Source organism: Triturus cristatus, chromosome 7 (assembly GCF_964204655.1).
Source record: "Triturus cristatus chromosome 7, aTriCri1.1, whole genome shotgun sequence".
NCBI classification, from domain to species: domain Eukaryota; kingdom Metazoa; phylum Chordata; class Amphibia; order Caudata; family Salamandridae; genus Triturus; species Triturus cristatus.
The window spans coordinates 499186991-499331169 of NC_140590.1; positions in this window are offsets into that span (position 1 = coordinate 499186991).

Sequence of the window (144179 nt, forward strand, 5' to 3'; positions counted from 1 at the left end):
TTTTTTGTAAATAGAAGGATTGGGTAAGTTACTGTACTAATGAGGCCTTTTGTGTTTGAGCTTGTTGTACCCCCACAAGAACCTCTAAGACTGTGACTGCTCACTAGTACTGAGAGTCAAGTGCTGAAAGGGTTATACTTTGCCCAGTTTATGGAACCATAGTAGGATGGACTCCAGGACATAAGAAACAAACTGCACAAGCAACCATAGCTGTGACCCAGTAGTGAATGCTTCCCCTTGGCCCCTCTAAATGGTGGCAAAGTCTGAGTCTAAGGGACATTTTCATACATTTACATAAATATAAAACTGCTATGCAAGAGTATATAAATTATTTCAGTTCCAATATGCACATACATTGCTAAGTTCATGGGATCATAGGAATTAATGATGTTCCAAGTTTCTATCTTAACATAGTCAAGAAGAATCTATATTTAACTTCCACAACAGAGAGCAGAATAACACAGCTTGAGCTAGTCATTCTGTTCAACATGCACTGATAATTACACGCCCATATGACATCATTCATGACATGTTCCATTACATAATTGATAAATGCAAAAAGAACTATTGATGGATGGAATGCTGAACCATGTCAAACATTCACCCCAGTGCAGAGATCTGGGCCTAAATCCAACGTTTTTTGCTCACCATGTCATCTCAGTTTGAATCCAGCTATAGGCAAATCATTCTTGACCATACTTCCCATGGGAACAGGCCAGCCCGAGGCCCAAATCTCTGTACTGGGAGTGAATGTTTGACATTGATCAGCATTCTGTCCTCCAATTGTACTTTTTGCACACACTTTGACATAATTGATAACATCACTGCAACATTTGAAATGGCACCAATCATGACAAAGCTGTGCATGCTGGTGCAGCGAATTATGGTTATATGTTTGAACTGACCTTTTCAAATAACTATAACACTCATTTAACCTTTGTTTTTCCAGTGAATACACACACACACACACTCCCACTTGTACACATCCACAGCTTAGTCAATTATGTTGGGGGCGGATGAGTTTGGAATTACCCAAAAAGCAATGTGGAGTACCCCACTGGAATAGGTCGGCCTGGTTAATAGACAGGGTCAGGAACATTAGTTTTGAGTTGTTTAGGAAAGTAGGGTTAGTCAGCATAGGGCCACAGTGAGATAATCTGGACTTCTTAGTCTGCTCTAGTCCAGTTCCTCTGCACATCAGTATTAAGGAGGGAGGCCAAGGAGAGCAGACCTATCCCTAGCATAGGCCTAAAATTAGCAGGATAGGCCCGGGGAGGGCAGTGAGAGCTGGCCTTGAGGTAGCCCATGAGTACAGTTCTGCTGATCTTCAAAGACGATGGGGACATGCACTGGATGCTCACAGTAAAGGTCACATGCTTTGAACGCATACCCAGATGCATACCTTGAGCACTAACAGGCGGGTACACCATCACGTGTGTCTAATGATTTTGAGACAATCAAAGGGCAGCTACCTCAGATAATAAGCATAGCCAGGGTCGTATTGGCCTACTGGGCAATCAGGCATTGACTGTTTATTGACTTAGTTGTGGGTCTGCTTTATGAACTGCAGGGCTGATTTTTGTTGATTTCTCTGTTATTACAATAAACAATACCTGCAGCAAGCTCCAATTCATGAAGACTTTCATACCTTGCAAGACACATGCAGCATGTCTTTTCAAACTGCTCCAATTTGCAAACATGATTCACTTTTTTAGCTTTTCTAATTCACCAATGGTGGCTACTTTTCTTTTGGTTCCTGGGCCTATTTTCTTTCCCAGTCCAGCTCTGGGTACAGCAGTGTAAATTTCACTCATATAGCAGGTACAGTTGGGAATCAACAGTGCAACTTTTCCTCCTTCACAGAACAAGTACTCTACAGCAGCTTGAGTGCAATCTTCAGTCTTTCACAGAAATGGTACACTATATGCATTTGTAGCGCATAAACCTCACAAAATAGGTATAGTACAGCAGCAGAAACCAAGCCTCCCCCACATAGAACAGTAACTCCACCACCATTAGTGCAGTCATCCATCACAGAACAGGTATAACTGGGCATCAGCATTGCAAGCTTCTCTCTGTCATGAACGGGTACAGCATTATGCACAGCAGTACAAGCTTTTCTCCCTGACAGAAAAGCTCTAGCACTACATCAGCAAAACAAGCTTCCTAAATGTAATAGGTACATCTCAGTGTGCCTCAACAGTGCAAACACACTTGCCTACTGGATATGTATGCTTCATTATGGTTGTGTGGATTGGTAAGTGTATGGATGGCTGAGTGGGTAACCGGTTACATGTGGATGGGTAAGTGTGTATTTGAATGGCTGTATCACTATGTGAGTGAATGGAGGAGTGGGTGGCAGGATGTTGGAGTGAGCTGGTGGGCAGCTGGGAGAGCCAGAGGCATGACGGCTCATTAACTTATTTTTGGATGAATGTTGAGTTTCTGCGTATGGATAGATAAATGAGTAAATATCTGTGGATGGAGAAAATATATCAAAAGGTAATGTTGGTGGAATGATGGGGATTTGTGCAAAGGTCAACTATGGTCAGTTTTTGTGTTTATGGGTGGATTAACAGTCACTTTGTGTATAAGGTACATGTCTACGTCTACGGTGTGTGGATGGATGTATCTGTGGACAGATCATGTGTGTTTTCGTGAAGATGGATGCATGTACCTAGATGCTGCTGAGATTGGGCTGCTGTCCTTGGCAAATGGAGAGCAGTACAAAAGTGCTTGTGAGTTGTGACCTTGTAGGGCACTTAGATCTGTTTGCTGGGCAACAAAGTACTGTGAATCACTGTATTGGGACAGCATCTACATCTAATGCAATTGGGAATCCTGATACCACAAAATGACAGTGATGCTGGCATTTGTCCACGTATGTGTCATACTCCAGTGTATACTCGGAATGCAACAAACATGATGTCATTCATATGAAGCTGTGTTTCTGACACTGCTGGCTGTCACATAGAGACATTACAGAAATGTCATGTATCAAATAAAGAATTAAACCCTCTCAGAATGAGGTTTAACATGTGGTAGCACTAACAATAAAGGGATGACATGCACATTCAAAGACGTTAGCCATCATAGAATGAGGTATAACATGCGGTAGCACTGTCAACAAAGGGGGTGAAATGCACATTGCAAGAAGTGAGCCATCTCAGAATGAGGTATCACATACAGTAGCACTGAAAAAAGGTGTGAAAGAAACATTCCAAGAAGTGAGCCATATCATAATGAGGTATAAAATACAGTAGCACTGAAATAAAGGGGTGACATGCAGATTACAAGAAGTGAACCATTTCAGAATGAGGTATTGCAAGCAGTAGTCCTAGCAACAAAGGAAGTGACATACTCTTTGTTAGACATAAGCCATTTCAGAGTGAGGAATAGCATGCGGTAGCCCTGAAATAAAGAATTAACATGCACATTCCAAGACATACTCCATCTCGAAATGAGGTATAACATGCAGTAGCACTGAAATATGGAGGTGGCATCCACATTCCAAAACAAGACCCATCGTAGAATGAGTTATAACATGCAGTGCGCATGGAAATAAAGAAGTGACATGCACATTCCTAGATGTGAGCCATCTCATAATGAGATATAGCATGTGGTGGTGCTGAAAGTAAAGGGACTGACATACACACTCCAAGGAGAAAAGTATCTCAGAAAGAAGTATAACATGGGCCAGAAGTGAAATAATTGCTTGTACATTCCAAGAAAGGAGATATCTCAGAATGCAGTATAATACATGCTGTGTAATTGAAATAAAGGCATGACATGCACATTTCAAGTAGTGAGCAATTTCAGAATGATATATACCATTTGGTATCACTGAAATAACGAGTTGACATGCATGTTCCAAGAAGTGAGGTGTGCCAAATTGGGTTGTTGGTAGAGGGGGGTGTGAGTCCTTCTCAAGCAACAGCCACTATCCATGTCAGGGAAAAACACAGAAATGAACTAAATTAACCTATGCTTAACCCTCTGGTAGCATTGCACAAAGGCAGTCAGGCTTAACTTAGAGGCAATGTCTAAAGTATTTATGCAACACTTACACAGCAATAAAGTGTAAACACAACACAAGAAAAATAATACACCAATCTAGAATAATAATGTAAAGTTTAATAAATTATTTGACATCAAAACGGCAAATATCCAATCATTATAACTGGAGTAATGAATTTTTAAAGTTTAAAGTGTGAAATAGCACCTAAAAGATCAGCGAGGCAACCATGGACATCTAGTCATGTTAGGCCAGAGCAAAGTTGAAAGTTATGGCAGACTGAGATGGAGCAAAGTGGATTAGTTCAGTTCTCTACTTACTTTCTGACTTAGAAAACTTTAAGAAGAAAATTGTCTGAGAAGGTAATGTTTAGCAGGGCAAGCCAGTCTGCTTTGTACAAGGAGGAGGAATTGTCAGGGAGGTGCTTGACGAAGTCTCAATGAATATTTCTACTTTCTGACTTAGCATGGTTCATGGCACATTGTTCCACCAGGAAAATCTCCAGCGGGACGAAGTTGCAGGCTGTAGCCGACAAGGGCTCCACAAGGATGGATACCTCTTCTGCCACTGAACAGGATTTGCTGATGCATAGAAAAATGTAGTAGGAGCTGCCACAAAGTCAGGCCGACTGACAATGCACCTTGGGCAGATCAGAGAGCAGGTAGGTCTCATCTCCTCTAAGTTCTAGAAAACATTTTGGATATGGGCTATCTGGACATCTTTAGCACCAATTCGAAGGGTCCAGGACTGGAGGGTCACAATATGGAGGGTCAGTGCTCACGCCGGCTTGTTACGGGTGTGGGTTGAAGATTGTTGGAGTCTTTTCTGTCCCTTAGACCCTTATCAGGGGGGCAGCCAGCTAGCCCTTGAAGTCACACTGGAAGTCGTCGGTTCAAACAGAAGTGCAGGTCTCAAGCAGCAGTTCTTCTGAAGTACACAGCAGGCCACAGGCAGCAGGGTAGTACTCTCTGAGCACTTCTGCAGGTACAGTGAGGAACTGTAGAGTGGTTCTGAGAGACCTATTTTTATACATAGTGTCCACCTTAACCCATTCGCTGCCAGGCCTTTTCCCCTCCTGTGCCACGCCCTTTTTTGGCTATTTGGGGTAGTGCGCGCTGAGGCCCCTGTACCTTTTGGACCACATAAGGTATCCACACCAAATTTGCGTCCTTTTCTTCCAACATCATGGGGATTCTGAAGGTACTCAGGGTTTGTGGATTCCCCTGGAGGGGTCACAGAAATGAGCCAAAATACAGCAAAATTTAGTTTTTTGGGGGGAAAATGGGAAAAACGGGCTGCAAATAAAAGCTTCTGAGTTTTTCCCTGCAAGTGTTATCAAAAAAGTGTTTGTGGGGCTGAAATCACCAATTTCACAGCTTTTAGGGGATACCAGACTTTTGTCAGAAACCCAAAATGTTTTACACAGTTTTGGCCTTTTTCTGGGACATAGCCTATTTTTGCTATTTTTTGTGCTTTCGACCTCCTTCCAGTTAATGGTAGAAATGGGTACACAAGCAATAATGGATCCTGGAAAGCTATACATTTTAGAGAAGTAGACAAAATTCTGAATTCAGCAAGGGGTCATTTGTGTAGATCCATCAAGGTTTTTTTATAGAAACTAACAGTTAAATATAGGATAAATTGAACATTTGTTGAATTAAAAAGACTTTTGTGTCAACGTTTTCACCTGTAACTTCTTCTAATTATGACAGCTCTTTGAAAGCAATATACCGTTACATCCGCTGGACATTACTGGTTGTGGGGATATATAGGACTTGTAGGTTCACCAAGAACCCGACAAACCCAGATCCCAAAACTGAGCAGCAACTTGCAATGGTTTTTTATTATGTACCGGGTATATAGTAATTATTCTGTAAAAATGTGTACATGGAAAAATCGGTATGAAAGACACCTATGTATTTCTGAAATGGGAACAAAATATAGAGTTTAGAAACAGTAGATATTTGCACATTTCCGAAATTGGGAATACTCATACTAGCATGGGAATTATGAGTCATTTTTTAGAATGACTTTTTTACACAATGTTTTTCATTTGGAAGGCAGAAATGCATCGAAAGTCAATAGGTAATAACAGTTCCTTTACAAATCTGAATTACCCTAAGTCTCCCGATAAAAATGGTACCTCACTTATAGGGGCAGGCATAGTGCCCACGACAGGAAATGGTTTAAAACCCAACGTGAACACACCACATTTTCACAATGCAAAATTACCCTTTTTTAGCAAAGTGCTTAGCTGTAGTTTTTTAACCCTAGCTCTGCCGGCACCTAGGGAAACCTAGCAAACCTATACATTTTTGAAAACTAGACACCCAGGGGAATCTAAGATGGGGTGACTTGACTGCCTCTCACCAGGTTCTGTTACCCAGAATCCCTTGCAAACCTAAACAATTGCCAAAAAAACACTTTTTCCCCACATTTATCTGGTGGAAAATTCTGGAATCTGCGTGGATCGACAAATTTCCACCCACCCAGCGTTCCCCAAAGTCTTCCGAGAAAAATGGTACCTCACTTGTGTGGGTCAGCCTAGTGCCGGCGACAGGAAACGGCGCAAAACGTAACATGGACACACCTCAATTTCGTAGCGAAAAATGACCCTTTTTTGGCAAAGTGCCTAGCTGTAGTTTTGAACCATAGCTCTGCCGGCACCTAGGGAAACCTAGCAAATCTATACATTTTTAAAAACTAGACACCCAAGGGAATCCAGGATGGGGTGACTTGACTGCCTCCCACCAGGTTCTGTTACCCAGAATCCCTTGCAAACCTCAAAAATTGCCAAAAAAACACATTTTTCCCATATTTCTGTGGTGGAAAGTTCTGGAATCTACTTGGATCCCCAAATTTCCACCCACCCAGTGTTCCCCAAAGTCTTCCGAGAAAAATGGTACCTCACTTGTGTGGGTCGGCCTAGTGCCCGTGACAGGAAACGGCGCAAAACACAACGTGGACACACCTCAATTTCGCTGTGAAAAATGACCCTTTTTTGGCAAAGTGCCTAGCTGTAGTTTTTGAACCATAGCTTTGCCGGCACCTAGGGACACCTAGCAAACCTATACATTTTTGAAAACTAGACACCCAGGGGAATCCAGGAGGGGGTGACTTTACTACCTCCCACCAGGTTCTGTTACCCAGAATCCCTTGCAAACCTAAAAAATTGCCAAAAAAACACATTCTCCCCACATTACTCTGGTGGAAAGTTCTGGAATCGGCGTGGATCCACAAATTTCCACCCACCCCGCATCCCCCAAAGTCTTCCGAGAAAAATGGTGCCTCACTTGTGTGGGTCGCCTAGTGCCTGCGACAGGAAACAGCGCAAAACGCAACGTGGACACACCTCATTTTCGCTGAGGAAAAAATAACCCTTTTTTGGCAAAGTGCCTAACTGTAGTTTTTGAACCATAGCTCTGCTGGCACCTAGGGAAACCTAGAAAACCTATACATTTTTGAGAACTAGACACCCAGGGGAATCCAGGATGGGGTGACTTGACTGCCCCCCACCAGGTTCTGTTACCCAGAATCCCTTGCAAACCTAAAAAATTGCCTAAAAAACGCATTTTCCCTACATTTCTCTGGTGGAAGGTTCTGAAATCTGCGTGGATCCACAAATTTCCACCCACCCCGCGTTCCCCAAAGTCTTCCGAGAAAAATGGTACCTCACTTGTGTGAATCAGCCTAGTGCCCACGACAGGAAACGGCGCAAAACGTAACGTGGACACACCTCAATTTCGTAACGAAAAATGACCCTTTTTTGGCAAAGTGCCTAGCTGTAGTTTTTTAACCATAGCTCTGCCGGCAGCTAGGGAAACCTAGCAAACCTATACATTTTTGAAAACTAGACACCCAGGGCAATCCAGGGAGGTATGGCTTGTGTGGATCCCACAACGTTTCCATTCCCAGAATGCCCTGCAAACCTCAAATTTAGCTGAAAAAAATCACTTTTTTCACACATTTTTGTGTGGGAAAGTTGTGGCATCACCGGGCTGACACAAATTTTACCACCCAGCGTTCCCCCGGGTCTCCCGATAAAAACGGTGCCTCACTTGTGTTGGAGGCCCAAGTACCCGCGACAGGCAAGGGCCCACAACGTAGTGAGGTGACATGAAAATTGCCTATCTCAAAACGACCTGGTTTTGCAAGGGGGGGTCACTTGGGTTTTTGGCACGGTGCTCGGCGGCCACCTAGGGAAACCTACTAAACCCACACATTTCTGAAAACTAGACACCACGTTTTGGACCCTTGCCAGTGGCGGGTCCTTAGGCCTCCCACACGAGTGAGGCACCGTTTTTATCGGGAGACCCGGGGGAACGCTGGGTGGTAGGAAATTTGTGTCAGCCCGGTGATGCCACAACTTTCCCACACAAAAATGTGTGAAAAAGGTGATTTTTTCAGCTAAACATTAGGTTTGCAGGGCATTCTGGCTAAGGAAACGTTGGGGGATCCACGCAAGCCATATCTCCCTGGAATCCCCCAGGTGTCTAGTTTTCAGAAATGTGTGGGTTTGGTAGGTTTCCCTAGGTGGCTGCCGACCACCAGGCCAAAAACCCAAGTGACCGCCCCTTCCAAAACCAGGTCGTTTTGAGATTGGCAATATTCATGTCGCCTCACTACGTTGTGGGCCCTTGCCTGTCGCGGGTACTTGGGCCTCCCACACAAGTGAGGCACCGTTTTTATTGGGAGACCCGGGGGAACGCTGGGTGGTAGGAAATTTGTGTCAGCCCGGTGATGCCACAACTTTCCCACACAAAAATGTGTGAAAAAGGTGATTTTTTCAGCTAGATTTGAGGTTTGCAGGGCATTTTGGGTAAGGAAACGTTGGGGGATCCACGCAAGCCATACCTCCCTGGAATCCCCCGTGTGTCTAGTTTTCAGAAATGTGTGGGTTTGGTAGGTTTCCCTAGGTGGCCGCCGAGCACCGGGCCAAAAACCCAAGTGACCCCCCTTGCAAAACCAGATCGTTTTGAGATAGGCAATTTTCATGTCGCCTCACTACGTTGTGGGCCCTTGCCTGTCGCGGGTACTTGGGCCTCCAACACGAGTGACGCACCGTTTTTATCGGGAGATTTGGGGGAATGCTGGGTGGTAGGAAATTTGTGTCAGCCCGGTGATGCCACAACTTTCCCACACAAAAATATGTGAAAAAGGTGATTTTTTCAGCTAAATTTGAGGTTTGCAGGGCATTCTGGGTAAGGAAACGTTGGGGGATCCACGCAAGCCATACCTCCCTGGAATCCCCCGGGTATCTAGTTTTCAGAAATGTGTGGTTTTGGTAGGTTTCCCTAGGTGGCCTCCGAGCACCGGGCCAAAAACCCAAGTGACCCCCCTTGCAAAACCAGGTCGTTTTGAGATAGGCAATTTTCATTTCGCCTCACTACGTTGTGGGCCCTTGCCTGTCGTGGGTACTTGGGCCTCCCACACAAGTGAGGCACCGTTTTTTTCGGGAGAACCGGAGGAATGCTGGGTGGTAGGAAATTTGTGTCAGCTCGGTGATGCCACAACTTTCCCACATAAAAATGTGTGAAAAAAGTGATTTTTTCAGCTAAATTTGAGGTTTGTAGGGCATTCTGGGTAAGGAAACGTTGGAGGATCCACGGAAGCCATACCTCCCTGGAATCCCCCGGGTGTCTAGTTTTCAGAAATGTGTGGGTTTGGTAGGTTTTTGTAGATAGCCGCCAAGCCCGGTGCCAAAAACTCATGGGACCCCCTTTGCAAAACCAGGTTGTTTTGTGATAGGTAATTTTGATGTCTCCTCAATTGGTTTTGGGCCCTTGCCTGACGCGGGCACTAGGCCTACCCATGCAAGTGAGTTACCATTTTTCTCGGAAGACTTTGTGGAACGCGGGGTGGGTGGAATTTTGTGGACCCACGCAGATTCCAGAACTTTCCACCACAGAAATGTGAGGAACATTTGTTATTTGGACACATTTTTAGGTTTGCAATGGATTCTGGGTAACAGAACCTGGTGAGAGCCAGTCAAGTCACCCCATCCTGGATTCCCCTCGGGGTCTAGGTTTAGAAAATGTACAGGTTTGCTAGGTTTGTCTACGTGCCAACTGCGCTAGGGCCCAAAATCCACAGGTATGCACATTGCTAAAAAAAAGCAGGAGCCCAGTGGGCTTTCTACTGCCCTGGGGGGTAATCGGGGAAGGGGGTTTCATCCCGATATGCCCCTAAAGGGGCAGAAAGACTGTGGCTATGTTTTGTGGGGGTGGGGGCATTGGTATGACCATTTTGGGAACCCCCCCACGCATAAAAAAGCCTGCGTACTCGCTGGCGCCTAGTGGGCATTCTGCCCTCCCAGGGGGCAGATCAGGGGCCGCTGCCACCAACTACCCTCCCAGGGGTGCGGAAAGACTGGAGTTTCTCTGGGGGTGGGGGTATTGTCATGCCCATTTTGGGGAGCCCCTACCCCTACACTAATAAACCAAAAAAATCCATGGTTTCTAGTGGGCTTTCTGCGCCCCCCAGGGGGGGGCCAGATTGGGGGCTACAGCTCCCATCTGCCTCCTGGGGGGCAGAAAGACTGTTATTTTGGGGGGGGTGGAGTGGGGGCATTGGCGTGCCCGTTTCGGGCAGCCCACACCCTAAAAACAATTGCGCAAAAAAAATACCTGGTGGATAGTGGGCTTTCTGCCCCTCTGGGGGAGGCAGATTGGGGGCTACTGCCCAATCTGCCCCCCGGGGGGGCAGAAAGGCTGTAATGGTGGCGGGGGGTGGGGGCATTGGCATGCCCATTTCGGGCAGCCTCCACCCTAAATACAATCCATCACCCTAAAGAAAATTGCGCTAAAAAATCCCTGGCGTCAAGTGGGCTTTCCGCCCCCCCGAAGGGGTAGATAAGGGACCAATGCCTTATATGCCCCCCAGGGGGGGTAGAAAGGCTATAATGATGGCGGGTGGTTGGGGGCATTGACATGCCCGTTGCGGGCAGCCCCCACCCTAAAAAAAAACCTAAAAACTAATCCCTGGTATTTAGTGGGCTTTCTGCCCCCCCCCCAAAGGGGCAGATTAGGGGCCAATGCCCCATCTGCCCCCTGGGGGGGTAGAAAGGCTGCAGTAATTGGGGGGTGGGGGCATGGGCCTGCCTGTTTTGGGCAGCCCCCACCTCTATTTATTTTAATTTTTTGTATTCCCTGGTGTCTAGTGGGCTTTTTGCCACCCCGGGGGGGCGGCAGATTGGGGGCCGATGCCCCATATGCCCTCCAGGGGGGGCAGAAAGGCTGTAATGGTGGCGGGTGGATTGGGGCGTTGGCGTGCCTGTTGCGGGCAGCCCCCACCCTAAAAAAAACCTAAAATCTAGTCCCTGGTATTTAGTGGGCTTTCTGCCCCCCCCAAAGGGGAAGATTAGGGGCCAATGTCCCATCTGCCCCCTGGGAGGCAGAAAGGCTGTGGTATTTGGGGGGTGGGGTGGGGGCATGGGCCTGCCCGTTTTGGGCAGCCCCCACCTCTATTTATTTTTATTTTTTTTATTCCCTGGTGTCTAGTGGGCTTTTAGCCCCCCGGGGTGGCAGATTGGGGGCTAATGCCCCCATATGCCCCCCAGGGGGGCAAAAAGACTAAATGGTGCCAACGTCAGTTGGGGGGAGCAAAGGCCCTTGCCCAAGGGGCCGCTCCCCCCTCCCTGGTGTCTAGTGGGTTGATCCCTGCTTGGGGATCACCCTCCTGTGGCGATCCCCAAGCAGGGATCGACTGTGGATGGGTACCATTGGAAAGGGGAGATTCTCCCCTTTCCAACGATACCTCTCCCGTCTTTCTACGTGCTCAGGGGGCTGAGATAGCCCCCTGAGCACGTAGAAAGTGAAACTGAAATGAGCCTCTTGGCTCATTTCAGTTTCACTTTCACTGTAATGACGTCGGCGCGACGTGCACGCCGATCGTCATTACAGGGAAAGGGGGGGGGGGCCTCGGGAGCTGGGGAAGCTCTCCCCCAGCTCCCAAGGCTTTTTTCACTAAAAGGGAATCCCTCTGGTGCCCGCACCAGAGGGATTCCCCAGGGAATGCCTCATGACGAGCTGGACTCGTCATGGGCACAGCGCGACTGTGCTCCATGACGAGTCCAGCTTGTCATGGGCACACAAAGGGTTAAAGTGGACGAAACTTCTGGATTTTTACCCCACAGAATTTTCTGGAATTTCCTGACTCACTGCCCTGGTCCCAGCCTGTCTGCAGTCACAATAGGCTTGTGTTAAATTCTTTGTGTGTGAGCAGAGGCATTGTGTTTGAAGTGCAAGAATGGTCGTACAGAGCATCGACCCCCAGACCCTGCATTGGATGGCCCATCCTGCCAACATCCTTGGTCCCTCCATTGTGCGGCTGTCTGAGAGGAATACCAAATGGCTAACAAGCAACTGCACCTAATCATGTGACCCAGGAAACAGACTGCAAGAACCAAATAGCTAGGACAAGAATGTATCCACAAAACCTGTGAGTGGAGCAGAATTCACTGCCCAGGCTTAATTTCTACATGTTCCCAAACAAATATTATCACATATTAAATATAATATAGTAGCCCAGCCAGGGCAGTCTTCTCCGTTTGAATGGAGGAGCGTCATCCCACAAAGAAAAGGTCCAGGCCACAGCTGAATAATAAAATTGTAATAAAATTGATTTATTACCAACTTACTTTTCAGCACCTGACCCATCCCAAACTGAAGGACGAGCCAGGGTGGGCCAGTGTTGCTGAGTGGCAGCAGGGAACTATGCACTTTAAAATGTGTATGTCTCTTTGGCCGGCCATCTTGCAATGGCTAGCCAGACAAGCACATTTCAAAATAAATCTTAGAAAGCTGGTTTAGAGAAACAGCAGGCCGCCAGTGCTCTTGAGAGCTCTGAGTGAGGCCGCTCCCTCCAATCCTGGTGCTGCTTTCACGCTGGTGTGAGCAGTTCCAGGATTGGTTAGGGGAGTTGGCTGGTCTTGCGTTGGAGACTGTCTTCAGAGATGACCAAAGGAGGAGGATGTAGCGCAGGATAGTAAGTGCATTTTATTTCGTTTTTTTTTGTGTCACTCACCCCACTTCCCTCGGCACATGTCAGGCATCACTGAACCCATTGTTATAGTATTGAAGATGTAGGTCTTACAGTAGTAAAAAACTAATTTGTGACAAGTAAAACGTAATGTCAAACAAGTCCAACTTTTTAATTACAATGCACCTCACTTGCCACACTGCATTACCTATCACTTGCCCCTTCTCCATGCACTACCTTTACCCTTGAATATTACCTAAGTTATTGCGAGGGAAATTATTGCAATAAATAAAACTGAATTTATATTAGGCAGAATACAGTGCATGCTACAGTGGTGAGTTATAGTTACTGTAGTGTGGTAGATGAGGTGACAATACTGTGTATGGATGAGCGTGAGTGATTTTAATTGAAAGGTGATGTGCAAGTATATATGTGAGTTATATAAGTATGACTTATGGTAATACGAAAGTAATGTATAAATGATCATTTCAAAAGATAACTATAAGTGATGAATTTGTTTTGCATGTGTAGTTTAAGGTGTGTTTGGCGCAAATAAGATAGAATAAGTGTGTAAATGGTGCATAAATGGTAAAAAATAAGATAACTATAACTGTAGAATTTCCAATGTTTGTGGAGTGAAATTTGAGTTTGTATACCAAATCAAAATAAAGGTTTCCTAACTATAACTGATGTGTAACTTTTAGTTTCCTTTGTGAATATATATAGATATACTATATATATAGATATACTATATATATACATACATGTATACAGCACGCGGTGCCCATGGACACAGTAAAAGAGCCCAGGGCAGCGCTCAGGAATTACATAAGAGAGGACACACCACAAAAGTTGGGCACCATTTAAAGTGAGAGGGGCACAGTAGATTGTTTGATCACGATACTATTTGAAACAACACAAGATGGAAGCAAGAGCGGCTAAAAGATCTCTCAAGGCAGAAACTCTTTTTAAAAAAGGAACACAGACCCCAGCCCATAGAGATGTGAACAGAGGAGGTGGAATTACTCAAAAAACACTACTAAAGAACTATTTTTTCAGTTAGAAAAACATCTGAAAAAAGAGATTTCAAAAAGCTGGGAAGTCATCACGCTGGAAAAATATATTGAGCATGATCGTATCCCCAGGGGGCTGCGAATTTTCACATAACCTAATCACCTGGACACTAGACCTGAAATGCTCGAGGAATGGGCAAAGAACAGCATGCAGTGCTCAAAAAACATGCTTCTCATAATAATTAAATATGCTAAAAGAGACATTGAGGAATTGCATAAAGAGATAAGAGCTTTGGAAACGCAAATCTGTGCTCTAAATCAAAAGGAAGAATGCAATGCACTGAGAAAAGAAATGGAAAAAAGCCTTGACAAATAAGAAGAAGAGGTAGAATTACGAAAACAATGCAAATTCAAATGGGACGAATATGAAATTGAGTCAGGGGTAACTTAACCTTCGCAAATAGATTTGATGTGCTTAAAAAAAAAATACAACCTGGTTAACTATCATTGGCAGAGTCAGCGAAAATAACAGCCAGCGAATCAGAGTCAGATCTCAGCGAGGAAGAACGAACAACCCGAGTTGGTGGAGGCATGACTTTTTTAGATGAGATGAAACTGATCTACATAGATCAGAGAAAGATGATGAGGCCGGGGAAGATGAAGAAGGAAAAACCAGATGACCAGCCCAAGCGAAGGAGAAAGACACGAAGGGTAACCGGAAAAAACAAGGAGCTACCCTCTCCGCAACAGAATAAAGAATTAAGCAAACTTGGAACAACAAAACAATCAGACAATCTGAATATAAATCTATCAGATAACACTTTAGATATACATGAAAAGAATGTCCTTAACAAGGGCCTCACTTTCTGCCCCGAACAGCACTACGATCATGTGGAGACCAGAATTGATCTCTACAGATATATCAGAAAATTGAAGCTAGCACAATTCTTTACAAAAGCAGGAATTACTGTACGACCGAGTGCAAACAACCAACAAGAAAGTACCAATTTAAATATCAATGTTGGAACCAACTTGAAAATATCACATGATCTAATGCTGAATCTGACAGTGAAATGAGCGAGACTCAAATCTTGGAAGATCTGAACATTGTCATGGATAAACATATAAGCTCTGGATTTAAACCTGAATCAAAATTCTGTCCCTCACTAAGTCTTGGCAATAAAATTGATCTATTCCATGATCCAGTAAATTGCAGACCTCGAATGCATGGACAATGCAACATCTGGAAAACAAGAAAATTTGATGAAAAATGAGCGAACTGCACTAGAAAGACTTATGAAAAATGACAAAATAACAATTAAACCGGCCGACAAGGGCAGAAATGTAGTAATACTGAACACGGAGGACTATATGACAGAAGCTATGAAACAACTTAGCGACAAGAAGAACGATATGAAATTGTCACAGAATCAACTAATTAACTTTGGATTTGGAAATTAAAATCAGAACATGGAAAGATGAAGGACTCCTTAATGATGAGGAAGGCTGTTTTTTATTCAATGACAGCCAGGTGATGCCGACCATATACTTTCTGCCGAAAGTTCATAAGACTTTAATTAATCCACCAGGAAGACCAATTGTTTCAAGCTGTAACTCTCTATATGAGAACATTTCAACGTATGTAGATCACTTCCTTGCACCTATGGTAATGGACTTGAGTTCCTACATCAAGGATACTGGGGATTTTTTGAGAACATTAACAAATATGGGATGGCAAAAAGACTTCCTCATGATAACCATTGACGTTGTGTCATTATATACTTCTATTGATCATGAAGTTGGGCTAAAAGCTGTTGGATATTTCTTACGCCAAAGGAACATTCAGGAACTAAAACATACCGAAATGTTAATGGAGATGGGTGAGCTTTATTTCTTTAACCACCAAGTGTTTGCCCAAAAGTGCGGAACTGCCATGGGGGTTTCCTTCTCACCCAGCTATGCCAACTTTACGATGGGTTGGTGGGAGAAGTTTGTAGCATGGAGTGAGGAAAATGAGAGACCCACAGCTAAGATTGAATCAAAATATGGTTAAGGTACATAGACGTTTTTTTCCTCATCTGGAATGCAAGTATGGAGGAGTTCAAAAATAATTTTGAAATCCTAAACAATAACAACATGGGACTGAAATTCACATATAGCATGAGTGAGAAACAAGTCCAATTTCTAGATGTATCAGTATCTATAAACAGAAATCAAATTCCCACCAAAGTATATCAGAAGCCAACAGCCACAAACAGCATACTCCACGGTGCAAGCTTTCACCCTGCACAATTGAAGAAAAGCATCCCATTTGAGGAATTTATCAGGATGAAATGTAACTGCTCGGATAATGAATTAACAGAGAATAACTTCAAAGAAACCGAACAGATATTCATGATGAGAGGTTACAAGTACAGGGATGTGAACGAAGGCTTGGAAGGGCAAAGAAAATATCTAGAGCAAAGACGCTTGTGAACAGAGACAGAGGAATGGCAACCAATGAATCAGAAGATGTAACAAGACTGATTCTAACATATAACAAAGAAAGCTATAACATTTTAAACATTCTCAGGAACTATTGGAATGTCCTGGTGGAAGACCCTGATATTGGAAATAAGATTGGGATAAGACCAATGGTAACATACCGCAAAGTGCTATCTTTAAGGGACAAACTTGTAAGAAGCCATTTCTCCATTAAAAAAAAAACAACATGCCTAATGGAAAAACAGAAAGGCTTCACTCATTGAAACAAATGTAAAGCATGCAAGATAGGCAAGAATATGAAAATGATCAAAGACTTCAGAGGAAGAACATTCCTAATCAATGAGAAAATAAACTGTGAGACAACATACGTTGTTTTCATGATTGAATGTACATGCGGCCTACATGACATAGGCAGCACAATCTGTCCTCTACGGAAACTCATCCTAGAACATAAGGAGCGATCCAAAATGTGGACATGAATTATGCAATATCAAAACATCTCCATACCCAACATTAAACTAACTGGCAAGATATAAGGTATTTTGGAATTGCAACTGTTCCTTTAAATAAAAGAGGAGGAAATCGAACGCTGAAGTTGAGGAGATTAGAGTTGTGTCTAATCATCAGATTCAAGACCAAGACTCTGTATGCTTGAACGGACACGATGAGCTACACATTCATCTATAACAGAAATATTAGTATCCATTTGTTCTGCAGAAATAAGAAACTGTATCATGGGAAAGGAGTGGAAAAGACATTAAGAATAGGGTACTAACCCAAATTGAACCACTGAAGAATCAATAATAGAAACTCCATAGGGTACCAACCCAAACTGAACCACTGACGAATTAAAAATAGGAAACACAGGAGGTGAATGTACCTTCAGGCCAGAGACCAGAAATTCTACTAAGAAAATGAAATTGAGCCCTTAGGGACATTCCGTAAAACATGGAGCAATCTGCCGCATATGAGACAAACTCATGAAGAAGTTCAAAATATAACCATTATATTGATGCACCCCCACTCATGGAATGGAAGCCATTATCTAACCATAATATCAACAAACCATGTTTGCAATGATGGGAAAGATAAAAGAAGGAAATAAACAGATGATCATTAACCTGAAAGACATTTGAGATCAGAAGAAAATACAAGTCCCATAATGCCTCATAATGGGCTAATATGGCTAAACTATAAATAGGTGAAAGTGAGGATGGACTCATGAAACTGTGAACAAGACCATTTTTTTGGTCGAAACGTCGGTGGTGGTGATAATTGTGCTTTAATAAAGGGCAACAAAGTTACAAGTGATTCCTGGAGTGCGGTGCATTTGTTTTATTGGAGAAAATATATGTGTGTGTATATATATATATATATATATATATATATCAAACAACCAAAGTTTGCCTACTGAGGAGTGAGCCCACAACAGGCGAGTCCTTTGCCCAAACTTCTTTACTGCAATATACAACGAGGAGACTGCCCAGCATCACAAGGAATAGTCCAGTTTTGCCTGACGCGTTTCGTGTCTTTCACACTTCATCAAAGGCACCGGATGCACATACACAGGCTAGAGCTCTGAACAAATATACGTTATGAGGCGGAACCGATCACGGTAATATTTTAGCAGGACTACAAGTCCCAACAAGCCTAAGACTATTCACGCCCACCAGAGGGCGATATAAGGGCCATTAGAGACTTGTTGTGTTCCTGCTTCCGCCCATTTCATGCCCGTGATCAAGGGGAAGGAATCTCCGAAACGCGTAGGGCTGGTGAAAATTACCCTGCTGCTGATGCCGGTTTGCCGAATAAACAACCTACACTGAGTGCGTCTTCATCTGTGGGCAACCTTGTTTTGAAAATATTCCGGCCAGTCCAGGTCGGGAAGATGCACCGCTGCATGATGACAAGCGGACTGCTGACATGGATACACTGTGTCATCAAGCAGATTGGAGGTTGGCTGAAATTAGACTTGCACTGCAACTGGGGGGCTCATTCTAGAGCTCTGAACAAATATACGTTATGAGGCGGAACCGATCACGGTAATATTTTAGCAGGACTCCAAGTCCCAACAAGCCTAAGACTATTCACGCCCACCAGAGGGCGATATAAGGGCCATTAGAGACTTGTTGTGTTCCTGCTTCCGCCCATTTCATGCCCGTGATCAAGGGGAAGGAATCTCCGAAACGAGTAGGGCTGGTGAACATTACCCTGCTGCTGATGCCGGTTTGCCGAATAAACAACCTACACTGAGTGCGTCTTCATCTGTGCGCAACCTTGTTTTGAAAATATTCCGGCCAGTCCAGGTCGGGAAGATGCACCGCTGCATGATGACAAGCGGACTGCTGACATGGATACACTGTGTCATCAAGCAGATTGGAGGTTGGCTGAAATTAGACTTGCACTGCAACTGGGGGGCTCATTCTAGAGCTCTGAACAAATATACGTTATGAGGCGGAACCGATCACGGTAATATTTTAGCAGGACTCCAAGTCCCAACAAGCCTAAGACTATTCACGCCCACCAGAGGGCGATATAAGGGCCATTAGAGACTTGTTGTGTTCCTGCTTCCGCCCATTTCATGCCCGTGATCAAGGGGAAGGAATCTCCGAAACGAGTAGGGCTGGTGAACATTACCCTGCTGCTGATGCCGGTTTGCCGAATAAACAACCTACACTGAGTGCGTCTTCATTTGTGGGCAACCTTGTTTTGAAAATATTCCGGCCAGTCCAGGTCGGGAAGATGCACCGCCGCATGATGACAAGCGGACTGCTGACATGAATACACTGTGTCATCAAGCAGATTGGAGGTTGGCTGAAATTAGACTTGCACTGCAACTGGGGGGCTCATTCTAGAGCTCTGAACAAATATATGTTATGAGGCGGAACCGATCACGGTAATATTTTAGCAGGACTACAAGTCCCAACAAGCCTAAGACTATTCACGCCCACCAGAGGGCGATATAAGGGCCATTAGAGACTTGTTGTGTTCCTGCTTCCGCCCATTTCATGCCCGTGATCAAGGGGAAGGAATCTCCGAAACGCGTAGGGCTGGTGAAAATTACCCTGCTGCTGATGCCGGTTTGCCGAATAAACAACCTACACTGAGTGCGTCTTCATCTGTGGGCAACCTTGTTTTGAAAATATTCCGGCCAGTCCAGGTCGGGAAGATGCACCGCCGCATGATGACAAGCGGACTGCTGACATGGATACACTGTGTCATCAAGCAGATTGGAGGTTGGCTGAAATTAGACTTGCACTGCAACTGGGGGGCTCATTCTAGAGCTCTGAACAAATATACGTTATGAGGCGGAACCGATCACGGTAATATTTTAGCAGGACTACAAGTCCCAACAAGCCTAAGACTATTCACGCCCACCAGAGGGCGATATAAGGGCCATTAGAGACTTGTTGTGTTCCTGCTTCCGCCCATTTCATGCCCGTGATCAAGGGGAAGGAATCTCCGAAACGCGTAGGGCTGGTGAAAATTACCCTGCTGCTGATGGCGGTTTGCCGAATAAACAACCTACACTGAGTGCGTCTTCATCTGTGGGCAACCTTGTTTTGAATATATATATATATATATATATATATATATTACCTACTGGCGGTCGCCAGTAGGTAGTTATAGTTAGGACCACGTTTCCATAGGAAAACCTCAACATTCTATTTTGAATAACTTTGGCGCCGGTCGACGAATCCTCGCGAATTTCTCAAAATAGGTGGGGCGCTACGCTCCGCTCCTACCCTGAAAGTCTCGGGGGGATCCGTCAAGCGGGGGCTGAGATAAAAGGGGGGTCCCAAAACGCGTTTTTCCCATGCATTTTTCCATAGGACCTTTAGAACGAGCTACAGCCCGAACGGCTGAACAGAATTACTCAAAATTTGGCAGAGAGGTAGTCCCTAGGTCAAGGAAGTGCCTTTTGTAGGTTTGGTGTAAATCTGTTCAGTAGATTCTGAGAAAATAGCGTTTAAATCAATATATATATGTGAGCCCGCTTACGGTACGCTTACCGTACGCTTACCGTAAGCGTACGGTGGCGTGCACGAGCGCGATTCTGATTGGCTCTTAGATCTTAGTAAACATTCGAATCGGCCGAAACCAGGAAGCGGCGGCCGCCATTTTCTGTGTTTCACTCTGAAAAAAAAAGAGTGAAAACAAGAAAAGGGGGCAAGGAGGAGAGTTACAGACCCCCTAACATTTGTAAGGGGGTCAAAGAAGGACAGAAAAGTACAAAAAAAACATTTATTGATTTTTTGAAAAATCACGGGGTACGCGTACGGTAAGCTTACGGTAAGCGTACGGTTAAAAAAAATAAAAATGAATAAATGAAATGACGAATTAAGAGTTTAGAAATTAGGGAGCTCTAAAAAGAGCTGTTGTGTTTATGAAGTCATTTTTTTAGTGGTACCTACAAGTAAGTACCGATGCAGAGTCTAAGGTTCAAGAGGAAGACTCTGTTCCCTTCATCATTGAAGTGCACACCATCTCCTCTATAAATGTCTTGCATGTCATAACGCAAATTGTTGTGGTAAATGGCACCCATACCATAGTCACGGAGGAAAGCAGAAACAGATTTGTTGACGTGCTTTCTTGCTTTGTCAATCTGCGGACAGAAATGATTGGACCAGTTCCATTTTTGCCTTTGGCATATGTTGGAAAACACAAAGGCAGTTTTAGGGAAAAGTGTAAACAGTTGTGCAAAGGTGTCCTTCATAAGCATTTCCAGACCTACCCCAGTCAAAGTGCCTAGGTCATTGCCACCACAGTGCACTATTATGAGGTCAGGGTGTTGGATTTGAATGAAGGATTTCACCAATGGCATCAATTGGTGCCACTTTAACCCTCTCTGACCAATCCATTTAATGTCTACATTTGGCAAAGCAAGGTCTCTCACCATACCTGTTTTCTCTGCAAACTTTTCACTCCAGAAGACATAGCTGTGCCCTACAATCCACACTGTGAACATCTTCAAAGGAGAACTGGATGCACTCAGGAGGTGTCTTTCAGTAGAATGGCAATATGAAAAGAAAGACAGTTTGGAAATGGAGGCATACATATTTTTTTTAAAACAAAAAGAACTGATTGGCTGTTTCATACCATTCTAGAATAAAAACTAGGCTGTATGTGAAAATTAATAGAAGCATGTTTTGTATTGGTACAAAAAAATGTGTAACCAAAGAACAGTACTATGGATTTGCTGTTAGGTTTGAAAAGTCAAGCACTCTTGCTCTGTGGAATTGAAACATTGTGTGTCGAACTTCTGACCTAACTGCACACAGCAGTGTTCCATGAGCTGTTGCTATGGTAGCAGGCAGAAGTCAAGTTGGGGGAAGGGTACTAGGCAGAAGTCAAGTTGGGGGCAGGGTACTTTTGGAAAAGGGTTCGTTTTCAACCAATAGAAATGTGTGATTACATGTGAAAAAAAGGGGGAAGCACTGAGATTTGAAACTTACATGTATATGTGTGGAAAAATAGAGGGAAAGTTTGCCATTATCTGGTTCTGCTGAGAGGAGAGAGGTGAACACAACAGAGATCCTGGCTCTGATAATCTGCTGTTTGAGTGTCACATTTCTTTCACAACTAACTAATTTTAAAGGTGAGTTTACAGTTTGAGAGGGTATGTATGTGGTAACTTAAGAAATGAATAATAGAAATGGGAATTGTTTTTGTTGTAGTTACACATGGTGGTTTCATAATGTGTCAGTGTGTAAAAGTGATTTACACTTGCCCCGAAAAAAAAAAGAGCAGTAAGTGTGCTTTCAAATTGGCAAAGAAATTTCGTTTTGGGACTAATGTGAAAACATGACTCTGTGTGCATAGAAGAATTATAGGCAGAGATTTATTGCGTCTTGCTCTGGTGATTTCACAGTTGCATTAGATGGAAAGGGGGAGCGAATTTTTTGGGGAAGAAGCAGAGGCTTAGCACACACCCATGTGCTTGCCGTGTATAGTCATGCACAGTATTAAGAAGCCAGTGGGGTTTTCAGGTTTAAGTCTGTAATGCAAATACATTCAGCATCACTAAGGCTGGTTGCCCTTGCTGGAGTGTAGGCAGACACAGAGAATACACATGGTGGTGGTCTGAAAAAAAAACAGCTTGGACACGTGCAATTAAATAAATCAAAAATAGTGGTTTCATAATGTGTCAGTCTGTAAAAGTGATTTCAAATTGTAAAAAGAGATTTTCATTTGGCACGAAAAAAAAAGAGCAGTAAGTGTGCTTTCAAATTGGCAAAGAAATTTCGTTTTGGGACTAATGTGAAAACATGACTCTGTGTGCATAGAAGAATTATAGGCAGAGATTTATTGTGTCTTGCTCTGGTGATTTCACAGTTGCATTAGATGGAAAGGGGGAGCGAATTTTTGGGGGAAGAAGCAGAGGCTTAGCACACACCCATGTGCTTGCCATGTATAGTCATGCACAGTATTTAGAAGCCAGTGGGGTTTTCAGGTTTAAGTCTGTAATGCAAATACATTCAGCATCACTAAGGCTGGTTGCCCTTGGTGGAGTGTAGGCAGTCACAGAGAATGCACATGGTGGTGGTCTGAAAAAAAAACAGCTTGGACACGTGCAATTAAATAAATCAAAAATAGTGGTTTCATAATGTGTCAGTCTGTAAAAGTGATTTCAAATTGTAAAAAGAGATTTTCACTTGGCCCGAAAAAAAAAGAGCAGTAAGTGTGCTTTCAAATTGGCAAAGAAATTTCGTTTTAGGACTAATGTGAAAACATGACTCTGTGTGCATAGAGGAATTATAGGCAGAGATTTATTGCGTCTTGCTCTGGTGATTTCACAGTTGCATTAGATGGAAAGGGGGAGCGAATTTTTTGGGGAAGAAGCAGAGGCTTAGCACACACCCATGTGCTTGCCATGTATAGTCATGCACAGTATTTAGAAGCCAGTGGGGTTTTCAGGTTTAAGTCTGTAATGCAAATACATTCAGCATCACTAAGGCTGGTTGCCCTTGGTGGAGTGTAGGCAGTCACAGAGAATGCACATGGTGGTGGTCTGAAAAAAAACCAGTTTGTACATGTGCAATTAAATAAATCAAAAATAGTGGTTTCATAATGTGTCAGTCTGTAAAAGTGATTTCAAATTGTAAAAAGAGATTTTCACTTGGCCCTAAAAAAAAAGAGCAGTAAGTGTGCTTTCAAATTGGCAAAGAAATTTCGTTTTAGGACTAATGTGAAAACATGACTCTGTGTGCATAGAGGAATTATAGGCAGAGATTTATTGCGTCTTGCTCTGGTGATTTCACAGTTGCATTAGATGGAAAGGGGGAGCGAATTTTTGGGGGAAGAAGCAGAGGCTTAGCACACACCCATGTGCTTGCCATGTATAGTCATGCACAGTATTTGGAAGCCAGTGGGGTTTTCAGGTTTAAGTCTGTAATGCAAATACATTCAGCATCACTAAGGCTGGTTGCCCTTGGTGGAGTGTAGGCAGTCACAGAGAATGCACATGGTGGTGGTCTGAAAAAAAAACAGTTTGTACATGTGCAATTAAATAAATCAAAAATAGTGGTTTCATAATGTGTCAGTCTGTAAAAGTGATTTCAAATTGTAAAAAGAGATTTTCACTTGGCCCTAAAAAAAAAGAGCAGTAAGTGTGCTTTCAAATTGGCAAAGAAATTTCGTTTTGGGACTAATGTGAAAACATGACTCTGTGTGCATAGAGGAATTATAGGCAGAGATTTATTGCGTCTTGCTCTGGTGATTTCACAGTTGCATTAGATGGAAAGGGGGAGCGAATTTTTGGGGGAAGAAGCAGAGGCTTAGCACACACCCATGTGCTTGCCATGTATAGTCATGCACAGTATTTAGAAGCCAGTGGGGTTTTCAGGTTTAAGTCTGTAATGCAAATACATTCAGCATCACTAAGGCTGGTTGCCCTTGGTGGAGTGTAGGCAGTCACAGAGAATGCACATGGTGGTGGTCTGAAAAAACAGCTTGGACATGTGCATTTAAATAAAAGAAAAAAAAGTGGTTTCATAATGTGTCAGTCTGTAAAAGTGATTTCAAATTGTAAAAAGAGATTTTCACTTGGCCCGAAAAAAAAAGAGCAGTAAGTGTGCTTTCAAATTGGCAAAGAAATTTCGTTTTGGGACTAATGTGAAAACATGACTCTGTGTGCATAGAGGAATTATAGGCAGAGATTTATTGCGTCTTGCTCTGGTGATTTCACAGTTGCATTAGATGGAAAGGGGGAGCGAATTTTTGGGGGAAGAAGCAGAGGCTTAGCACACACCCATGTGCTTGCCATGTATAGTCATGCACAGTATTTAGAAGCCAGTGGGGTTTTCAGGTTTAAGTCTGTAATGCAAATACATTCAGCATCACTAAGGCTGGTTGCCCTTGGTGGAGTGTAGGCAGTCACAGAGAATGCACATGGTGGTGGTCTGAAAAAAAAACAGTTTGTACATGTGCAATTAAATAAATCAAAAATAGTGGTTTCATAATGTGTCAGTCTGTAAAAGTGATTTCAAATTGTAAAAAGAGATTTTCACTTGGCCCTAAAAAAAAAGAGCAGTAAGTGTGCTTTCAAATTGGCAAAGAAATTTCGTTTTAGGACTAATGTGAAAACATGACTCTGTGTGCATAGAGGAATTATAGGCAGAGATTTATTGCGTCTTGCTCTGGTGATTTCACAGTTGCATTAGATGGAAAGGGGGAGCGAATTTTTGGGGGAAGAAGCAGAGGCTTAGCACACACCCATGTGCTTGCCATGTATAGTCATGCACAGTATTTAGAAGCCAGTGGGGTTTTCAGGTTTAAGTCTGTAATGCAAATACATTCAGCATCACTAAGGCTGGTTGCCCTTGGTGGAGTGTAGGCAGTCACAGAGAATGCACATGGTGGTGGTCTGAAAAAACAGCTTGGACATGTGCATTTAAATAAAAGAAAAAAAAGTGGTTTCATAATGTGTCAGTCTGTAAAAGTGATTTCAAATTGTAAAAAGAGATTTTCACTTGGCCCGAAAAAAAAAGAGCAGTAAGTGTGCTTTCAAATTGGCAAAGAAATTTCGTTTTGGGACTAATGTGAAAACATGACTCTGTGTGCATAGAGGAATTATAGGCAGAGATTTATTGCGTCTTGCTCTGGTGATTTCACAGTTGCATTAGATGGAAAGGGGGAGCGAACTTTTGGGGGAAGAAGCAGAGGCTTAGCACACACCCATGTGCTTGCCGTGTATAGTCATGCACAGTATTTAGAAGCCAGTGGGGTTTTCAGGTTTAAGTCTGTAATGCAAATACATTCAGCATCACTAAGGCTGGTTGCCCTTGCTGGAGTGTAGGCAGACACAGAGAATACACATGGTGGTGGTCTGAAAAAAAAACAGCTTGGACATGTGCAATTAAATAAATTTTTAAAAAAGGTTTCATAATGTGTCAGTCTGTAAAAGTGATTTTCACTCGGCCCGAAAAAAAAAGAGCAGTAAGTGTGCTTTCAAAATGGCAAAGAAATTTCGTTTTGGGACTAATGTGAAAACATGACTCTGTGTGCATAGAGGAATTATAGGCAGAGATTTATTGCATCTTGCTCTGGTGATTTCACAGTTGCATTAGATGGAAAGGGGGAGCGAATTTTTTGGGGAAGAAGCAGAGGCTTAGCACACACCCATGTGCTTGCCATGTATAGTCATGCACAGTATTTAGAAGCCAGTGAGGTTTTCAGGTTTAAGTCTGTAATGCAAATACATTCAGCATCACTAAGGCTGGTTGCCCTTGCAGGAGTGTAGGCAGACACAGAGAATACACATGGTGGTGGTCTGAAAAAAAAACAGCTTGGACATGTGCAATTAAATAAATTTTTAAAAAAGGTTTCATAATGTGTCAGTCTGTAAAAGTGATTTTCACTCGGCCCAAAAAAAAAAGAGCAGTAAGTGTGCTTTCAAAATGGCAAAGAAATTTCGTTTTGGGACTAATGTGAAAACATGACTCTGTGTGCATAGAGGAATTATAGGCAGAGATTTATTGCGTCTTGCTCTGGTGATTTCACAGTTGCATTAGATGGAAAGGGGGAGCGAATTTTTGGGGGAAGAAGCAAAGTCTTAGCACACACCCATGTGCTTGCCGTGTATAGTCATGCAAAGTATTTACAAGCGAGTGGGGTTTTCAGGTTTCAGTCTGTAATGCAAATACATTGAGCTTCACTAAGGCTGGTTGCCCTTGCTGGAGTGTAGCACTGTGGACATGAGCTTTTTAAAAAATCTGAAAAGTGGTTTCATAATGTGACAGTTTGTAAAAGAGATTTTCACTTGCCCAAAAAAAAGAGCAGTTTGTGTGCATTCAAATTGGCAAAGAAATTTTGTTTTGTGACTATTGTGAAAACAAATGTAGTAATATATTTAAATACAATAAAGGATTTTTTTTTTAGTTTTTTTCAGGTATTGCTGAAGAACAGTGAACAAAATTTAAGATGCCTACAAAATCTCGAGTTCAAAAAACGCTAAAAAAAAAACTATATTTGAAGACAACTGGAGGACCAAAGTTAGTAGAAGATGCTCATGTTGGGAAAAAGAAAAAATCTTCTGGTAAGCAGAAAAAACAATTTCTTAACAAAATATTCAAAACAAAGAAAAATGTACAAAATGTCTGTCCTCGGAAAAATGTAACAAAACATAGAGAACAGCAAAAAATTGAGAATTTAGTTAATGCAAATATACCTTCTGCAATTGAAAAGTTTAACATAAACAGAAAAACAGCGTTTAAAGAGATACGTAGAAAAATGTTTCAGAGAAGAGTTATGTCCAATTTGATAAAGGATGTAAAGAAATATAAGCAAAAGGCAAAATATTACAAGAGAAAAAAAGAAATTGAAGCCATTGCAGCAAAAGCATTAAAATTAAAAAGGAAACTATTCATATTAATTTTGAATAGGATGCGTACATTAGATAAAATGGTTAATGTACTGAAATCACAAAGCAAAAGCAAAAGAGTAGTGAACAGAACAAACTTTTGTAAAGTGTTTTTAGGAAAGTGGATGCATAGTTCAAGTAGTGAACCTTTTTTTAATGAAGAGAGCTATTTTCAAAGTAATAGTTTGCTGCATGCAGTTGACACCAGAGGTCGTTCATACGAAGTAAAAAATGGTTGCATAATGGAGAAGGAGATAATGGTTCCAAGAGATGAGGTACAAGTGATGGCAGATGAGGCAATGGGGAGACGTCCTAAAGCCCCAGTGTACACTTGGAATTGTAGTAGTATTTGCACTGTGCGTCAGGAATCTATTGACAGATTTCGAGAGTTTCTAAGAGAATATAGTAAAAAAAGTGTAAAACAAAAGATTAAGGTGCTTCAAAGTCTGGATCCATGCAGAGTGAGAGAGAATACTGGTTTGCAGGGTCATTCTCTTGCTTGTCTATCTAGAAAAGTGTGCAATAGTGTTTTCCATCATTTTAGGATGCTGGCTGTTCATCATACTGAAATGAGAAAGTTTGTGAGACGGTTGTATTTTGCCAAAAGTCCAGCAATAAAGTTAAATGAATTGAATAGGGCTCTGTTCCGAGGAACGGTATCAGATGTAGAGAAGGTTGTTGATGAAATTCAGTTTTGTTACTTTGGTCCTGAACAAAACAGTGCAGAGAAGGACACAGTAAATGAGGCAGAAGTGGAAGAGAATGTAGAACCCTCTGTAAGTAACACATTTAATGATCACATAACAAAATTTGCAATAGTCTCTAATGAAAGACCAAATGTTACTTGTATTTGTTGCCGCAGAACTCATTATAGAAAACAAACTAGGAATGTTGATCTCTACAGAAAGAGTGAAAATGAAGATAATTATAAGTGGATGGATTTTGCCACATATATATTTCTTGAAAATTGTTTTGAATTGGGTGAAGATCAGCGTATTTGTAAATACTGTTACAACAAGTTAGAGGAAAATAGAATGCCGACCAGAGCTGTACATAATAATTTAGAATTGGATGCTATTCCTGCTGAACTTTCTGAATTAAATACATATGAGTCTATACTCATTCAATGTGTTCATCCGTTCCAGACCATAGTACGTATGGAGCCCAAAACTGGTAAATTACCTCCTTCAGATTTACTGAGAGGTTTAAAAGGTAGAGTGGTGTATTTGCCCTTGGATTTGAAAAAAAATATGGAAACTATTGATGCGGATACTTTGGAAACTGAACCATTAATTATTCTGGTTAATGGTGTACCTACAAAGAATAAGAAGATTTGGCAGGAGCTGGTAGATGTGCGGAAAGTACAAAGAGCAAATTTGTATTAGAAAAAAAATAACAAATGGTATGAATCAATTTATATAGAAGAAGAAGAAGAAGAAGAAGAATTTCAAGAACACACAGAAACACCAACTGGACAAATTGAAAAAGTGGACAAGTCAAAGGAAGAAGAAATTTATGAACATTTTAGCATACATCCTCTCCATTCGAAAGAAGTTATGGGAGACAATATTGATCTCTTTCAGATGAAGAAAGCAAAAGGAAATCCCGTGAGTGTATGGGAGGAGAGCTTGGAAGCTCGATGTTTTCCCCAGCTGTTTCCTAAAGGAAAAGGAGGACGATACGATGAACGTCCAGAACAGATTCCAGCTTCAGAGTATCGGACTACAAGACTATATGCTGAAGATCCCAGATTTCGACAAAGTATTCCTTATTTGTTCCATCTTTTATTTGAAAGCGACTTGTCTGCACTGTCTTATGCAGTAAATCACATTTTAAAAAGTGGAGTACATTTACAAAATGTGTCTGCTAAGGATTTTATGGAGAAAGTGCAGCACCGAGATGATCATTTGGAAACACAACTGATCAATCTGATGGCTTGTCAGCGTGGGACAAATGAATATTGGTACCGACGCCATGGTGAACTAAAATGCATGTTACGCAATTTAGGAACACCAACATGGTTCCTTACCCTAAGCTGTGCCGAGTACGCTTGGGATGATTTACTGGATTTTCTACGAGAGGCCAATTCAAACATTAAAAACATCGAATACAAGACAGCAGGAGAACTGTGCTCATTGGATCCGGTTAATGTTTGCAGATATTTCAATCATAGATTTGAGGCTATGATGTCCTTCATCTGCAATAAAAAAAATCCACCCCTTGGAGAAGTAGTGGATTTCTTTTGGAGAAAAGAGTACCAGGCAAGAGGTGCTCCTCATATTCATATGCTGCTGTGGATCAAGGATGCCCCAAAGTTTGGAACAGATACTGATGAAGCAGTGTTATCTTACATTGAAGAATATGCAACATGTGGTATACCAAAAAGCACAGAAGAGAACAAGTTAAAGGAGCAAGTTCTACGTTTCCAAAGTCATCGGTGTGGAAAATACTGTCGACGGAAATACAAGAGCAAAGAAAAATACTACACTAAATGTCGATTTGGATTTCCTAGACCTGTTCTTTCAAATGGAAGAGTCAACAGTTTTATGTTAGCTGTGAGACATACTATCACAAGAAAATCACCTAAGAATACCTACAACCTTAAAAGAAAAGAAGAATCAAAAAATATAAATGACTACAACCCAGTCATTTTATCCATGTGGAACGCTAACATGGATATACAGTATGTAGCTGACAATTCCATTGCTGTTGCACGATATGTAACGTCTTACATTACGAAATCAGAAAAAACAGAATTGAAGGAAATGTGGGAAGAGATTTCTCACGAGAAGACTGTCAGTAAGAAGCTGTACAGTTTCAGTTTGAAGATGTTATCGCATCGAGAAATTGGATCCTACGAATGTTCAGATAGGTTATCTTCTGCAAGTCTCTACTCGAAGTCAAGAAGAATAATTTGGGCAAGTTTAGGCCTTGCAGCAATGAGAAATCGGGTACTGAAATCTGTTGGAGAAATTGAATATTTGGCTGAGAATGACCCAGAAAGTACAGATATATTGAAAACAAACATGTTGGACACATATTATCCCAAGAGAAGTCATCATCTGGAGAACATGTGTCTCTATGAAGTGTTGCAGAACTACATTTATTCACGGAAAGCTGCAGAAGACATCAACAGTGGAAAATATAAAGTTGTTGGTGAAGAAGGATGTTTGGTGAAGCAAACCAAAGGAAGTTTGATAAATCACCGGAAGCTGAGTTGCGACACTACCGACAAGAAAGAATTTTACTACTTGGCTCTTTTACAGTTGTTTAAACCATGGCGTACAGAGGATGAACTACTGGGAGAATTCCAGAGCTATGAAGATTCTTTTAATGCTTGCAAAGACAGCATACAATGCAGTACATTCTCAACTTATCTGCAAATGTTAAATGAAGAAATTGAACAGGAAACTACAATTGCAGCAGAAATAGCTAGAGACAGTTCTCAGGACAGCCAAAGTTCTGGAACACTCAGTCAAGATCCCCTAGGACAACCAATCGTTGAAAATGAAGCATCAATAGCCATGAATGAAGTGGAAACGGCTATGAATCAAGCTCAAGAAGAATTTATAGACTTACAAAATTTGGAAAGACAACTGAATCAAGAGCAGCAACACATTTATGAAGAGATCAAAAACAAAATTGATCACGGATTTCTACATGAAAAAAAAGAGTGCTCATGCACATCATTTCATCCAATCAGGATGTATGTAAGCGGACAAGCTGGCACTGGAAAAAGTTTCCTAATTAAAGTCATCAGAAGCTACCTAAAGCAAAAAACGGATTCTACTTTGTCTTGTGTGGTTACTGCTCCAACTGGGTTAGCAGCATATAACATAAAAGGAATCACCTTACATCGTTTGCTAATAATACCAGTGGAGCATGAGAACAAAATACAATTCAACAAGCTAACTGGAGAAGCATCCTTGGAAGTTTCAAGAGTATTGAAGAAGATGCAAGTTCTCATTATTGATGAGGTGAGCATGGTATCAAACTTAATGCTTGCCTTTGTGCATTTAAGAATGCAGCAAATTTTGAAGACAGACTATGACGTGTTATTTGGTGGAAAACACGTCATAGTTTTTGGGGATCTTTTGCAACTTACTCCAGTTAAAGGACAACCAGTGTTTAATACTGTGACACATGAAGACACGAAGAAGTCATTGGGAAGCATTGGAAATACAAATATTTGGTCCTTCTTTGAGTACAAGGAACTTACAACTAATATGAGGCAAGCAAACGATGAAGAATATGGAAGTATTCTGAAAGATATCAGAATTGGACTACTCACAGAAGTTGGGAAAAAAGCATTACAGAGTCGGCTGCTACATAATTTATTTCCAAAGGAAGAAATAGTTGCAGAGAAAATATACAAGAATATTGCAGAAAACAAAACTGTCATCTGCTTAATGCCAACTCTACGTGAATGCTCAATATTTAATGAGGAGCTTTTGAAATTGGAAAAGGAAGAGATCAGGAAATTGGAAGCAGTGGACAAAATTGAGGATGGAAGAATTACTGTCACAGTAACAGGCAAACTGAAAAATAAATTGGACTCACTAGAGAAGAACATCTCCAAAACAGCAGGATTAGAAAAAAATCTATATGTTTGCATGAACTGTAGAGTATTTTTAAGGAGAAATTTGGATGTTGAGAAAGGCTTAGTGAATGGAGCGATGGGAAGAGTTGTGGGTTTTATTAATTATCAAAAAAAAGAAGGAATTGAATGTTTACAGATAAAATTTGATCAGATAGATGAAGTTAAAGATATTTGTCGTTGTACAGTTCGTTTTATGCTTGTGAAAGACTTATATGTACGTAGGAAGCAGTTTCCGTTTTCTCTAGCATATGCTGTAACTATCCACAAGTCTCAAGGATTGACTGTAGATTGTGCATTTGTGAACATTGGTTCAACTGTGTTCAAAGAAGGTATGGCATATGTAGCTTTGTCACGAGTCAAAACATTATCAGGTTTATTCATGATAGACTTTGATGACTCAAAAGTTAGTGCTGATACAAACTGTGTAAAGGAGTATAATAGATTAAGAAGAAGCTATGCTCCTCATTTAGGTCAGTATCCTGTGTTGGAGAAACGTGTAGTTTCTCGTAAAAGGAGAAATGAGAATATCTGTAATGAAGATATAGAGAAGAGGAAAAAAAAGAGGAGTGATGTAATTGCAAGCAAAAAGAAAAAGGACAATGAAGAACAGGTTGTAGGATGTCATTTTGAAAATAGCTCTGGTGTCAACTGCTACGCTAATGTAGTGCTGAATGTTGCATTTTATCTGGAAAGTTTGCAAGAGCAGATAATAGTAAATCAGGGAAAAAGATTCTGTTCAGAGCTGAGTCTCCTTTTTCAAAAGCTGAGTAAAGATAAAACTCAAATAGAAAGTGCTACTGATATTAGAAAACTTTTAGATGTATGTTCAGGACGAACACAGTTTTCTCAAAATGAACAGCAAGATGCACACGAATTTTTGATGTATTTTCTTCAGGTAGTGGAAGAAGAAGGAGTTCCCATTGACATTTTTTTTGGTCTCTCTTATAAATGGGAACATAGTTGTGATAATTGTTATAATATATGTGGCTCTATTGTTGATAATGAAAGGTTTATTTATTTGACATTGCCAGAGAGTAAAACAGTCACTTTTGCAAAATTAGTTAAAGATGCTAATCATAGCATGAAATGTGGTGAGTGTAATTCTGACATGTTTTCAACATTAATTTTAAGGGAATACGGACAGTATGTAATTTTAATGATGCAACGATGTAGAGCTGATGGTTCAAAATTGGATACTTTAATAAAGAAGTTTACAGGACAGCAATTATCAATTTCAGGAAAAACTTTTGTAACTGTTGCAATAATTTTCCATGATGGACCTACTGTTACTTCTGGACATTACACAGTTTATCTAAAATGTGAAAAAGGCTGGACACTGTGTAATGATTCCCAATTGATTTTCAAACAACGTTTGCCTTTTGATTTAGCAAATTCCTATCTAATCTTCCTGAAACCTAAATTTTAGAGAGACTTGGCAAGATCTGGACAAAATAATTTTACCATTTTACTGGATTACCATTGCAATTTTGTAGAAAAAATATTTTTAAAATTATCATTTGGCCTAAAGGAAAGATAACCAATTGTAATGTGGACTTTTTTAATTTTTAATGCAATTTTGAAAAACCAATAATTTAGAGATAATCGGTAACTTCTGCACATTTTAAATTTTGGAATGCTATTGGACTGCCATTGGAAATTTTTTCAAAAATGATTTAAAAAATTACTATTTGGCCATGTGGAAAAGTAAGCAATTCTATTGTGGACTAAATAAATTATTCAAAAAATTTTCGTGAACCAAATTGTTACAGAGAATCGGTGAGATCTGGACAGATTAAACTTTAGAATTTTAATGGATTTCCCTTGGAAATTTATTCCAAAAAAAAAAAAAAAAATACTATTTGGCCTAAAGGAAATGAAATCAGATGTATTTTGGAGTTATTTGAGATATAATATTGTGATTATACTTCTGAAACAAACATATCAGACGGTATTTTAAAGAAATAAGTATTGTTTTTAGATGATATTTTTTTAGAATAATATGCATTTCTGTAATGATAAGTTTAAGTGAGAAGAGATTCTGGGCTTTTTTAATACAATCTTTGAGATTGTTATTTTTTTTTGCCCGCTGTAAAATGATGAATGCAATTGCTTTCACAATTTATAGTGAAATGCAATATATTCTGAAAACAGCAAAAATAAGGCAAAAATATTTTTTGGAAAAAAATGTAAATATGTATACTGTATTATAAATTGTTAAAAAAATATTAATACTTTTTTCATTTTTTTCAGATCGATATAGAAAATTTTCGAAAACTACAACCATTTTTAAAACTATTTTTTAAAAAAACAAATGAATAAATATTTTTTTGAGTGAGTATGGTAAGTCAATAATAATAATTGTAGTCTCTCAAGGACCTTGTAATGTGATAATTGATTTTTAGTGTTTTTTTTAAAAAATAAAAAAAAGGTACGCGCACCGTACGCGTACGGTAAAAAAATAAAAAAAAAAAAGGTTTTAAAAAACATATGTAAAAAATAGATGAAAGGTAAGGTTGGCTCTTAAAAGAGCCGTTGTGTTCATGCAGGGACAGAGGAAAGAAAGATTGGGAATATTAGACGGTACGACAAGTGTGCTGATCTATTTTACTGTTCACTAGGGAAACACTGGTCTCCCTATAAGTAATTAGATCGTGACAAGTGGCGCACCGTACTTCAACCCTCGCAAACCGAGGGTTAATTTCCAGAGGGCCAGCAGAAGGAGATGCTCCCCCCACAGATGAAGGGCTCACCTGACCTGCAGAGGAAGGAGTCAGCCCTGCAGATGATGGTCCAGGCTGAGCTGCTGTGGATGTACTGGCTCGTCTTTCTGAAGAGTTACCTCCAAAAAGATGACCATGTGTCCTTCCGTGTACATCCTGGAGGTGCCTCTTCATGGTGTGATTCCCAAAGGAATACTTCCTGTCAGGATTACCTCTAGAAAGTACACGCTTACACAGACAGCAAGTAACTAAGGGTGCATTCACCTTTTGCTGGCCTTCTGGAAAAGTAAAATAATCCCAAACATAAGAAGGCTTTTGTTTCCTCGATCTCTGCCTCAAGACAGTGCTGCTGGTGCTAGCCTCACTCTCAGAAGAGCTCTGCTGTTCTGCCATCGTATCCCAAAGACAAACCAGCTCCTTCTCCCAAGGGATCACAAGCAGAAATGAGGGGAATGGGTGTGGTGTAGGAGAGTTCTAGAACTGAAAGTAGTTTCAACCAATCAAAAGTTGTGTTTCAAGATCACATGACCTACCGTACGCTTACGGTACGCTTACGGTACGCTTACGGCAAAAAGTACGCGTGCGCGTGAAAAAGACACGCGCTTGCGCGCATGCGCATAACAGTCACTCCCCGGCACTTCCGCGTAACGTGCGCGTGTGGCGTAAGCGCGCACGCGTCCCACGCGCAGTACGCGCGGCTACGCAAAGTGCGTAACTATACGCAAGCAGCGTAGATAGATTACGGACGTTGCGTAAACCGTACGCTTACCGTGAGCTTACGGTACGCGTACTAAAAAAAAAAAAAAAATCTGGAAATAAATTTTACATGTTTATTTTAAAAAATATATTAAAAAAAAATATTTAAGGATTTTAAAAATTTAAGCATAGTCTTTATAAAAGGAAAGAAAATTAAATTAAAAATATGTTTGAAAAAAATGAAAAAAAAAAAAAAAAATTAGCATTTAAAAAACCTTGCAAATTCACTGAAAAAACCATGGGTTTCACACACGTTATAGTTAGGAATTAGCATTTAAAAAACCTTGCAAATTCACTGAAAAAACCATGGGTTTCACACACGTTATAGTTAGGAATTAGCATTTAAAAAACCTTAGAAATTCACTGAAAAAACCATAGGTTTCACACACGTTATAGTTAGGAATTAGCATTTAAAAAACCATAGAAATTCAGTGAAAAAACCATAGGTTTCACACATGTTATAGTTAGCTGGACATTTTACTCGTAAAAAACCAATGAAATTGCCCCGTTATAGTTAGTTCAGCTAACTATAACTCGCGCGCCCGCAATGCACTGCTGATGACGTCACATATTACATCACTCATGACATGGTCAGTGACATCACTCATGACATCACTGATGACATCTCAAATGACATCACTGATGACATCACTGATGACATCATCCTTGTGATAGAGTGGCAGACCTCCTCTCACCTTAATATAAGCTTTGATACACACATTCAAAAATAGAGACTAAAATTTTCAAAACAATGGACATACCAATACCAGTTACAACAACCTCTTCAGTAATTCTAAGATCCACATACACATCCACTCATTCACCAACAGTCCTATACAGTCACTCATACATGTACTCACTCATCATATGTACTCATACACCTATACATCCTGTTACATAATGCCACTCATCCATAGAGTTACTCACACACATAGTCACTCATGCTAATAAAGAATCAAACATACATTCACCTGCATATACAGTTATACACACACCACCACACTTACTTCTACGGAAACTTACACATACTTAGTCTTTTAAACAATCACTTATAGAAACACATACTTATTCATACAGGAACTCTTTCAAGCTCTCACATATACTCACATATATACACCAATAGTCACATATACTAGTTTTAAACATATGTAGTTACTCATAAAGACACTATTGAGACAGTCATTCACTCACTAACACACCCATACACACACTCATCCACCCATACAGTCCTGCACACATGCTGTGTTCAACACACACAAAGAGTGAATTATTCATTCATGCACCTATGCACTACATAATACCCCCCACCGAACCATACAGACACTCAGACTGATACTCAAAAAAACAACTAATAACCTATATAGACACCCATGTAGCTACTAACCAACCCATGCAACCACTTATACACAAAGTGAGAGACTGATACAGATATTTTCATATTTAAACATTACACACTAAGCCATGTATTCACTATGATACACTTAATCAGTCAATTACACAATAAATTTTTCAAAAACAAAGCATCCATTTAGACACTTATATACCCATTTATTCTTCCATTGACCTTGAGAAATACATATATAAAGCATATTTAATTTTCAGAAAAACACACATTCACTGGATGATGTCATCAGTGATGTCATTTGAGATGTCATCAGTGATGTCATGAGTGATGTCACTGACCATGTCATGAGTGATGTAATATGTGACGTCATCAGCAGTGCATTGCGGGCGCGCGAGTTATAGTTAGCTGAACTAACTATAACGGGGCAATTTCATTGGTTTTTTACGAGTAAAATGTCCAGCTAACTATAACATGTGTGAAACCTATGGTTTTTTCACTGAATATATATATATATATATATATATATATATATATATATATATATATATATATATATCAAAGCTACCAAGTACCCAAACGCACAAGGAGCACTCGGGCCTCAGCTGCACACAAGGAGCCATGATAGGTAAGCACGCCTCCAACACAACAATTCCTTTCACTGTTCAAACAGCCCTGGATGCCTGACGCGTTTCGAAGTGTCCCCACTTCTCTTCAGAGGCTTTGGCAGTTTGGAAAAAGCGCTTTAAGGCACCACCCCTTTAATTGCATAGATGCACGCCCTGGATGGGCTTGTGGGACTTGTAGTGCCTCATGTTGCGCAAATGGTCAGCTGGCAACCTTTCAAGCCCACAGATGGGCCTCGCTGTGCGTGATTCGTGCAAAATCCATACGCTGCTGCCCCACGATATTGGCCCATAATTAAAGACCGCATGGCCCCCGGTTCTCTCAGGGTGGTGCTCCTCCCGCGGCAGGGTCATCGTGTGAAATATCAAAGCTACCAAGTACCCAAACGTACAAGGAGCACTCGGGCCTCAGCTGCACACAAGGAGCCTTGATAGGTAAGCACGCCTCCAACACAACAATTCCTTTCATTGTTCAAACTGCCCTGGATGCCTGACGCGTTTCGAAGTGTCCCCACTTCTCTTCAGAGGCTTTGGCAGTTTGGAAAAAGCGCTTTAAGGCACCACCCCCTTAATTGCATAGATGCACGCCCTGGATGTGCTTGTGGGACTTGTAGTGCCTCATGTTGCGCAAATGGTCAGCTGGCAACCTTTCAAGCCCACAGATGGGCCTCGCTGTGCGTGATTCATGCAAAATCCATATATATATATATATATATATATAAATATATATATATATTATCTACTGGCGGTCGCCAGTAGATAGTTATAGTTAGGATCGTGTTTCCATAGGAAATCCGCAACATTCTATTTGGAATAACTTTGGCGCCGATTGACGAATCGAATCCTCGCGAAATTTTCAAAATAGGTGGGGCGCTCCGCTCCGCTCCTTCCCTGAAAGTCTCGGGGGGATTCGTCAAGCGGGGGCTGAGAAAAAGGGGGGGTCCCAAAACGCGTTTTCCCCATGCATTTTTCCATAGGAAATTTAGTCCAAGCTACAGCCCGAACGGCTGAACAGAATTACTTGAAATTTGGCAGAGAGGTAGTCCTCTGGTCAGGGATGTGCCTTTTGCAGGTCTGTTGTAAATCTGTTCAGTATTTCCTGAGAAAATAGCATTTAAAAGCATATATATATCTATAAGCGCGCACCGTGCGCGTACGGTAAAACTTACCGTACGCGCTCGCTGCCGTGCGCGAGCGCGATTCTGATTGGTTGTTAGATCTTAGTAAACATTCGAATCGGTCGAAACCAGGAAGTGTCGGCTGCCATTTTGTCTCTCGCAGTCTGAGGGGGTGAAAAACAAAAGTGTAGAACGTGAAAAGAGGGCAGGGTGGACAGTTCCTGACCCCCTAGCCTTAGTCAAGGGGTCCCAGAAGGACCCCCAAGGGCCAAAATTTCCTTTTTTTGCGAAAAATCGCGGAGTACGCGTAGCGTGCGCGTACGGTAGAAACGGAGAAATTCTGCGAACTAAGTAACGTGGGCGCACGGTGCGTGAAGCGCACCGTGCGTGTACGGTACACGCACGGTGAAACACCTTAAAAAAAATAAATAAATAAATACATAACTTAGCATTTAAAAAAACGTACAAATTCACTGAAAAAACCATAGGTTTCACACATGTTAGAGTTAGGAATTAGCATTTAAAAAACCTTGCAAATTCACTTAAAACACCATAGGTTTCACACATGTTATAGTTAGCTGGACATTTCACTCGTAAAAAACCATTGAAATTCCCCCGTTATAGTTAGTGCGGGCAACTATAACTCACGCGACCGCAATCCTCTGCTGATGACGTCAGATATTACATCACTGATGACATATGTATCTTTCTGAAAAAAAATATTTGTAATATATGTATAGCTAAAAATTAATGGAAGAAGACATGGGTAAATAAGTGTCTAAATACAGTGATGTAATATTTGACGTCATCAGCAGCGGATTGCGGTCGCGTTAGTTATAGTTGCCTGCACTAACTATACCGGGGGAATTTCAATGGTTTTTCACGAGTGAAATGTCCAGATAACTATAACATGTGTGAAACCTATGGCTTTTTAAGTGAATTTGCAAGGTTTTTTAAATGCTAATTCCTAACTATAACGTGTGTGAAACCTATGGTTTTTTCAGTGAATATATATATATATGTATAATATATATATATATATATATATATATATATATATATATATATATATATATATATATATATATATATACAGCCAATACTCCCTCTCACTAAGAAAGAGTGCGGGACAGCTCCGGAGTGCAGAAAAAGTGGCTTTATTTGTTAAAAAGCGCTGGCATTGCGAGTCCATGAAACGCTGGCAGACGCGTTTCAGCCTTCAATAGCTTTCCTCAGTGCCCGTTTCCATGTTCTCCTTCCATCTCTGGGGGTCAGCTACTACGATCTTTAAATGGCGACCACATCCAGTCAGCTGATCACTTGCCCCTCCTTCCGCCTCTATGACACGGCGGCACCACGCGCAGCTCTTCCCAGTCTACTGCATGCTGGTAGGTGGAGTCCTCAGAGCAATCCCATACAGTGATGGGGTATTGCACAACACCATGTGATGTCCCACTGTGTGGCTGCTGACCCTCACTCCACCGCAGTTGTCCGGAAAGCTCAAGCCATTCTTGGCACCCCTTATCAGGCGGATCAATCTCGCCTCCTCTCTCCCCAGGTAACGATAACGTCCAATTGGAAATCCACCATACCAGGGGGGGTGGCGCGTTGCAGTTTCATGCGACAACCCAAGTTGCAGGCACTACGCGTCACTCCTGACCGAGAGGGCGTCCCGCTACACCAGCAACCTGCACGCTGGTACAACATCAAGCCAATACTCCCTCTCACTAAGAAAGAGTGCGGGACAGCTCCGGAGTGCAGAAAAAGTGGCTTTATTTGTTAAAAAGCGCTGGCATTGCGAGTCCATGAAACGCTGGCAGACGCGTTTCAGCCTTCAATAGCTTTCCTCAGTGCCCGTTTCCATGTTCTCCTTCCATCTCTGGGGGTCAGCTACTACGATCTTTAAATGGCGACCACATCCAGTCAGCTGATCACTTGCCCCTCCTTCCGCCTCTATGACACGGCGGCACCACGCGCAGCTCTTCCCAGTCTACTGCATGCTGGTAGGTCGAGTCTATATATATATATATATATACAGACTGATAAAGGCTTCTGCCGAAACATGTCTCTCTAGCCATGGGGTTGTGTGAGACCTGAATTAATAAAGAAAGCCACACCTGACATCTTCGAGTATGTGCCTTCTTCTTTGTTGAAGTGGGATGGAACATTCATATATATATATATATATATATATATATATATATATATATATATATATATATATATGGGAAGAGAAGGTATTGAAGACAAACATTTTGATTGATTGGGCTAATAATGTGGTAAAGTGGGTCCGATTTCTAGATGACCTGTTTATAATTTGGCGTGGCAATAGAACAAGTGCAGAACAGTTTATCATGGAATTGAATATCAATTATATGAATTTACAATTTACATCTGAGATAAGTACAAGCAGTATATATTTTCTGGATGTGGAGGTATATATACAAAACAACAGTATACAAACACAATTACATCGCAAACCCACATCAGGGAACACTATCCTGCATAGTAGCAGCTTTCACCCAAAACATTCAATTGAAAGTATTCCATACGGTGAAATGTTGTGTATACGCAGGATATGCAGCAATGATGATGACCTAAACATAGCACAGCAAGAATGTAAATCTAGATTTTTAGCAAGAGGCTATGGTCAAAAGGTGATAGATCATGCAATTGCCCGTATGAAAACAGTGACTAGAAGTGACCTACTGTTCAAACCCTCACGCAACAAGATCAGACAAGCAAACACAAGTGAAAATACAGTCAATAATCCCAGGTTAATTCTAACATACAATAATCAAAAGTAATTGTATTAGGAATATAATCAAAAGTAATTGGCACCTTAGTTTAAGTGATCCAGTTATTGGTGACAAAATGCCAGCTTCCCCCACCATCACCTTCAGAAAAGCATGCAGTACAAGTGATCACCTAGTCAGCAGCAGCCCTGAAGTTCCCACTAACACCAACTGGCTGACCAAACGCAAAGGTTTTGTGAGGTGTGTAACATGCAAATATGGGGAAAGTAAACCCATGTACGTACCAATCATCTTTCAATAACAAACCCATTCTCATCAGTAAGTGTTTAACATGCAAATCTGAGTTTGCTGTTTACATATTAGAATGCTCTTTTGGATTGATATATATTGGCAGCACACGTCTCCAGGTCCACAAGAGGATATTACTAAGGGTGGGCGTAGTGGGCGTAGTGGGGCTACGTGAAGCAGCGCGTTAGTGTGCCCAAATCTACGCACACTCGCGCGCTTCGTGTATCCCCACTACGCGCCGCCCGCCTCCCGCCGACCCTCCTTTTAAATAATACCCTGCTTGTTAAATAATTAAAAGTAAAGAGACTTACCTGAAGCGCGGCGTCTCCGGGGCTCCCTCTTCATCGTTTCCAACTTCATGTGACAAATGCGCATGCGCATATCTCGCAAGAAATGCGCGGGCGTCCGCGCATGCGTATTTGTCACAAGAAGTTGAAAAACGAGGAAGAGGGAGCCCCGGAGACGCCGCGCTTCAGGTAAGTCTCTTTACTTTTAATTATTTAACATTTAAGATATGATTTAAAAGGAGGGCGGGCGGGTGGCGGGCGGCAGGCAGCTACGCTTCGCCATGGCGTGTGCGTACCGCTTGCCTGCTTTGCCTACTTCGAAAACTGCAAAGCAGGCAGTGCTACGTACACTACGTGGGCGAAGCGTAGTGTAACGCCCAGGGTTAGATATTACAACATCTACATGCAATTACCAATGATAGTTCCTATCCGGTAGCCCGTCACTTCAACGAAACACACAATAAAGACTTGAATCAGTTGAAGTACTATATAATAGATAATGTCCCCCCATTATGACAGGGAGGCAATAGGGAGGCAATACTCAGGTGACTGGAAACAAAATACATTCTAGAACTAGACAGTAAGAGTCCGCACGGTTTGAACACTACTGAAGATTTGTACACCTGGCTCTAATATGAATACTCTGAATGTTGAATATAACTTTGTAAATACATTATGATATTTTAATAAGCCCCTCCTCCTTGACACAATACCTGGTGTTTTTACTAGAAGTACCATGGGTTCATGGTACACTGTAAAAACAATTTTTGCACTAAAGCACAGTGTCACTTTATTATTGAACAAAGAGGAAAAAGGTTTGTTAAAACCAGCACATTAGCACTTTTATAACACACTTTGCACATATCATGTACTGTACTATGAAGTGAATACCAGCAGCAGACTTCCCTGGTGAGCAGTAGCTTTACTACAGTGATCTAATGAAGAACTAGAGTGCTACCATTCAGAATGTATGGCAAATGTGTCACATTTGAATGCCTTCTTGATGGAACCAAAGTAAACGAGCATTGAAAATGCAATAGGTCTCGCCCTCATTTAAGTTAAAGCAATTCTGTTTGTAATTAGGTGGCTTTTTAGCTTTGCTTTTATTAGTGTTTTTCAAAATTTCATGTACATAACATGCATATATGTATATGTATGAATGCATTTATATTTGTATTTATATAGATATGCAGATTATATATATGTTTATATATGTTCACTCCTCTTCCCCTCGGTACAGCCGCCGCTCTCCAAACCAACGGGTGCGTCGTCACCAAGGGACCACCCAGGAATGGTCCGTAATATTGTGCTTTCTTTTTCCCACAGGCAAAGATTGACGACGCTATGTTCTGGCCAAATAATTTATTGGGACAGCTTGAAAAGACGCGTTTTGCCTGCCCAGCAGGCTTGTTCACCAATAGTTTAACTATTTTCAAATCGGCCATTTTAACCACAGTGTGTGAGAACCTTCTCATGTGATACGACTACAACATCAGTGTGTTAGACGAAAGACTAGTAGTTCTTTCACAACGAACTTTGCCATTTTCCTGCAACATAGCGTCGTCAATCATTGCCTGTGGGAGACAGAAAGCGCAATGTTTATATATGTATGTATATATATATTCACTGAAAAAAACATAGGTTTCAGGGGTGTTATAGTTAGCTGGACATTTCCCTCGTACAAAACCCTAGAAATTCCCCTGTTATAGTTAGTTCAGCTAACTATAACTCGCGCCCCCGTAATGCACTGCTGATGACGTCACATATTACATCACTCATGACATGGTCAGTGACATCACTGATGACATCACTGATGACATCTCAAATGACATCATTGATGAACGATAATATGCAATAAATGGACATATAGGCCATCAATTAACAAAACTAAACATAGTTGTGAAACACTACACTCTATTATTTACAAGGGATTGGCCAAAAGCGGGAAGGTCTACGCGTTTCGAATCCCTTTGTATGTAGGGATTCTCATCAGGACCAACACTTGCTCAATCTAAGTGTTAAAAAGTGTTAAAAAGACAGGACTGCAAAGTTGTTTAAACGTGAGTCCGTCACTTGTAAAGCTGAGGTGTAAGCATAAACGTGCAGGGTCTAAGGCTTCCCTTGCTCGCTGCACTTATATGGCTTGTACGCTGATTACGTATTCAGTGGAATCTCTTTAAATGGTGCCGGCTCAGTGAAACCTGAATAGAGTGACAATCTTGGCGAAAGCTCGATACAAATCTTTTGAGAGCGTGAATGTTCAAGTCTCTTCACTCTGGCGTTCAAACTCCATATTAGTTGGAGGTGGTGCATGCCACTTTACAACATCGACTGCTGCGGCTCTTGAAACAGGCCACACCAGAACACAGAGACACACTAACTGCACTTCCTGTACACGGACATGTCCGAGACACCCCGTTCCCCTTGCCGGATAGGCACACCCCTCCACTGACCTGTGAACCCCAGACCAGCACACACCAGTTGTGCATGCAGGAGGATGCGTGCGTAGCTACACATCCAGGCTCACTGCCAACGCTGAGGTGACAGCACACTGTGATGTTGCAGGGCTCGTGCCTATCATGCTAAGACAATGACCACAGGGACACACTTACTAAGATGTGGGTTTGGGCGGTCCTGGAGTTGTTGAGATAAATCTTCTGGCCCTCATGGGTATCCCTGTATCATGCTCATTGACTTTATGGCACCTGTGGGTGTTCTGGTGTGGCTCTTGGCTGTGTTCCCTTTCATTGTGCAGGTAGTTGTCCTGCTTAACACCAGCAGAAAGCAGGTGTAAAATCCCTGGAGGTAACGTGTCTTATCGCCGGAATTTGTTTCGCATTGCAATTGGTGTGAAAGTTGTGATGTGATTTTGTTTGTGTGCAGAACAATATACGAACTGAGCAATGTATCTTGTCAAGATCCAGCACCTGACGCACTATTCCCAATCAATATAAATACAATGAGATTTCTTAATAGATTTTGTGTGTACACTGTAAGTGAAGCCAATACCTCAGTGCAATACAATACAGGATTTTAGTATTTAGAATAAATCGGAAAGGTGCACCTCGTGTCTTTTTGCACGGGAACGGCTACTCTCCATTTAATTATCAGCACTTTAACGGAAGTAAAGTTGAGATAAATCTAACACACTATTCAGAAGTTGGTGCAAACTGCAGATATCACCAGTATTCCAGTGATAAGTGCCCCAAAATTTAACACCATGGTGGACTCCATCAAATAACAGTAATAAGAACAAGAAAGAGTCACACAGCAGTTAAGAGAACAACCAAAAACATTATTAATTTTTTTCAAACTTTATTTTTTATAATAATAAATATATAAACGATAAAATATTTTCAAACTTTATTTTTTTATTAACATAAATATAAACAATAAACTAATAAACAAAATGTAACAACAATAATACAAAACAACAAGGCGGAACACACCTGTGGGAACCACGGATGTCGACGACAGACCTGGAAAATCAGAAAGATTGTTAAAAAAAAAACAACATGGTATTCTCAACAAAATACCACAAGAAACAATTCACAGATATATAAAATGCATACAGCTAACAAAATGTTATAAGTTTAACTTACAAAAACTGTAAATGTTGCCGCTTTAAAATATTTACCGAATCTAAGGAATTTTTTTTGCAGAAGGCACCACGCCCACAACGTTTTTCTTCAGTGGTGAGGAAATGTTTTACATTTTCCAAGGGGCAAACAAAGACCAATGCCACCTTGGTCACTCGCAAGATTTGCCAATGAGTTCTGTTACGAGGGGATCCTAACAAAAAATACTCGTGCTGCACAGCAAGTATGATGAAGCACCTAAGGACCCATCATCCAAACAATCTTGCACGAGAAGAGTGCAAACAGATGAGAAACACTCCTGTTCTGTATCTGTAAAAAAGAATCACAAATAAATGTATATTAATAACTTTCAAATGTATACTATTCCATTACTGTACAAACACATTTTATATAAAAACTGACTAAGAAACTATAGCCCTGAACCACAGGTGTGACGATCGTTAAAACACTACATGCATAGTGCATACTACTTTGAAGGAGTTCATGCCCTAAAGCCTACCTCACTAAAAGACTACATGCTAACTGACTAAATGATTACAGTACTATAAGGAGACACACTGGGTGAGTGACAGGGTGTTTGCTAGAAGAGTATGAATACTAACTAGGGAATTGAAGGTGTGAAACACAACTATGTAGGTGATTAGAGGAATGCATCCATACTGCATAGGCATTTAAAGCAGTGCATGTACTAAGGCCTGGCTCACTGCATGACTACTTGGGAACTGACCGAATGATTAGAGTACAGCAAGGAGAGTGCCTAGGTGAATTTATAAGTGCTAGGCTTTTCGTACAGGGAATGGATTAGTACTTGGTACTGAATGGGTACCTAGAGGAGTGCAAAGGCAGTGACAAGTGCTGGACTGTATGGATACTGACTAGGAAATTGAAAGTGTGAAAGACAAGTGTCTAGGTGGTTAGAAGACTGCATGCATAGTGCATAGGGGTTTGAAGCAGTCCATGTGCTAAGGCCTGGCTCAGTGTATGAATACTTAGACACTGACTGAATGATTAGAGTACTGCAAAGATAGTATCTTGGTGAATTTATAAGTGTTTGGGTTTTAGCACAGTGAATGGATTAGTACATGGTGCTGAATGGGTCACTGGAGGACTGCAAAGGGAGTGACAGGGTATTTTGTGGAAGTGTATGGATACTGACTTGGGAATTGAAGGTGAGAAAGACAATTGTGTAAGTGGTTAGAGGACTGCATGCATAGTGGATAAAGGTTTGAAGCAGTCCATATACTAAGGCCTGGGTCACTGGATGAGTACTTGGGTACTGACTGAATGATTAGAGTACTGCAAGGAAAGTGCCTGGGTGAATGTATTAGGGTTTGGCGCAGTGAATGGATTAGTACATGATGCTGAATGGGTCACTAGAGGAGTGCAAGGGGAGTGACAGGGTGTTTGCTGGAAGTGAACGGATACTGACTGGGGAATTGAAGGTGTGAAAGACAAGTGTGTAGATGGTTAGAGGACTGCATGCATAGTGGATAGGGGTTTGAAGAAGTCCATGTGCTAAGACCTGGCTCAGTGCATGAATACTTAGGCAGTGACTGAATCATTAGAGTACTGGAAAGAGAGAGTCTTGGTGAATTTATAAGTGTTTGGCTTTTAGCACAGTGAATGGATTAGTACATGCTGTTGAATGGGTCTCTAGAGAACTGCAAAGGAAGTGACAGGATGTTTCCTGGAAGTGTATGGATACTGACTAGGGAATTGAATGTGTAAAAGACAAGTATATAGTATGTTACAACACTACATGCATACTGCATAGACATTTGAAGCAATCTATTTGGTACTTAGAAACTGACTAAATAATCAGACTACTTCTATGACAGTGCTTAGGTAAAACTTTAAAATTTTCAGTTCTGCCACAGTGAACAAAATAGTACATGGTAGTGCACCTTAGTGTCAAACCCTGACTCATTTTATCAATGCATAAGCAAAGACTAGCTTCTAATGCTACTAAAACTTAACATGAGAGGTTTTAAATTAGTTATCTGTCAGCAAATACACGATGTTACCAAATGCTTCTCTCACAGTGGTTCTCAAATGCACACAGACTCACAGTGTGATTCTACACAACAACCACTATACCTAGGAGTTTACCAAAAATCATTAACTACTGTGGAAGTGGTAAAGGAACTGCACACAATCTACATATTTCACGACTACACTTTAATGTCAATGCCTGACTAATTTAATCAACGCATAAGCAACGACTGGCTTCTAATGCTACTAAAACTTGACAACATGACAGGTTTTAAAACAGTTATCTGTCAGTAAATAGACAATGTTACCAAATGCTTCTCTCACAATCCTTACCCAAATGTACACAGACTCACAGTGTGATTTTAGACAATCAACACTACCCTAGGACTTTACCAAAACTCATTCACTACTGTGGAAGGGGTAAGGGGACTGCACACAATCTACATATTTAAGTTCAGCACATCAGTGTCAAAGCATGACTCATTTAATCAACATATAAGCAAAGACTGGATTCTAATGCTACTAAAACTTCACAACATGACAGGTTTTAAAACAGTTATCTGTCAGCAAATACATTATGTTACCAAATGATTCTCTCACACTGATCCCAAATACACACTAACTCACAGTGTGATTCTAGACAACCACCACTATCCCTATGAGTTTACCAAAACTCATTCACTACAGTGCAAGTGGTAAGGGAACTGCACACAATCTACATATGTCACGACTGCAATTTACTGTCAATGCCTGACTCATATAATGAAAGCATAAGCCATAAATGTCTTCTAATGCTACTAAAACTTGACAACATGACATGTTTTACAACACTTATCTGTCAGCAAATATACAATGTTACCAAATGCTTCTCTCACATTCCTTACCCAAATGCACACAGACTCACAGTGTGATTTTAGACAATCTACACTATCCTAGGAGTTTACCAAAACTCATTCACTAGTCTAGAAGAGTTAATGGTACTGAACACAATCTACATATTTAAGTACAGCACATCAGTGTCAAAGCATGACTCATTTAATCAACACATAAGCAAAGACTGGATTCTAATGCTACTAAAACTTCACAACATGACAGCTTTTAAAAAAGTTATCTGTAAGCAAATACATGATATCACCAAATGCTTCTCTCACACTGATCCCAAATACACACTAACTCACACTGTGATTCTAGACATGCACCACTATCCCTAGGAGTTTACCAAAAACTCATTCACTACAGTGCAAGGGAACTGCACACAATCTACATATTTCAGGACTGCACTTTTCTGTCAAAGCCTAACTCATTTAATCAAATCATAAGCCATAACTGTCTTCTAATGCTACTAAAAGTTAAAACAGTAATCTGTCAGCAAATACACGATGTTACCAAATGCTTCTCTCACAGTGGTTCCCAAATGCACACAGACTCACTGTGTGATTCTAGACAAACAACACTATCCCTTGCACTATACCAAAACACATTTCTTCATCTAGAAGTAGTACTACATTTTAGTATAGAAACATAACATAACTAATTTCACAAATTCATAAACAATGACTGGTTTCTAATTCTACCAAAATATAAAAACAGCACAGTTATCTGTCTACAAACACATGAAAAACACAAATGCTTATCACAGAATGGTTTCTACATGCACACACATTGTAGAGAAAAAAAAGTACTCCGTACACTTTAGCAGGAAAAATACATTAGTCTGATTAAGATCAAAATAGTCTACATACATCCCCTCACAATTAAATAACTCATCTTTCAAGTTCTTTTGTAGATTAAGAAGTATATCAATCACTCACCATAATTTCTTTTACAGTATCTCTGCACTGTGCACCTCTCAGCAAAAGCAAAGAATGGTAAGTTTCCCTTGCATTTTCCACACATATACATGTAAACATCAAATCACAATCCTTCGCACATAAACTCAAAAGCAAACACACATTTATATTGGTTAAACATTTCAACCCTTTCCAACTGAAATACATTTCAACCCTTCCCCCAATCTGCCTTCTGCCTGTTACCATAGAAACAGGTCATGGAACCCTGCACTGAGCTCACAGGTCACAAGTTCAGCACACAATGTTCCTACATAAGACAGGAAGTGTGCTTGACTTTTCAACATATCAGCTTATCATATATAATGTTCCTTACAATCTGTTTTTGTTAACCAATAACAGTCATACCTTTAAAAAACAGAAATATACACCCTACCTTTCAGTGTAGAAAGTTGTCATATAACCAATGATTTCTTGTCGTTTTTCAAAAAACGTTGCAGTGAATCCGTGCACCCACCGCAAGAGAACCCGTGCATCCAACGCGATAGGATGCGCGCACCGTGCGTGCATTTCCCCATTTTTTTTTTTTTAAATGGGGCCCCAGGGGGTCCTTCTGGGACCCCCTAAGCACCTCTAGAGGGTCAGAGTATTTCCACTCTGCCCCCTTTATATGTTTTACACACTTATTCCCCTTGCATCTTCAGCCCCGCTTCTACCGAGGCAGAAAATGGCCGCCAACAGTTCCTGGTTTCAAATGTAGAGAGACACTCGACAGCCAATTAGCATTCAGCGCGCGCTCGGGAGGGTGCGCGCTCGGTTCGGGGAGGGTGCGCTTACGGTGTGGGTACGGTCCGCGGATCCTCTGCGGCAATAAATATCACTAACTTTTTTACCATAATTTTCTCAGGAACTACTGAACAGATTCACACCATATATGCAAAAGGCACGAGTGCGAACTGAGGACTACCTCTTTGCCAAATTTGGTGTCATTCCTTTCAGCGGTTCGGGCTGTAGCTGCGACAACAGATCCTATGGGAAATTGCATGGGGAAAACGCGTTTTGGGACCCCCCTTTTTTCTCGGCCCCCGCTTGACGGATCACCGCAAAACTTTCAGGGTAGGAGCGGAGTGGAGCTGGCCAAAAGTTTGGAAAATTTCACGAGGATTCGTCAACCGGCGCCAACGTTATTCCAAATAGAATGTTGCGGATTTCCTATGGAAAATAGGTCCTAACTATAACTATCTACTGGCGACCGCCAGTAGATAATACACATACATATATATAAATGCATATGCATATATGTGCATATGTGTGCGTGTAGAGAGAGGTAGAGAGAAGTAGAGAGGTAGAGAGTAGAGGATGAGTAATAGAGAGTAGAGAATAGAGAGAGAGTAGTAGAGAGTAGTAGAGAGAGTAGCAGAGAGTGAGTAGGAGAGAGTAGTAGAGTGAGTAGTAGAGAGTGAGTAGTGGAGAGTAGTAGAGAGTGAGAAGTAGAGAGTAGTATAGAGTAGTAAAGAGTGAGTAGTAGAGTGAGTAGAAGAGAGTGATTAGTAGAGAGAAGTGGAGTAGTAGAGAGTGAGTAGTAGAGAGTAGTAGAGAGTGAGTAGTAGAGTGAGTAGTAGGGAGTAGTAGAGAGTGAGTAGTAGAGTGAGTAGTAGAGAGCAAGTAGTAGAGAGTGTGTAGTAGAGAGAGAGTAGTAGAGAGTAGTAGAGAGTGAGTAGTAGAGAGTGAGTAGTAGAGAGTAGTAGAGAGTAATAGAGTATTAGAGAGTGAGTAGTAGAGAGTGAGTAGTAGAGAGTGAGTAGCAGAGAGAGTAGTATAGAGTAGTAGAGAGTGAGTAGTAGAGTGAGTAGTAGAGAGTGAGTAGTAGAGAGTGAGTAGTAGAGAGAGAGAGTAGTAGAGAGTAGTAAAGTGAGTAGTAGAGAGTGAGTAGTAGAGAGAGAGTAGTAGAGAGTAGTAGAGAGTGAGTAGTAGAGTAGTAGAGAGTGAGTGGTAGAGAGTAGTAGAGAGTAGTAGAGTGAGTAGTAGAGAGTAGTAGAGAGTGAGTAGTAGAGGGAGTAGTAGAGAGTGAGTAGTTGAGAGTGAGTAGTAGAGAGTGAGTAGTAGAGAGTAGTAGAGAGTAGTAGAGTAGTAGAGAGTGAGTAGTAGAGAGTGAGTAGTAGAGAGTAGTAGAGTGAGTAGTAGAGAGGGAGTAGTAGAGAGAGAGTAGTAGAGAGTAGTAGAGATTGAGTAGTAGAATAGTAGAGAGTGAGTGGTAGAGAGTAGTAGAGAGCAGTAGAGTGAGTAGTAGAGAGTAGTAGAGAGTGAGTAGTAGAGAGTGAGTAGTAGAAAGTAGTAGCATGTGAGTAGTAGAGAGTGAGTAGTTTAATTTAAAAGGAACACAATGAGGAGGTTCATTTTGCCATAGAAATTATGATTAGTGCGGAAAAAAGAAAATTAGGGCACATTTTGAGTGACTTCTCAAATCCTCTTCTATTTCATTAAAAAATTCTGACATGCAGACTGAAACATGCACTTTCAATACCAGCAGCAGACTTCCCTGGTGAGCAGTAGCTTTACTACAGTGATCTAATAAGCAACTACAGTGCTAACATTCCGAATTTATGGCAAATGTGTGACACATCTGAATGCCTTCTTGATGGAATGAAAGTAAAAAACCTGAAAGTATTTCCTACTGAGGAGACTGTTGTAAATGAGGAAATTAGGAAACTTCAAAACAAATAAGTGTCCCAAGATGGCCATCAGAGACAAAAGAGCCCAAATGTAGCACAAATATCACCGAGATGTAGCCCAATTATAGCCCAATGACAGAATGTCCCAGAGTGTTTTAAAGAACAACTAGAGCGCTAACAGTCTTACTTATGACAAAAGTATGGCACACCTGATGCCATCTTGATTGGAATAAAGTGGTAACATGTAAAACATTTAATTTGCAAAGGAACAAAATGAGGGGGTTCATTTTGCCATATAAATTATGATTAGTGCTGCAGAAAGAAAGATTAGGGCACATTTTGACTTCTCAAATCCTCTTCCATTTCATTAAAAAATTCTGACATGCAGACTGAAACATGCACTTTGAATACCAGCAGCAGACTTCCCTGGTGAGCAGTAGCTTTACTACAGTGATCTAATGAGCAACTAGAGTGCTACCATTCAGAATTTCTGGAAAATGTGTGACACATCTGAATGCCTTCTTGATGGAATCAAAGTAAACAAGCATTGAAAATGCAATAGGTCTCGCTCTCGTTTCAGTTAAAGCAATTCTGTGTGTAATTAGGTGGCTTTTTAGCTTTGCTTGTATTAGAGTTTTTCAAACTTTCATGTACATACCATGCATATGTATGCATATATGTATATGTATATGTTTGCATGCATTTATATTTATATAGATATGCAGATTATATTTATATGTTTATATATGTATATATATATATACACATACATATATATAAATGCATATGCATATATATGCATATATATGCATATATATATATGTGCATATGTGTGCATGTACAGAGAGGTAGAGAGGTAGAGGTGTATAGGTAGAGGTGTAGAGGTAGAGAGGTAGAGGTGTAGAGGTAGAGACGTAGAGGTAGAGAGGTAGAGGTAGAAAAGTAGAGAGTAGTAGAGAGAGAGGTAGAGAGAGGTAGAGAGGTAGAGAGTAGAGAGCGAGTAATAGAGAGTAGATAGTGAGTGGTAGAGAGTAGTAGAGAAAGTATCAGATAGTGAGTAGTAGAGAGTGAGTATTAGAGAGTGAGTAGTAGAGAGTAGTAGAGATTGAGTAGTAGAGTGAGTAATAGAGAGTAGTAGAGAGTAGTAGAGCGTGAGTAGCAGAGAGAGAGTATTAGAGAGTAGTAGAGAGTGAGTAGCAGAGTGAGTAGTAGAGAGTAGTAGAGAGAGAGTAGTAGAGAGTGAGTAGTAGAGAGTAGTAGAGAGTGAGTAGTAGAGAGTAGTAGAGAGAGAGTGGTAGAGAGTGAGTAGTAGAGAGTAGTAGAGAGTGAGTAGTAGAGAGTGAGTAGTAGAGAGTAGTAGAGAGTGAGTAGTAGAGAGTGAGTAGTAGAGAGAGAGTAGTAGAGCAGTAGAGAGTGAGTAGTAGAGAGTGAGTAGTAGAGAGTAGTGGAGTAGTAGAGAGTGAGTAGTAGAGAGTAGTAGAAAGTGAGTAGTAGAGTGAGTACTAGAGAGTAGTAGAGAGCAAGTAGCAGAGAGCAAGTAGTAGAGAGTGTGTAGTAGAGAGTGAGTAGTAGAGAGTAGTAGAGAGTGAGTAGTAGAGAGAGAGTAGTAGAGAGTGAGAAGTAGAGAGAGTAGTAGAGTAGTAGAGTAGTAGAGAGTGAGTAGTAGAGTGAATAGAAGAGAGTAGTTGAGAGCGAGTAGTAGAGAATGAATAGTGGAGAGTGAGCAGTAGAGTGTAGTAGAGAGTGAGTAGTAGAGAGTGAGTAGTACAGAGTGAGTAGTAGAGAGTAGTAGAGAGTGAGTAGTAGAGTGAGTAGTAGAGAGTGAGTAGTAGAGACAGAGTAGTAGAGAGTGAGTGGTAGAGAGTAGGAGAGAGTAGTAGAGTGAGTAGTAGAGAATAGTAGAGAGTGAGTAGTAGAGCGAGTAGTAGAGAGTAGTAGAGTAGTAGAGAGTGAGTAGTAGAGAGTGAGTAGCAGAGAGAGTAGTAGAGAGTAGTAGAGAGTGAGTAGTAGAGAGTGAGTAGTAGAGAGTAGTAGAGAGCGAGTAGTAGAGAGTGAGTAGTGGAGAGTGAGTAGTAGAGAGCGAGTAGTAGAGAGTGAGTAGTAGAGAGTGAATAGTAGAGAGCGAGTAGTAGAAAGTAGTAGAGTGAGTAGTAGAGAGTGAGTAGTAGAGAGAAGTAGAGTGAGTAGTAGAGAGTGAGTAGTAGAGAGTAGTAGAGAGAGAGTAGTAGAGAGTGAGTAGTGGAGAGAGAGTAGTAGAGTAGTAGAGAGTGAATCGTAGAGAGCAGCAGAGAGTAGTAGAGTGAGTAGTAGAGAGTAGTAGAGAGTGAGTAGTAGAGAGTGAATAGTAGAGAGTAGTAGTAGAGAGTAGCAGAGAGAGTAGTAGAGAGTGTAGTAGAGAGTCAGTAGTAGAGTAGTAGAGAGTAGTCAGTCAGTGTCAGTCAGTGTCAGTCAGTGTCAGTCAGTGTCAGTCAGTCAGTGTCAGTCAGTCAGTCAGGGTCAGTCAATCAGTGTCAGTCCGTGTCGGTCAATCAGTGTCAGTCAGTCAGTGTCAGTCAATCAGTGTCAGTCAGAGTCAGTCAGTCAGTCGGTGTCAGTCAGTCAGTGTCAGTCAATCAGTGTCAGTCAGTGTCAGTGTCAGTCAATCTGTGTCAGTCAGTGTCAATCAGTCAGTGTCAGTCAGTCACTGTCAGTCAATCAGTGTCAGCTAGAGCAGCTCTGCTGACCTGGTTCTCTGGCTCTAAAGCAGCTCTGCTGACCTGGTTCTCTCTCTCTAAAGTAGCTCTGCTGACCTGGTTTCTCTGGCTCTACAGCAGGTCTGCTGACCTGGTTCTCTGGCTCTAGAGCAGCTCTGCTGACCTAGTTCTTATGCTACAGAGCATCTCTGCTGATCTAGTTCTCTGGCTCTACAACAGCTCTGCTGACCTGGTTCTCTGGCTCTAGTGCAGCTCTGCTGACCCAATTCTATGGCTCTGAAGCAGTTCTGCTGACATGGTTCTCTGGCTCTAGAGCAGCTCTGCTGACCTGGTTCTCTCCCTCTAAAGCAGCTCTACTGACCTGGTTTCTCTGGCTCTGCAGCAGCTCTGTAGACCTGGTTCTCTGGCTCTAGAGCAGTTCTGTTGACCTGGTTCTTAGGCTCTAGAGCAGCTCTACTGACCTGCTTCTCTGGCTCTAAAGCAACTCTGCTGATTTGGTTCTCTGGCTCTAGAGTAGCTCTGCTGACCTGGTTCTCTGGCTCTAAAGCAGGTCTGCTAACCTGGTTCTCTGGCTCTACAGCAGCTCTGCTGACCTAGTTCTTAGGCTCTAGAGCAGCTCTGCTGACCTGGTTCTCTGGCTCTACAGCAGCTCTGCTGACCTGGTTTTCTGCACTCACGATGCACGCACCCGACTTCGCGAAAATATATTTAAAAATAATATAAGTTTATTATAAGTACAAATATATTATTTTGATGAATATCTTACATAATCTCTTGCCTTAATATATATATTAAAGACCCACACATATCATTTTGGAACATCATTTTTTTTTGCGGGAGTCGCGCACCCAGCGCGCCCCAGCATTTATATGATGTCACGCGGGACCCACAACCGCGCAAACATCTTGTACCGTAATGCGCATGTGTCGCAAATGCGCAGGAGCAGGAGTCGCAGACTGGTCGCATACCAATCGCGCATATCACGTGATATTAAATGTATATGATGTAACTGAAAAACACGCAGCCGTCGCACACCATAAGCGGATCCTTCATGACTTTTCTAAAATGGCAGCTAGAATGCGCACACCCACCGTGATGTGCACACTTTGAGTGCACGACTCAGAAAAAAATTGGATTTTTTTTTAAAGAAAATAATATAAATATATTAAAATAAAAAATGAAAACAAGAAAATTGATCAATATTTCAGTTTTAATTAAAAAAAAAAAATCTTTTGCAATTTTCAGAAAAATATATAATGTTATTTAATGAATATAATATTTGTAAATAAACAGTTAAAAAACTGTAGAAAATCAGTACAAAAAAATAGATATAACTACTATCACACTTAAAAGTTAGCATTTAAAAAACTTTTGAAATTCACTGAAAAAAAACATAGGTTTCAGAGACGTTTATTTAGAAATTAACATTTAAAAAACCTTAGAAATTCACAGAAAAAACCATAGGTTTCAGGGGTGTTATAGTTAGCTGCCCATTTCACTCATACAAAACCATAGAAATTCCTCCGTTATAGTTAGTTCTGCTAACTATAACTCACGCGCCCGCAATGCACTGCTGATGATGTCACATATTGCATCATTCATGACATGGTCAGTGACATCACTGATGACATCACTGATGACATCTCAAATGACATCACTGATGACATCATCTACTTGACAATCTGATACACCTCATCATACACTAGTATAACCTTTCATCACTCACTGTAAAATACAGAGTACCATATTTGAAACCATTGACACACCAATACCAGTTACTATATACCCACTCACTGATTCCTAAGTCTACACACACAACTACCCATTCAACAACAGAATCATCTATACATGCAGTCATTAATTAATACAGCACTATCAAATGCACTTATACACATATATAGACATTGACACATCAGCAGTCATCTTAGTCGGTTATGCAGTCATCCTACTCACTCATGAAAAAAATGTATCGCACTTAAATTTACTCACTTACACAATTATCCAACAACACCTCATTTATTCAAACACATAGTAACTCATCGGTAATATGTTAAAAAAGCACCATTACAATTATACACTCATTCATATAGTTACTCTCACAATCACTGACTCTTACACATACTTATTTATATACACCAACTCTCACATACAATGCCTTTTATTTTTTTACTTTGTTGAAGATGTACAGCTAAAACATATATTCGCTCACCAACACATAAATAAATACACTCAGTCACCCAAACAACTGTTTCCACATGCACTCTTAAACCCATACACCTAGTCAATCAACCATTCACACATCTATGCATAGAGTTACACACACCCCATCCAACCACACACAAACTCAGTGTCCCATACAAATACTCACCCAACTATTCAATAACTAAAATACACACTCATGTAGTTAGTGACCAACTGATGCAGCATGTTATACAACAACAGAGACAGTGCTGCACACATTCACATAGTTTAGTTACTAATCCATGTATTAAGTGAGACACTTTTAATTACTCACTTAAAAAGACAGTCAGACAGCTACTAAATCCTCCATCCAGACAGATATATATCCACTCAATCTTCAATACAGATTGGTATATATATAATACATATTTAAATTTCAAACTAAACCACATTCAGTGGATGATGTCATCAGTGATGTCATCAGCGATGTCATTTGAGATGTCATCAGTGATGTCATCAGTGATGTCACTGACCATGTCATGAATGACGCAATATGTGACATCATCAGCAGTGCATTGCGGGCGCGTGAGTTATAGTTAGCAGAACTAACTATAACGGAGGAATTTCTATGGTTTTGTATGAGCGAAATGGGCAGCTAACTATAACACCCCTGAAACCTATGGTTTTTTCTGTGAATATATATATATATATATTATCTACTGGCGGTCGCCAGTAGATAGTTATAGTTAGGACCGTGTTTCCATAGGAAATCTGAAAATTCTATTTTGAATAACTTTGGCGCCGGTTGAAAAATCCTCGCGAAATTTACAAAACTAATGGGGCGCTCCGCTCAGCTCCTACCCTGAAAGTCTCGGGGTGATTCGTCAAGGGGGGGCCGAGAAAAAAGGGGGATCCCAAAACGCGTTTTCCCCATGCATTTTTCCATAGGACCTTTAGTCGAAGGTACAGACCGAACGGCTGAACAGAATTACTTGAAATTTGGCAGAGAGGTAGTCCTCAGATCAGGGAAGTGCCTTTTGCAGGTCTGGTGTCAATCTGTTCAGTATTTCCTGAGAAAATAGCATTTAAAAGCAGAAAATATCTATACGAGCGCACCTTGCGCGCACTGTGCGCGCACGGTGCCGTGCGCAAGCAAAATTTTGATTGGTTGATATATGTCACTAAACATTTGAATCGGTCAAAATCAGGAAGTGTCGACCGCCATTTTGTCTGTCGCACTGAAAAGGAAAGGTGGAAAAAAGGTGGAAAATGTGAAAAGGGGGCAGGGAAGAGAGTTCCTGACCCACTAGCGTTTGTCAGGGGGTCACAGAAGGAACCCCAAGCTTGAAAAAAACATTATATTGTGCACTGTGAAAAACCTTGAAATGTTTTTTTTTATAAATGCATAACATAGCATTTAAAAAACCGTACAAATTCACTTAAAAAACCATAGGTTTCACACACGTTATAGTTAGGAATTAGCATTTAAAAAACCTTGCAAATTCACTTAAAAAACCATAGGTTTCACACAGGTTATAGGTAGGTGGACATTTCACTCATAAAAAAACAATGAAATTCCCCCGTTATAGTTAGTTCAGATAACTATAACTCGCGCGACCGCCACTCTATCACAAGGATGATGTCATCAGTGATGTCATGAGTAATGCCATTGACCATGTCATGAGTGATGTAATGTGTGACGTCATGAGCAGTGGATTGCGGGCGTGCGAGTTATAGTTATCTGAACTAACTGTAACGGGGTAATGTGTGCGTGTGGGATTTATTTTTGGAATTTGGGACTACTTTTGTGCTCAAAATATTTGAGGTGTTCATGTTCAATTATATTAATAATTCCAGTTAATGATTTCGAGATGCTCTAATTTTTTTTAGTTTACTCGTACTTAACTGAACCACTTTTGCTTTGAGAAGTTCATTTATATTTGAATTTTCTGGTGATGCATTTTTGAATCATTTCATTTTATTAAGGCGTATTTGAGCATATTGAGGTGCTCATTTATAATATTCTTGCCATGATTTGTAGAAGTGTTCTGTTCTGTTATGCTTGCTGGAGCCATTTATTTGCTCAACATTATGTTGAGGTGCTCAGTTTTATTGGTAAGGAGCCATAGAGGTGCTCAGTTTTATTGGTGATTATTTGTTATGAACCACTTAGGTGATCTATTTTGTTAGAGGTGTTCAAATTTAATTTTCATGCTCAGTGTTATTTATGCTTGCTGGTGAGGTGCCGTAGAGGTGCTCAGTTTTATTGGGGAGGAGCTATAGAGGTGCTCAGTTTTATTGGTGATTATTTGTTATGAACCACTTAGGTGCTCTGTTTTGTTAGAGGTGTTCAAATTTCATTTTCATGCTCAGTGTTATTTATGCTTGCTGGTGAGGAGCCGTAAAGGTGCTCAGTTTCTTTGTGTTAGTAATGAATGAGTGGGTTTGTCATGTGGAGCACATTAACCACGCTCATTTATTCTTTTGTTGTCTTCTGGTGTTTTTAACCTCTTCTCCTTACTATTGCGAAGAAGGCTATTTGTGTCTGTGTTTGGTGTTTTGTTCTGTTATCCTTTTGCTCCTCTACTTGCTTTTCTCTCTTCCTCTTTGTTTCTGTTAAGGGGAAAGGTGCATCCTTCTTTCCCTCCTCTTTGTCCTTTCTTAGTGTCTTGTTCTCTGCTGCTCAGCCAGTCTCTGTGATGTCATGTAATGTTCTATCTGTGTACGTTTATGTGGATTTGTCAGTTATCTTGGAGGCTGAGCAGCAGAGCAGCTGCTCCCGGTGGGGTCTTCACTAGAGCCTTTACTGAATTACTACCCTATCTATATGCTTTACTTGATTACCAAGAATAAACATACATCTGGACACAGCAACGGAAGAGTCATCTTTATTTTATGTAATGTTACAATTTCAAAATTTTCAAACTCAAATTAACCAATCCAGTCAGTGGATAGTGGAGGGGTAAAAGTTATTATTCCCACCACAGTGAGTGGAACAGTAGGGAAAGTGTTGGATAGCAGAGGGGTAAAACTTACTATTCCCACTCCAGTCAGTGCAACAGTAAAGCAAGTGTTGGAATCAGTGGGGGTAAAATTTGCTATTCCCACTCCAATGAGTGCAACGCTAGGGAAAGTGTTGGATTGCGTAGGGATAGAAATTACTATTCCCACTCCAATAAGTGCAACAGTAGGGAAAGTGTTGGACAGTGGCAGGATAAAATGTATTATTCCCACTCCAATCAGTGCAACAGTAGGAGAAAGTGTTGGATAGCGAGGGGTAACACTTACTACTCCCACTCCAGTGACTGCAACAGTAGGGAAAGTGTTGGATAGTGGCAGCATAACATTACTATTCCCACTCCAAACAGTGCAACAGTAGGGAAAATGTTGGATTGCAAAGGTGTAACAATTAATGTTCTCACTTCAGTCAGTTCAAAAGTAAAAACAAACAAAATATTAACAACAAAAATATTTAAAAAACAAAACGAATAAAAACATATAAATATATAAACAATTAAAATACAAATATATTTAATATTGCAAATTCAAAAAACATATAATGTTAAATGCATATGACAAATATCTACAAATATTATATTAAATAAAATACAAAATAATTTTAAAACAAATAAATATTTTTAATTAGAAATTATTCAGAATCAAAAACATTAATTATTACATAAATTTGCCACACAATTCACAACCCACAACTACATTTTATAAAACAAAATGAATTACATAATTAACATAATTAGTTACCAATTAAAGAAATATTATTAATTAAAAAACAAATTAAAATGCATGAAAATTAATAAAAATTCCACACTTTACCCCTATAATCCCCACAAACCACTGGTAACATTTAACTAAATAGAATAATTACACAATTAAAACTTATTTTCAAATAAAAAACTAATAGTATCTAAAAACTAAATATAAAATAAGTAAAATGTATTTACTCCCCATCCTTTACCCCTAAAAAAGTAAAACACCCACACAAAAAATACCCTAATTAAATCTCAATTAATTAATCAACATTACTGATCAACCAATTATTAATTAATTCAACATAAATTAATTCCCACACTTAACCCCTATAAACCCCATAACCCACACCTAAAATTAATTACACAAATTCCAAATTTAATTTTCCAATAATTAATCAATATTAATTAAGAACTAAGAACTAATTATTAATTAATTTTAAAAAATTACTTACCACCCTTTATCCCATAAACCCCACAACACACACCTTAAACAATCACAAGATTACCATAATTAATTAGCAATTAATCAGTTATTGTTAATTAGCAGCTAATTATTAATTAATTAAACATAAATTAATTCCCACCCTTTACCCCTATAAACCCCACAACCCCCACCTAAATTTAATTACCCAAATTCCATTATCAATTAATTAGTTAATATAAATTAACTAATTATTAATTAATAAATCATACATTACTTCCCACCCTTCACCGCTATAAACCCCACCACCTGCATCTAAAATTAATTACAAAATGTTCATAATTGATTTTCAAACAATTAATTAATATAAATTAACAACTAATTAACAATTAATCCAAAGATAAATTACTTCCCACCCTTTACCCCTATTAACCCCACAAACCGCACCTGAAAAGAATTGCACAATTACGAAATTTAATTATCAATTAAATAATTAGTATTAATTAAGAACCAATTATTAATTAATCACTAATAAATTACTTCCCACAGTTAACACTACAAAGTCTAAATTAAATAAATAAAAAATATCATGAATTTGTTATAATTAAATTACTTCCCACCCTATTCCCTTATAAACCCACAACCCGCTACAGAACTAAAAAATGGAAAATGTATTTAAAATAAAATTGATAACTAATAAAAACTTAACACAAATTAAGGAACATAAAAAATACTTATACTAATAACATACATCACATACATTTAAAATATAAACTAAAATACAAAACACTAATTAAAAAAGTGATATTTTAAACAACTATAGTTTTGCAAACAAATATTAATGACTTCAATATTTTTTAAAACTAAATTTTGTACCTTTAATTCGATATTCTTGACCACGATATTCTAGATGTTGATATTTCTGAATCACAATATTTTCAACTCTATATTTGTGTGAGTCAACATTTCCAACTCGATATTCTGTCTCAACCACCTCTCCCTGAGACCCATGCATAGTAGGTTGTGTCCAGGGACAGACCACTCTGCCCGAAACTCCTCTCCAGAGTAACTACCATATTTAGCAACATGTGCAAAAGTACTGCCCTTTCCACTATCACATCTCCACCAGCTGATAGCAGTGTGTAGTAGAGTACAAGGATGCACTGGCCTCTGTGTCAAAAGCTCTATCTTGTATGAGAGGTTTGTATAGTACAATGTGGACAAGAACTGATCTCTCTACGTACACCTCACTGTTGCATGACAAGCCACCAAACATGGATAGTCAAACAATTGGCTTCTTCATTAACAAGTCTGTGTAGAATAAAAGATGAGCAGAGTACTGTATCAATTTGTACACATGCAGGAGCACTTCTGCACTCCCTGAAGATGGAACTACCAGTTTTAGTCAACATTACAATACTGTAATAATATTCAAATCTATAACAACTATTAAGCAAACAAATCAGTAGTAACTTAAAACGTTTTTATTACAAAAATCAATTTGACATTACAAAACTAGAACTAAATTAACAAACTAGATCAACTACAAAACAAACAAAGCAACCAACCTTTCTAATTTATAATGTCTTCATGAAATTATGATGAGCACCCTTTTGTAGTTGCACCACCTCAGTCACCTTAGCCTGGCAAAGAGTCTTTAGTATGTCAGTGTTTTGTTTTGAGGCCAGCTAGCAAAAAAGTCTCAGGAAAGTTTCTTGTGCATACAATTTTTAAAAGGAGTTTACAAAGGCTAGCTTTGGCAGAGTAAGCTTATGCCGCTGAACTGCTAAGTCTTCATGTACTTCCACATGTTTTAAAACTAGATACACTGTGCCTGTTTAGGTAATCACTGCTGAACAAGGCAATAATCATACTTGCCTTAACAAGGCACTTTTTTGCTGCTTATATCAGCAGATAATTATTTCCTCAGAGACAAGTAGACCTACACAGCACAAGCTTGTGCAAGATTACAAATGTCCCCCATCCAATTCAAACATTATCACTTACCCAATTAATAGATTTTCCTCACTTTCACAGAGTGATTGTTTCCTGTTTTTTCAAAAGTGAACAAGACTTCTTTTTCTCCTCTATGTATTTTCTCACATTGTAGTTTTCTTGTCCACAACTTCTCTTCTCCATTTTCCTCCTGCAAAAAGAGAAAATAACTGAAAGCTTAAAAGTTACATAGTAGTCAATAAATTATAGCCTTCATTCTTCACTATAGTTTGTACATTTTCCTACATCCTTCACCCACAATCAGATATTGTATATAGTGTACCACTAACTTGGTATTCTTTTCTCTTTAAAAATTCTGCACCCTCACACTGTTTATTTTCACTAATACAGAACATGCCATCAAACCTGATTTCATAAAAGCTTAAAAAGTAGCACATTCCCTTTTCAGACACCTTTGATAACACTGAGCATGTTTCCCTCTAGAAACAGTAATCTCACTACTCAAACACCTCACAAGGCTAAAGTATATGTACAGTGGGGTTCATAAAAGCATTAGGGCTTGTATTAACACATTCCAAAATCTTTGCTTTATAGTTTGAGAAACACTGCTTCCTTTACTGATAGGTACATGCAGTTTGAAACACTTAATTTTAATACACAACTTGCAACACTTGCTGATACAGCTCTACATTCTAATGTCTACTTCTCAAAAACTTTATTTAGAAATCTACATCTCTACAAACATATTTTCACTCAGTAAACCTTTGTATAGATTAGGTTTACCAACATTAGTGAAAACCAAAACATGGGGTCACTTTTCCTGAGAAAGGAGAGGAGACGTTCATCTAGAGAGTAGAAAGGGAAGTCAATTTGACTTTTACTTGTTGCCCTTACACATCCCATTAGAGTCATGCTTCATCATAGGGCGGTTGCTCCACGTCATGCCGGCCCTGTTTTGCCCTATGGGTCCTCCGAAAGGTTGCCTTTACGGAGATCTTTTGATTATACGCCATATGATGAGTGCGGGGTAGTGCTGGTGCAGTGGTGGGTGGGTCTAAAAATTACTAGAGAATATCTGTCATGAGAAAAAAAAACAGTTGTGGCTGCCAAAGGGTTATAATGGTCCTAATTAGCTATGACATAAATGTGTGTGAGTGAAGTTTTATACTGATTAGGTTGACATGTTTGGCACCTTTGATGGGCTCAGGAGCAGAACCCTGGTGCTACTTCGGGATCAAAGAAAGAAAGAAAATATTATGTTTTGCCAAAACCTCCTGAAAATGAAGTAGTGCCACCAATTAGGTCCTTGTAGTGAGCCAATCTCAATGGTTGTTCAAGAGGATGGGTAGGTGCAGCTACATGTGCATTTCACCAAAACCATTGTGACAAAAAGCACCCTCTTGCTTGACCCAAGGAGACTACCTCTAAGTTCATTGAGATTGTATCACCTCTCCTGTCAGACCTCTCTCTCACATGATGGGTGAGCATAGTAGGGTGCATGGGGAGTGACAGAACTCTCCTGTCAGACTTCTCTCTCAGAATATGACTGTGCATTGTAGTTTGTGTGCATGGACTGGCCACTCCTTTCAGACCCCTCTCTCAGATGACGGTATGTCTATTTGGGTGTGGAGAGCAACTGGCCTCTCCTTTCTGACCTCTCTCTCACATAATAGATGAGCATTATAGGGTGTATAGGGAGCAACAGATCTCTCCTGTCAGACTTCTTTTTCAGAAGAATGCTATGCATAGTCAGGTGAGGGAAAGGACTGGACTCTCTTTAGTAACCTTTCTTTCAGAAGATGGATATGTACTTGTAAAGTGTGCCACTTACCCGTGAGGGTCTCAAGGCGCTGGGGGGGGGGGGGGTGCCGTTACTGCTCGAAGAGCCAGGTCTTGGGGAGTCTTCTGAAGGCGAGTAGGTCTTGGGTCTGCCGTAGGTGGGTAGGGAGGGTGTTCCAGGTCTTGGCGGCGAGGAAGGAGAAGGATCTGTCAGAGCTCTTTCTCAGATGACCAGTGTGCATAGTAGAGTGTAAGAATGGACTGGCCTCTCCTTACAGACCTCTCTCTCACATGACAGGTGTGATTAGTAATGAGTGGAGTGGAACTGTCCTCTCTTGTCAGACCCCTCTTTCACATGACAAAAAAGCCTAGTAGGATGATGGATGGACAAGCCTCTCCTGTTGGACTTCTTTCTCAGATGACAGCTGTGCATAGTAGGGTGTATGGGGAGCGACAGACCTCTCTTGTCAGACTTCTTTCTCAGAAGAAGGCTATGCATAGTAGGGTGAGGGAAGGAACTGGCCTCTCCTTTGAGACCTTTCTCTCTGATGGCAGCTGTGTATAGGAGTGTGTGTGAATAGACTGGGCTCTCCTTTCAGACACCTCTCTCAGATGACAGATGTGTAATAGAGTATAAAGAGGGACTAGCCCCTCCTTTCAAGCCTCTCTATCAGATGGCAAGCATGCAGAGTAGGGTGTCGAAAGGTACTGGCTTCTCCTTTTAAACCTCTCTCTCAGATGACGGATGTGTATAGTAGTGTGTGTGGAGGGACTGGTCTCTCCTTTGAGACATCTTTCTCAGATGACAGGTGTATGTAGGAGAGTTTAAGGATGACTGGCCTCTGCTTTCAGACCTCTTTCTCAGATGGCAGGTGTGTGTAGTAACGTGTGAGGATGAAAGGTTTCTCCTTTCAGACCTCTCTCTCAGAAGACAGGTGTGCGTAGTAGGGTGTATATATGGACTGGCCTCTCCTTGAAGTATGGAGGAAAGACTAAAATGCCTTAGAGAGAGATAAATACTAATTATGTATCTCTCAATAAAAAAAAGCTTGTCATAGAAGTAAAAGCAGCATCCTTCACCAAACAAATAAAAACTACATTAATTCCTCTAAGGTGCTGTATTAGTCAGTCACTAAATAATCAGCTCAAGTAACTCATACTTCTATAGAATGGGATCAGACCTACTGTGACTCTCTGGCAAGATTCTTCAAACAGAAAGTATAACTTATTTTCAGTAAATGTACTGCTAGTAGATATCAGAGCCAAAACAGTCATGAGGACAATGGAGTACCCCTAGATATACCAACCTTTACTGAGTTTGATTCAGTAGCGGTGGAGCAAATCATTCAGGCTTTTCCCAAATCCAAATCACGTTCCCCATTAGACTCTTGTCCACCCAATATTTTGCATCTGGTTGCAGAGGTGGCAGCAGCTGTTCTGACGAAAGTTTTTAACACCATGTTCAGTTCTGGAGTATTCCCTAAACAGTGGAAGGTAGCTTCAGTACTCCCGCTGCTAAAGAAACCAAACTTGAACGAACAGGATCTAAGTAACTATCGTCCAATTTCACGACTCTTTTTTCCAGCAAAACTGGTTGATAAAGATATTAACTCTCAACTGACAGTTATTCTGGGAAACAGTGCTCTTCGGTTGACACACAGTGCAGCTTCTGTAAAAGTTTTAGTACATAGTCAGCCTTGACGGTGGACGCAGAAGAGATCAGAGCCACAGTGAACAAGGGGGGCAATGCCGTCCTTGTCCTATTATAGCTCTCTGCAGCGTTTGACACGGTCAATCATACCCTTTTGATTGACCAATTTTGGAACCTGGGAATTCAGGGAACAGCCATTGACCTTCTGAGATCATTTTTGACAACACATTCATTCGGTCTCCTTCGAAGATTTCAGCTCTGAACCATTTATGTTGCCCAGTGGAGTCCCTCAGGGCTCCCCTTTAAGCCCCAAATTCTTCAACCTTAATGTTACCCACTTAGCAACACCTATTAGATCATTTGGATTGTTATTGGTTTCATATGCCGATGATACCCAGATCATGGTCTCCTTATCAAACAAAGGCCCTGATATGAGTAAAATCTTCAACAGCTGCATGAGTGCAGTAGACTCTTGGATGGACCTAAATTGCCAAAAACTCAAATCCTCTATTACGGAAGTCATCGGGTTTGGCAATAATCTTAACTTTTGGTCCCCCAAATGGTGGCCTGAGGAACTGGGCCCCTTTTCAAATCCAGTTCAGAAGGCTAAAAAACTCTGAGACATGCTTGAAGACCCTCTGATATACAAAGAGAAGATAAGCAAAGTTGACTCCAGGGCCTTTTCACTCTAAGGATTAAAAAGCAATGTGCTATCAGGCTAGACTACTGCAATGGGCTCTACCACAATTTGCCCAACAAATAATTGGAAAAAAGTGCGAATTCAGCAAAATGCAGCAGCGCGATTGTTGATGAAGGTTCCTAGATTTGTGTCAAGCACTTCAGCTTTCATAGTTTACATTGGCTGCCGGTAAGGAAAAAACCCTCTTTAAGGGACACTGAACAGCCTATAAGGCACTGCATGGCCTTGGCCTAGGATATCTCAAAAACAAGTTCAGATGGTAATTACTGGGCAGGTCGCTAGGTTCTAGTTTTGCTAAAGATCTGACAATCCTTGAGTACAGACTGAACACCTGGGGTGGTAGGAGTATCATCCTTGCCCTTGATATTAAAAATGGCCACGTCTCTTATTAGGTTTGGGAATGCTTTAAAAACCTGGCAAGACTAGTATTCCTCATCTCTTGTTGTCACATGTCTTGTTCAGCACCGAGGCGCCCCATGGCAATTGTTTGCACATTATTGAAATATAAATATAAATCAAATCAGATCTCTCTCTCAGATGATGGGTGTGCATAGTTGGGTGAGTGGATGGACAGGCCTCTCCTTTGAGACATCTCGCTCATATGGCGGGTGTGCACAATGGTGTGTGGGGAGGGACTGCCCTCTCCTGTCAAACCTCTCTCTCACATGATGGGAGTGTGTAGTAGGATGTGTGACTGGACTGGCTTCTATAGTCAAACTTCTTTCTCGGGTAATGGCTGTGTATAGTAGAATTAATGGGGAGTGACAGGCCTCTCCTCTCAGACTTTTCTCTCAGATGACGGGTGTGCATAGGAGGATGTGTGCATGGACTGGACTCTCCTTTAAGACCTCACTCAGATAATGCGTGAGCTTTTTGTGAGTGGGGAGGGACTGGTATCTCCTTTCAGACCTATCTCACAGATGATGGGTGTGCATAGTAGGGTGTGTGTGAGAAGAGCCTTAACTCTACTCACCACTTTCCCCAAGCCAATGGAAAAGATAGTAGACTCAGATAAACAACATCGCCACTAAGACTCCTTCCTACAGTAACAAGTGTGCATAGCAGAGTGTATTCAAAGGTCACCTATTCCTTCCTATATTTCACAGTCTTGCAAGAGTCTCGCAAAATCATAACATTGAAAAAGAATGAGAAATAACCTTCTACACATCACAGTACATATTTCCTACACACCTCCTCTCAAAACAAGGACCACCCAATGTATTCCTACTGGTTGAGTGTATTGAGAACTCTTCTACTCCTTTTTAATATTCACAATCCCGCGAGAGTCCTGCAAGATCATAAACAAATTGTTAAAAACAATATAAATTTCGTTTCTTCACAGTAGTTATCCCTTATACACCTCCTTTCCAAATCTAGGGGAGGCAGCATACACTTCTACTGCCCCCTTATATAGTGTTTTCCTTCATTTCTACAGCACCATGAATTGTTCACATTAAACCATAATGGTGGTCATTTCGTAACTAAAATGCCAATAGCCAGTCAATCAGAGAGCTCACTCTCGTAGGACTCACAGGAGTCTCTCACTTCTGCAAGAGTGTGAAGGCTCACGGACAAAATTGGGCTCTCGCCAATAACACCTCTCCATTTTTGATTGTGCACTCTTATGGGAAGCCTGAGGGACTTTCATGAGCCCAACTGCCAAAATACACAATTAATTTGGGCCCTTTAATTTCTCAAAAACTACTGAACAGATTAACACTAAATCACAAATAGCACAATCTGCTGACCGAAATCTAGCTTCCTACTGAATTTGGTGTAATTCTGCTTTGTAGTTTTAGCTGTAACCTGTCTCAAAGAAGTCTATGGAAAATGCATGGGGAATTTATGTTTTGGGACTCCCTTTTTTCAGACGCCTCTTTGATAGATCACCCCGAAAGTTTCCAGGAAGGAGATGAAGTGGATGAAACATTTTTTGGGACAATTTCATTAGGATTCATCTAACAGGGTGGAAGTTATTAGCAAACCAAAAAACATGACCTGACTATAACTACATAGTGGCTACCGCTACTAAGTGAGATATATATATATATAACTTCCTACGATCCACCCTGGCAGTCGAACTCTAGGTGGGTGCTTCCGTGGCGGGGGGTCCTACCGCCTTTGTTCCACAACAACTGCTTCTTGACGCAGAGCACTCTCGGGGCAATCACCTGATTTTCTCATGCAAATGCATTTCGGCATCGGCCTTCGTCAGTGCATAAAATCAAAATAAATGAGCACAACTTTGCGTTATTTGAGTCCTTCGTCTGGCTTTTATTGGTGGGACTGTGAACCAATCACAAAACGGCAGCTTCGGCATCAAAAATATCTCTGAAAAAATGTCAAGGCATCAACATCCCACAATGCATTATGAATGTTTGTTATTACTTATTCCCCTTGATCCCATTCACACTTTGTTGCTGGTAAGAGTATGCTGCTCCAGGATGAGAATTTGCTAAGTAAAGCATAATACAAGTGGACAAGGTTGTAAAGGACAGTCGTATCAGGAATACTTTGAGGTATTATGCTGTCTGGAACCAGGGTTCTGGAATGAAACTTAAGCATTTGCACATTTTGTCATTTAAACTTTTCCACAGTCCAAACTTCACTAGCACAAAGTGCAGCAGGTGCAGTCCTTCCAACAATGCAGCCTATCTTTGTGCAGTTACAAGGTCAGAAGTAAAGTCCTTTTTTGGTCCATTCTCCAAATTCAATATGAGATGAGGGAAGGGGGCCAGGCATGCAATATTTATCCCAGGAAAGGGACCTGAGGGGACCATCGTGGTCACTAGCCAATGGACTACTAGGTACCTTCCCTTATAGTAATGTCTGTCCTGCAATGTGTGTCATTTGGCTATCCCATAGTGCACTTTTATAGCCACTCTCAATATGTTGGGAACCCTCTCTGGTTGTCAGGAGCTTGGTAGCCCACCCCAGAGATGTCGCTACCCAAGGGTCACACGCTCACAGAAAAACCGATTTGGGGGGGACAGGTTTTCACTTGTTGTCCCTGTCTCCAACTTGTGTGCATGAACAAAAGGCAGCCTGCTCAGGAGTTGTTTTAGCAACGGCCCCACAAAAGATGACTTCCTCTTTGTAGCCTGGCTTTTGGACTAACACCCTGAGTGGCCTTCCTGGAAGAGGAGGTCACTTCTCACTCTGCAGCGGGAAACATTTGTTACATGGCGGTGTTTTCACAGCAATACCTTTACAACGCGGATATTAGGGTGCTCTAACCTAAGGAATAGTATGATGTACTATTCCAACATCTTCCCTACTGTACGTAGACTGGAGTTGGAATAGTAAATCATACTATTCCTAAGTCCAGTGACCTACAGCGCAAGTCATTGTAATGACTTGCGTTGTAATGCCCGCGTTGTAAAGGTATCGCGGTGTTTACACCGCGATGTAACGTCGCATATTCCTCTGCAGCAGTTGGCTTTGTTGTTAATCATAGGAGTCATTCACATATCTCCTCAGGGGGGTAGAAAGCTGTCTGTGGGTCAGGGCCTCTTTGAGGCAACTGGACTAGCTGGGCATGGAGTGACAACTTTCTAGAAGTTTCAAAACTTTAATTGTGACATTAAACTCTTTTTTACATAATTTGTTCGGCACTCTAAGCCTGAAACGGTATTGTTTTGACTTATACTGGGTGCTCTCTTGTGTCTGGACAAAGCTATAACTCTCTGAAGAACTCTCATGAGAGTGAAACATATGTCAGGTGTTGTTTTGATGTATGTCAGGTTGGCTTGAATGGTATTTTACCAGTCCACAGCTGTAATACCGTGCCTGGAGTGGTAAAAGGCTTTTGTCATTTTACAGCTCAGCATGGATAGCACTTTCCTAATCCTATGCTTATAGATTTTGCTGTGTCAATGGCAAAATGCTTTGCCCCTTTCTAACTCGGCGTGGATGGCACTGTGCTACCCCTATGCATAAAAACATTGCTAGAAAAAATGAACATTTGAGGTGAGTAGATTCAGAGTGTCGCTGGTGTTGTAGGATGTTCTATATAGGAGCTGCTCTCCACCTAAATTTGGGAACTACTGAGAGTTCTCTGCTTCCTTTTTTGCACACACACACACACACACACACACACACACAATATATGTATATATATATATATATATATATATATATATATATATATATATATATATATATATATATATATATATATTCACTGAAAAAAACATAGGCTTCAGGGGCGTTATAGTTAGCTGGACTTTTCACTCGTACAAAACCATTGAAATTCCCCCGTTATAATTAGTTCAGCTAACTATAACTCGCGCGCGCGCAATGCACTGCTGATGACGTCACATATTACATCACTCATGACATGGTCAGTGACATCACTCATGACATCACTGTTGACATCTCAAATGACATCACTGATGACATCGCTGATGACATCATCCAGTGAATGTGTGTTTTTCTGAATATTACATATGTTTTATATATGTATATCTCAAGGTCGATGGAAGAATAAATGGGTATATAAGTGTCTAAATGGATGATTTGTTTTTGAAAAATTGATTGTATAACTGACTGCTTAAGTGTATGTTAGTGAATACATGGCTTAGTGAGTAATGTTTAAATATGTAAATATCTGTGTCAGTCTCTCACTTTGTGTATAAGTGGCTGCATGGGTTGGTGAGTAGCTACATGAGTGTCTATATAGGTTATTAGTTGGTTTTTTGAGTATCAGTATGAGTGTCTGAGTGTCTGTATAGTTTGGTGGGGGTATTACGTAGTGCATAGGTGCATGAATGAGTGACTCACTGTTTGTATGTGTTGAAGACAGCATGTGTGCAGGACTGTATGGGTGGATGAGTGTGTGCATGGGTGTGTTAGTGAGTGAATGACTCTCTCAATAGTGTATTTATGAGTAACTACATATGTTTTAAACTAGTAGATGTGACTATTGGTGTATATAAGTGAGTATATGTGAGAGTGAGAGATTGAAAGAGTTCCTGTATGAATAAGTATATGTTTCTATAAGTGATTGTTTAAAAGACTAAGTATGTGTAAGTTTCTGTAGAAGTAAGTGTGGTGGTGTGTGTATAACTGTATATGCAAGTAAATGGATGTTTGATTCTTTATTAGCATGAGTGACTATATGTGTGAGTAACTCTATGGATGAGTGGTGTTGTGTAACAGGATATATAGGTGTATGAGTACATATGATGAGTGAGTACATGTATGAGTGACTGTATAGGACTGTTGGTGAATGAGTGGATGCGTATGTGGATCTTAGAATTACTGAATAGGTTGTTGTAACTGGTATTGGTATGTCCATTGTTTTGAAAATTTTAGTTTCTATTTTTGAATGTGTGTATCAAAGGTTATTTTAGGGGGAGAGGAGGTCTGCCACTCTATCACAAGGATGATGTCATCAGTAATGTCATCAGTGATGTCATTTGAGATGTCATCAGTGATGTTATGAGTGATGTCACTGACCATGTCATGAGTGATGTAATATGTGACGTCATCAGCAATGCATTGCGGGCGCGCGAGTTATAGTTAGCTGAACTAACTATAACGGGGGAATTTCAATGGTTTTGTACGAGTGAAAAGTCCAGCTAACTATAACGCCCATGAAACCTATGGTTTTTTCAGTGAATTTCTAAGGTTTTTTAAATGCTTATTCCAAACTATAACATGCCTGAAACCTGTGGTTTTTTCAGTGAATTCAAAGTTTTTTTAAATGCAAATTTCTAACTATGCCTACAGAGATAGGACATGTGAAGAAAGAAGAAAAAATGCACAGAAAGAAAAAAAAGAAATGCAGAAAGAAGCAACAGAAGTCCTCAATGACGAAGAAAAGTGCAGGAAGACGGATAACGTGCTGAAAGAACAAACAGAAGAGCAGAAAGAAGCCTTGTTGCAAAATCATCCTGTACCCTCAACTTTTTCAGACGGATACTGGTGGTAACTGAGTCTGACTAACCAGTCCTAGAGCCAGTGCTATGTTAAAAGACACTCAGAATACAGTGAAAACACTTACATACACTAGGAACCACTATGCGTTGGGGTCCCCCTGTGATTAGCATGACCTCCTCTGTAAGCCCCTAGTATATAATAGGGCAGGGGATTAAAACTACCTCTTAAAATGCGCCACAGGGCGTATTTGCACACGTCACCTCAGGCCCCGTCCCCTCCCTTCCCCACTGTGTAAACATGCCCTGTGGCTGTTTTAAGTTGGGAGATTAAGTCCCTTGAATCCTGAGGGTCCCTAGGGTCCAACTAGACCACTAGGTACCTCCAGTAGGCGTCACAGAGCAGCGTTGCAGAGAAATTTAAAAAGGGGCACGGCCTAGACCACCTCTCTGCAACGCAGCGCAGTGGCGCTTACTGGAAGCACCTGGTGGGCTAGTTGGCCCCCAGGGACCCTCAGGATTGAAGGGGAATTATTTCCCCAACTTAAAAAACGCGCCACAGGGCTTGTTTGCACACGTTAACTCAGGCCCCGTCCCCTCCCTTCACCACTGTGTAAACACGCCCTGTGGCCATTTCTAGTTGGGAGATTAAGTTCATTTGAATCCTGAGGGTCCCTAGGGTCCAACTAGCCCACTAGGTACCTCCAGTAAATGCCACAGAGCTGCGTTGCAGAGAGGTGTAAAAAGTGGCACGGCCTTGACCACCTTTCTGCAACGCAGCTCAGTGGCGCTTACTGGAAGCACCTGGTGGGCTAGTTAGCCCCCAGGGGCCCTCAGGATTGAAGGGGAATTATTTCCCCAAATTAAAACGCGCCATAGGGCGTGTTTGCACCCGTCACCTCAGGCCCCGTCCCCTCCCTTCCCCACTGTGTAAACACGCCCTGTGGCCATTTTGTAAGTTGGGAGATTAAGTCCCCTTGAATCCTGAGGGTCCCTAGGGGCAAAATAGCCCACTAGGTACATCCTGTAGGCCCCATTGCAGAGAGGTGTAAAAAGGGGCACGGCCTGCACCACTTCTCTGCAACACAGAGCAGTGGTGCTTACTGGAAGCACCTGGTGGGCTAGTTGGCCGCCAGGGTCCCTCAGAATTGAAAGGGAATTATTTCCCCAACTTAAAACGCGCCTCAGAGCGTGTTTGCACACGTCACCTCAGGTCCCGTCCCCTCCCTTCACCACTGTGTAAACGCGCCCTGTGGCCGTTCTAAGTTGAGAGATTAAGTCCCCTTGAATCCTAAGGGTCCCTAGGGTCAAACTAGCCCACTAGGTACCTCCAGTAAGCACCACAGAGCTGCGTTGCATAGAGGTGTAAAAAGGCGCGTGGCCTCAGAACACCTGTCTGCAACGCAGCTCCCTGGCGCATACTGGAGATACCTGTTGGGCTAGTTGGCCCTCAGGGACCCTCAGTATTGAAGGGGAATTAATTCCCCAACTTACAACTGGCCAGGGGGCGCATTTGCAGAGTGCTGCAAGGAGGGGGCATGGTCTCCGGCGCGATGCCGGTCTTTTATTTATTTTATTTTTTTAAGAAGGAGGGCTGTGTGGCCCCCTTCTTTTTCTAATTTATTGGCCCTGGGGACCCCATCCCCCAGGGCCTGCACCCTAATTTGTTTTGTTGAAAAATATAGATTTGGCCCTCCCAAGGCCTTAATCGGCCCCGGGGACCCCAACCCCCGGGGCCGGCCTTTGTTTTTTATAATTTTAAAAAAATCTATATTTAGAGAAACACCTAGGACATGCTGGACAAACCGTATGTACCTATCACCATGACGATTTGCGTGATATTCATTAAAAGGAGACTATGCATACAATGAATCCACGTGGAATATATTTACACCGCTAGTGAAGCTCTGACGTGTCTGACGCCCTACCATGCCTAATCCCGGCGCCCCCGCCGGTGGGTACTCTCCAAGTAGACACCCTTGTCGTTTATTAATACAAACATGGGTAGCTATTGATGGGCACATTTAATACACACGCACACCAAGCCATTCAAAGGGGATTCAACAAAAATTCGACCAAACTATGCAAGAAACCCCCCTCACGGTTAATAAAACACACATCCACCACCGGATGTGTAATACTTTTTATTTTACTCTCTGGAAAGGAGATGAACCTCACTTGAGAGTCACAGCGTGCTCCTGGCTGAGCCCAATGCTGTGTTACACCCACCAGTGCCTGCCGAGTGCCACACACCTCTGTGTTGTATTCCACCAGCTAGTGCATATGCTATGACACTCTCTAGCCCATGTGCACTGTAACACCACCCCGTGAATATGTCATGCCACACTTGCCTTTGCATAGGTTATATTGCCCCATCTAACGTGCCTTACTCGATGCCTATGTTATAACACACAGCGCTATGCCATACATATTACAATTGGGGATCCATATCTTTGTCACAGTGCATATGCAACGTTACACTCCCCAGCACATATTTTATATTACAACTTTAGAGACTAGTTAGGTTACACACCACTGCCCTGTGCCTATTACACTCCAAGGCGCATATCGCATAGCACGCGCTAGTGCCTGTGCTATCTCGCGCTCTCCAATGAATCTGTCATTGCGCACAACGCCCCGGTTCATCTTATATCACATTTTTTGGTGCATAGTTTATACCATATACTATATCTAGTTTTCATTTTCAATCGTGCTCTCGGGACTATGTTCTATATAACACTGCGTCTACCTACCCTTTTCACAGGCATTACATTTTGCGATGGGGTGGAGGGTCAGTGGGTGTTTCTGCCAAGTGAGCCCGGAGTCACAGTCACAAACGTCCTCATCTTAAGTAGTTCGCACAGACACACATTTTAAAAACAATAAAGTTCCTAATACCCACCTTCTCTGAACAGTTAGTTTGCTGCCCCATCCACCTCCTCCCTATCCTCTGTTGTCTGAATCCATGGAGTAGCCTCCTCCCTCCTGCCAAGCATGGTCTGATGTGCTGCCACTGCCCTCCATTTAGCATGATGTACCAGTTCACTCCTCCTGCCCTTCATTGCCCAATTCTATGCCCCATCATTGACCTCCTGCTTAGCCTCTGTGCTTAGCTTGCTGCCCCTATTCTCCTTCTCCCTGCCCTCCAATGTCTTTGTGCATGCCCCTGCTCCATCCTTTTTGCCCACCATGTTCCATGGACCTGCCACTCCTATCTACTCTGAGTGTTCTGTTTAGCTGTCACTCCGCTCCCACCTGCCTAGCATTGTCAGATGACTGTAACCTGTCCCTGCCACCTCCACCCTGCCTGCCCACATGCCATGCCCCTATCCCTTTTCTCCTGTCCTCCATGGCCCATTTTACTGCCACACCCTTCAGCCCTCCCTGGTCTGTTGTGCTGCAACTACTCCTCCTGCCTGCCCCACACGGTCTGGTGTGAGGCCCCTTTCCCTGAACTCTCTTGTTTGTGCCCAGGTCCTGACCCTCCCTTCTATCCTCCATGGTCCTTTGTGCATGCCCCTGCACCCTCCTTCTTGCCCATCATAGCCATTGTGCTGCCACTAACCCTCCCGCTTGCCATGCATGGTCTTCTGTGCTGCCATGGCCCCTCCCACCTTCCCTGTGTGGTCAGCTAGCTGCCCCTGACCCCCTCCCACCTTCCCTCCATGGTCTGTGTGTATGCCATCATAGTCTCATTGTTGCTCTCCATGGTGTGTCTTGTTTCTAGTGCCCATCCTGCCTGACCTCCATGGTCATATTGTTACTCCTGCCCTGCCCCCTTGCCCCCAGCCCTCTGTTTCCATGTGCAGACCCCTATTCCCTCCCTACTGAGTTGTCTGTTCCACTCTAATGCCCCTGATCCGTCCGTCCTGCCCTTTATGGTCTGTTATGCTGCAGCTTTCTCTCCTGTCCGTCCATTATGGTCAGCTAGCTACCATTGCCTCTTTCTCCTCTGTTCTCTGTTGTCCATGTGCATGGTCCTGTCCCCTCCCTATTGCTTTCTATGGATTGTTTTGCTGCACTCCCATCCCGCATGCCCTGTGTGGTGTATTGTGCTGCTGCAAACCCTGATGCCTGCCCTGTAGGGTCAGTTTGGTGCACCTCTCCATGTCACTCCTGTCCTCTGTTATCCGAGTCCATGTCCCTACCCCAATTCCTCCTGCCTACCACGATCCAATGTACCATACTTGCGAACATTTTGAACTTGGTAAGAGGGAGATTTTGAAAAAAAACTGGAGTATTGATTTTCCCCTTTGAGTTACATTGAAAAAGAGGAGATTGTAGACAGGAGACAGGTCAAATAAAGCCCATTTGAGCTTAAAAACATTGGACATTTCCTGGCTGAAACGGGTCTGTTGGCATGTATGGTTGTACTACCACTGCCTCTTCCTTCTGCCCACAATGGTCTATTATATTGCCACAGCCTCCCTTGCCAGTCCTTTATTGTTGGTTTGTTGCCCCTGCCCCCCTTTCCACTGCCCTCCATAGTCTGTTGTGCTGCCACTGCCCTTCCTGCCTGCCCAGTGTGGTCAAATTGTTGCCTCTGCACTCTCCTACCTGCCTTCAATTTTCAGAGTCCGTACCCCTGGCCTCTGCCTCTCAACAGTATCCCAATGAACAACTAGATTGCTAACATTCTATATTTATTACAAAAGTGTGGAACGCCTGACGTCATCTTGATGTAATCAAAACTGTAATACCTAGAGCATTTCCTTTAGAAATTACATATATGAGAGGGTCTTATTTGCATTAAAATTATGGTTAGTGCTCTAAAAAACTAAAATGAGGACATATTTTCTGAGTTTTCAAATAGCGACAAAGAACTTTTAAATTATTTGCAATCTTTATGTTTTTTTATCCAGTTGACCACTTGATGAAATGTTGCACCTAGGGGAGAGGATGTGGTGTTACTTCCAGAGCTGCAGACTTTGCAACTGGGGAACCAGGTTGGAGTTTTTGCTTCAGCTCAACATTCTGTGTTTCTGGTCAAATCACTTAATCTCCCCATGTCCACAACCAAAATGAATTTGATCTTATGTGATGTAACCAATGCTCATGTAAAGCAATCTAATACCTGACAAGTCTGAACTGTATAAAACTGCAAATACACAGACAATAAGTGTTTTGCACACTTCTGTCATTGGGCTACATGTGGGCTACATCTGGGTGATATTTGTGCTGCATTTAGGCTCTTTTGTCTCTGGTGGCCATCTTGGGAGATTTATTGGTTATGAAGTTTCCTAATTTCCTCATTTACTGCAGTCTCCTCCGTAGGAAATGCTTTAATTTTTTTACTTTGATTCCATCAAGAAGGTATTCAGATATGTGACACATTTGCAATAAATTCTGAATGTTAGCACTCTAGTTGCTCATTAGATCACTGTAATAAAGCTACTGCTCACCACGGAAGTCTGCTGCTGGTATTAAAAGTGCATGTTTCAGTCTGCATATCAGAATTTTTTAATGAAATAGAAGAGGATTTGAGAAGTTACTCAAAATGTGCCCTAATTTTTCTTTCTTCAGCACTAATCATAATTTCTATGGCAAAATGAACCCCCTCATTGTGTTCCTTTTTAAATTAAATGTTTTAAGTGTTACCAGTTTATTCCAATCAAGATGGCTTCAGGTGTGCCATACTTTTGTCATAAGTAAGACAGTAAGCGCTCTAGTTGTTCTTAAGAACACTCTGGGACATTCTGTCATTGGGCTATACTTGGGCTACATCTGGGTGATATTTGGGCTACATTTGGGCTCTTTTGTCTCTGGTGGCCATCTTGGGAGATTTATTTGTTATGAAGTTTCCTAATTTCCTCATTTACTGCAGTCTCCTCAGTAGGAAATACTTTCAGTTTTTTATTTTGGTTCCATCAAGAAGGCATTCAGATGTGGCACACATTTGCCATAAATTCTGAATGTTAGCACTCTAGTTGCTCATTAGATCACTGTAGCAAAGCTACTGCTCACCAGGGAAGTCTGCTGCTGGTATTCAAATTGCATGTTTCAGTCTGCATGTCAGAATTGTTTTATGAAATAGAAGAGGATTTGAGAAGTCAAAATGTGCCCTAATGTTTCTTTCTGCAGCACTAATCATAATTTTATGGAAAAATGAACCCCCTCATTTTGTTCCTCTGTAAATTAATGTTTTTAGTGTTACCACTTTATTCCAATCAAGATGGCTTCAGGTGTGCCATACTTTTGTCATAAGTAAGTGCTCTAGTTGTTCGTTAGAACACTCTGGGACATTCTGTCATTGGGCTATACTTGGGCTACATCTGGGTCATATTTGGGCTACATTTGGGCTCTTTTGTCTCTGGTGGCCATTTTGGGAGACTTATTTGTTATGATGTTTCCTAATTTCCTCATTTACTACAGTCTCCTCAGTAGGAAATACTTTCAGTTTTTTACTTTGATTCCATCAAGAAGGCATTCAGATGTGTCACACATTTGCCATAAATTCAGAATGTTAGCACTCTAGTTGCTTATTAGATCACTGTAGTAAAGCTATTGCTCACCAGGGAAGTCTGCTGCTGGTATTGAAAGTGCATGTTTCAGTCTGCATGTCAGAATTTTTTTATTAAATAGAAGAGGATTTGAGAAGTCACTCAAAATGTGCCCTAATTTTCTTTCTGCAGCACTAATCATACTTTCTATGGCAAAATGAACCCCCTCATTTTGTTCCTTTTTAAATTAAATGTTTTAATAGTTACTACTTTATTCCAATCAAGATGGCTTCAGGTGTGCAATACGTTTCTCATAAGTAGGACTGTTAGCGCTCTAGTTGTTCTTTAGAACACTCTGGGAAGGTGCAGTAGTACACAAAGGAATCAACTGACAGTCTCTGCCCTTGTTGGATGTACTTGTTTTACTGAGAATGTCAGACTTCATTCTCACATGACTGAGAAAGATAATGTGAATTTACAGCAAATATGCTCTCAGTTTAGCTTATAGATCACCTTCCAAACCTCTGTGGGAAAAGCATGAGAAAATAGTTTTCTCTCAAACATGATTCATGATATCACAGCAGAAGGCTTTTTCACATGGTAAAATCACCTTAGAACACACCACAATTCTTAAAATGAGTATGGTACCATCAACAAATGATTTATAATGTAACTAAAGTCTTAATACATTTTTATTAACTGCAGTGCCTATTAATGAGGTGCTATCATGTATATTGGTCCCAAGATGGCTGCCAACACTTCTTGGATGAAGTACTGACAGCCAATCAGATCTCACAATGAGATGTGTGGTTAGGCTCCGCCCAGATATATCTATCTTTTTAACTCTAATTTTCTCAGGAGCTACTGAATGGATTTACACCATTTAAGCAAAAGGCACAAATCTGAACTGAGGACTACCTCTTTGCCAAATTTGGTGTAATTCCGTTCAGCAGTTCGGGCTGTAGCTGCGTCAACAGGTCCTATGAGAAAATGCATGGGGAAAACGCGTTTGAGGACCCCCTTTTTTCTCAGCCCCCGCTTGACGAATCACCTTGAAATTTTCAGGATAGGAGCGGACCGGAGCCTGCCAAAAGTTTGGAAGATTTCACAAAGATTCGTCAATCGGCGCCAACGTTATTCCAAATAGAATGTTGCGGATTTCCTATGGAAAATACGTCCTAACTATAACTACCTACTGGCGACTGCCAGTAGGTAATATATATATATATATATATATATATATATATATATATATTTATATCCTACTGGGGGTCGCCATTAGGTAGTAATAGTTAGGCCCAAATTTTCCATAGAAAAAACTATTTTTGTTTTACCAATAGCTTTTGCGTCACTTGACAAATCCTCACAGTACTTTCCCTCTTTGGTTCAGCTGCTGTAGTTAAAGTCTCTGGGTGATCCGTACAGCGGGTGCTGAGAAAAAAAGGTGGCCCCAAAACACTTTTCTCCCATGTTATGTCTACGGGGATTTTTCATTGTTTGAACATGACTACAGCCAAAACCGCTGAACGGAATTCCACAAATTTTGGCAGAAAACGTGCTTTTTTAATTTGGTGTAAATCCTTTGGGTAGTTTTTGAGATATCTGGGGACTCGAGTCCTTGCAGTAGACTTGCATATCCTATTAAAATTAGATTGGATACCAGCACTTCAACCAGAAAGTGTTGGCAGCCATCTTGGGACTCGGCTTGAAGCCGAGTTCAACAAATAAAAATTTTTAAAAAAGAAAAGGGAGCAGGATAGGAATACCTCATCCGTGATTAAAAGCTTTTTTTAAATTGAATTTTGTCGCAAGACACATGGATAGTAGTGCGCTAGGGGGCACGTTGGCAGAGTAGTAGAGAAAGAGGGCGGTCCTCCGAAGACCTCTCAGCAATCGTGCTGTGTGAGACTTACTGGTGGTAACAGAAGGAGCTATTGGCCCCCCAAGGATATCCTTGGGGGCAACTACCCCTCCTGTTACCTTCAGTAAGTACCACACTGCGGGATTGCTGAGAGAGGTCTTTGTGAGATGCAGTCAGTGATGTCACTGACCATGTAATGAGTGATGTAATATGTGAGGTCATAAGCAATGATTTCTGGGGGCATAATTTATAGTTAGCTCAGGAAACATTAACTGTTGAATTTCAATATTTTTGTATGAGTGAAAAACTATTTCATAACTATAACGTCCATTTAACCTTTGTTTTTTTCAGTGAATTTCTATGTTTTTTTAACTACAAGGTGCATTTGCAAAGTAGTGGAGAAAGGGAAATGAACCTTCAACCAGCTCTCAGCAATCCCATTGAAAAGCTCAACTGTAATTTAAGTCTTCTAGATAGGGGCCCTTGTCTTACCAACAGCAGGAAGCGGCATGAGCCAGGGAGGCCTCGATATAATGGAGCAGAGTCTGTGACAGAGCTGCAACCTCCACACTGGGATGGATGCGTCAGAGACACCCTAAGCAAGAAAAGCATCTTCCACACACTGAGGCATTGCCACTTGTGCAATGTAGTAGACCTGCATTTGTGGCACATTTGCAGCCATGTACATTTGAACTAACAAGGTGTACATTTTCATGCAAGCATGTTTTTGTGTCTTTGTAGCAATGGCTGCATGTGTAGCTGTACATCTATCTTTTACATGGCATGTTTGCAGTGAATATGTGACACTGCCTGCTTCTGAGTTCTGTTGCAGCAGCTGTTCCCATCTAATTTACTCTTTTAAATTAAATAATTAATTGAAACCAGAACAGAGAAGAAAATAATAACAAACAGCAGGTTTCTTAAGAGCTGCTTAAAACTGTCTGACAACTGGAATAGATACACCAATTTGAGAGTGAAACCCTGCAGCAACTAACACCTAACCCGCTATCCCCAAAGTAATCAAAGAGGGAAATATCCTAAATTTATGTGCATACAGTCTTTTCTACGTCTGCATATGGAAAAGGAGAATCCCGATGGACACACAGCTACAGCGCATATTTTGATGCTGAGTTGATGAGTCTGTCTGTCTTGGGCCACCTTAATTGTGTGTGACCCGGCGAATTAATGACTATTGATGCCCGCATACTATTTGCAATTGTTATTAGAACATAGCAGTTTTCAACAGTGTTATAGTGACTCATCTGTTCCGTTCTCAGTTACATTAACACTCGGACTACTTGCAATTTGTCTCAGATACAGCTGCACCTTATGTATGATGACTCCGCATATGCCCTGAAGAAGTCCATTGTACTGGACAAAATGCGTTGGCTGGTCCACTCTACATGTTGCATGTCACATTCAAATCAATTGTGATTTATAATAAAAAGGAAGATTTGGAGAATACAACTCTGGACACAGACCTTGTACTTTCTTTAATTGGTTATGTGGTAGTGCACCAATTGCTCTTTATGTTTAACACTGTCTGACAACTGACTTCACTGTAAGTTACTTGCCCCTAACAATCAACAGACACAATTTTTTACAAAACGTTCCTCTTCACATTAGAACATACTTGTGTTCACTATTAACAACAGTGCTTTCTTGGACTAATAATAAGGGGATTTTTTTAACTGGTAACAGTGCTCTTTTGGACCAGTAAAACAGAGATTATCTAGCCAAGAGTCATTACCAAGCATGGCATGTACTTGTTATAATGTGTATAATGGGCCTGCATCCTCAAGAACATTAAATGTCACATGTGTATGCTAGAGCCCCTGCTGTGACCAGGTGTCTGCCTGTACTCTCCACCAATTCACAGATGAATAATTGCTGGGTCCTGCTGGGTTTCTGGGTCCTGTTCATGAATAACTGAATAACTGCCATTGCTTAATGAAGCTGTACACCACTCTGCTCCAGCCTTGCATACAGCCACCCGTGTCCAAAGAGGCACGCTCAAACAATTGGATGGAAATGCTAACAGCAACAGAGATAAAATGTATACTTTTTACCTACAAAACGAGAGAGGCAAGAGGTTGCTTGTCTTCCTACAGGCCTCTATGTGAAGTACAGGTTGCCCCTGTTTGAAAGAGTCATCTAAAATTATAACTTTTTGACAGCCAGATATCTGCTCTGCCAGGCAGGCTCCGGTCAAAGCACTGCAGACCATCCAGAATGTAAACAGCGGACCTTGAGAAGCAAGCAGCCTGGACTAAGCAGCCTAGACTGCTTCCGGTTAACTTAACTGGGTTAACTGGCCGTAGAGATAAGCATGTTTTTTTAAGTTCAGAAAATAGCTTACCACTCTATAGCAGGCCTCAATAGCAAATATTTACCAAAGATACCACACCTGAAACTCTCTGTACAGTGCATAGCTAGCATCCCACAATTATTTGAGTACATTTCTTCCATTCTGGTATTAAACAAATAGCCTGTTTATGCCACTAAATATGCATCTGTATGTATCCAGTAAATCTCTGGAAGTGAAAAGTGTTAGGATCACCAAAAAGTTACCATTTACAGCCCCGATTCACAAAGGTTTAGCGTCAGATTATCGTTACTTTTTTAACCCTTACCCCGAAGCTAAACTTTTTGGGAGATTAACAAACCTACACTATTTGTTATTAGCGTTGGTTTGTTTGTGGAAGTCACGCAAAGCAATGCGAAATGCTGCTTTGAATTACTTTGCATCAAAGGGGCTTTACATGGGTGGTACATGGGTGGTACATGGGCGTTCTAACAGGAGTAGTCAGGGTTTAGCACCAAAAATTAATGCCTCAGGAAAGCAGGTGTTAAAAGGAGAAATTTTTAATTGCACTGTGCAGCACACATACAAAGAAGGAAAAGCTTCAAGGTGTGTCTAGCTATAGTATTTTGTATGTGAAGAGTACCCTCCATGTACACAACCTATGGTAGACTCAGGCAAACACCCTAGCACTATGGAGCTAAGGTGTGAGCCGGCACTAGGAAGAGGGGAGGAGAGTGCCATATCTTTGTGAATATGGTTCTCTCCTGCTCTCTCCCTGTCATGCAGCGCAGTAGTTTTGGCAGCTGCGCTGCGTTCTGTGACACCTTTCAGCATCTAGGCCTACCAGTCCTAGGATAAATAAGACCGATATGCCTTGCAGGTTAAATGTAGTTCTCTGCAGCTGACAAACAACTCACTGAAGTACTGTGCCAGGATTGTAATTTGTGAGACAAAACGTACTTATGCTGTTACGAACAAGTATAAGAACAATAAAGATATCTGCAAGTATATTAATCCACTGAACGTCCTTCCATATAATACAAATTATAACTTACACTTTAGAAGCAGTGATCTGCAACTGGCACATTAACCCATTGAACTATTTTATGATTTAAACCAGTGGTCGAAGATTATACAGAAATCTCTACAGGAAGTGCATTAACCACCTCGACTATCTTTGTAGCATTAAGTTAGCTGAGAGTATGGCTCACTGAGTTGATAGTTCATTGCTGAAACATGCAGTGATTACCAGGTTACAAGTTTATTCTTGGCAAGGCCGATGCGGCTTTCCAGACTTCCAGTTACTGATTCTCGCCACCACCCTGGTCACTGGCCATCAAATGTTTTTGACCCAGAATGAAGAATACCATGTGGGTCCCAGAATTACGGAGCAAATTACTGCATGTGATTCGCTGACTCTGGAACCTTTCTGCTTGCAATTTCCACCTGCTTTCAAAATGTGCCAAAGGTGATCTAGGAAGCATCTGGTTTTACTGGTGTTATTATGCATCTGGTTAAACTTGTCATTGAGGTGGAGGTAATGTCACAAAAACAGGTGAAATTCCCACACTGCACAACCTAGAATGAGATCCTATGAAAGCGGCGTCCGATGAAGAGACTTATTGCTAGCTTGTGCAATTAAACATGGACTCTGCACCCATCAATGGTAGAACCGAAAGAAACACACCTAGTTAGGTACAATCAATTCGCAGTTCCAAAATGACTGCAGCAGCCATTTTCCAAGCCCAAAAAAGAATACAGAAAATAACATAAAAAAACAGTTAAAGTGGATATTATTCACCTCAACATTGACAGACCCCAACACAGCTTCATACGCACACACTGTACCAGAGGCTTAGCATCTCTCAACCAATCCAGATGCTGCTCCCTTGCTGTTACACAGCATGAGAGCAGTACCAGGATTGGCTTGAGTAGGCAAACACTGTTCATTAGGAGGCAAGGGGTTGTGGATTTGATCAAACCCTGCTCACTAATGTGCAGTTGGAGACAGGCCTCTAGTGCGTATGTCAAACTGGCCGGAGAAAACTAGCCATCCAACCCAACAGACGCGATTTGTGGCAAGGACAAGGGCTAGAATAGCCTGCTCCATCATTATGGTGGTCGCACCTGACCCCGGGGAGGGGGGGTGGGGAAGTGGTCGCCGCGCCAGTGGATGACGCTGCGCCCCCACCCCCAGGCTGACCTATGGGAGGTTGGGTTTCGAGTTGAACCGGAAGCACTTTTGTGCTTCTGGTTCAACATCGTGCCAACGACCAGGCAAATCGGTCGAGACCGGCCTGCCCGGGGGCTCACCCTTTAAGAGGGGCAGTGGGGGAGCAGAACAGTCTCTTGTTCGTGGCTCCCCCACCCGATAGGAACACCGGGCCTGCAGTGGCTCGTAATCTTCTTATGTTCAATTACGCAGAAAGTCCGGATACATTGTTAGACAGATGATGTAACGTGGCTAACCTTAAACTCTAATAAACACGACACTCCTACCGTAAATCTAACAATGCATATATTCGCACACCAACAGCCTACCTACCGGCTGTCACCGCCCCTGGAGTTACATGGTTCTGACCGTTAAGGACCGAAGACTATGCTTACCAATCATGAACTTACCGCCTGACCGGAGACACACACAACTAAATACGACAGTGAGTGCCAGCCAGGGGCTAATGGAGTGTGTGTGTGCCCGGCATTATTTGACAAGAAAGGCAATAAGGGAGAACAAGTCTCCGGTGCCGTGATTCGATCGCGGGCATTTGTTCTTGTTTACCGAAGTAAGCGCGCATTGGGAACAGGGCGCAAGGAACAGAAATAAGCAATAAAGTGGTACCGTGTTGAGGGTTTATTGCATTTCTGATATGATTTTTTTCATTCTGTTTTGATCATTGCAGCACTTTAAGGGACACGCGGTGGGGTTTAGGGGACATCACCCTGTGGACAGGTTGTTTATATAAGAATCCACGCTGTGCGAGAGGGGAGGGGTGCTTTGAATTGTTGTGTGCTCATAAGTTTTGGGTTACAAGCTTTGGGGTCAAGGGCAGCACTCAAATACAGATTACCAGGGGGTGCAAGGCTGTGGGTGTTGGGTGCACACTTGTGGGGGCGCAGTGCGCAACAGGTGTGTGTGCTCGAATTTGGCATTAGGCACGCTTTGGGAGCGGACAGCACCCATTAAACAGTGATTTAAATACAGGGTACCAAGGGGTGCTAGTTTATGTGGTCTTGATTGAGGGGCGTGGGTGGGCACACTGTGTTGGTGCATGATACAGAGGTGGGGGCACGCGCTGCGAAACAAGTATTGTTGTTCTCCCCTTGGCTGCGGTGCTCGTCGACACAGCAAGAGCGGACGGGAAAGTTTTCTGCTCGGCGCATCAAGGACGCTGGTGGACAGTCAGTAGAAGAGCCTGTTGGGACAACTGGTGGGCAGCGCCGGCAAGCCAACATTTTCATTGCTTGAGGGTTTGAGTGGGTGACTCACCTGAGCCTACTGGGTTAGCCAGTGGGTCGTGGCTCTGGTTGCGTGAGTGCACAGGCTGGCTGGGGCTGCTGCTTCGCAAAGGTAAGAGTTGCCACAGTCGGTTTGGGCTGTGTGCAGGGCGTGAGTAGAGGGTACGTGCAAGTAGATACAGTCAAGTCAGGAATTTCCATCTGTAATGGCCCCTAAGGTGCGCGGAATGATAAAAGGTCTTGGGGCAAGACCTCAATAGATTGCAGGAGAAGGTGGATGGTCCCGAGGTAGCAGAGGGGAGGCGCAGAGGGCCTATTATTCTGCCTAGATCCTACTCCCCGCCTTTGCCGAAATGGAACAGAGTCAAGCCCAGCAGGAGAGGGGCACGGGGGGCCCGGGGCCCAGGGCCGGCACCAGAGGAGTCTATGCCGGTACCACCTGTACCTGAGCCAAGCCCTCAGGGTAGTGGGGGGCCTAGTATGTCAGTGTCTGCCGGGTCAGCCGCAGGCCAGGCCCTTGTCTCAGGGGTACCTCTGGGGGAGGGTCCATTAGGGGCCACACCTGAGCAGCCAGACTTAGCGTCCAACCTGGCAGCAGTATTACCTTGGCTAGAGAAGGTTGGGCAATGGTCTCACGCTGCGGGGACACCCAGCAGCGGTGGCGATGCAGTCGAAAGGGCCAGACAAATAATGGCTGAATTGGGAAAAGAGAGGCCAGATGGGGTGCCGGCATTACAGGCGGGGGATTCAACACCCATCGTTGTGGTTCTGAGCACTGGTGGCGAAGGCGCGTTGGCAGCAGTAAGCACACCAAATGACACAGGAGCACAAAAGACGGCTGTTGCAGCAGCACCAGCACGTATGAGTAAGACGCTGCCTCCTTTAGGCTTGGGGGAGAAGCGTTCCGATAGGAAACAGTTGGGGCGACACTTATCCCAGGAGACCAAAGAGAAGATCTGGAAGGGGGCATATGTCAGTATTTTTTCCATGCTGATAGATGAGGCAGAAAGGGAGGAGGCAAGAAAAAACAAAGAATGGACACATAATTTTGAAATACAGGGTAGAGGAGAATTTGGCCAATTGGATCCAAGGTTTCACTATGTACATGGCAGTCATGCTAGAGAGCTTCCCAGAGGTTGGGTCTGAAATGGCATGTTACCAGAATAGGATCACCGTCGCGCATGCAACTAAGGGGGGCGATGGGTGGAAGGAATATGATAAGGATTTCAGAAGGGCGAAGGCGCAGGACCCATCATTGGGATGGAACCAGACCGATATGTTTATTAATTTGAAGCATTTAGTCCAAGGCCCATCAGATAACATGTGGGCGCAGACACAAGAAAGCGGGCGGTTTCAGCCCTTTAGAGCAGGCCCCTCCAGTAACGCGGGGGGCGCCGCGGGTAAATCAGGGGGCACGGGGAGAAAGGGTGTCTATTTTGACTACAACAAGAGAACCTGCAGTAGAGCACCAGGTACATGTAGGTTCAATCACTCCTGTGCTTTCTGTGGTAACGCGTCCCATCCTGAGTCCAGGTGTTTCAAGAAATCCAGGAAGAAAGGGGTCAAGAAGCAGGAATGATGAGGCACAACTGTTAACGTCAGCGCCATGATCCCCTGGTTAAACATATACAACTGCCCCGATGCTGCTAGAACGATCAGGGAGGGGGTTGTGGAAGGTTTCAGGATCCCGGTGCAAGACTACAATGGGGTGGCACACTGTAGAAACCAGCTTTCGGTTAGGTCCAATGAGTGTATAGCAGAACAAAAAATTCCGAAAGAGGTAAAACTGGGTAGAGTGGCAGGCCCCTTTAACAACGTCCCAATGGATGCTTTTGTATGCTCACCATTGGGGGTGGTCCCAAAGAAAGTGCAAGGTGAATTCCAACTAATCCATAATCTTTCAGCACCAAGAGGTAATTCTGTGAACGATGCAATTTCAGACGCAGTGTGTAGTGTAAAATATGCATCTTTTGACCAGGCGGTAGACATGCTCAGGTCCCTAGGGCAGGGGCCTTTATTAGCAAAATCTGACATTGAGTCCGCTTTCAGACTGCTGCCAGTGCACCCGTTAGATTTTCACCTGCTGGGTTTTCAATTCCAAGGGAAGTATTACGATGACAAGTGCATGCCAATGGGATGCTCTGTGTCTTGTGCATATTTTGAAAAGTTTAGCTCCTTTCTGGAGTGGGTTTTCAGGCAGGACACGAGCCATCAATGGGTGCTACATTACCTCGATGATTTTCTTTTCTTGGGGTCCCCGAGCTCGGGGGAATGCAGGACAGCATTGTCTAAGTTTTGCACCCTCAAGCGTGAGTTTGAAGTGCCATTAGCACCAGGGAAGACAGTGGGTCCGAGCACACAGATTGAATTCCTGGGGATTGAGCTGGATTCTGTACAGGGGGTGTCGAGTCTTCTGGAAGACAAAGTGAAGGATTTCAGGGTAGCTTTGCAACACTGCCTAGACAAGGAGAAAGTTACGTTGCACCAGTTGCAGCAAGTGGTGGGTCAGTTGAATTTTGCATTACCCATTATCCTGATGGCACGCCCCTTTTCCCGCACCATTGCCGAGGCCATGTCAGGTCTCAGAGAGAAACATCACCACACCAGACTATCCGGCGAGGTCAAGCAGGACATGCTCATTTGGAGGGCATTCCTGCGCGATTTCAATGGTAGGCTGGTGTGGCCCAGCTCGCCTAGGTCCAGCCCGGAATTGGGCCTGATGACTGACGCAGCTGCGAGCGAAGGTTTTGGTGCCATTCTGCGGTCCGAGTTGGTGGCACAGCGCTGACCGGGTTGGTGGAGGGACTCTGGGCTCACAGGCAACATAAGCTTCCTGGAGCTCTTTCCCATCCTGGTGGCGCTGTCCGTATGGCCCGAACAGCTGAGAAATCAGTCTGTAATATTCTGGTCTGACAACATGGCTGTGGTGGAGTGCATCAACAACCAGAGTGCAAAGTGCAGTATGATGCTGCGTTTGTTGAAGGAGTGTATTTTACAGTGTATGAAATTGAACGTACTTTTCAAAGCCAAGCACGTGCCAGGTATATTGAATCATGCAGCTGACGCATTGTCTCGTTTTAAAATGCAGGCATTCAGGTCGCACGTCCCAGAGACAGCGGTACACCCAACACCTTTCCCAGAACAGCTCTGGCAATTTGGTGCCCCCAACTATCGAACCTCATGGCAGCTAGCCTAGCGCCCAGAACCGGGAGTACTTACGAAGGGGCGTTTGTGTCTTCTTGTCACTTCTTGGGGGAAACTTGGGAGCAAAAGTGGCTTGATCCTGGGTCAGTGGTAGCGTATCTTGCTTTCATGAGGGAGCAGGGGCGCACTGTAGCGGGGGCCAGGCGACATATCACGGCAATATCATTCTTTGCAAAAATAAAAGGGGTGGGGAATCCCACCAGGAATTTTATGGTGCGGCAAGTCTTGAAAGGCTGGCAGCGCTTGCAGGGAGGCCGGCCCGATGTTCGCAGACCAGTAGGGCTGGAAACTTTAGCTAGTCTAATGGTAGCCCTGCCGCGGGTTTGCGAATCCGCAATTGAGGTGGTGTTGTTTCAGGCAGCATTCTGCCTCGCATTCTATGGCACCTTTAGGATCGGAGAATTAGTACCAAAGAACAAAAGGGATTGGCAGGGTGGCCTACAGATAGAACGGGTAAGCCTAGGCAGGGACTCCCTGATGATTTCCATACACAGGTCCAAAACTGATCAGGTAGCCAGGGGGGAGAGCATAGTGCTACACAGGGCAGAGAATCATACATGCTGCCCCATTGCCAGACTGGAGGCCTTTATGGCACATCGGGCGCTGGTCACGGGTGGGCCTCTCTTGATACATAGGGACGGGGCACCCCCACTATATTTCAGTTCAAGAGAGTCATGGTTCTGGCCATGCAAGACGCCGGGCTGGATTCAGCTAACTTTGGGACCCACACGTTCAGAATAGGGGCAGCCACGGAAGCAGTGGTCAGGGGGCTGAGGGAAGACTAAGTCAAGAGGATCGGTAGGTGGTCCTCTAGCTGTTATAAGAGATATGTGCGGCTGCACATGCTTTAGCATGTTTTGTTGAGAATTGTCATGCCAATTGCTATTTCCTTCACCCTGTGACTCATAGAGGAGGTGACATTAGTACACTGTTACAGGGTACTACGTACAGTTGGGTATGTTTAGCAGGCATGACAGTGACGGTGCACTTACCTATCGTATTTTTCACATTTACTTGCAGTTTCTTCAACCTGTGACTCAGGGAAGAAACCTGCACCAGCCCCCAACCACGAGAGAACAAAGACACTGGTTAAATCAGGGGGACGACAGACAAGCTTCGAGCAAACAACAAAGGGGATGGCGCAAATGCGCTCTTGGCCTCAGGAGCAGCGAGAAATTTGGGTCGTGGGCAATTCATATGTCCGCTGTTTAAAAGCTTTCTTTTCAGAGGCCCACGAGGCCAGGACACGTCAGTTAGGGACAAAGATGGTGTTCGTGGGGCAGGAAGGCCTACACATGGGCAATTCAGGGAGCTGGTGAACCCCGCATTAAAAGAAAGGAAGGGACAACCAGCAACCTGGATCTTACACCTAAGGGGTAACGACTTGGCTCAACTAGGGAGGAGGGTACTAGTGGAGGACCTGCTCAGCGAGGTAGGGTGGTTGTCAAAGAGGTGCCCCGAGTCAATGATCGTGTGGTCCCACATGATCCCTAGGTTCCAGTGGAGAGGTGGGGAGTCAGTGTGGGCGTTGAATCACGCGGTAAAGCAGATCAACAGCAAGTTCAATAAACTATTCAGGACTCCGAAATTGAGGTCAATAGGGCATAGGTACATCAGGGGGGATCAGTTTTTTCTGCAAGACGGGGTTCACCTCTCATACAGAGGAAATCAGGCCTTTATGGAAGACATCTTAGCCTGGGTGGAGAGCATGATAGGACGCAGGACATGACCTTCCTAGCGGGCTGAGGGGGAGGCCAGATAGTCGGGCAACTACACTGGCCTGTGGCGGTAAGGTCATGTTTGGCAATCATAGTCTTCGGTCTTTAGCAGTCAGCACCATGTAACTCCAGGGGCAGTGACAGCTGGTAAGTAGGCTGTTGGGGTGCGGGCGCCGGAGTAATTTCTTCCCAGTGGGCCTGTGGCCACCCCCCGCACGCACATGCGCATTAGGGCGCCAGTATGCAGAAGCCTGCAGCCCCGTGATGGAGTTTAAGGCTCAAGGCGTGGGGGGGCCCGGGGGAAAATCTCCGTCCGATAAGCTGTACCTTTACTCCAGTAGAATATTTGTAGTTTACTGGGGATCTGGGGGCTGCCAGTCATTGACTTTGCCATAGGCTCTAGAGGGGACACGCAGAAAGTGAATATATGCATTGTTAGATTTATGGTAGGAGTGTTTTGTGTATTAGAATTTGTTAAGGTTAGTCACATGACAGCATTTGTCTATCAATGTATCTGTACTTTCTGCGTACATTTTGGTACATAAAATGTTAATAACAAATGTTTTTTAATACTGTAATAAATACAGCCAGGGGGTCACACCCCGCCAATCCAAAAACCTGATGTTTGTCACAATAATTGAACTACGGGAGGGAGTTGTTGGCCATCCTCATAGTTTTGGTGGGTCCAGTAGTAAAGGGGACTTAAGTAAGTACCAGGCCATATGGGCCTAGGTGCAGTGCGCTCGCTGCCATCAATATACTAGTGTCAATCAATAATTTAAGCCCCACCCCTTCATAGCTGCTGACAGAAACCACCTCCGGCTAAAAGCTGACTGCTGCGGGTGTGTGCACAACATAACTTTGGAAGGATTTTCTTCATAAGTTTATTTATATATTCACATTTAATATGGAGTCAGGCCAAAATATGAGTGGGGCAACACCCCAACGCACTAAGGCAAAAACCACTAAAAGGCAAAACAGTGTAACGGTTAAACCACCTATGTACTAATAGGTCCTGCCTGTGACCAAGCTCTAGGCCTAGCTCATTAAGGGGCAGCCAACACCTGCTGTGTGCGGCATTCGGCTGTGCACATCAGGGGTTGGCTGCAGGGCCTGCAGGCCCTGTTTCCAACCTGCAGTGGGGCAGCAACCAGTGCTGGACACAGTCATCTGCTAGGACCTAGTGGCGTAACATTAGCTCTGCAGCCACCGTAGTGCAGGGGGGTCCAGAGCTCCAGGGAGCCCCGTCAGCAGAGTACACTGACTGGGTCTGACTCTGGGACCAGTTAGTTTACTATGATACCCTCGACATGCTGAAATGGCATACAACAGTTATTCATAATTAGATGGATTGCTCATTGTGTATTTCACAGCAGAATCTACAGCGGGCTGTCAGTTGTAGGGAATCATGGAGCTGTGTGCTATGCTCTGACAAAACAGTGCTTGATGCGCAATTACAATGCAGAGGGGAGCAACAAACAGCACAGAGCATCGATAATGCAATAATAAACTGACTCCCTCATAAAACAAGCATTGGTAAATGCATTAGGTTTCACCTATGTGATTAATAATCTTTATTTTTAATTAAGTTGGTGAGCATTTGTTAACGTGCATCAAATGCAACCTTAAGTGAGAGGAAAACCATGTTTAGAAAAGACTACAGCCTCTCAAATCCTGATCTATGTGTGTGCATTAAGGAAACAATGCCTCTGAATCATGGTAGCAGTTCCACCCAGGAAACAAACATCAAACGACTCTTGTGTTGATGTACTTGTTAATAACCACAATATTCAAAGTGATCAATACAGCTGTGCCTCATTAAGGCAGGTGGTGTACAATGAAACAAGAAAAGAAAATAACAAATTGAAGGTAATAAAAGGGCTACAACTGCAAATTGAACAGTTTGTTACCTTAAACGATCAACTGCGAAGTACAACATCACGCAGGTTGCGCTAATATTGATGATGAAATAAGTTAATGAGCCGTGACTAACGAAAGCAGCACCTGTAACAAAAGCAACAATAATGGTCATTCTAGACTTAGCAAATTACTCAAATGTACATTCGGTGCAGTTTAAATAAATTACCTTGGTGGAACTCGTGCTCTCTAAACAAATCTCCGAAACGCCACAAGGAATGTTGGTGCATAGATGCCGTGTTAAGCTAACACATTCAGGTGATCAGTCAAGGAAGTTGAAATAAAGGTAAAGGATAGACCTGCCCAATGGAGAGAAAGAAGATTTGTGTCAAACGAGAAGAGAAATTAAATTAATGAAAAACATTTTTGGGGATGTTGCTTGGGTAAAAAACAGAGTGGGGCATATTTACAAGGAAGTGGTGGAGAACGGTGTTAGCCTGCTTGGCTTAACACCGTACTCCACTACTTCTGAAAAGCAGGGCCGCACTGCATTTACAAGAATGCGATGCAGCCTCGCGATTCCCCCTGCGCTGGCCCTAATTTAGCTTCCTAGCACCAACACAGGCACCCTTGCACCCTTGCACCATAGTGAAAGGGGGCTTGCCTTGAGGGGAATGGTTGTTTATGTGCAGAAAGGTGTCCCTTTCTGTACATAAACAATCTGAAATGTCGTTTTGAAACTTCTTTATTTTTTTGGAATGATTGTTTATGTGCAGGAAGGGACACCTTCATGCACATAAACAATCAATGACGTTTTGCTGTTTCTTTGTGTGCTGCACAATGCAGCACACATGGGAACCGCAAATACGAGGAGATATAAAACTTTTCTCCTCGTTGCAACAGGGTAAGACCAGGTTTCCCCTGGTCTTAATTTTGGCACTGCACCATATTTATGCCACCCTTGTAAATTTGGGACAGCATCAAAATCAATGGGTGTTGCGGTGGAACACCCACCACACCACCCATTGCCTGCCCCTTTCACGCTAAGTATAGCGTGAAATGGTGCCATATTAACAAGGCGGCGTTAAGCCACATTACTTGGCTTAGCACCAGTCGAAGCCACTATCGTCACCACAACGTCGAGAAAAGTGACTCTGTGGTGAGGATAGGGGCTTGTAAATACGCCACATAGTGCAAAATATTCCCATGCTGGTCAAGGTGAAAATTGGACCCGTGTTCGGTCATTTACTTTCTGCAGATTTGAACCGCATAAACCACAATAAAGAGCAGAATAGAAAAGTTCCAGGGTGCGCACACACAAGACAACGCATGCATAGTTTTTTCAACCTATCAGTGCATGCAACTTCTAGAGAGTTCTGTGTAGACCTACTTCTAAGTGATTTCAAACTGACTCTATGCATGTGTTGGTGTCATTATCATGCATCATTATGAAGGTGCCGTAAACAAAAAAAAGGCTAAAAACAAGTATCTTCTTAAATACGTGCATTGGTGGCAGGTGACCATATTAAAGTCAGGTGGTGTGAGTTCAACAAAAGCGGACGGGAACAATACTTCAACATCAGGAAACTGATAAGAGAACACGAGGAACAATACAGTAACAAGCATTGGTAAATTCAGGAAACAGTTTGCTACAGCAAATAAAAGCAGTGGAAAAGTGAGTGGCAAGCCCAAGAACCAATGACAAGCAAGGAAAGCAAGGGGGTGGGACGTAATCCCCTTTTAGGATTTATACTGAAAACAATTGAGTTCTCAAGAACAGAGCAAGTGCTGTGCAGGCGAAACCTAAAAACAATTTTTTATCTTTTCAGCATTCAGCACTTTTCTTAACAGCAAGGAAAATGATTGATAAAGCCTACATGATAATATATAAGCACACAGAAGCAATGATTAAACAGGGACTCATGACTGCATTCATGCACAAAGGAATATGTCCACACACAGACCGACACACAATCTGACATGAATGCACATGTATCACTATAGGTGCAGGTGGCCAACTGACACATAGACGCACACATAGATGCACACGTATATATCAACACACATGTAAGCACCAGTGGTGTAACATTAGTCCTTGCGCCACGGGGTGGTGATCTCCAGAGGGCCCCCAGAGCACGGCCTACACTGTGCCCGGCCACTGGCCTGAAAGCTCTGGACTGATACCCTGGGAGGGGGTCCCCCTCCTTGTACTTTGCAGGGGGGCCACTCAAATTTCGTTACGTCACTGCTTGGACCTGTGCACCGGTGATCTGCTATTTGAAAGGCAGTTGGTATCCCTCAACAGTACATTAAATTATGTTAGGCTAGTTTTAGAAGGATGCATGATGAATGTACTGTAATTTGTAAACTATTACCATGTCTAATTATTTGAATGTTCTATAATTTATGCTTCGTAAGAGTGCTAAGTCAAACATTGTAATTTCGGTGAAACAACATTTCTATGTGGTGGCAGCATTCCTGTCACTCTGCCATCGACTGCAAATGTTTTAGTGACAATTTAAATGCTTATTGTCTTTTTAAAAATAACGCAGTCACTTTTTGTAGTTGACATATCAATATCAAGTGTTGGCCATTATCCAGAGGGAAGTGTTGGTTCTGTCAGCAGCAGCTGTTCCATTAGTTCTTCACCTTTTGTTCCAGATGTGCAGCTATTTCCTCGTCCATGACACTCTTCACTGAACAAACTCGTAGCACAGCTGTGAAATGAAAGCAGCATGATTATGACAGAACATTTCCTGCGCATCGTTTGTGCATTGAAGGAAACTTTGTGACATTATTTTAAACCTCAATCTGTGTACCTCCACCCATTGCAAATCAGGTAGATGACACACGGTCGGGGAAATGCTGTACAAGAATCGTGTCCAGTGTCAGTGTCCTAGGGTAGTGATAATGTAGAAGAAAATAGGAATATAGATCGTTAAACCCCGCTACCCAATTCATTTGCATTGCACCAAAGCAATGTCACTGCTTTTTGGCCTCAATTATCAAGCAGATATCAATGTGCGTCTACTCATTTATATGCTCATTTTGTTCTAACACATCGGTGTGTAAGTATTTTTAAAAAGTCACTAATGTTGCCCTAAAAACTGTTTATATTTTTGCCACATATTTTCATTCAAACCCGGAAATATTGTGAAATGCATTAATATTGCCTCTATATTCCGACTTTTTAGTAACTAAAATAATTTCATACCATAAAATTGCATTTTCATTTTTTAAGTTTGAAGTATATATCAACATTATAATGTTAAAAAAAAAGCATTTTTGTTGGAAGCCGGAGTCCCAGTCCCACACCACCAAATGCGAGACCCGGGACTCCTCACTCAACGTTAGGCCAAGTTAGGACACCGTTTGAGATAGCCCTGCTCACGTCCTTAGTAGCTTGGCACGTGCAGCCAGGCCTATCTCCAAGGCACGAGTGTACAGTATGTGCAACCACACTCACAGCAACCCACTGGTGACCCAACAAATGGACTCCACACGAGTTTTTATATAAAAAGATGTATGCTCAGACCACACGATACAAAAGCCAACATATAATAAAGGGTAATATTCGTTCCGGCTGGCTGGTAGGTTCAAATCCCAACCACCGCTTTCAAAATGCTAGAATCACACATGTTGCAATGGACAAACGATAGTGCGCTGGGTAACGATACAATCCTGTGCTGGGCAAAGGAGAAATAATACAATGCGTAATGATACACCCTGTACCTTGCAATGGGAGAAATAAAGCAATGCGTACCGCTACAATCATGTACTGCTCAATGAAGGAATAATGCAATGCGCACCGCTACAATCATGTACTTTGCAATTAAGGAATAATGCAATGCGTAGCTTCAATCATGTACTTAACAATGAAGAAATAATGCAATGCGGGCCGCTACAATCCTGTACTTTGCAATGGAGAAATAATGTAATGTGTAGCTCTACAATCCTGTACTTTGTTATGCAGAAATAATGTCAGGCATCATAAGATAGTCCAGCAGTTCGTTAGCAGCAATATTGGCAATGTTTATTACGACAGTCAGCCTCTTCGATAACAGTTGCCCCCCACATGTATCAACAATGACATAAAGTACAGCTTCTCACTCTGGCCCCAGTACTGCCACTCCTTTGGTCAATTCGTGCCCCAATCTGAGCCGTGGCCAAGACTCACGTCGCCAGAAGGACTGAGAGACCGAGAGAGTCTCCATCCGAGCCAGCACCCTGCCCAGGCAGTGATCCACGTTACCTGGGGGCGCGACCCCACTCTCCTCTCCTCCTTCAGCGAACTGGGCCTTCCATGCAGAACTTTCTCAATGGGCCTCAGTGCCTCGGCCTGGCAGCTCAGCTCCTCCGGGGCTGCTGTACCGGGCCGCAACTGTTAGGAAGGTCTCAGGCAGCCACAGGGCACAACTTAACCCACGCCTCTGAGATTACGTTACTCTGGGTGCACGTTCACTACAGCACCCTCCGGGTCTCCTCTGGCACGAAGCCACACACACAACGCTGATGGGACTTCACGTCGACTCCGAGTGCACGTTCACCAGGCACTTCTTCCTACAGTCTCAGTTGGCACCAAGACACGCACACCGCGCTGCAGAGACTCACTTTCTTCCGGTGCACACGATGATCAGTCGATCACCTCCACAGTCCCACGTTGCAACAAAGCACGCACACTGCTTCTCTGAGACTTACTCCAACTCTGGTGCCCCGATATCCAGGCGCTCTTCACCAATGCCTTTGGCTGCACCCCAACATGCTAACCGTGTCTGAGCCTCACTTCTCCTCCGGTGCACTCGATGACCAGGCACTCTTCCCCAGTGCTTCCGGTGCACCCCGACACGCACCCTGCGTGTCCGATACTCACTCCACTTCCGATGCACACGTTGACCTGGTGCTCCTCACCAATGCCTCCTGTGCACCACGATACGCACCCTGCACGTCCAGGACTCCCTTCACCTCTGATGCACCCGCTGACCAGGCGCTCTCCACCAGCGCCTGCGGTTCACCATGACACGCACCCTGCGCATCTGAGTCTTGCTGCACATCCGATGCACACGCTGACCAGGAGCTCTTCACCAATGCCCGTGGTGCACCACAACATGCACCCAGCGCATCCAAGGCTCACTTCACCTTCAATGCACACGTTGACCAGGCGCTCTTCATCAACGCCTCCTGAGCACCTCGACACACACCCAGCGTGTCCGAGTCTCACTTCTCCTCCGTGTGTCCAAGCCCACAGGGACCACCTTCCAAGGGTCTCAAGCTGCCACAACACACGGCCACCGCATTGCTTGAAACTTCTCCGGAAACTTTTATGTTCCCGTGTTTCCAAACAGGGAGCCAGCTCACCTCGCGCCCTTGGGGTAACAAGATACAGCACAAAGCACAGTCTACTTCAAGTAGGGGGACCCAGCGCACAAAGCACAGTCCCAACAGCCTCTTCCTTGGTTAAAACAGCAAACTCCAGACCAGCCAAAGATCATGAAGCAAAGGTCAGTCCTTCCCAGCGGTCTCTTCAGTTGTTCCTTCCTTAGCAGAGGTTCCTCTTGACCACAAAATGGGTCCAAGCCTTTTCAGTCTCAATCCATTTCTATTCCAACGTTCAGGGGCTTCAGCACTCATAGCTATACCCCTAAATGTCTTTGAAGTTTGTTGTGCTCAGGGGTCCCTGACCCCTGCCTAAATCAGTTCTGGGTGTCTCCCTCCCAGTGTCACCTTTCTCCCTTTGATACTGGGGGTCTGGATCCTTAATCACTCAGCAGGAGATGGGTCATTTGTTTTATAGGCGCAACCCAAGCCTCTTCACCTCCCGGTGCTTCCCCTTCGCCTACTCTCCAGATGCAGGTAAGTCTGGTGCCATGTCTACCTCTCCCTGGGTCAAGACCTCCCCCAGCTCCTCTCCCCTCTCAGATCCAGACAGTTAATCGTCATTCAGCAGAGACACACAGAAATGCTTAAAGCAAAAAACTCAGCCACTTTCTAAAAGAGTGGTTTCTGAACACACAGTGACAAAACCACTTTCATAAAAAGATGCGTTAAGACACTGTGAGTTCATACATACTAAACATCACCTCTCCATTTTAAACTTATGGGAAACTAGGCTAACAAACACAATACCCAGCCTCCCCCATTCTGTCCCATGGGCAGGATAGCTGTTCACCAGTGAAAAACTAAATGGATTATTTTTCACTGTCAGGACATAACACACACCTCAGTATATGTCCTGCCTTTTACTTACACGGCACCCTGCCCAGGGGTTACCCAGGACCTACCAGAGGGTTGCTCACTGTGTACACAAAAGGGAAAGAAAGGCCTGACAAGTGGTTGAACTTGTCAGGACAACATGCTAACTTAGCAAACTGTGCGCAGGCCCTCCGCTGCAGGCCTGAGTTCCCTTCTCCGCGCCCCTTGCATTACTAGCCCTGGCACACACAGTGCACATCACTGGGTACTTTACAAGTAAGGCAAGCATACCAATCATGGCTAACCAATTACCATTACACTTTACACAGGGAACACTTGTACTTTGACACTGATCAGCAGTGGCAAAGTTCCCAAAGCATATACATTGGCAACTCTATGTCAGGAAAATGGTCTAGGGGGAAAGCAAAATGTTTAGGGAACTTTAGCCAAAAAGTCTGAGTTCCCAATTTTTTTTATTGCTATTTACTAACGAATTTTGAGTGTATCGTTGTTTCTGTTGTTCTTTAGCTGTTAGGATCATTGTACACTAGTCTTCTCAGCTATGTCACCCTTTGTCCTAAATGTGAAAAGAGTGATGAGGGTAAAAGATTTCTTTAGTGATGCAGGATGCACTTTTCGCTTCATTAGCATTGTTTAATTTCTAAATGTTTCCTTTTGTTTGTGTTGTACTTTTAAAAGAGGGGGATGTGCTATACTCTGTTTTCTATATTGTCAAACATTTGTGCTGTCTCTGTTATGTTCATGGTGTTAGTGGGTTCACCCACCCTGTTAATCAGTAGAGGGGTGTTTTTGGATTGGTCCCTTCCTGTCCAGTCAGAATAGTTGAGACCGTGAAATAGGGACAGGCGACGCTCCATGCTTCTACATCTGGGTGTGCCTGCCGTACAGAAACAGAGAAAGCTGGTTGCCAAAGCAGGAACACTTTACGCATACGCCATGCTCAAATGAGCATTACCTTCCAATTTCAAACCCCTGGCTAATCCAAATTATGAACGTTTCCTACTACGGCAAGCCAGGTAACTACAAGATGAATACGTTGATAGCTTCTGTGCCCACCTGACGGAGCTAGCTAGCACCTGCACCCCCCAGATGAAAATGATGAAATCCGAGCTCAATTAATTCAGGATTGTTCATCAATGAAGCTCAGAGAAAATATCAACCAAGTCCCAGGAATGCCCATGGTGTACATGTTAACCCTGGGTAGGTCAAAATAATTATGCAAGCTGCGAGCAACTCATATGGAGTGGGCACTACTCCACCAGGTCAAAACAGAACTTGTCAATGCAGTCTCTGTCAGAAACCCAGAGAGGAGGAAGTCCCGTACCAAGACGAATATGACGTTTAAGACGTGCTATCGATGTGGAGGTCCCTATCCACACCATGGGGTCTTTCCGGCAAAAGGGAAGCGATGCTAACCATGCAATAAACAGAACCATTTTGCCAAGGTCTGTCATTCATCGACACCCCCAAAAGGTCAGAAGCCTAAACTGGTTAATGCCCTACACACACCAGATGCTTTAGCGTTGGAAGGTGATATGGACAATGATGACGTTGAAGGTGATGTTCATGTGATACATGTCATTCAACCTGATGGGCGCCTCCAAAACCACATTTTGAGATGCATTGTTCTCCTGTGTGGTCATCAAGTACAGGTAATGGCTGATACTGGGGCTTCCATAAACTGTACTCTTCCAGCACAACCCACTCTAAGACAAGCCCATACGAAGGTGTTCGCCTATGGATCCACTTCTCCTCTTCCTCTAGCAGGGGTATTCACAACAGAAATTGTCCAGGAATCTCGCGTGACTCGTGCCAAAGTATGTGTCACAAAAGGAGACACCGGGATGCTACTGAGTTGCCGGTCGGCAGAGCGCCTTCAACGCATCGTTTTCACTTTCAGCATGCTCCAGGAAAGCATAAAGGATCTAGTGATTCAATTTTCATCATTGTTTGAGGGCATAGGATGCCTCACAAATGGTTTGATACACCTATACATCGATGATTCGATCGAGCCGGTGGCCTTGGAACATCGGAGGGTGGCCTTTCTCTTCAGACCAAAAGTGGAGGAGGTATTGATCAGCTGGAGCAGGTGTATATCATTGAGAAGGTTGAAAGTCCAACTCTTTGGGTGTCCCCAATCATCAAAGTTTGCAAACCTAAACAGCCAGGAGATATGCACCTACCTAATCTGGCTATCAAACGGGAGTGACATTTGACACCCACCATTGACAATATCGTGTTTGAAGTCAGTGGATCAATAGGGTTCTCAAAGATGGACTGAAGGGCTGGCTATCACCAGCTGATGTTGGACGCAGAATCTGGAGTGATCACTGCATTCTCCACTCATGTAGGATTGAGAAGGTGCAAACATCTCAGTTTTGGAATCTCTAGTGAAGCTGAATTTTTAAGGACACCATTCTAAGTTTTACTGGCTGGCCTACATGGAGTCCTCAACGTCAGTGATGACATTCTGGTCCATGCTCCGACACTTGAAGAACACCTTGATCGGTTGAGAACCACCTTTCCAATGCCTCATATAGAATGGTCTAACCCTTCATCGAGAAAAATGTGCCTTTTGCCTCATCCCTTTGTTCATGGGATCATCATCCAAACCTCCACCTCAGATTGAAAAATTGATTTTTCAATTGCAAGACTATCATTACACAGTTCTTTTTCGCTCAGCTGCTCATAACCCAGCGGACTACCTATCCCGGAATGCCAACACTACAACGGAAAGCAAAGAATGTGACTCGGAAGATGTGGAAGAATATATGCATTTTGTCTTTGAACGCACGCACCCACTCCCCATCTCACGGGAGGAAATCATCAAAGCTACTTTGACTAATGAGTGTATCCAGCTGGGCATCTCAGCTGTGCGGTCGACAGGTGGTGCATCTTACTGGACAAGACCACATATTGCACGGAGGATGCAAGATTAACGTTAACCTTGTTGCACAATATTCGCACAGAGCTGGTGGTATCCCCTGAAGGCTGTCTCATGTGGAGTCCCCGACTGGTGGTCCCTGCGACCCTGTAACAACGAGTGGTGGACCTTGTACACTTGGCTCATCAAGGGTTTGTCAAGTAAGAAATCGTGGTTTCCCAATCTGGATGCTCTTGTAGAGCCGACGGTGCGTCAGTGCTCCCTGTGCCAGGCTGCTGACCCTGCGGACTCACCTGCACCTATCATCAAAGATAAGTTAACACTCATATGCATGCAGGTCTCAGTTAAGTGGCATAGCTTAAGGAAAACAGTAATCACACAAGCAAATTACAAGTTGCACTAAGCAACAGAAGATTGAGAAATATACACTGTATAAGATTCTCAGCCACATACACATTCCACTGTTAAGCAGAGGTACTTCAAGCACTTTACTTGAGTTTGAGAGGGGTCATAGCAACCTGGGGCACAATAGAAACCTAAAGGGGTGCATACACACACCATATTTTTCACTTGTTTTAATGAGAAGCCAGGATAGCAATTTGGTTTGTAAATGTATGTGTCATTGGTTCAAACCAATGTTTGGAGGATCCCAGGGTAATCAGAAATTACTGGGTCTCAGTTGTAATGTGTAACGCCCTGAACGTCTCAGGATCGTTTAACAGACACGACAATGAGGACACAACCACTTGTGAAGGGTTAGTTCTTTTAATGAAGGCAAATAAAATACAAAGAACAAACAAAAGTTATAGTCACTGGAATCCTCCAGGCTAAGTACGTTACCAGCCCACAGCACGGATGGTCCTAACCGTCCTCTGCATATACGCCGATCCCGGCGTATGCCAACAGAGGGCAGAAATGAAATGGCCGACAATGCCAATCGGTAGGCTGTGAGGGGCACGAAGAGTGTTGGGGAGAATCGAGGAGTCAGGGAAACACCCAGCCGGGGTCTCTACCTGAAGGGAGCAGCCGCTCAACCTCTTCCTCAGACTGCACCGGGACGCGGAGTCACCTCCTGGTGATGCGTCACCGATACCCCAATCACAAGCAAGAAGACTGAACCGAGAGCAGCCGCTCGATCGGTCCTGTGGACTTCCGAGTCTGTAACGCGGCAAACACCTCCTGGTGTGCGTTACAGCTGGCAGTCCCTGTGTCTCTGGTCGGGCTGGGAGTTACGACTCCAACCAGCAAAAGCGCCACTGCGCTTGGACTCAGCCGAGTCAAAAAGCGAAGCTCAATGGTTGACCGGTAGAGCTTCCGGGTCCTTCACAGGTGACGATGGGGCAAGACACGGCCCAGGGAGTAACGACTCGACCTACCTCCGTTCTTGCCTTACTGGAGCACCACTCCGGAACACTGCTCTTCACGAAGCAGGTACGTCGGTGTAAACACAATATCCGACAGCCTTGTACCTCCCGGTTCCTCCCTTTATAGGGCGTGTTTTCCTTGAGTTATGTAACAGCTCTCCTGTTTACATAAGGGCGTGTTTCCCTTGAGTTATGTAACAGCTCTCCTGTTTACATAAGGGCGTGTTTCCCTTGAGTTATGTAACAGCTCTCCTGTTTACGTAAGGGCGTGTTTCCCTTGAGTTATGTAACAGCTCTCCTGTTTACATAAGGGCGTGTTTCCCTTGAGTTATGTAACAGCTCTCCTGTTTACATAACCTCTCAACCGCTAAGCATCCTGGGAGATGTAGTCCGTTTTCGCTGGTTACCGTTTTCCTCCCCTCGTATGACAGGAATTCTTGACATAATGATTGTGGTTGTTTACCTTTGGCGTCCTAAGTTTTAATTTCAGTTCAGCCTAAAATGAGTCTCTGAAGAGCATGGCAAAGCAGTTCTAGTCTTACTAAGTGAGATTGTGTGGGATAGAAGCTCAGAGTTTAGTAAAGCAACACAATAAATATACATGTAATAAAATTATGTCTGGCCGTTGAGGTTAATTTGAAAAATTAAAAAAGGCTTTAATGCAAACACAAATAAATACTACACAGAAAATGCACATAAACTCACTAAAGTGCAGATCATGCTTGTTCCTTCCTGGCCAGATGTCTGTGTTTCAAAAACCGGTGCAGTTAAAACCAGGTACAATTACTTTTCATTTTCCTTGTGTTGTAATGTGTTTTGAACAATGTTTTCCACATGGCTAATGCAATTATATAAAACTCATGAGCATCATGACTTTCGTGGTCTATTCCAGAGTCTCTGATACTTTCAAATACAGGCAGGCAGTTTTCTTTCAGATGCAGTCACCTGTGATATATTTCTGGCTCCTGCCCAACTGAGAAAGAGCCGGACAGGCTCAAACTCAACTTGCCACCCTAAATGGAGCTGCTAGCTATCACAATGGTCTCTGATCCTTGGCACAGACGATGAGGTCCTAAGAAGGCAAGTGTCAAGATTCTGCACAGCTGATTGTGGAATATAGGTGGGGCTAAAGGTAGTTGAGGTGCTGACTCACAGATAACCAAAGGATTTAAAAGGGCCCCTCAGACCGCTTGGCCCTAGTGTCATTGCACCCTGCTGCACTATTGATAGCTATGACACCATCGCATGTCCCCCAACACCAGCAAAGATAGGGAAATCTTTACTCCCTAAAAGAAGGTCGCTGTTTGGGTGCCCCTCGACTTCAGATCTACTCTTGCGGTTTCAGCAACTTTAAACAGGATATCCCTCAGGTAACTTTCATAATCGTCATGTTCAATGAGGTAAAAATCAAAACCTACTGAATGCACACAGGTGGAGCAGAGTAGTTTGGCTTCATCCTTTACGTTTCGCTAGGCCATATATAAATATATATACACAGAACAAGTAGCAATGGAGCATGACATTGATAACACAGTCATAAATCTTTCAAATATGGAGCTAAGCGAAGAGGAAGAAAAGGCTTTATCGCTAGAATTGTCATATTGTTCCACTACCAACTTTGATTACGCACAAACAAGAATAGACTTCTTCCGTTTCATGAGAAAATCTAAACTATAAAAGTATTTTAAGGGAAGGGCAAGTCAAATAAAAACAGAAAATGAAAACATCCTACCTATAGGAAACCTGGCAGTAGAGGATATGCTAGTCCTGCATGACCTTGATTAATTGCAAAGAGGGACACAACAAGGGAAAAGACCCTCGGAAAAACCAGCAGCTGTAATGGGAATAGACATATATGGTAGAGTACGAACCCCATTTAGACCCAAATCTGTCTTCTTACCGGTCATGGCTCGAGATACATTGGACATTTTTCCTGCGATTGAGTCTAGCAGTAAATTTCTGCACACAGAACACAATGTTAGAAACCAATATGCACAGGTTATGAAGAAAGTCAAGGACAGACAAGATATAGTCGTAAGATAGTTGGATAAAGGGGAAAATAGATCACCCAGTAACACCTATACTATACCTAATCCCCAAAGTTCATAAGAATGCAAGTAACCTACCCGGCCAACCTATAATTTCAGCAATAGGTGGGTTCTTTGAAAACACATCCAGATTCATTGACCACTTCCTTCAGGAACATGTATGCAAACTACCCTTGTTCATAATGGATACTGGAGATTCCCTGTGCAGAATATATCACATAGCATAGGATGACTCCTATGTCCTTACGACCCTGGATGTCATGGCTCTGTACATGAGCATCAGGCATGAGGATGAAATTAGAGTGTTAAAACAGAAACGTAGGCACAAGACCCATATACTGACACCAGCATACACTTATGCTTATTAGTATGGCCGAGTGGTGTCTTCGAAATAACCTCTTCATGTATGAACAACATACATATAAACAAATCCAGAGAAATGCCATGGGTACCTGCATCGCCCCCAGCTATGTGAACTTGCATATGGGCTGGTGGGAGGAGCCGGTACTCGTGGTAAATTATGCCCAAGAATGGGCAGACAGCGTTGTTTTGTGAACCAGGTTCAACGATGACCCGTTCATTCTGTGGAAGGGGTCACCTGAGTCAGCCAAGATGTTTGCACAGGGATTGAACAATAATGAGTTAAACCTCTCGTTCACACATGTCATTAGTAAAGAAGAAGTACACTTTCTGGGCCTATTGGTGTACGTAGTGGGCAACAGTATTCACACAAGAACATATAGAAGACCGATGTCAGAAAATTCTATCCTACACGCCTTTAGTTTCCACCCGACAAAATTGAAAAATAGTATTCCCTATGCAGAAAGTTTTCCCATCAGGCACAAGTGTAGTAGTGATGAGACACTGTCAGGAACCCAAATTCTAGTTTAAAGAAATGTCAACTAGTGGGAGCTACGAATGGAAACAGTAGACGAAATCATGTAAAAAAACCCAGTTCTCATTGAAAGCGCAATGACCAGTCTTGGACTGAACTGGTCAGAAAGCGTACTTTTAAGATGGCTGACAGCGCTATGGTTAGCGCTTCAACCTATTGTCAGTAAGCGTGAGGTCCTAAGCACAGCTGAGGCTCGCGCTCACCCTCAGCTGTGCACACTTCAACAAGACCATTACTGAGGTTACAGTGTTTGGATTTTCGTCCGCAAAATTTGAGTTAGTGTAGTTAGTTCAAGCGTTTCGTTTTTTCCGACGGAAGATCAGAATACTGCTACGTGTTGGTTTTTCCCTGGCAGAGAATTCAAGAACAGAAGCTCCGTGATTATCTCCGAGTCTACAGTTTGTTTCCAGGCAGGATATCTGCGAAGACTTCCTCACAAACTAAAGGCCCCCTGTCATGCAAGTACATTTCTATAAAAAGAAAGCCTTCGTGAAAGAATCACGTGATACTTTGCTTCCATTTAAGAAGAAGCATAAGCCTAAAGAAAAGTCTGCATAAGTTTGATTTTCCTGTTCACCCATGAAGAAGATTTACAGTTTATTTCTGCAAGTTAATAAATAATACTTCCCGGATAGGTATCCTTAGAACAAGTCAGCTTCCAAGGTTTCCCCTGCAAAATAAAGATGAGAAAGGCTATTAGTATTTCTCCCCTAAGCATATTAACAAAAATCAACATTAAATAGACTGCTTTAAGATTTTTTTACTGTTGTTGCTCTTCCACAGGTTAATGCAAGCTCTATCAAAATCGTAAGGAGAATAATAGCAGACTTTTTTAAGTAAAGCAGAAGAGAGGCTATAGTCCAGTCTTCTAGGGGTACATTATTTAAGGAATAGAGTGAGCATTATTTACTGTGAAACTTGTTAGGTGTTAGTAATTTGTTTCCTTTGTGTTACAGTGTCTAGTATAGATAACTGCGCCAGAAGCAGCTAGAAGTAGCGGTTAAAACGAAAGACACCAGAAATAGAAGACAAGAATGTCTCTTCTCTGTCGCATACCCCTTTTCTCCCTGGGTGTTTCTTCATACTCCCCTGAGTTACTTTTGGGAGCATGGAGGAAGACTTAGAGAGGCATTAGAAAAAGTCGTCATTCTGCTCCTGTGAAGAATCTGGGAAACTTCAAGTAAGAGCTCTGACAGACCCTGAGGGAGGTAGAAAATGACTGAAGATGCATGGCTATAGTCAGGGAATGTTACATTCAGCACAAGCCAAAGTGAAAACTAAAATGAGAGAGGATTTTCTATTTGGTACACCCAAGACAAAGAAACAATCAATTGACACTGGTCCGGTTCATCTGATCACAGGGTACTCAGACGACCATGGAAGACTATGCAACATCTTACCCAGACATTGGAAACTTGTCAAAAGTGACCAAGTGATAGGACCAGACATCCCGGGCGCTCCTCTTATATCTTTTAGAAGGGCTGAATCGCTACGTAGGGATTTGGTGCAGAATCCCCCCAGGCCAGGAGTGGGTCTGATTGGTTGAGAGGAAGCAGAGGATTCCAAATTGTTTGAGGTGCAAGGCATGCCATTATGGTTGTAACACCAAGACCATACAATCACCGTTAACAGAAACACCCATTGAGATTTAGAAATCATATAACTGTAAGAGTGATTTTGCAGTGTATTTCCTTGAATGTACCTGCCAGAAATGCTACATGGGATGTGCAATCCACATGGTCTATGTCAGGATTCTGCAACCCCTCTGGGTCATAGCTAATTATGATAAAAGCTATCCAGTGACAAGACATATACATCAATATCATCACGGCAATGCAAAAGATCTAGTGTATTGTGTCATTGCTGCCATCCCTAACAATCCCAGGGCGGGCAACAGAAAGCTCCAGCTTAGGAGAGTAGAATTGCGGTACATACTGATGTTGAACAGTAAATTTCCACATGGATTGAATTCTGATGAAGAGCTAACAGTACAACTCTAGGTTGTTATACAAGCTTCTACAGTCTTTTAGCAATGCAGAATGAAATGGACACACTAGGTGTAGCAATGCAATGGTGGAGATACAACATTGCAATTTCATGTCAGAACTGGATATGGGACAGTGATGTGGATGATATACCTTCCTGAGGGCTCACCATCGGTGCAGTAAATAGCTCGGTTATATTTGAAGACATTTATGATCTGCCTAGTAATGCATAACAATATTACCTGTTCAGAGTTCTTTAATTTACATGTTTTACTTTATTAGTTTTATTTTACAACGTTATTTTGGCTAACATGTGTAATTAACATGTTTGCTGCATTTTGTTTATCTTGTCTTCAATGTCCATGGCATTAACATGGTTACCATGATGACATTGTGTGTGTATATAATTCCTTTTTTTAATGGCGCCGGGCTATGTGAACACGGTGGTTTGCCCACCGAAACGCGTCAGGAGCATTCTTTGCATTAAATTGGTGAAGACCTCGAGAGTGTCGGTGCCTACTTCAGATACTCGGGAGCGGGACTGATTTATATATATATATATATATTCCTCTCCAAAGCGTCCAGATCTTGGGGAGGCACACGACAGCTTGCATCTCTTCAACCTCCTCCAGCACTCCCGAACACTCTCACTCATGCCGACGCGTTTCGAGGTAAAGACCTCTTCCTCCAGGGCAATATGAACAAATGGAGCGCAGTGAGTACTTTTCTATTGGCTCAGTGCCTTTATATATATATATATATACCTCAGCATGTAAGAGTGGTGGGGGGTGAGGCCGGCTGGGGCGGGATTTCAAGAGACGACCAAAAGGGAAAATTATATAAATAATTGAATTTCCCTCTGGGTCGTTTCTCTAAATCTCCCCCAGTCGGCCCCACATTCTTACCTGCAACAGCCGCAGCTGCTTGTGCGGCACAATAATACAAACGAGATATGGTGTACTAAAAGTATAAAAAGTGCATCACTTGTGTGGTTTGCAAAATATATGTGTGAAAATGAAGGTCTTTTCTTTTTAGAGACATCAGGACTGCTTATTATTCTTCTGTAGGTTTAGATTATAAGGGGGTGCTAAAATGCATTTAATGCAGTGCATTCACTAGGGATTAATGAGAATGGATCATACATACGTCTGTTTAATGTTTTATAAATTGTGAGCTGTTTGTTGTGTTTTCTTAAAATCTACATGCATTAGTTGTTGTGACACATATTAGAGTAGCTAGCAAGATGGGGAGTGATCCTGTTGTGGGGTAGAGGACTAGGATCGAATAGTGTTTAAGCAAGTAAGTGTACCCCCTATATTATAAATCCTGTTTAATTTTATAGATGTACACGCTACTTGTTCGTATCTGTGATTGGCATTTACAACTACTGCTCCTTTCTTAACTTTTCTTTGGTCGCTTGGCTACCTAACACCTACTTTTAATGCGAGCCTATGCACCTATCAAATTGCATTAAATGAAAAAAGGAAAAAGAGAAAGGACGTGGCATATATGAAGTGTATTTTTCACTTGACTTTAGTGTTTTTAACTATAGCTAATTGAGTATTGTGCAATAGATTAAGCCTGGGCAAAGCACCACGCTACGCTCGCGTAGTTTGCGAAGTTCGCGCTACTTCGCACTAAGCGAATTGCACGTAGCACAGTGCGAACACGCGTAGCGTAGTGTTGCGTAATGCTGCGGTCATTTTTTGCTTGCTCGCGGTCCTCAACGTCAAGTTGGCGACCGCGAGCAAGCACAATGACATCCCGGCGAGACTTTTTCCTTGTTCGCGATCAGCAACATCAAGTTGGCGATCGCGAGCATGGAAAATAAACCTCCTGGCGAGATTCCCAACGCGAGGAGGTCAGGTTTCTCATTGCGAGTGGTCGCGTATGCTCGCGACCGCTCGCAATGAGAAACTACCAGTTCGCGTTGAGAAAGCTGCTGCTCGAGTAAAAATCTACTCGAGCAGCAGAAAACTACAGCTCGCACTGTGCAAGATGCCATTTTCAATGATTGCACAGTGCCGGTTGCTTGTCCGCACTGTGCAATCATTGAAAACGACATCTGGCACAGTGCGAACAAGGTACTACGCCGTTCGCGAAGTGCTACGCGTAGGTCGCGTAGTGCGAACTGCACTTTGCGTAGCTTCGCGAAGTGCTACTTCGCGAACTACGCCCAGGGTTACAATAGATAAATCATACGCATTTTATGCAAAGTTCACACAGCTCAATAGAAAAGTACATATATATAAAATCCATCATAATTATATAATAACATTACATTTATAAGTGTCCAACATAAATAATCACAAATGGTGTGAGTTGTAAAAAAGTATCCAATATTGTAACCCTAACATGCTTACATATTTCAATGAGCTGGGGACAGATTGTAACCTTCAGTGATGTTATCCAAAAGAAAATGCAGAGCCCTTTAGTGGTCGAAGTTCATATTTAAAAGGGGAAAGTTGTACCAGCCCGGCTAAGGCTCTCATGTGTACATGCATGTAATGGTGAAAAATGCCCTTGGGTGGTCAGGTGAAAAAAATATATTGTAAAATGATAAACAGTTGGAAAGTTTAGCTCACTAAATATGTGTCGGAAAACACAGGCCAAATCAAAAAGTTGTTTTGACTCGGCTTTGAAGTAGAGTGGAGAGAGTCATCATTAGGGGCTACGCTGCGGAACGGTGAACCCCGATCATAGCCCGGTGTCAGTTAGTGTGTCCTTAGAGTAAACTGTCTCATATCAGGGTAGAGAGGCCCAGGGAATCTCATCATTTAGTCAGGGCCGTAACACAGGCCCCCGCAGCCCCCGCGGTGCGGGGGTCCCCACACTCCAGGGGCCCCCTCACTCTCAGCGGGGGAGCAAGCCTCTTTAGCCTCCCCAAGTCCCCATAAATTAAACTGTGAGCGCACACCACGGTGATGGCATCTAAGCCTCCGAGTCTTCCCTCTCATTCTGTCTCGCTCCTCAGTTAGTGAAAACTGAGACTTCAAGAAACGGGTATTAGCCTCTCTTTCCTCCTTTGGCTTATTTGCTCTCCTGTGAAATGGATCCAAAAAAGAATAACATTTTTGCTGGAAACGTTGTCTTTTTCTGACACAAGTGCAGCCTCGGGGTGGAGAGAAATAAAACATTCCAAATGTGAAAAATAAATAACTAATTAAAGCAAGACAGAGTGGTTGCAAGGTGTCCAGATTTATTTATTTACACCTAAACACATTAGCGCACAGTGTTTGCCGGTGAAGTGATACTTTTATTTACTCCTCTCTCTTTGAACAACATTGGGGCATATTAACAAGGGCCGGCGATAAATATCGCAAAGTGCGCTTAGCGCTTGCATATTTATCGCCGGCTATCTCTGGAATTTATCGCCCGGTTTGCGCGTTATTAACAATGCACATCGCCGAGGCGATAAAAATTCCAGAGATAGTTGGGATATCGCCGTTTTCCATGGTGGAAAACAGCGATATCCTAGATGATAGGGCCTGTGGTCTTAAGCCACAAAATCCACCCCCCATGTTAAGTATGCCTTAGTCAGGAATTTAACAGATGTTAAATTCCTGCGTTAAGGCATACTTAACACGATTTTAAAAATCGCTACCCTCCCTTGTTAATATCGCGAAGCTGCCTTCGCGATATTTTCCCAAGGAAGTCTTGTCAGGCACGCCTCCTTTGCATCTCATTAGAGATGCGATCGGAGGCGTGCTGCAAACGGGCGCTAAGTCAGCAAGACACGCGATAGCGTGTCTTTGCTGATAAGGCGATGAAATTATCGCCGCTTTTCGTCCGAAAACAGACGCAAAAGCGGCGATAATTTCATATCGCCGCCTTGTTAAAATGCCCCATTGTTTTCCCCGGGTGGGAAAGTGCACCTTGCCTGGAGGTACTGAAATACCTGCTTGATGGGTGAATTGGAAAACAAAATGTGTACAGCGACTGTGTTTACGAATGTGGGGGCATATTATCAAGACAGGCGATAAAATTATCGCCGCTTTAGCGGCAGAAAACTGCAGCTAAAACGGCAATAATGGGCTTGATAATATGCTCTATGGAATTCCAATTGAAGCTCAGGTTAGATGTCCTTCACATCTAACATGGGCTTCAATTGGAATTCCGTAGAGCATATTATCAAGCCCATTATCGCCGTTTTAGCGGTGGTTTTCTGCTGCTAAAGCGTCGATAATTTTATCGCCTGTCGTAAATAAAAATTCCTTTACCGGGACTGAATTTGATACAGAAACATTATAAAATAGCTCAGTAAAATGAGAGGCAGAATCCGTGATATTAGAGTTTCGGAATGGGCTTTATTCCAATAATCGATTATAATCGGATGCTTCAAGTTCTATCACCACGGGGGTTCAGGAAGTGAAGTACATACTTTATTGACAAGAAGTAACTTTTATAGTACATACATTATAATGAAGTGAATACAGTAGGCGTAACAATTGATAAGGACATTGACGTTTGGTCTGCGTAACCGAAAATTGGTGTAATAATGAGTAAAAAGAAACATGATTGGTTTATGATGTAATACATAGGTGGATCTATAAGATAATACTTGGCATAGATGCGCGCGCAGCAGTATGACGTGTAATTGACGTGTAACTAGGGGGTGACGGGGACTTGACATTTAGCTCTATATGTGGAGACGAGAAGTCTGGGGGGTCAAGTCAACCTAATCCCAAATCATATCTAACATCCTATGTTTAAAGAACTATGTTATCCACAAAAGAAGGACTCTCGGACAGAATCTATTCTATACTGACTGTGCGTGCGTGTACAAGCGTCTAAGTGTCTACACTGAATGCGAGGGGGTAGGAATATTCCATGGTAACAGGGCTATGAATTACTTGCATGAGGACAGAGAAGTTGGGCCTTTTTGCTTGGTAACTGGAAGAATGTTTACTTAAACTACTAGGCAAGAATGCATCGGCTGAGGGGGAAGCAGATAATTCGAAGGTGAAATACAGTTCTTGGCAGAGAGTAGGCTGATGTCAGGCTTCGTGAGCCGCGCAGAGAATGAGACAAAGTTCATGGTCACAGATGCAGGCTCGGACTGGAGCTTTCAGAGGCAGAAGGCAAGAGGAGTTTTGATGACAGAATCAGGGCCTACTTGCCTGGACTGTAAAGTGGCATAAGTGAACCATATAAAGCCGGTGGCCTTTCATATTTAGGAATGGAATATCCGGCCTATTCATGGCGGATCTGTCAAAGGACATGTTGACGGTGGACGCACATGTGTTTGCGTCTTCATAACTGGAACTGGAGGGAAACATACATGTACTTGTGACATGCACATGGGACCGTTGGGGTCCAAGATAGGGGACATAACTGACCAGAAAAATCCATATTTCCACATTCCCTCCTTGTCCCCTACTTGCCCTTCAAGAGATATCAATCTTCATCAATCCATTGATCTGTTCATATAGCATCATTTGTTCTTCTTTCTTCTTCCGGGATCTTGAATGAAAATCTTGATGTGGAATGCACGATGTGGCACACAGACCACAGATCGCTGGTCCACATTGTAGACATAGACAGCAACTGAATAGTATGAGAAGGCCAATACCTAGGAAGGATAAAACTCTCCATCCCCAGGCTGATACCGCATTCCAAAACCAACTGGACCAAGTCCAAGTGCCTGGGTTCTGGTGTATCTGGCTTACAATCTTATGAAGGCGAGTGATGGCTTTATATACAGATGGCGAATTTTCTGGTATGAATACGCAGCAGCTTGATCCGATGACCCTACAAGCTCCGCCCCTATCAGCCAGGATGACGTCAAGGACAAGACGATTTTGAAGCACAACAATCCGCATAGCAGACTGCTCTTCCGTTAAATTGCCTAAGGCGGAAATAGTCTCATTCACTACTGCTTCAAGGGTTCTAGTTAATCTACGTATCAGCTTACTGTTAGTAACAGTACCTATATAGGGAAAGATGCCTTTATTAAAATCTACATACTTGTCCCATGCCGTCTCAGTGTAATCGACAATGGGGAGATCTCTCCGTTCTCTGTTGTGTACTAAATGAATATTTCTGTAATAATCAGGAGGAGCTAGGAAAACAGGTGGCAAAAGGAATGCAATGTAGCAGGTACCATCCCAATCTAGGGGTAGACGCATATATGCAGTCTGACCACATATAAAGTAGGAGTGGCGAGAAGCTCTAAATGAAGATTTTCCTTGATCACTGAATTCTACTATAGCATTTACTATGGCCCATATGTATGGAACCAACCTTTCTTACACACAATTCACCCTTCGCTGGAAATACTGACATGGTGGGTAAGACTAGTTCAATTTCAGATACGACATTTAGAATCATGAGATTAGGTGTAAAATTACCTAATCCATATACTTCATTTTCTAGATCAGTTCCTGTTCTTTTGGGGCGACCCTCCTTGTCAGGGTAACAGACCTTGAGTAAAGCTAGGTTCAGATTTCCCCATACCCAATGATCTCGGTAAACTGCTGTGTCTGAGTCTATGGAATTAATTAAGCTAAACCATGCTCCACAGGAGCCATTATGTGTAAATGGATGTGGAAAGAAAGGCAGGACTCCTTCATAATTCTGATAGGGAGGGAGTCGGCCACACACCCAACAATTGGTGGCATTACTAGTCTGATGGGAATGATGTAACATACTAATGAAAGTGTTATTGCGCAGCGCAAGTCTATAAGACAATTCATGCGGAGGTAAGTCACTAAAAGAATGTTCAGCAGCAACATTATAAACATGTCTAGAAATAGGGTAATATATGTGCAACAACATACTTGTAATAATTATTAAAAGACTCAATAAAAACAAAATTAATAATGTCACTATGCAGTGGCTACGCAGTGATTTACAATACGCCTGTCGTTTCAACATTTTTCGGGTATTTTCTCTACTCAGGTCCAAGGGATACATGTCAGAGACAATTCAACCGCTTCACCTTGGAGAGGACTTAAACAATCAAATTGCTCGACTTGGTGGGCCTAAGCTTTAGTTTGTAATTTTCAGATTTGTTCGGTTCAACAAAAGGGAGTTTTGTATCAGTCTGTGAGGGGGTGCAGGGCACAATGTCTATATCCGAAGATAGTCCATGAAATTTCTTGATGTGGTTTGAATGAATCCAGCCCTTGCGGCCCTCGATCTTCACGGCTGTTCTTGTGGTCAACAGGACCAACTTGGGTGCTTTCCACCTGGGCTCCAGCTGAGTCTTTCGGTCGAAATTCCTCACAAATACAAGATTACCCGGAACAACGTCATGGGGTTTCACCTCAGTGTTGTCGGGAAAGGCTGCAGCTACCTGTGAACGAGAAGATTGTAGTGCAGACATCAAGGAAGCCAAGTAATCTGTCAGCATATTACAGTCAATATCAGTTATTTTGCGTGGTATAGGCGTCCCCCACATATTCGGTGGTCTACCGAAGATCACCTCATACGGGGATAGCCCTGTTCGAGAGTGTGCTACCATTCTCATGTAAAAGAGTGCAACTGGTAACGCTACTACCCAGTCGACACCTTTCTCTCTGCATATTTTGGACATTCTAATTTTCAGTATCTGGTTATGTCTTTCTACGAGACCTGCTGCCTCGGGATGTCGGACACAGTGGAATTTCCACTGATATCCTAACAGAAGTGAAACGTGTTTCATTAATTCGGATGAGAACGGCTGGCCGTTATCTGAGTAAACAGCACGTGGTAAACCGTATCGTGGGAAGAATTCTCGAACCAACTGTTTGGCAGTAGTCGGGGCAGTGTAATCTGAAACCGGGTATGCCTCCGTCCAACGGGACAGAGCGCAGACAACTACGAGAACATATTTGAATCCTCGACATCGTTCCATCTGGATATAGTCCATCTGGAGTACTTCAAAAGGATGATTAGGAGTATGAAATCCACCCTGTTCTACGGGAACGCTTTTTCCTGGGTTGAACTGACAACAGATCATACAGGTACGGACCTTTTGTTTTGCTGCTGCTCGTAAATGTTTATTGAACCAAATGTGTTGAATGCTGTCTAGCATAGCTTTTTCTCCTAGATGTGCTGGACTATGTATAGTGTTAATTATAACTTGGACCATTGAATCAGGAAGGAACCATACAGACTTTTCCTTCATCATCCATCCTTGGTCCGTTTGGATCCCTCCTAATTCAGTCCATTTCTTTATTTCGTCTGGTGTAGCATGTGTCTGTATGTCAATTACGTCAAGAGTAGGATCTTTAACTGTCATACAATGTGTCGGTGTCGGGACTATTGTCTTTGTCATGTCGGGGGTTTGAGTTTGAGCAGTCAGTTTAGCTGTTCTGTCGGCTAGATCATTGCCTTGGGAAATGATATCAGTAACCTTCGTATGGGCCTTACATTTCATAATTGATATTTCAGTGGGTAGATGTATTGCATCTAATAATGCATGAATGAGGGGTCCGTGCTGAATGTGGGCACCGTGGGAAGTTAAATAACCTCTCTCTCGCCACAGCACGCCGAAGTCATGTACAACTCCGAATGCATAACGTGAGTCAGTGTATATGTTGACTTTTTTATTCGTGGCTTGAATACAGGCTTGTGTCAGAGCGATAAGTTCTGCGGCTTGAGCTGACAAAGTATTTATACGATTAGTTTCAATGACTTCAGTATCTGTTGTGACTGCGTAGGCGGCTACTAACTCTCCTGTACTTGTTCTCATGCATGAACCATCTACATACAAGGTCAGGTCTGGATCTGACAATGGGACATCTGTCAAGTCTTGTCTGGGTTTTGTCGTTATAGTAATAACTTCAATACAGTCGTGGGCTAGTGGGTCTGTTCCGACTACTGGTAAAAGTGTGGCAGGATTCAATGTGTTACAGCGTCTGATTTCTATATGTGGCTGAAACAATGTAAGCTCGTATCCTGTAAGTCGCGCTATAGTCAAGTGTTGTGTTTGCGTTCTATTTACAAGAACCTCTACTGCGTGTGGTACTTGAACTGTCAATGGATGTCCTAACACTATGGCATCGCTTTGTCTGATTGCTAAAGCTGTTGCTGCTACTGATTTTAGGCATGCAGGCAAAGCCTGAGCTACGGGATCTAATGTACTAGAAAAATAAGCACATGGTTTGTGTGCTCCTGCTTGTTCCTGTGTGAGTACTGACAAGGCAGTACCTTCGCGCTCTGTAACAAAAAGTGTAAACTGTTTTCTGTAACAAGGCGTTGCTAAAACGGGTGCTTGACATAAAGCTTTCTTTAAGCTTTCAAAAGCTTGTGTGTGTTCCTGAGTCCAAGGGAGAACAGTCGATGTGGCTGCCTCCTGTGTGGTTAACTGAATGAGGGGTTTTGCTAGAAATGCATACTGAGGGATCCACTGCCTACAATATGAAGTGAGGCCTATGAAAGCCCGCACCTCCTTTGGTGTCTTGGGTATTGACATGTTAGCTATCAACTGAATGCGGTCGGGTGTAAGCTGCCTTCCCTCCTTGCCCAGCGAGTGTCCAAGATAAACAACTCGCTGGACACAGAATTGCAGCTTAGAAGGGGACACCTTGTGCCCTTTTTCGGCTAGAAATTGTAAAACTGTCAGTGATGCTTTTTCACATTCGGGTTCGCTTCGGGCGGTGATCAGCAGATCATCGACGTATTGAAGCAAGGCGGTGTTAACTGGCATGTGGATACTGTCAAGTTCTCGTTTCAGTGCTTGGCTATAGATGCTGGGGCTTTCTGTAAATCCTTGAGGTGCGCGGGTGAATTTAAAGCTACGCCCATTTAAACTAAATCCGAACAAATATTGACTTTCCGGATCTATTGGGACGCTGAAAAAGGCATTTTTGAGATCAATTACAGTAAAGAATGTTGCTTCGGAATCAATAGCTGTCAATAATGACGAGATATCTGGGACCACAGGAAATTGTGGCACAATGCATTTGTTTAACTCGCGCAGATCAATAACCAATCGATATACTGGCGGCGCTGTAGGATCTGTTCGTTTAAGAATCGGAATTATCGGTGAATTACATACATTGGAGTCTGTTTCTACAACTACTCCTTGGGCAATGAGCTCGTCAATGATTTGTAGTAAAGCCGCTACAGCATCTGGTGGTAGCTTGTATTGTCGCATTCGTGGTAGCACCACTCCTGCCTTTAGCGTGACTCGATATGGTGTAATATTCATGCAACCAACATCAGTAGGGCCTTGTGCCCATAGATGTGTAGGTAAAGTCTGCAGTCGGGGATCCATGTCTCTAGATACATAGTGACCTTTAAAATCACGTAAAAACAACCTTACTCCTTCCGGAGAACAACATATTATGGCTCCTAGGGCTTTCAACGTTTTTATTCCTAACAAGTTTTCTGGACATGATTTAGTAAGCAATAGATCTGTAGTTCGGGTCAGAGGTCCTATCGTAAGTGGAAGAGGCTGTGACACTTCATTAACAATAGGTTTTCCTGAAAAACCAAGGGAAATATTCTGTGAGCCTGAGAGGGGTGCCCCTGGAACTTCACTACGTTTTATAGTTGTTCGACTTGCCCCTGTATCGAGTAAAAATTTTCTATCTTGACCTAATAATTTACTATGTACATAAGGTCCTTCTTGATCTACAGGAATCTCGATAAGGGGTAAGTCAACTTCCCTCTCTAGGCTAGTTCATGCGTAACGCTGATACTCGGGATATTCATACTGTGCGGTCTGATACATTTGTCGTGTTGTTGTCTGTGTGGCAGCAACAGGCAACGGTGGTGCAGCTGGCACAAACTGTATTGGCTGTTGTGCGGCTGGCATGGCCTGGGCATGCTGCGGAGCTCCTTGTTCATTCTGATCTTGTCTTAGTGGCCGTGATCTTTCTTGTGTTTTACCTATGGCGATATTATGTTTTAGCACTGGACAATCGTGTACGTAATGACCTGGCTTTTTACAATAATTGCATGTCCCTTTTACAGGTCCTGCTGAATCGGAATGTGTCATACCCTTTTTATGTCCTTCAGCTGGAACTGTCTGGGAAACTAGCATTTTCATTTTCGTGTCTTTCATGCGTCTGTGTTCATGTTCTTGTTCCTCTCTAATTCTATTGTGGTGGTACTGTAACATTTGTAACATTTGTGTTGGAGTGTTACCTTGCCAGGTACTCTCGAATTTTAATACTCTATTCTTTACTGGGGGCAGGGCATTTTCCACTAATTTTGTTACAAACAGATGCGGGTATGATTCGCTACTTGCTTTTATGCCACTATTTATACCAAAACATTTCTCGAATCGGGCATAGTAATCGCTAGTGTCTTCATCTTGCTTCTGTTTACAGGCTGAAATTGTACCCCAATCTTCCTTTTTCGTAGTTAATAAACGTGGCAGTACCTGTACTAGTAGACCTGGTAGTGCTTTAGTTTTGTCCCCAAGCCCCGAACCTGGACCTCGGGCCCTTTCTTCTGCTTCTAATGCTGACCATTCTATCTTTTGGTCACCTACCTCCCACTCTTTTTCCTTGAGTTTCTCATAAATGCCAGCAGGCATCAACACCTTTAATATTGTCATGATGTCGGGGTAGGTATACTCTCCCATGAGTAACATGTCTTTAATTTCTCGGTGAAAACCCGCTGGGTCTTTGTCATGACTGGGTACCACTTTCTTCATTTCTAACAATTCTATTTTCGATATGGGCGTATATACAAATACGCGTTTAAACTGATTGTCCTCGCCTTTTATTGGGTGTACTTCTCGTAAGGGATTCTGTCTATCCAGGTGATACGTAGTTCTTTCCTTGACAGGCAATGAGACATGCTCTGAGCATACAAAAAGAATATACTGCTTTCTTGATACTAGAATTTCTTTAATTAATTTAGTACCTGGACCTCTCCATTTATTCATAAGCAATTCAGTCAATATGTCAGGTAAGGGACCAGGGTCCGAATGCTGACTCTGATATAGTATAATGAGTTGTTGAATCATATAAATCCCAGCTAACCTCTGCTCATCTGGGGTGAGATTCAAAAATGTGCGTACTACTGTCTCATCACTATATTTTCCGGGACTGTCCACCCAATGAACAGCTGCCCTTGCTAAATCTTGTTCATCCATAGAATCGAGAAAATGATAACCCCTTCGTTCTCGGAGTAATTTGTCGGCGGTTTGGAACGAATGCTCGTTAGACCTTATGTTAATTATAGGTATTTGGAAATTCCTGTCATTATCTGGACATATTGGACGTATTTGGTCAGTATGCCATCTAGTCTGATTCCTATTACAAGATCTTCCTCTACCTACATAGGCTATGGTGTCCGACTGTCCTGCGGGCAGTCCTGACCCTTCTTCCTCGCTTTGCTCGAACTCGTCTGTCTCTAATCTCTCTTCGTGTAGGCGTTCTATTTCTTTACGGATCTTTCGGCACATGGCTATTATACAATTTTGCTTATCGTGTCTCCCTTCTGATATATTCTGGCTCCATTTTGTAAGAATTTTCATTGCTTCCGGATCTACCCCCGGTCGGTCTTGATTTCTGATCACACAGTTTATGAGGAAACGTAACAGTTCCCCCTGTATCTCTACTTTCTGGTATTCCATAGCTCTGTTAATACATTCTGGATCTCGCCCTGTTTGAACAAAATGATATATTTTATCTAGATGCGCAGTCATTCCTGGTAGCTTCGCTAAATACCCTGCGGCTCGTCTGATACGTAATGATGCCAGGATCATTTCGTCCTCTTTACCGAGCACCGGGTCATATGTACAATCTATAAGAAGTTCCTTAAGCGTACGATCACTTACGAATTTGGGTGTACGTGAATGCGCTGACTCTTGAAAAATAAGTTTATTTATTCGAGGTGGCGTAGAAAAAATATTGGTAACACCTCCCGTGGCCCCGTCTGGGGCGTCGGGTGTGAAAGGATTCGTCGAACGTGACACAGCAACTATAGGCGTGGACTCAGCTATAGAAGTACCTGTAGGAACAGATGCAGAAACAGATGTGCTTGCCGGAACTTGTGACTCGATTTGTTGCTGTAGGGATACGGGTGCTGGATCTTGGCGTTGGACCTCCCTGGTATGCGGTCTACGTGGGGCGGAATTAGCATACTCGGGAGCTGCGTCATCTAAATATGAGGAAAGAAAAACATCCTCTGCGGTTATAGGATGCCCCTTAGGATGTACCTTGATTGGGAATAATGGGGGTGGCAAGTCTTTCGGTATCTCTGGAGTAGCCTTAGGTAATCCTTCGGCCAGAAGGGGATACATACCATTCATAAGGGCATTTCTTTGTCTGTCTACTTGCTCTGATTTCACTCGGATACCTTCCTCAATTAATAGATTCTCTCGAACTTTGCTTGAACTTTCTTTACTCTTCTCTTCCTGTCTACGTGCTTTTTCTGTACGTCTATGAGATTCTTTACGCCATAACTCAACGGCGTCTTTCTGTGACTGTCTGACTTTCCTTTTCCATAACTCCTCCTCGACTTTCATGATGCACTCTGCATCCCAGGTCCCCGCTGTGGGCCACCTCTGACTTTCTGGTAATCCCTTGGTGTAGTCTACCCATAAATCAAGAAATAATATAGCGTCTAAGCCATGTTTGTGATACATAAAGTGCCCTGGAGTGTCCCTAGGAGGAATAGGGACGGCTTCTTCGAGAACCCCTTTTCTGGTAGTGATCTGTCTTAATTTCGAAAAGAGCGGCATATTGAGAACTGACCTTATACTTGATTTTGACCTGATACTTGAATTTGAACAGACTTAATACAATAAACACGATAATGAACAGTCATTCATACCACGATATACAGAACATACTTAAACACTTTAAACATTAAACATTAAACCTTTAACTGAAACAACAATGATGATCGTCTGCATAACTAAATCACCATGCTTAATTCTTGACACTTACTAGATACTTCGGAACACTTGATATACTGCTAAACAGTACAGATACACTGCTAAAACAGTGCAGACCGGATTTGTGTACCCAAACCCGTCTTGACCGGCACAACCTATGTGCACGTCAGAAATGCCTCCCCAGCAATGGTACTCACCGGGTAGCTTCGGAAACGGAAGGCCTCAGTAACTTGAACTTGAACCGGACTGGACTGGACTCGACTCGACTCGTCGGACACTGGGCTTGACTTCGGACTGGTGGGTCTCTGTATACCTCGGATCTTGCTCTCTCAGCTAGGCTCTGGTCGGGATACTTCGCACTTCTCACCGCCTCGTCTGGGTGTTGATCGCAGTCTCAGTCGCCCCCGCTTGACCGGAGGGAGATACAGGAAATCCTGCTGGTACGCGTTATTGTCCGTCCAGCTGTGGCAGGAGACCGGGCCTGCAACTCACCGCCGGCGCGTGAGATGAGAAAGTGTCCCTGTTCGGGCGCCATCATGTCGTAAATAAAAATTCCTTTACCGGGACTGAATTTGATACAGAAACATTATAAAATAGCTCAGTAAAATGAGAGGCAGAATCCGTGATATTAGAGTTTCTGAATGGGCTTTATTCCAATAATCGATTATAATCGGATGCTTCAAGTTCCATCACCACGGGGGTTCAGGAAGTGAAGTACATACTTTATTGACAAGAAGTAACTTTTATAGTACATACATTATAATGAAGTGAATACAGTAGGCGTAACAATTGATAAGGACATTGACGTTTGGTCTGCGTAACCGAAAATGGGTGTAATAATGAGTAAAAAGAAACATGATTGGTTTATGATGTAATACATAGGTGGATCTATAAGATAATACTTGGCATAGATGCGCGCGCAGCAGTATGACGTGTAATTGACGTGTAACTAGGGGGTGACGGGGACTTGACATTTAGCTCTATATGTGGAGACGAGAAGTCTGGGGGGTCAAGTCAACCTAATCCCAAATCATATCTAACATCCTATGTTTAAAGAACTATGTTATCCACAAAAGAAGGACTCTCGGACAGAATCTATTCTATACTGACTGTGCGTGCGTGTACAAGCGTCTAAGTGTCTACACTGAATGCGAGGGGGTAGGAATATTCCATGGTAACAGGGCTATGAATTACTTGCATGAGGACAGAGAAGTTGGGCCTTTTTGCTTGGTAACTGGAAGAATGTTTACTTAAACTACTAGGCAAGAATGCATCGGCTGAGGGGGAAGCAGATAATTCGAAGGTGAAATACAGTTCTTGGCAGAGAGTAGGCTGATGTCAGGCTTCGTGAGCCGCGCAGAGAATGAGACAAAGTTCATGGTCACAGATGCAGGCTCGGACTGGAGCTTTCAGAGGCAGAAGGCAAGAGGAGTTTTGATGACAGAATCAGGGCCTACTTGCCTGGACTGTAAAGTGGCATAAGTGAACCATATAAAGCCGGTGGCCTTTCATATTTAGGAATGGAATATCCGGCCTATTCATGGCGGATCTGTCAAAGGACATGTTGACGGTGGACGCACATGTGTTTGCGTCTTCATAACTGGAACTGGAGGGAAACATACATGTACTTGTGACATGCACATGGGACCGTTGGGGTCCAAGATAGGGGACATAACTGACCAGAAAAATCCATATTTCCACAGCCTGTCTTGATAATATGCCCCGTGGTCTTTTTAAACCATACTGCCTATGTTTTGAAAGAATATAAGCAATGGGCACTGAAAAGGGTCCCTTCCGGGCCCTGCAGTCATGGCCTTACCTTTTCATGCAAAAGCACTCACTAATTTCAGAATAATGAGTGTAAAAGGAAAAAGGTAACCATGTTGTTCCTGCTTACATTTCACATGCTTTACTTAATCTTGCATTTCCTATGAGTGTTTGCTTTTTCTAGGATGTTGTTAATTTTTTTTAGGCAGCATATTGCTCTTGTCTAGTGCGTAATTAGAATTGAGTCACATCCAGGTGTTTATAGCGGGTCAGTGCAGTGCAAGTTTCTCTCAGTGCAGCAGTATGGTGTTCAGTGGGGGAGAGGATGTGGCACTATGGTCAGAGCTGCTGAAGTGGAACTGGTGAACCAGGTTCAGCCTTAATGACCAGGCTCCCATACCACTCTCCTGAGGGAGCACATTCCTGTGCTACACCTTAGAAGGCGCCGTAAGATCTTAAAAGCCCTGGTGTCTTAGCACCAGCAGGTGGACCCTAGCGGTGGCAAGTGTGGATTAACCTTGAAGGCCTGTCCACCACTATCCATGAAGTTCACCTCCAGTCTTGGGGACGGACCTATGAAGCAGCACACCATAGAGTGGCAGTGACTCTGTCACTGAGGTCACAGAACCCTTGAGCAGGGTGGCTCTAGGGCAGTGCGACCGCACCGGGCGCTAACTTCAGGTGGGGGCATCGTGTTTGTAAGTATATTATGGTTTTAAAAGCACTTGCTGCCTCCTTCCCGGCCTCCAACATTTTTGGGCAACAATAAAAATGTCTTGATAACTCCAGTGATTAATGTTCTTAGTAAAGAGAGATGGTGTTTTGTCTAGTGGAAGGTTTGACTCATGAAAAGGAATGGCAGAGGTGTAATGTGCATGCTGCTAAGAACATGTGCCATGCAGATCCCAAAGTGCACATAATGTATATAGGTCAGTGGGTTACTGCTTTTGTCAGAGAGACCCTAATGTTACTTGCAGTTAATAAGTTAAAATCCTAACATAGAACAGTGAGCTATTAACTGTCATGTAAGATCTCCATGCAAACTCCAAGGTATGAATTAGAGCGTTATGTTCTTTTCCCCAGTCTTCAATTATCCTAATGTTGCAAAAAAGGGTTCATTTGGGTAGAAATCAATTCTGATTATTAAAGAGAACCCCTAACCACGGTATTATGTTTTCATTTCTGAGTTTGTGTTTCTGCAGACCAATCACTATTAAACTATGCTGCCCACTAGTATGGTTGTCATGTGACTCCTACACCTTGTAGTCCTTTGTCTTAGGTAACAATTCCTACTCAGTGATTTACACACATATGAATGATTGTCTCTGTGTAATATGTGTGATGTAAAGTGCTCTGATACCCTACACTGGTATTAGTGGTGCTGTACATTATCTGATACTTTATTATTTTGAAATTTTTACACATGCTAACAGTCTCTGCAAAGATGTTTCCTTATTAGTACTAGTGGAACATACAACTGCAGCTATGAGAAAGGTGACCAGTCAACCTTTGCAAAGGGCCCTCCACTTCACAGCAGCACAAGTCACATTTTTTAGTAACTTTTGATATTAGTTAAAATCGTCAGATTATGCAGCAGATGATGTATTATGTGGCAAATATGGCAAAGCCATAGGTATGTGGAAAACATTTGCAAACTAGGATATTTTGCCATTCATGTTTGAACTCTCTCTCTAGGCATCTTGAAGCTGGGAAACTCCTGCATGCATCCCAAACTGGGTTTCGCCCCTCTCAAGGGACTGAAACAGCCTTACTGGCAGTCGCGGAAGACTCTAGAAGGATTCTTGATGCAGGTGGTTCTCTAGCCGTGATATTGTTAAATCTCAGTGCGGCATTTGATACGATTAATCACTGTATCCTAATTCATCGACTCAAAGATATGGATGTGACAGGAACATCCCTGAATAGGCTGTGCTCTTTCCTCGAGGGTAGATCCTTCCAGGTCTTCGAGGGCGAGGCCATTTCAAGCCCTAGGCCCCTTTAATGTGGAGTGCCTCAGGGGTCGTCCCTGAGTCCCACTCTCTTTAATGTTTACATGGCTTCTCTCGCGGACATTGTTCTACCCTTTGGGGTGCATGTAATTACATATGCCGACGACACTCAATTAGTGGTGGCATTTAACTACAGAAGCAGTTCCCCTACTTGTCTTGGCCCATGCCTCGAGGAGGTGATGAGGTGGATGTGCCATTCCCATCTAAAACTGAACGGTGATAAGACTGAGCTTATGTTGCTCGGTAATCCCTCCCCCCTCGAGGTTTCCTCAATCTGGCCAGCATGTATGGGCCCTGTGCCTGTCCCCAAATCCATAATAAAGAGTTTGGGTTTCTGGCTTGATTCTGAGCTTAGCTTTAAACTGAGGAAAGTTGTTGCTGCCTACTTCGGTATTCTAAAACAGCTGCGTAAAGTGTTGCCGTTGCTACCCCCTCAAGCAAGAAAGCTTGTGGTCCAGGCACTTGTCTTATCCCGCCTGGACTATGGCAACGCTCTTTATCTCAGTGCTCCCTGTGCGGTCTTTAAGAAACTTCAAATCATGCAAAATTGTGCCGCAGGAAAGGTCCACTTTAAAGCCCTCTGCACCACCCATAAGATGCTAGGGGTTGTGGGACCGGCTATCATCTCTTCCTTTGTCCAGCCCTACCAAGCCAACAGGCGGTTACGTTCAAATGACCTCTACCTGGCGTCTGTTCCCAGAATCAAGAGGTCCAGAAGTGGCGGCTGGCTCTTCTCTTACAACGCCACTAAACTCTAGAACTCCTTGCCGCTTCAGCTACGTAAAGAGCCAGACCACACCGTCTTCCGCAGGAGGCTCAAAACCTGCCTTTTCCCTAATTGATTGCCACAGCTTAGTGCGGTTTCAGCCCTAGCGCTGGAATGCCATCGTGTAACCATGCGCTTTATAAATGCTATTTCATTTCATTTCAACTGCTCTTGTGGAAAAAGGGAGGAGAAGTGCTGATGACAAAAACTCCATAGCTGGGAGACAAATGGCTTGCGATTCCACTTTTAAGGATATTTGGGACATTATGTGATTCGAAACGTATGCCACTTTGTGAATGTATTTTAATGTCAATAAAACATATTTAACCTTAAATAAACATGTGTATCTATTGGTTAAATTAAATAATGTAATAAGCTGTAACCGGTTAGTGAAATGGGAAACGAATACAAAAAATTGGGATATTTTGCTCTTTCTGCCACACCTCTCACTCCGCCCACTGACCCAATCCATTGGTTATTCCCGTTCTCTGATTCTCCTCCCACAGTTCCCCTACTTTTTTTCCCCCACTTCGACCACTGCCTGGCACTAACATGCATTAGAGACAACTGTGGGCTTTTACCACTGGGTCTCTTAGAGAATGACACCTCAGGTCCATACACGGGGGCTAAACACAGCACGTTTCTGGGTTCTCCGCACAACGTGCTTGCTATTTGACGCCAGACTTCTGCAGCTTGTGTTGAGGAAATTAAACATCCCCTTGTGCTTGTATAAAACATAGCTGCCAAGTGGCATTGGCACCATGGCGTGTCCATTCGTAGCTTCTATCCAACAACACTTTGCATTTTGGAATGTTTAACCCCTTACTTAGATGGTCACAGCACAACTCCCAGAATGCAAGGCGCTGTTGGCTTAAAATCCAGGCCTGGCTGGCGGTGTCACACGTGACGATAGAGCCATTTGGAGGCAATGGTGAATCTGTAATTTAGCAGGCGTGTCTATACTCTTAGTACTTAGTAAATTGTAAATAACGCCAGTGTTGACATACTGAGGTCTGAGGTCACTGTTTGTTATGAAGTAAGGCCCAGTCTGGTGGTTCAGGTCAGTCCTTGTGAGGGAAGCTGCTGGACTTGTTTTTTACCATGCACTTTGAAAGTATTTTCACCTTGATGAAAAAAGAAAGTTGGATTGTTTTACAAAACATGCTTGATTTGTGTATATTGTTGGACTGGTGATCGCTTTATTTTGCACTTTGAAAGTATTTTCACTTTTTCTTTTGCTTTACCAACTACAGTTTGTATAGATTGTCATTAGGTACTTGCTGATATGGTTTGTTTTTATTCTACATGCAGTGTTATTTATGGTGTTGCTTGCACTTGTCTGTAATACGTGTACCTTAAATCTCGTAGTTAGCATTGTTTAGACTACAGAAATGATAAATTAAAACAGACAATCATCTGCATCAATGTTCTGAAGCATCCAAACAGTATTCTTCCTCAGCCTTGTTTTCCCGCCTGTTTTTCAGTGCTTACTAATAAAGACATTATGATTGAAATTGCTTCCTCAGTTCACGTTATCATGCACAACCCTTGACAGTCGCTAGTGTGTGGCATGCAGATAATTCACCAGTCTATTTCTCTTGACTTTCGCAGGAGTTATAGCTTGTGTACCTCTCATGTAAATTGTCAGTCGAGTTTTTATGGAATTGCAGGTTTGGCATGGTCTTTCAAAGTTTCAAGGTATTGTCAATTCTATTTCAGACCCTTCATAGTTGTTCTTTGTTTTTCAGCCATAGGCAGTGCCTGAGACAATAGGATCGCTCCTTGGCATTGTTCTGATTGCTGCCTCAGTTAAATAATCTGCTTTTGACAGTATTGTTACAAATGGCATAGCTTGTATGTTAAGAGTGTTTCCCACTTTCTTATTAGAACTTAGAGAAAGACAATATAGAGGCATTTCATTTAAATGTTGGAGGTTTCAAATAAAAATATACTGGATTTCTGGGTGGTAGGGCAAAGTGGTAGATAGTGGGCCGCGCCGCCGGGGGAGGGGGGCCCCCTACATGTGCTTTGCAGGGGGGCCCCCTCAAGTTTCGTTACGCCACTGGACTCAAGTCCCGATGGTACCTTTTCAAAGGGTGTTATACTAGGGAGGGCCACTGGAGACGTCAATAGAAGTGGAAAGGAAAGGAGCCATACACAATCCTGAAGGCTGGTGTAAACGCTCTCGCTTGCTGCAGTTCGGGCTGGACTGTTCCCATGAGGCACAGGGTCAGACTGATTTGCATATGGCCATGTCTGAACTGAGGTGGCATTGTGGGCTAACGAATGGTGATGGATCAAACCCAGATCTGTTGACTGGGTGTGAGTGTTTGATTGGTTCTGATGCTCCGTCCATCACCACCCCCTTTTGTACCGCTTTGTTCGCCATAAGTTGGCAGGGTATGCACAGACGTGAGTCCCTTGCTCACTTTGCCACTGGATTAAAGCAAGCCTGGCTGAAGACGGCTGAAATGCCAGAAACCGGTCCTAGAAAGCTTGTTTCCGGTCCAGGGAAGGCATGGCTTGGCAGTTCGGGCTGGACTGTTCCCATGAGGCACAGGGTCAGACTGATTTGCATATGGCCATGTCTGAACTGGGGTGGCAGAGTGGGCTAAAGAATGGTGATGGATCAAACCCAGATCTGTTGACTGGGTGTGAGTGTTTGATTGGTACTGATGCTCCGTCCATCACCACCCCCTTTTGTACCGCTTTGTTCGCCATAAGTTGGCAGGGTATGCTCAGACGTGAGTCCCTTGCTCACTTTGCCACTGGACTCAAGCAAGCCTGGCTGAAGACGGCTGAAATGCCAGAAACCGGTCCTAGAAAGCTTGTTTCCGGGCCAGCGAAGGCATGGCTTGGCAGTTCGGGCTGGACTGTTCCCATGAGGCACAGGGTCAGACTGATTTGCATATGGCCATGGCTGAACTGGGGTGGCAGAGTGGGCTAAAGAATGGTGATGGATCAAACCCAGATCTGTTGACTGGGTGTGAGTGTTTGATTGGTTCTGATGCTCCGTCCATCAACACCCCCTTTTGTACCGCTTTGTTCGCCATAAGTTGGCAGGGTATGCTCAGACGTGAGTCCCTTGCTCACTTTGCCACTGGATTCAAGCAAGCCTGGCTGAAGACGGCTGAAATGCCAGAAACCGGTCCTAGAAAGCTTGTTTCCGGTCCAGGGAAGGCATGGCTTGGCAGTTCGGGCTGGACTGTTCCCATGAGGCACAGGGTCAGACTGATTTGCATATGGCCATGTCTAAACTGGGGTGGCAGAGTGGGCTAAAGAATGGTGATGGATCAAACCCAGATCTGTTGACTGGGTGTGAGTGTTTCATTGGTTCTGATGCTCCGTCCATCACCACCCCCTTTTGTACCGCTTTGTTCGCCATAAGTTGGCAGGGTATGCTCAGACGTGAGTCCCTTGCTCACTTTGCCACTGGATTCAAGTAAGTCTGGCTGAAGACGGCTGAAATGCCAGAAACCGGTCCTAGAAAGCTTGTTTCCGGTCCAGGGAAGGCATTGCTTGGCATTTCGGGCTGGACTGTTCCCATGAGGCAAAGGGTCAGACTGATTTGCATATGGCCATGTTTGAACTGGGGTGGCAGAGTGGGCTAAAGAATGGTGATGGATCAAACCCAGATCTGTTGACTGGGTGTGAGTGTTTGATTGGTTCTGATGCTCCTTCCATCACCACCCCCTTTTGTACCGCTTTGTTCGCCATAAGTTGGCAGGGTATGCTCAGACGTGAGTCCCTTGCTCACTTTGCCACTGGATTCAAGCAAGCCTGGCTGAAAACTGCTGAAATGCCAGAAACTGGTCCTAGAAAGCTTGTTTCCGGTCCAGGGAAGGCATGGCTTGGCAGTTCGGGCTGGACTGTTCCCATGAGGCACAGGGTCAGACTGATTTGCATATGGCCATGTCTGAACTGGGGTGGCAGAGTGGGCTAAAGAATGGTGATGGATCAAACCCAGATCTGTTGAGTGGGTGTGAGTGTTTGATTGGTTCTGATGCTCCGTCCATCACCACCCCCTTTTGTACCGCTTTGTTCGCCATAAGTTGGCAGGGTATGCTCAGACGTGAGTCCCTTGCTCACTTTCCACTGGATTCAAGCAAGCCTGGCTAAAGACGGCTGAAATGCCAGAAACCAGTCCTAGAAAGCTTGTTTCTGGTCCAGGGAAGGCATGGCTTGGCAGTTCGGGCTGGACTGTTCCCATGAGGCACAGGGTCAGACTGATTTGCATATGGCCATGTCTGAACTGGGGTGGCAGAGTGGGCTAAAGAATGGATCAAACCCAGATCTGTTGACTGGGTGTGAGTGTTTGATTGGTTCTGATGCTCCGTCCATCACCACCCCCTTTTGTACCGCTTTGTTCGCCATAAGTTGGCAGGGTATGCTCAGACGTGAGTCCCTTGCTCACTTTGCCACTGGATTCAACCAAGCCTGGCTGAAAACCGCTGAAATGCTAGAAACCGGTCCTAGAAAGCTTGTTTCCGGTCCAGGGAAGGCATGGCTTGGCAGTTCGGGCTGGACTGTTCCCATGAGGCACAGGGTCAGACTGATTTGCATATGGCCATGTCTGAACTGGGGTGGCAGAGTGGGCTAAAGAATGGTGATGGATCAAACCCAGATCTGTTGACTGGGTGTGAGTGTTTGATTGGTTCTGATGCTCCGTCCATCACCACCCCCTTTTATACCGCTTTGTTCACCATAAGTTGGCAGGGTATGCTCAGACGTGAGTCCCTTGCTCACTTTGCCACTGGATTCAAGCAAGCCTGGCTGAAGAGGGCTGAAATGCCAGAAACCGGTCCTAGAAAGCTTGTTTCCGGTCCAGGGAAGGCGTGGCTTGGCAGTTCGGGCTGGACTGTTCCCATGAGGCACAGGGTCAGACTGATTTGCATATGGCCATGTCTGAACTGGGGTGGCAGAGTGGGCTAAAGAATGGTGATGGATCAAACCCAGATCTGTTGACTGGGTGTGAGTGTTTGATTGGATCTGATGCTCCGTCCATTACCACCCCCTTTTGTACCGCAGATACCTAATAGGGCGCAAGGCAGTGTCAGACCTCGGGTGGAGCAACAAAGCCCAATACTCCGATGCTCATGGCCCAAAGGCCAAGCAGCCTGAGTGGCCCAAGATCCTTTTGGCCTGATTAGGTCACCTTGCAGGGGATTCCGGGCCTTGTCAGATGCCCCACTTGCATGATGGGGCTCCGAACAGAAGAGCGAGAGGGCGGGAACAGCAGGAGCATCTGCCATCTATTCTGGTTGCACTGGAATTGGAGCAAGCACATCCGGCCTTCTCCTCTCTACTGTTCTGGTATATCTTATTGCAATATTGCTGTAGCATAATGGCTATAAATCTAAACAGAGTCTATGTTATTCTATTCATATAGTTCTATATTTGTGCATGTGCTTGATGTGGCTTTACGTGTTCTTTTGAAACCACAGTTGAACTATTACTTGTTTCTTAAATGTAGCAAGATCAAGGGTTTGTGTTGTGTCTTTCTGTTTGTACAAATGTTAATATTCCCCATTCGTGATTTTTTCATGTGGCACAAGTGGTTGTGTTTTGACACATCTGTTTTGTTTTCCTATGAAGGAAGATGGTGAACGTTTAGTGATGTGCTGCATCTAGTATTCCTTTGTGAAACATGAAGGGTTGTAACATGGGTAGTGGTGGGTGAAGTTTTTAATATGCACACATGGTTGAAAGAAGTAGGGAATCTTTCCACCTAGCAAAGACATGAAACATTTCTAGACCTTCACAAAGCATAGGAAAAAACTGAAGGCAAGTAGCCCCTAAAATAATTCCCCAATCCGGAATGTCCTGTTGGTTGAGGTGGGTGAGCCACTGAAGCTCGAGTCAGTATCAAGCCTGATGCCTGGCTCTGGCTCAGCTCAAGGTCTGTCGTACTTTAATATTCGGGACCGCGTAGGGGACAGGGCCCTACCCCTGTCTATCTTGGTATTAGCGAACCGCAAATGGTAAATGCGGCATGTACGAGTGCTTTATATATCGTTCTAGCTATGAATGCACTGTGTACACGTTATTCTGCTTCACTACGCGGGTTCCATTTTGGAAGCAGTGGCCATCTTGTCATTGCCCTCACATAGGCTATAATGGAGTTAATACGGGCCTCACAGTACATGGGCTTTCCCTCTGACTTCTCTGTGACCTGGGCAGCTGGCTCTGCTGCCCCGGGTCAAACCGGTCTCACGAGCTCCCCTTCCTCCGTCCACCTGTGATTAGCATTAGGGCTTGACCCGTCATAAAATCCTTTCATTCTACACAATCCCCCGGCTAATCTCTTCCACACCTGCTTGTTCCTGCTTTATGACTTGTTTCCCAAAACAGGAGATGCTCATGTTTATTGGGGGGTCTATTTACTTCAAACGTGGGATCTGAATCTTACTGTGTAAATCATTGTGGGCTGGCCGAACTGGAATGTGGGATGGTCATCATGACTCTGCTTTTTCGTTTGTAATGTATACTTATAATGGCCATATCGTAAACCAAGGAATGTGTGCCTGGAGCATGATATTTTGTACTTAAGGAGAAGTCCGTTCCTATGATTTGCAGCAGTCTCCTGAGAACATACACGCTGTTGTACTTCTAGGATACCTGTCATTGGTCTGCAGCCAATAAACGATTCTTTGACTTCACCCAGAAGACTCTGTGTTTCTGTAGGTCCGGAACAGGGTGAACCCAGAAGTCATAGGGTGTGTGCCCCTGCACCGCTGGGTCTAAATTACCCAGTACTTCAGTTTGGCGCCCAACTCGGGGCGATTTCAGCGGTACCAGTCCAAGCCAGAGGTTCGTGAGGAGCTTCGTGTGGAAATTCCGGAGGAAGGCCGCCACTTCATCGACCCCTGCATGTCGACGTGGTCCGAAAGTCTTTTCTGCGAGGTTCTCCGCGTCCCGACGGCTACGAAGGACTGCTGCCCTGATTAATCGACCTGTTTTGGACCCTTGACGAGTTTGAGAGAGCGAAACAATCGAGAGAGTCTTCTGGTGACGCCATCGATCAGCAATATTCAGTTAAGTATAAGTGGAGCGTCTCCCATTTGTTTTGGTATCCTTCGGGATCATTTGAATTGGTACTTTGGAGTTTGCAAACGCCAAAACCAGAGGACTCGTGTATTCACGAGGCTATCGTAATCGATAATCCTTTGACGTTTGGATCTAGACTAGTGAGCGAAGATGCCTGGTTCTGGACTATTTGGTAGATTATTCTGTTTGGGTTGTGGAAAAGATTTCCAGCTAGAGGAATCATGTCCGGTTCCTCCGGTTGGAACTCCAACTTATGAGCTCTATGTAAAACATGGCGTAGGGCCCATTGCATATAACGAAGTGTGGATCCACTACACCAGGAAAGATGGTGTTTTAAAATGGCCCCAAAATGGTAGTTTTGATACCGATATTTTAGATAATCTGGAAATTAAATTGTTTAAGAAGAAAGCCCGGCCGGCGATGTTTGACTCTTTCCGCTTATGGCGAAAGGAAGCCAAACAGAAGGAAATTAAGTTAGCGAAAAAGAATAAGAGAGAGAGAGGTATGTCAGTAATGCAAGCAGCTGTACAATTTAAAGACAATGAAGAGGAGCAAATGAATGAGCAATTGCACAGGCAGCGTAAGTTAGGGATTGACAAATGTTACCCAGCTTTGCCACATTCTAAGCAGGATGAGTCAGAAGAAAAGGAGAAAGATCCTTTGATGTCACATTTGTTGAGTTCGCCACCCCCGTATGCTCAAACTGCCACGGCGCCTCCCCAGCTTGTAAATATAACGCCTCCAGTGCATGTACTGCAAGCCTTGCCGCTACCGCCAGTTGCTTTGCAGCCAGTTGCTATCCCTGTAGCGCAGCCCTTTCAAGCGCCTCCAGTTGTGCTTCCAACTGCCCCCGTACTTCCTGCGACTTTGCCTAATCCAGTGACTGCCTCCCCTAACACTCTTCCTTCCACCACTCCAGTACCTGTCTCTACATCCTCTTTTCTTCCCTCTGTTTTTCCCCCTGTTCTTGCCTCAGCTTCTCCTTCAGCGCGACAGCGCTTAGCTAATGTGGTTACTACATTAATGTCTCCTCTCTTTGGGTCATCTGGTGCGACTCCTGGTGTACAGCGTAAGCAGTTGCGCAGCCAATTGCCTAACCCCGATGAGAAAAAGGTAATAGATCACATGGCGCGTAGATGGATCATTTTTCCTTCACTGTATGATGTGGAATCAGTTGTTAACACTTTCCATCAATGGGATGCCCCGAAACAGAGATATGTGTTTGAGAAAATGTGCGAAATTCTCTGTGAAGAATTGGAGGATAGTGGTAGAAATCTGAATCCGCAGGAATTGTGTAGAGTGAGGTTCGATTTTGGAACTGGTCTAATTGTGGACCGCGAAGTAGATAAAGCAGTTGCGGTTGTATTGTCCTTAAGGAATGACGATTGCCAACAGTCATTGTTTGAGCAAGAGGTCCTTGTGGGGAAAAAGGCAAAAGCGCGACAATACCCTATGAGAGAAGTTCCCCCGGTATGGAAGGAAGCGGTTGCAGCTGCAGGTGGTAACCCCGCTGTGGCAGCGCATTTCCAGCGTGTTTGGGTGCATGTTCCATGGAAGCGCTCTGAGGTGTTAGCACTTAAGCAGTCCTTGCCTGATCCCCGTAAAAACCCAGCAGGTTATTATAAAGAGTTGTCACAGACGGCAGGGTCATGCATTATGAATCTGGCCGATATAGACATGTTGTTTGGCAATGTTGTTCCACAGCCTCTATGGGGATCAATTCGTAATGTAGATCACAATGCAGAACTAGGGGATACATGGACTAACATTGTTGCTGCTGATGCGAGACAAACTGGTGGTGCGAAACCAGAACCTTTGGTAGCTGAATTGCCTGGTAGAATCATCACGTATATGAAGACAATAATGCCTGCGATGCGCGTAAATTGGGATAAGTTATCTGCATGCAAGCAGAAGAAAGATGAGACAGTGTCAGACTTCTTTACTAGGTTTGAAGAAACGTTTATTGACCACAGTGGGCAAGATATGAGTACTGAGGGTGGCCAACGGCTGTTTGTGGATAAGTTCGTGCAGAATTTACTTCCTGACCTGTGTAAAAAGTTAAAAGATTCAGAAAGTTCTTGGGCTGTTTCTTCCTCAGCGCAAATACTGGCTACTGCACAGTATTATGAAAATAGAGATAAAGACGAGAAAGATAGAACGGAGAAGAAAACGAAGGAACTAAAGACAAAGGTCCTTTTACAGCAGGCCTATCCGCCACGTGGAGGTGGTAATAATTATAGGCAACCCCAAGGTGTCTATCACCAACCCCAACAGTTTCAGACAAATCAGCAAATAAATGGGTATTACCAACCACGTGTCCCTATAGGTCCCAACCAATGTTCATACTGCAAAGAGGAAGGTCATTTTAAATACAGTTGCCCTAAATTAATGCAGCGGAACGGTAATATGTATGGCGCAAGAGGTAGGGGTGGTCAGCAAGCTCCTAGAGGCCGAGGGCGTGGAGGTGTTCCCCAGAACGCGCGTCCTCTGCCGCCTCAAAGTACCATCAATAGCTTTGATCAGCAAGCTAACGCGACTAGTAATACGGCACAGTATTATAATAATGATTATTATGCAGAAGACGGTGATGCAGAGAATAATGATTATTAGGACAGCCATAGACAGAGAGAGGGAGTTGTTTCAGTGCCAGTGGATCAGAGTGGACCGTATGTTGAGGTGACTACAGCAAATGTAACGGAGCCTTTTCTGCTCGACACTGGTGCTGCAAAGAGTTCAATCATGCATTCAAAACTCCCTGGCGCACCTTTGTCTGGCGATATAAATGTTTCAGTAGGTTTTTCTGGCGCCCCAGTTAGGAACCCGATTTCCAGTCCCATGTCACTTTCTGTTGGACCTTGTGAGCTGAAAGCACCCCTGATCCTGACAACAGGTTGTGGTGAGAATTTGCTGGGATTAGATTTGTTGAAAAGATTGCACGCTACACTGTATTGTTCTCCTTCGGGAGTACAACTTACATTAGGCAAGAAAGTGATTTCCCCAATGTATTTGTCTAGAAACACGATGCCACCTGAATTGTCATCCCTTCCGGATGCCCTTTGGGCTACTGGTCCCAATGATGTGGGCCTCTTGGAGATACCGCCATATGTGGTGACTTTAAAGGCTAATGTCAGACTGCCACGTATTCCCCAGTACAAGATCTCTAATGAAGGACAGAAAGCATTGTTAGACATTGTCGGCGACTTGATTAATAAGGGTGTGATTGAAGAGACAAGAGGCAACGTTTGCAATAGTCCGATTTTACCTGTCTTAAAACGAACGGATCCCTCACAGCCACCTGTTTACAGATTTGTGATTGATCTTAGAGAGGTTAATAAGATTGTTGTGCCACAGTTTCCGGTTGTCCCTGATATAACTGCCTTGTTAACGATGATTCCAGCCTCTGCTGCATGGTTTTCAGTGATCGATTTAAAGAATGCTTTCTTTAGTATCCCAATTGCAGAAGAGAGCAGAGATATTTTTGGTTTTAGTCTGGGAGGCCGAAGCTTCCGCTTCAAACGCGCTCCCCAGGGCTACTGTGAGAGTCCATCCATATATAGTCAAGCTCTGAAAGCGCAGCTTGATGCACTTGTTTTACCTAGTGGCGCTATCCTGATTCAGTACGTGGACGATTTATTGATCGCCGCGGATACTGAAAAGATCTGTAAAGAAGCCACATTGTCACTGTTGCGCCATTTATCCGCTTTCCATCACAAAGTGTCTCTCTCTAAGCTGCAATATTGTCGACAAGAAGTGACCTACTTAGGTCATCTCTTATCGAAGGAGGGAAGGAAACTGACCCCAGAAAGAATTCAAGCCATTGCACAGTTGAGTGTGCCAAAAACACAGAGAGAAGTGCGTGCTTTCTTGGGCATCACTTCATACTGTAGGCATTGGATCCCTAGTTTTTCTTTGTTGGCAAAACCTTTGTTAGCCTTAACATGCAAAGACACACCGAATCCTATCCCATGGTCTGAAGAGTGCCAGAAAAGTTTTGTGGAATTGCGCAATGCATTATGTTCAGCACCTGTGTTGGGTACCCCCGACTACAGTAAGCCTTTTACATTGTATGTTCACGAGAAAGATGGATGTGCGTGCCTTTTGGTGACAGACCGCGCCCATGCGCATATTTTTCATCCACCTTGGACCCTGTAGCGAGGGCATTGCCAAGCTGTCTGAGAGCGACGGCTGCTGCATCGATGTCTATCCGACAATCTGCTGGTTTGGTAATGGACAACACATTGATTGTCATGGTTCCACACGCTGTAGACACATTATTAAATAGGACCAAGACACAACACTTGACTAGCGCACGATTATCGGGCTACGAACTTACACTGTTAGCTAATCACATACACATAAAGAGATGTAATACGCTGAATCCAGCTACATTGTTGCCTATTCCAGCAGACTCAGGTGAAATTGAACAGCATGACTGTCTGTTCAGAACAGAAGAAGAAACGAAAGGGAGAGTAGATCTCAAAGATACTCCCCTGACTGAGTGTGATGGCACTTTATGGGTAGATGGGTCCTGTTTCAAGCTCCCTAATGGTGACACGACTGCTGCATATGCTATCACGACTTTACACACGGTCGTGGAAACTGCACGAGTGCCACATAATTCTGCCCAAGCAGCAGAATTAATCGCCCTCACGAGAGCATGTGTGTTGTCTGAAGGAATGAGAGTGAACATATACACAGATAGCCAGTACGCCTTTGGCGTGGCTCATAATTTTGGGCGTTTGTGGAAAGAGCGTGGGTTCCTGACGTCGCATGGAGCTAAAATTCAGAATGGCAAGTTGGTGAATGATCTCCTTGAGTCACTGACCCTACCGTTGCAAGTTGCGATCATGAAATGTAGTGCGCACAGGAAAGTCACAGATGATGTTGGACGTGGGAATGCGTTTGCTGATGAGACCGCGAGAGAAACGGCACAGAATGTGAAGACTAGAATGTATGTTGCAGGTCCCGCAAGATGGGTTAATGATGTGGGAATGTGTGAGAACACAATAGAGAGTGTGAAGTCGCTTCAAGCTGAAGCCACAGAGCAAGAGTTAAGCAAGTGGAGAGAAAGTATGGGTAAGTTGGATGAGAATGGTTGTTGGATTGATCTGACAGAACATAGGCGATGGTTGTTGCCTGATGCATATGTGCTTCCAGTGGTTACTATGGCACATGGAATGGCACATATCAGTACGAAAGGTATATGCAAGTTGTTGGCTCCAGTATGGCAGAATGCTGGGATTCCCAAGTGTGCAGAGAACGTGGTCAAGAATTGCATAGTATGCTTGAAGTACAACCCTGGTAGGGGAACCCCAACTCCGGCTGGTCACTTTGCACCCCCATCATGTCCATTCGAAGTTTTGCAGCTGGACTTTATTCATATGGAAAGATGCAACAACCTGAAATATGTACTGGTGGTTGTCTGTGCTTTCTCAAAATGGATTGAGGCTTATCCTCTGAAAGATAACACTGCCCTATCCACAGCCAAAGCCCTTGTGAAGGAGTTTTTCCCTAGGTTTGGGATGCCAAGAATGGTGTGGTGTGATAACGGAAGTGAGTTTGTGGGTAAAGTGATGAAGAATGTATGTGAAGGGCTAGGGATAAAGCAGAAGTTCCACGCTGCAAATCACCCCCAATCAGCTGGATTAGTAGAACGCTACAATGGAGCCTTAAAGCTCAAGCTGGCTAAAATCCAGGCGAGCACCGGTCTTAAATGGCCCGACGCTCTGCCCCTAGCACTCCTGTCCACCAGAATGACCATACACTCACGAGTGGGGCTTAGCCCTTATGAGGTCGTCTTTGGCCGCCCGGCTAATGTATGGGGCGTGCCGAGACCGGCGAAATTTAGCGAAATAGAGCATCCAGTACTGCTCGATTACCTGTATGATTTGACTGTTAAACTGCGTGTTTTGCACCAACAGGTACATGATACTCTTCCCCAAGCCTCTGAACCTCCCGGACACCCCATCAACCCTGGTACGTGGGTGCTAGTCCGAAACTTCCAGCGCAAGAGTAACGACGAGCCTCGCTGGATCGGCCCTCATCTTGTTCTTCTTTCAACAAGATCAGCAGTGCGAGTGAAAGGGAAGAAACACTGGATTCATGGTACTCACTGCAAAATAGTCCCCTTGCCTCTGCCATATGACCAGTGGGTCAAGGAGGGTATCGCCGACTCAGAGACAGACATTGTACCTCGCTTTGTACCATTCAGTGACGCACGCTTAAGAGACACAGTTTCAGACCAAGAGAGTGACAATATTCCGCAGGAAGCTGTGCCACCATCAAGTCGATTGGACACCACTGAGCCTGAACTTTTGTTTCAAGACCAAACAGCACCTGGCCGTCTCCGCTATAATTTGAGACCTAGGCCCATGGACGAATAAAGATTTCCTCACTATTTCCCTTTTGACATTTTTGCTCTCCCATCTGAAGGACTTTCTTGATTTTTGTTTTTCGAACCACCATCCGGGTTCTGCCGCAGGGTCGCGGTGCCAAGACTTTGGGGTACAGGCCGAAGACGCTAGGTCAACGGTTCTGGTTAGTCTAGGGCGTTTCCCTGGACTGACAGGCGTGCCCCTCAGCAGAAGAAACTCATCCACCGCGAGCGGCCCGAGTAGAGGATGGAGTTTTTTAAGATGGAGAGACCAATTGAGGAAATGAACTTTAACGCAAGGATGTGTAGAATTGTAAAAAGTAAATGTTTTGTCTTTTTGTGCCTTTTTACACTGTGTAGCATAACAATGTTTATTGTAGGATTTGTGTTCTTCTCCGCTCAAAAGCCCATTGCACCCACTCAACAGCCTATATTTCTTTCTACTGCCTCCTCTCACTCTTTTCACCCTTTGCCTGAGCACGAACAGACCAGACGATCAGAGTTCGTAAATAACTCGTTTATCCAGCTCTTGCACCAGCACCAACTGGTAATGAATACGACCAATTGCTGGGTGTGTGGGTTAATGCCACATACGATTAACAAGGGTATTCCCTACCTGGTGCTGCCGTACAGTTACAATGGATCGTCATGGGCATTCCAAACCATGTTTCTCTATGCTCTAGATACATACTCCCCTCGCCAACCGCGTTCCATCAGACCTATCACCAATAATAAGGCTTTGATGAAAGGAGTTGCCGATATGAGTAGGGATATCGATGCATACTCCTCTATTCCCAAAGAAGAGTTGAGACCTTATGTAGGATGGAACGCGACGGGGTATAGTATTAGTCTGGGTGAAAGACAGCGGAAAATCTCATCTCCAATCTGGGTCGTACCCCACATGGGTCGGTTCTGCTTACAGGGTAATGGTCAGACTCCTAGAGCTCAACTGGGAAGAAGTGACTGTACTGAAACGTACACTTTTCCGTCACAGTTTTCCCCTGCGTTCTTGGCTGCTAAGGGCACATATTTCATCTGTCATGACCGAGCATATACATGGCTGCCCCCTGATTTCTCGGGCACATGTTATATTGCGAACTTGCTACCGCCGACATTTACTGCTGCCTCTGACTATCACAAGACCAGAGTTGTGAGAGGTGTGATTAGTAAGGAGGATACTGCCGGTCAGGAAGCAGGAGACTTCTTCTTGGGTTTCCTGCCGTTTTGGGGACCTATGGTCAATAGTAGGAACCTGAGACAGCTGACTCGTGTGGTTGAATCCACTGTCAATGTAACGGCTGGTGCCCTTAGTAATCTGACAGCTGAGCTCCAAGCGGATCGCCTTATGACTCTGCAGAACCGCATGGTTCTAGACGTTATTCTTGCAGACCGCGGTGGGGTATGCAAGGTCATCCAATCCAGTTGCTGCATTTTCAAACCAGATAATGCTCCAACAGTGTATCAAGCCATCTCCAAACTCCATAAAATATCTGAAGCCATACACGTGGATAAGGGAGATTGGTCACTGATGGGATGGTTCTGGGAATTGATATCTGCCTGGGGTTGGAAAGTTCTGATGGTCATTGGAATGATCTTAGCCATTCTTTTCCTGTTCTGTCTGTGTATACAGTGTGCTCCTGCGATATGTGGCCTCTGTACTACCTTATGTGTAAGGAAACCTGTATCGAGGGACGAGCTAAGTAATAGGATGATGCTACAGCAACATCTCCATGACTTTGTGAACATTGACCTAGACTCGGATTAAGATGAGTATAGTGATTGCCTATGTAAGGGCAAAAGGAGGGTCTGTCGTACTTTAATATTCGGGACCGCGTAGGGGACAGGGCCCTACCCCTGTCTATCTTGGTATTAGCGAACCGCAAATGGTAAATGCGGCATGTACGAGTGCTTTATATATCGTTCTAGCTATGAATGCACTGTGTACACGTTATTCTGCTTCACTACGCGGGTTCCATTTTGGAAGCAGTGGCCATCTTGTCATTGCCCTCACATAGGCTATAATGGAGTTAATACGGGCCTCACAGTACATGGGCTTTCCCTCTGACTTCTCTGTGACCTGGGCAGCTGGCTCTGCTGCCCCGGGTCAAACCGGTCTCACGAGCTCCCCTTCCTCCGTCCACCTGTGATTAGCATCAGGGCTTGACCCGTCATAAAATCCTTTCATTCTACACAATCCCCCGGCTAATCTCTTCCACACCTGCTTGTTCCTGCTTTATGACTTGTTTCCCAAAACAGGAGATGCTCATGTTTATTGGGGGGTCTATTTACTTCAAACGTGGGATCTGAATCTTACTGTGTAAATCATTGTGGGCTGGCCGAACTGGAATGTGGGATGGTCATCATGACTCTGCTTTTTCGTTTGTAATGTATACTTATAATGGCCATATCGTAAACCAAGGAATGTGTGCCTGGAGCATGATATTTTGTACTTAAGGAGAAGTCCGTTCCTATGATTTGCAGCAGTCTCCTGAGAACATACACGCTGTTGTACTTCTAGGATACCTGTCATTGGTCTGCAGCCAATAAACGATTCTTTGACTTCACCCAGAAGACTCTGTGTTTCTGTAGGTCCGGAACAGGGTGAACCCAGAAGTCATAGGGTGTGTGCCCCTGCACCGCTGGGTCTAAATTACCCAGTACTTCAGGTCCTTTTGGAGTCTCGAGTCCATAATGAGAAGCGCTTTTTTACATGGCATTATAGCTAGAGCTGCCAATTTTGGGACTGGGGAACCAGGTTTGAGTCCCAGGTGGGCTCCACATCCTGTAATTCTGGGTAAATCACTTAATCTCCCTGTGCCTGAAACAAAAGAATGTGAGCATGTGACTGATAGGTACATGTACGGCTTACGCTGGAAGACAAGTGCAGAGTGAAGGACAGAAAGATAAGGGGAGTAAGAAGGCATAGTAATCATATCTCTATCTACAAATTGAGTGTCTTCCAGGGCATGATTGCTGGCGAATGTCATTCACCGCACACATGCGCGTGTACTGTCCCATAGAGCCAGCAGGAACACTGGTACTCAGTGGTATATGAGTGCCAATAAAAGATTCACTGTTAACAACAAACCTAGGCACGGTGCATATAAAAGAAAGGGGAAAAGGAAGGAAAAGAGAAATGCATAATGTATGAAGATAAACATTTAGCCCGTAGCCCCCCCTTGCGTCCATATATGACATGACTCATAACTCCCTTGTCTAACAGCGGCTGGCTGCTACCCCATACCTAGAGTGTGTGTCAGCTGGGTGTCACAGGCAGTTTGT